General features: G+C 37.6%; 2 protein-coding genes across 6 annotated transcripts; one reads left to right on the top strand and one right to left on the bottom strand.

The window, feature by feature from the left end:
* The first annotated feature begins 28,114 nt into the window (after positions 1 to 28,114).
* On the top strand, positions 28,115 to 78,618 carry VRK2 (VRK serine/threonine kinase 2). Of its 4 annotated transcripts, XM_067292742.1 has the most exons (15): positions 28,115 to 28,182; positions 28,458 to 28,598; positions 39,881 to 39,936; positions 40,406 to 40,475; positions 41,339 to 41,426; positions 41,572 to 41,680; positions 43,250 to 43,342; positions 53,303 to 53,435; positions 63,059 to 63,179; positions 66,441 to 66,499; positions 69,371 to 69,555; positions 74,057 to 74,230; positions 74,580 to 74,753; positions 75,640 to 75,731; positions 78,376 to 78,460. In XM_067292742.1, exons 2-14 carry the CDS (start codon positions 28,463 to 28,465, stop codon positions 75,709 to 75,711), a joined length of 1,470 nt encoding a protein of 489 aa, XP_067148843.1. In that variant the 5' UTR covers positions 28,115 to 28,182; positions 28,458 to 28,462; the 3' UTR covers positions 75,712 to 75,731; positions 78,376 to 78,460. The 4 variants fall into 4 exon arrangements, with proteins under 4 accessions (XP_067148843.1, XP_067148841.1, XP_067148842.1 ...); XM_067292740.1 differs by lacking the exon at positions 75,640 to 75,731 and having other exon boundaries at positions 78,376 to 78,618; XM_067292741.1 differs by lacking the exons at positions 28,115 to 28,182; positions 75,640 to 75,731 and having other exon boundaries at positions 28,365 to 28,598; positions 78,376 to 78,618.
* Positions 78,619 to 78,634: 16 nt separating this feature from the next.
* Positions 78,635 to 121,794, bottom strand: FANCL (FA complementation group L). 2 transcript variants are annotated; one of them, XM_067292744.1, is made up of 14 exons: positions 121,663 to 121,794; positions 118,350 to 118,408; positions 117,290 to 117,350; positions 116,175 to 116,231; positions 112,023 to 112,120; positions 105,448 to 105,562; positions 94,595 to 94,663; positions 83,555 to 83,705; positions 81,373 to 81,456; positions 80,675 to 80,720; positions 80,506 to 80,587; positions 79,586 to 79,702; positions 79,187 to 79,258; positions 78,635 to 78,717 (listed from the first exon to the last, which is right to left on the bottom strand). In XM_067292744.1, the coding sequence occupies exons 1-14, from the start codon at positions 121,753 to 121,755 to the stop codon at positions 78,682 to 78,684; spliced, it is 1,140 nt and encodes a 379-aa protein (XP_067148845.1). In that variant the 5' UTR covers positions 121,756 to 121,794; the 3' UTR covers positions 78,635 to 78,681. The 2 variants fall into 2 exon arrangements, with proteins under 2 accessions (XP_067148845.1, XP_067148846.1); XM_067292745.1 differs by having other exon boundaries at positions 105,448 to 105,544.
* Positions 121,795 to 144,179: the final 22,385 nt, after the last annotated feature.

The raw sequence follows: 144,179 nt of genomic DNA, 5'->3' as shown, positions 1-144,179 counted from the left end.
TTGCTTTTCAAATCTAGTAAAGATATCCCACTGCCCAGACACATTCCTGAAAAGTATAATGGTTAGTGATTTAAAAGATAGTGAAGCAATTTTCCCATCAGAAATATTGTAATGGGGGTGGGGGGTTATGCAAGGACTTAAAAATACACACAGTTTAATGTACAGGTTAAGTATAATAAAACATGAGCTCTTTCCAATTCTTATTCTAGTAACATTGCTCAAAATGCAAGACCTAAATGGCATGAACAAAGAAGACAAGAGGAATGCTGCTGCATAGCCACACATATGAGATGCCATGCATTTCTATCAGCATTGATGTGATACATAAATTTTAAATATTAGCAATAATGAAGACTGTTGTATCCATTATTTTAACATAAACAAGTTCTCATCGGGCACCAGTTCTATGCAACTGGGTGGCTCAGGGAAGTCTTTGTCAGAAGGGCAAAGAATGGAAAACCACGGTAATGACAACAGGGTGATCATGATGGAACTCCAATATGATGGCTAGAGAGTGACAGATAGCAAGACATTTCTCTATGGACACAACAGCTAGCAAAGCCAGAAGTCTTTGCTAGCCTTAGAAATTTGTTGCTCTAGATAACTACCTTCAGGTGAAGTTAGTGCCAGTGTTCACCTTAGAGGTGCTCCATACTCTGAGATTTTTAAGGGCCACCCTTCAGAGAGCAACTTTGGGAAACAAGCATATATAAGAGGGTTTTGCCTTGCTAGGAAGAACATAAGGACCATACAGTTAGAAAGGGACAAGCTTCAATTTCTTTGCCAGCACAAGGACCGTGTGTGCTACAGTACAAAACAAAACAGCTGAAAACTGTGGGAGAAAATGGTTAGCTAAGGTAAGCTACTAACTTGGTAATGTTCCACATGTGCTGGGCGAGTATCTTCCGAAATAGCAGGACTCTTTCTGCACTTACCAGGACTATAAAGCAACCCTCAACAACCATTTAGATAAGAATCTGTTCTAAATCCTGAAACCCTGGAATCACTTTATTTGGTCAGCAGTGGGGCAAAAGATGATTTAGAAATAGCTTCCTGGTGTGTCTGGAAATACATCTGTATTTCATCATATAATGGAACAAACATGGCATGGTTCAAATGCAGGAATCAGTTATATAAATGATGTGTTCATTACAGGTACAAATTAGGAAGCTCCTTTGGGAAGATCAGCTTATTCTGAAGGTCACTGTCAGGTCAAATTTGCTCCAAAGCAGCTTTTTATAACAGAACCTGAAACTAAAATACTTCTACAATATGTTCAGATTTTGCTCAGCTGAGTTTTTATTTGTTTTGCCTTTTAATTTCAGAGAGGCCCCAAACTTGAGCACATTAATTGCTGTGTGTAGATATATGTTCTTTGCAGCATTGAAAACCTTCATGTTGCAGTGCTGCACCTGACAGGAGCAGCTCTTCTAGAGTGACACTTGCTCGTGCTGTCATTCCTTCGTCTGCTGCTGCTGACGTGAGGCTCCTGAGCCTGCACTGCGTGCAGTGAGCCCTATTTCCCCTGCAGCAAGTCAAGGCTACGCTCTGCATTTCTAAACAGGGGAGAAGCAGCATAGTTACCCCTTAACCTTCTCACTCCATTTGGATCTTACTTACATCGTAAGAACTCAACATTGCTACAGTACAGAAGAACTAACCCTCAGCAGGAGAAGGATCTCAAAACTTCTTTAAGGAAGTGAAAGAGAGCATGGAGCAGTCTGGAAAGGAAGCACTGAGGGGTAAGATAAGGCTTTTCCAGCAAGAGGGGAGTGCAATGAGAAAGGAAAAGCAAGGGAAGAGTAAGGGGATCAATAGGAGGAAGAGAGTGAAAAATGATAGCAGAAAGCCTGAGACAAGCTGAAGAAAAGGAGGGGAGGTACAACTACTGGGACAGGGTAGGGAAGGAAGGGCCTTGCAGCTTTACATTTATGTACACAGACATACATCTATTTCAGTCTTTGCTACCAATTTCCTGTGGGACCTTAGAAGAGGCCTGACTTTTCCGTAGGCAGATATAAAGTGAAGATAGAGATACTTCCACCCCACAAAAAAGTGACAGTGTTTAAGCTCACTGGAAGGAAATACTACTATTCAAATAGGTTATATCCACTTTAGTAGAAGTACTAATGTTCTCGTGTTAAAAGCGGGTAGTGAAAGCATTCAACATAAAAGCTTGAGCAGCTTGTTGTGTCAAGCTAAGGAAAAATACACAAAATCCTCTCTCTTCTTCACTGAGCAGTTAGCCAAAAACTCAAGAATCTTAGCATTTATTCTAGTTAGAAGGCGAAACTGGCAATGCAGGTGTGTATTCCCTTTAAGCAATGTTGTTCATCGGTAGAGAACATATAAAGCTCTGTATTCCTGAAGAGAGCAGGAATCAACAAGCAGCAGTTTCTTTGCTCAAATCCCAAGACCCTTTCTCACTTTGTGCATAGCCTATAACCCTCATCCCTGGGATTTTCTGTGATCCAAAAGCTTGTTCTGGATTTTCTTTTCTTTCATATACTCAGAATGCAGACACACACATACGGTTAGTTCCACTAGATAATGTGGTAGATGTATTGGTCCTTGGGAATACATCTTCATGCTATTTGTCATCACATCTGTTTATTCTTGACAGACTGGAATACAGTTTGCCAGATTTGGATCAAGGCTAAAAAAAAAATTGTCCCCTGCTAAGCCTAAGTGGTAGGACAATTCCTAGATTCATTAACTGCAGCTGTTTGTTCAGGGTTTTAGACTACCTCTTAAAAATAAACAAATTATACAACAATAAAGTTATAGCTGATGCTTGTTTTTGTTGCAGCAAGGATCTCTTTTATACTCCCACTGTTGTCCTCTGATATTTGAAGTATTTCATAAAGGCCTAGCTTTCTTGGGTTATTGTGAGTCAATAAAAATCTCAGTTCTCATTTTGCAACATTTTAAGCCTTGCTGTTAAAAAAAGAAGTTGAAAAACATGAAATCATAAAAGTCTAAAAAAAACAGGAAATAAATAAAAAACCCAACACACACATTTATTTAATCATCTGAAGCCAACCCTAAAACTTTGCAGAGATGGATATCTAATTTTTGAACACTTGAGACGGACAAGTCTGTATTTCATATAATTATTTAATCTGCAGATTTAAAATCTGAATTTTCGAGTTACATGGAATTTACTTGACAGATGTGAGAGACTTAAAGCTACTTCCCAGGGGAAGCAAAGCCATATATGAAGGAGCTGCGCCCATGAGTGTCACAAAGCTGCAATCATTTTCAACTGTAGCTACTTGGAATGGAAAATTTCACCTATTTTACCAGAAGCCCATTATAGAGGTAATAAGTCTTATGACACAGTCCTTATATAAGATCTTCTTTGAACTAGAAAATGTAATAAGATATTTGAATACAGCAAGAAGTTGCAGATATCTTCAGTCTACATTTTTGTGGGAATTATGATTAGCATTTGAAAATTCACCTGTAGTTATGGGTGATTTCATATCATGTCAAATATCAAAAAGTACTAAAGGGCAATTTGCTTTCAGAATTTTAACTTTCCCCTAAAGCCACAAAAAGATAATCTTTAAAATAAAAGTAAAAAGGATGCTCTAAGCACTTGCGGAATTTGGAAATTCTGCATATTTCTGAGTAGGAAGATATTTACATTTTTATTAGACAAACATCTTGTTAACTTTTTTGGCCCCAAAATTACAGTGTTAAAAAATGGCTCTAATATTGATATCTTATCACTAATGGTAAGATTCTGCCAAGTAGTTTCAGTGAAATCAGTCAGTTCAATGGGACATGACTCACTGCAGCTTCAGGGTTTACAACACTATGCAAGGATGGATAGCAGAAAATTGCCATGCAAGCGCCTGCTAAAGCCAGCTGAAAAATACAGAAATTTGGATGCAATCTTTAACTGTATTTAAATGCAATAGATCCACCATCACCATATCAGTTTCCAGGAATGACATTCTCTAATCTTGCAGAGCCCCACTGAAAAATTGAACCAGATTTAAAATATACTTATCCCAGTGAAGATAATCCTGTTCATGAGGGGAGATTGTGTACAAGTCTCAGATGAGGTGCCTCTGAAGTCATCTGAAGAGCCAAATGCCATAAAGAAAAGAGATATGGACCATATTTTGTGATGTTTATGTATAACAGAGGTGACAGAATTACTTGAAAGAATCTCCTGAAAGTCTGCGATAAAATTAAATTAGCAAAAAGTAATGTTGGTGACCACATTTATAGGAGATGACTTTGGAGGTGAGTGCACAGAGTGGTGAGTACACAGCAGTCTGCTGCATCTGACAATGCAATCCATTCGGAAAACATGCCAGAGCATAAGGAGCAAATGTTCCCCATAACGTGCTATAATTCTAAAGGTGGCCAAATATGCTTTAAGCAACATGGCTTCCAGGAAGACCTTTAAAGTTATGGGTATTATGTTTTTTGCATAATGGCTTACAAAAACTTTCCAAACATTCACCTTTACTTTATATCTGAAGAATTCCAAACATTTGCAAAAAAGAACGATATGAAACACACTAGACCGGATTCTTATCACCGTGACTCAAACAGGCTCATCAAGTGCTTGGTCCAAATATCAGCATGATAGAAAAAGTACCTATGGGGACTGTATGCCATTCAAGTACATTGATGAGTCACCACTTAACTAGTTTAATCTTTTCTTCCTGTGCTGACCTCTGAACAGCAATACATTCAAGCCCTGCTGAGTTATTTAAAAGCAACATCTTAAAACCTGATTTCCATTCTACACAACAAGACAATAACCTGATGAGCAAACAGAAAAAAACAACATGAAAGCAGAAGTGAAAGAAAAAACAATCAGATATTCTGTTTTAAACCTTGTTTCCACACAACACAATGAGTTTTCCATTGACTTCATTGAGCTGGAACTTTGCTTCAGATAAGTGGGAGAAATAAAAGGAAAAAGAATAAAATTTAGAAATAGAAAAGTACTTAGCCTAGTAATATAACCTGTGGTTATAAAATGTAAAAAGATTAAAAGGAATTTAGATAAGTAATTTATTTAGTAGATATGACTATGAGACTTTTAAGAACTCTGAAAATCTGCAAGTAAAAGTTGTGCAGAAAAAGGTTACCTTCTCTTTATTTAATAGACTAAGTTTTCATCACTGGACCAAATGGTATTTCCCAATGTTATGCAAACTCTGACTAAATGCAAACTATTCTAGACATTCTGTTCCGGATGTTACAATTTACTCAGTGTTTTTTTTCAGAATTATAGAAAAATCAGAAATCATTAAGAATATGACAATTATGACAATTAAATGTCAATTTTAAATGACAATTGTTAAGAGGGAGTAGAGGCCAGAGGAGAAAGCAAAAAGCCTGGAAGAATTTTCACTTGATTAAAAAAATTTGTTTAAATCAAACTGTAGGTTGTTGTGAAAAGCTATTTTTGTAGAGGGCTGGGGTATTAAATATCTGTCTTGGAAGACACATTCTTATGAACTAAAATATAATACACAAATATGTTTTAAACACATTGTTCAAAAAGTGGAAATCATCTGGTATGTTACTATTGTTTGGAAAACTTTAGAGCAATAAAGATGATATGTAGTCACAACTAATATTCTAGCCAGCACCTACCTGGGCTGCACAGAGTACTGTAGTCTACTTCAAAAATACTAAGCAAATGTGCTTGAACACAGGCTTGTTAGTCTGCTGCTTTGAACTCTAATTCCTCGGAAATCAACAGTTTAATAAAAAAAAAAGAAGACAGTTTGTTAAGAAAATCCAAATTCTTAAATGTTTGTTATACACAGAGGCAGACCATCAAGATACCAGCAGGATTACAAAATACACGCAACAGTTTCACGAAAATCTAAATACTAATAGAGGTGGGTTCCCTTTAGTATCTCACACTCCTGCCAAGTATCCATTTATTATGTCATTGGACTAATCCTCTATTGTGCCTTACTGAAGCAAAGACTGAAATGTGTTTGGATTTTATTTAAATCCTAGAAGCAACTATAAAGGAGGACTCTGCGATGCTGTGATCACACTAGTTAAAGCATGTGCTTGTGCTCTACTTTCAGCTGCTTCCCCTTTCAAAGCACTAAGAGTTCTTTAACAGTTTTCTTTCTTTTTATGATGGTCCATAGTCTCAAGCTTGGTGCAGACAAAAGAGTTGCTCTTGTAAGTTAGTACACTGGTGCATAAATACAAAGCATTTGCTTTCTTTGCAAAACTGCAATATCCTCAAATGACCCCATATCTGAGCATCATAATATATGTCACATGGGAGAGCTCATCACATACTAGCTCCTCACATTATAAGATGCGGGGGAGGGCGCACTTCCAAAAAAACTCGAAAGCCTGCTGTCTGGCCTTAATGGTAGCTAGTAAAACTGAAGAATAATGCATGGAATTCTTGGACTTTTCAATACTTTGTCTACATTTCTGTTACATCTGCTTATGTTTCATGGCTCATTCAAATGTCAGCAGGAAAATCACACTTATAAACAATGCCCTCTAAGCATTTATATTTTTTACGGTGCATTTTGAACAAGCTTTTTGATATTTTCATTTTACAGCCAATTAATGAAAAACCACTCTGAGCTATAAAGAGGAGATAATGTCAGGTTCTGACAGATGTTTTGTATGTGTGGTGCATTTATTGCAATGTTTTCACTGTAAAGCTGGAAAGGGAAACTGCAAATAATATTTTGTTTGTCTGCTGCACCTTAAAAATACATCTTGGGGAACCTTCAGGAAAATCAATGAAAAATCATTCTAGCCATTGAAATCATTTCCTTCCAATAACAGAAACCTCCAACACTTGCCCAAAAGAACAAAAGCTAGGTTCTCTTCTGACTCTCTTTTCATTCTCTTTTTATAATCTCTTGAAACCTGGAATGTAAAACATCTATTATCCTTTTTCCTCTTATTAGGCTTTGACCTCCTTTGTCTTCTGTTCTCTGGATTTCATTGCACATGTCAACTCCGCTCTGGGAGCAGAATTTCTTTGTCTCAAAACTGTTGTCAGAGACACAGGGACAGATAAAATCCTCACCTATTTTACCACATGACCTGTTTCCAGATGGGTGCTCTCCCGTGAGAGGAAATAGGGGCGGTCAGTTATGATACATCCTCCTAGTTGTCGGCCATTGGATGTGCACAAGAGATGCAGAGGACAGAACCTCTACGGATGACGTTGTTTTTCCTTTAGTTAACCTATTCCTGCTAATAGCTACAGAACTGAGGATCTCACCTCTCAGGTGGTAATAAATTCAGATCATATCAACCATCATTAAGATGTTTCCAGGGAGATCTTCCAGGGATGACTGCTGTTGCTGAACATGCATCCACATCACAGTCTGGGTACTGAAGAGCATTTATGTGAATATAGAAGGATATAAGATGCTCCTAGTGAACTGAAGATAAGGTGACTGGAGAACCAGGCAAGACAAGTTCTAAAAATGATATTGTTATTAAAGGGACTATGACACTGATCAGACCACTTGGGTGACAGGTTGCTTGACCATATGTAGTACAGTCTAGAGCATCTACTGTATATAACGGAACTTGAAGAATAGGTGGAGACTGGATACTAGCCATTGTTTTTAGAAACAATGCATGGAACTTGACTACTTACATAAAAATATACACACAACTCCATATATCTGGATGTAGCTGGAAAGGCCATAAATGAAAGCAAGCAAAAAACCATCTTGCTTCTCCCCATATAGTGAATAAAGTCCAACTCGGAATGATCTGCTTTCTCCAATGGCCGCTCCAACTCTAACAACAAACATGAACACAGAAGGAAAGGAGGGTCAGTGAACTGAAGTGTAACAGATAAATATGACTTGCCTTTCATTAATCACCATCATGTCTTTTATTACTAAAAGAAAAGAATTATAAGAGTAAACAGAATTATAAGAATTAAAGGAGTAAACATACTTTTCCACGTCAGGTGATTCTCCAAGGGCTACATGGTTGGCAGAAGCAGAATAATTATCACTAGTACCATTCTGCAAGGGCTGCGCCTCTACCTTTATCAGACCTATTATTGCTTGCAATATTGTCTCATAAAGATGCTTTGTTCCCAACTACAGAGTTCAATAGGGGGTTGGGTTTTATACTTTCTCTGGTTAGAAATCACTTCCTCATCTAATCCACAAACCTACCTCTTCTTCTCCCAGCTCTTAAAAAAAAAAAAGCTTTATTTTGACAGCAGAAGATTTTCTCCATCAGGATGTACATGCTATCATTAATGTAAGAGCAAAAATTTCAAAATCAGGTTATCCTTGAACTTTACCAAATGGCCTGGCACAAAACATCTCAGAATAGCTAATGAAAAGAACATAAATCTTTTAACATTTAGACAGTTAAGCTTAAGTTCCACCTTTTCTAACTGAAATTTATAATGTCTTTTTTTGTCAGTCTGTCTCGCACTGTTGCATTACAGCAACATTCAGCATCAGAACACCATGTCGTCTGGGGCAGCCTGGCTCTCAGGAGGACAGAGCTCAAATGAAGAATCTAATTCCTCCGTGGGCTGCGTGCAGTCCCTCATGAAGCTGGTCAGGAATCTCAAGCACAGCTGCATTAAGGCTCTCTGCACTAAGCAATAGGTTCCTCATGACAGCAATTTCTCACTGAAGCAGACGAGAGAAAACAAGGGAGCAGGAGGGTTTCCAAAGGGCAAAGTAACTTCTCAGTGATGGACTGATACCAAGTTTACGCTCAGTGTTACAAAGACTTTCTAGACAAGCCTTTCTCAAAACAGACTAAAGGTGATCTGGGCAGTCCATCAATCGTACCCTTTTTTTTTTTTTTTTTTGTCCAGGACAGCCTGCATAAAAATAGTAACGGAACTAAAGCCTTTCAATAGACAAATACAAAAGCATCACAGTATTGAAGAGTCAAGAAACACAGCAAAGTGCCCAGAGAGTGGGCACTTACTTTAGCTAGTAAGAAAGTGATTTAAAAGTCACAGTGAAACTCCTCCACAGCAGAGCCAAGGGAACAAAGCATGTGAGACCTAGAGTACGACAAGATCACTGATAGCTTAAGGGAAACTTTGAGAACTTGGAAAGAAAGTGTCATGAAAATTAAGCAACTTGAATCCATCTAATTCTAGGGAACAAGCACCTTCTCTAGGGCAGTAAAACAGTGTGAACTGATTTCTATCTGGATTAACAAATTGTGTTAAGCTATTGAGCACAATTACTATGAAACCAGAAATAATGCATGTATCTGATTAACAAATTGCTATGGCTAAAATATTAGGTGTTTGGATGATGACATCTATTTGCAAGTTAGGAGCAGGAGTAACTATACAGAGGTGGGAACAGAGTTCTCTTTTAATGGAACAGGAGTGGCAACCAGGAATACAAATATCTAGCGGACACAGCTTTGTCTGACAGAACATATGGTTGAAAGGTCTAGAAATTTCAGAGGGGTGAAGGCCATGAGAGCCATGGTGATCATCTGGTCAAATTATCACAGGCTATAGAATTTCATTCAGTAATTTCCACCCCCAATCTAGTTAACCAGAAATCTGTGGTCTATCATAACTTGATTGGATGGAAGAGCTGATAGAGGTATATCCTGGAAGAAAGATTACTTTTATAGCCTCTAAGCAAGAAATGTACCTCACAACAGACCTGAAAGTCTTTCCTCTCCTCCATACTTAATATTTCCCAGAGTGGGTAATCAAGGCAACCCAAATGGTATATAGACATTTTAAAGTAATCTGGGTTTGGGAAGGCTTAGAGATGGATTTGTTTCTTCTCTCCCAATTCTGTGACTTGACCGATAATTTCATCTCACAGCTGCTGGTTGGGAGACCAACTTTATGTCATCAAGCCTCTTTAAAGCATGGATATTTTCCATGGACAGAAATAATTCATTTGTAATGTCAAATATCCACTGCATGTAGCCATATGTCTAAGGACATCCATACATGGTGTCTGGCCATCTTTCCCTCCTGGAAGAGGAAGGAGAGCCTGCGGCCGGGTATGCATTATACGGTTCATTCAATGGGAAGCCATTCCCCTCACAGTATGCTTCAAAATTTATGGTTCCAGAGTCTGTGAAGGTCTAGCAGCACTGTAGAGGTTTTGAGGCCCAGATCTGTGTTGGACTAAAGCTGACAGCAAAGATTCATTGGAGGCCATCACCTTTTCAATGGCTTATGGTGCTCATTGCACATATGTTCTTACTGTACTGCACAGTACATAATAGCCCTTCTATAATGTTAGTACATGGTAGGCTTATCTTCTGTATGGGTAACGTTCACCTTGTTTGCCTTATTGCTTTTTTACATGCTTTGTGGACAAATTTACAAAACGCTTCATTATAGATTTTCTGCCATTTATTAGAATACAGAATGTAACTCTATTTTCTTTATGCATATTGTTTCTCTCATTTGGATTCAGGTGCCTTTCACTCCTTAACAGCAGGGTGAGCTCTTTAAAAGAGAGAATTCATAGGATGGTATTTCTCAATTTGAATGGAATGTTATCTACATGGTGATATTGCTGCTGGTTTACACATGCCCCTTGTATTGTTTATTATGGTTTCATAAGAGTGCATATATAATTCAATATAAGTTTAAAAAGCTATGTTACATAAATTGTTGCATAGCTAAAGCTACTACTTTCTCCCTACAATGTTTCATGCCCACCTCTCCCAAAACTGTCAGCCACATGCCCACAAAAACCTCTTACCAAAATTCCTATGTCAGCTAGTTTCCAGCATCCTCTCCCCAAGCATTAACTATGTCAGGTGTTGAACTAAGCCACGTACAGGGATACAAAGGAGAAGATTTACTGCGTGTGTACACAGGCAGTGGTGTACAGGGGAGAAGGGAAGGTGTACTTTTTGCCCTCCTCCAGCCCCATGGAGAAAACGAAAGAGCCATCTGAAAAAGGTAATCTGAACAAGGGGAAGGATGACCAGGATAGACTATTAGAGTGTAACGACCCGTTGACTACTTTGTTGTTGACATAAAGTCAGAGGAGGCAGAAGAATAGAGAAGAGAGCCATGAGCAAAGGGAAGGATGTCTCCGACATCGTCTAGGGTTTGGTGACTATATAAACAAAGTTGCTACATGCCTTAAAGGTGCTAAATATCACCAGCTAAACAGCTGTTTTTTATTATTTATGTAAAAAATAGTAGCATATGAAGACTAGGATCCTTAAAAAGAAATCTTCTTTTTTTTTCCCCCTAAGGACATGTCTCTGGATTCCTGCAAGTGATATTTATATCCTTAAGGGATTTCATTAAATGCCTTCCCATGACAATCTGTTTTCCATAAAGGCTCGATCTGATGAACCACTCAGCTACAGTAGGTCACTGCAGTGATATAATGACAGCATTAGGGACAGGCGTTTATACATGGCAATAAGGCTGTTTCATCTTATACAAGCAGAAAAATTCTAGTGATCTCAACTGAATTTCTAGTGATTTCAGTTACAGTGTTTTATTTTGGAGTTGCTTTTATTCTCTTGGTGCAATTTCCCAATGGGAGCTTGACACAGTTTGCAAACAGTACAACTCAACAGGCCAAAGTCTGTACACCATTGGAAGTATTGCTGGAAAGTGAGGGGCAAAGGGAGGTTCCCTGCATAACTAAAGAACCCAAAGAAGATGGTCTAAACTACAGCTGTTTCCCAAACCTGCCCCAAATTTCAGTAGCAATCTCCAATCTATCCCAAGCTACCGCAGCCAAAGGCTACTCCAGAATGTGAGCTGCAAGGTGGACAACATAAAGTCTTGAACATCAGCTCTCTGGTTCTCATGCCCCAGCCTAGATGAAATTCTTTGCAACACCTATAATCTATATACTAATGAATGATGATGCCATTTGAGTCTCTTGCGATTTATGTATAATACTGTAAAAAGTATGATAATCTCTCCTTTGCTTCCTTTCTGCCAGCCTTTCCTCCATTCACTGGCCAATCTAATCTTCTAATCTTTTGGGAAGGAGATCAGTGCTTCTGCCACTTGGATTCTAGTTCAGCAAAATACCCTTGTTAGAGTACTCATTGCTTGAGTCCCCCTCGACTTCACTGACCTCACACATGCGACATTTCTCTTCTGCTTCAGCAATGTGGAAGCTATGGGAGACTTTAAGGGATTGTTCAGATCTTCCAGAACTGTGGCCAGGTAGCATGAGAAGGGCTACTGCACAGCTCCTTACCGCAGAACGAAACTGACCCTGCCAACACATGACAGCACCTAAAGAAACATTCAGCTCAGCTTTTACTACATGTAAAACATGCAGTTTCAACATGTTCCATGACAAGGTGTTTTCAGAGTTAATAATTATTTTACCTTTCTGTGTGAGCAAAATTTATAAGGACAAAAAAAAGCCTGTCAGATAAACCGACCCTCATACTTACTGCCTCTGGCATAAAATTCTGTAGTCCATTCATTTGCTACTTCTGGGTCATTGTTACCCTAAAAGATTTGTAACTTTTAATATCTTGAGCCCATCTTTGCCAATGAGGCTAAGATGTAGATACTGCAGAAGTAGGTTAAAGGGTATTTATAAAGACTGTAGGTGTCTCAATATAAAGAGCTATGGACCGCTACTGAAATGTAAATATTATCCACATTCATTAAATCATAAAATACTTCAAACTGGTGTATACAAGATGTATAGTATAGTAATGCATGCACCATTTGGTTACCATAGATAGATTTGAACGAGTACTCGCATGTATTTTGCTTAAAGGTAGCTAGTAATAGTCTGTTTTCAGTGGGATGACACATTGAAAATGTTCCAGTATTATAGATTTGTTTGGGAATAGGGAAATTTATCCAATGTGTTATTACTGTTGTAGCATGGATTAGCCTGAGTCATGGGTCCAAACATTGTCTAGCAGGTGCTATGCAAACAAAGCAACAGAAAGATGGTTTCTACCACCAGAAAACATTTTTCTCTTGTGATCATATGCTAAGTTTCAGCGAGTAGTCACTTCTGCCTATTTTTACCACATTTACTACAGAGAAGTTCTAGTCCTAAGAAAGGCCTGTGGATGCCACCGTAATATATATGTGTGTGTTAAATATGTGTGTTAATATTGCAGATTAAAGGAATCAGAAAAAATCTAAATTGTAATAAAACTGCCAGACATTCAATACCATAAACTATTACAGATTTCAAATGATGGGTAAGCTCTTGTCCTAAGCAACTTGATCTAACTTTGAAGATGGATATAACTTCAGAATTGGTCCTGCTTTGTGTGCTGGGTACGAACCAGAGGACCTCAAGTGGTCCCTTTCAACCTAAATTCTATGATTTTGTGAATTTACAGTTACCAATGTTAAATATAAACTATCTTAAACTTTTATGCAATATTAATTTACACCTTCAAACTGTAACTTCTATGTACAGTAAAATTACCTCTGTGAAAAAAACTAAAAGCCTTCATTTGACACATTAGATGCATCTCAAGAACATATGTATCATATAAGGGACTGAATCACTGATAAAGAAATTAATATGGTGCATTACAAAGAGAAATCAAATATTTCAGAGCAAAGTTTTCTATAACCAAAGCTCTATTATCATCATGTATGACTTGCAGACTCTCCTGTCCAAAGATTGTGATTTAATGGTAATGCTTGAGACCTGGACCTATTCTTGCTGGACCTGTTCTTCTTTTAAACTGTGGGTACATCTACACTAGTGTTTTAGTTCAGATCAGGATTACACTTTTGAAACAAAGCTCTTGATTGTTTCCACTTGTGGTGCCTTGGTTTGAATTGCAGAACAGTTGTAGAGTATGAGAACTCACTCCTTTTGGAACGAATGAAGCTGTGGAAGCTGTGCTCTCAGAGCACAGCTAACACCTCCCAGCGGTTGAGGGGCACTCAGTTTGACAGATGAGGCAGCTCATCAAAAGCAAAACTCCCAGAACATGTGCAGTGTGGGGGACGAGTCCTTAGCACTAATGACTTCACTATACATATCCACTTCTGTAGTGCCACATTACTTGCTAACCTGGACCTACCTTGCACGACATGGAGGTGCTTGGCAGCTCTGAGAGGGAGTGTATTCCTAGCTTTGTCTCAAGCATTTTAGGACAAGAGCCAGGTACATAATATCCCTAACCCTTTTGTACTCTCTTTAGTGTGAGCAAAACATCAAAATCAAGTCTTGGGGCAGTTATGGGGAGCTCTAGAAAGTCCCTTGGTCTGGATGATGGGGGAGCAAGCCTCAGAGGCAGTGGTGGAGTACAGCAGCCCCACTAAATATCATTCCCTTCAGCCTTGTTTAATTTATATGAAAACCTTCAATTACTTTCTCATTCTATACTTCCCCACTCTGAATACTGTCTTCTACAATGGTCAGACTGGGCTCTTTGTGGTGCTCGGTCACAGTCCGTTTTTTTTTAAATTCCCAGCTTCCCCCTTCCAATTCTCTCTTGATTAAACCTCTCATTTGCTGAAGGCCAGCACTTGCAGTCTGGAGAGAGCCATCAAGAAAATTCTTTCCTTCCTCTTCTTATTTTAAGGATATACAATGATATAGGGCATATCATTTGTGTATATGTATAGATAGATAGCAGACCATAGGATATACACATATGCCAAATGGTGTGCATATGCGCATACTATGATCTCTCACTTGTCTTTCTACTTTGGAGACTGTGAAGAACTGCCAACATTCACAAAGTGGGAGAGGTCTTTAAACTAGAGAAGAAAACCTGGGATCACCGAAATAAATGGCAAAGTTTCCATTGATTTCAATGGGATGTGCTGTCAGTCTACAAGCTGTAAAGGTCCTCCTGCTATGCGAATATATATAGAAAATGTTGTGCATGTGAATACATCTAGAAAGATATATTCCAAAGAGTTCTAGGTTATTGATGCTGTTGAAGTTGTGTTGCTTTTTCCAACTCTGCATGTCAAGCACTACTAAAAACTAACCCGTGATATACCTACAGGGTGGGTAAATATGAACCATATATTCCTGAGGAAGGGAAGCTGGACATAATGACTTACCAGTTAACAACACAACACTGGCAGAGCTACTAGAAGAAGGCCAGCAGTCCTGACTCCCTGCTCCCTTCCCCTCTTAGGCATATGGATGAAATCAAAATGTCAGTAAATGAGCAGAACTATTGAAAGCTACTGCTCAGTGGGCCAAAAGTCATCTTCATGCCCTAGCATGGAAAGAATAGTTTCTGGCTTTCATACAACCTTTGACGCCCTATTTGCAACTTTGAGAGATGACTGCTATAATCTGTCCTAATGCCCATTCCCTGGCTTGCTCATGAATTCACAGTTTCACTGCTGTGTCTATATAATACCTTAAATATTGGCAATATAGTCTCCATTCAGCAGTTAAAGCAACTATGGAGTGTACTGTAGTAAAACAAACAGCTGTACCCTACACAGAATAGTTCAAACCTCCAAATGAAATACTAAAATGAATCTCTACAGTGCATCTAGCTTTATTGCACAGAGAGATGAGTCCATGAAGACTATATACACACAAGCATTATTTTTTGATGGAAGTATAGTACTTAGCTTTTAGAAAGGCAGTTCTGACTGGTTTTCCTGTGCTCTACTTGTAAGTACTGTGTACCCAGCTGTCCCTTTTACACAGCTTTATGTATCATTCTATGTATTATTTATACTTGGAAGAGACAGAGCCACACAGGAGTCAGAACTCGTTTACATATCGGTTATGTAGTAAGTTATTGGTGCTATTGTGTCAAAAGGTATTTTTGTGTATTCAGCAGTCTTACAATCCAATGATAACAGAAATAAATTAAAAAATAAAAAATGAAGCTTCAATTAAGAGACAGTTGTGATATTTTCCCAAAAATATGTTATAGTTCTATATTGATTTAATGGCCTGTTACTTTTAAAGTGTCGTTTTTTAAAACAGTTGCACATAACTGCCTTTATTATTACAAAGGCACTGTCAAGTGTAGAAGTATGGAATTAGTGTACTTACATTAGAGAAAATTAAGGCAAAATGCCCATCTTCTTAACTTTATGTGCCTTTAATAGACAATCATTCTTCATCTTTTTCCTTTCAAATGTAAGAAAGCCTGAAAAGCTTAAACCAGGTTTAGTTTAATAAGAGAAAATAAGATAACTGCCACATAGAAAATGACTAAATTATGCTCAGTTTAGGGGTTCCACTTTTCTCTTTTGCCTAAGGCTTTTGGGACATTAAGGCCATGTTATAAATCCTGGTCAGTGCTTTTTTCTAAAGAGCAGAAATGAGAGTTTATTAGCATCACAGTGGTTGCCTCAATAATGACAAAACAGTTGCTCATTACTGCTCATTAGATTCATATTAGATTCATTTGCAATAGCAATACATCTTCTATTCATACTCGATTGCAAAACAACAGATATGATTTGACACCTGCTGTAGTACAGAATTCATTAGAAAGTAATAATACAAATAGGAATTCAACGGATGGACTTAGTCTTCTCTCTCAGATGGGTCTAAAATTTGTCATTTAATGCAGAATTTATATAGGATAAATACCACAGCAGGCGATCAACTTCTTCAAATCATATATGCTTCAATAAAATGAGACACACATAGAAGTATATATACAAAGGGCAGACAGACGTACAAACAAGACAATTAACAGTACCATATGCAGTATATCATGTACTCAATAATATGCACAAACTGTTTCTGGTGATAATCCTATATATATATTAATGTAGCTTTTAATTTTTAGAATCATAGAGAAATACAAAAGTTACATTTTCCTCAAAATATTAAGTCAATAAGTAAACAGGTCAGTTTTTCCCTTGAAAACTTCTGAGAGAAACTGGGCCCAGGATGTTACTTAAATAGCACCTAAATGCCATTATCTTAATTTACTTGAATAGTGTGTAACTATTAGTGTATCACTATACTTTGGAAACACCAAACTAATGGTGGTGCTAAACTGGGCTGAATTCTCTTTCTTCAGAAAATCCCACGGGAGAAAAAAAAAAAACTCATATTTCAGCAATTCTTGCCATCTTTCCTGTGCAAAGGATGAAGGCATAGCAAAGCAGGTAGTCTTCACATGGCGAAGAGTTGGAAACGTGGAAGGATAGGTTGCTTCCAAAATCTAGCCCCGAATATCCAAAAATAATGCACATTATATTACCCTGTGCCTCACTATTACCTTTCATGATGTTTCTGATGTTATTTCTCAACGTACAAAACAAATGTCCCCTTTCTATCCTCTGCCCGGTTCTTAATTCCTCTATCAAATTAAGTATTCCCAACTACTTAACTGTTCACGCAAAAATGTGTTCCTACTCCACAACATAACCAACGTCTGAAAAATTAGAGTAATTTTGTTCGCTTGACCTCTGAAAAGATTTCACGTCCCATTTTCTTTTCAATCCTTTTCCTTCCAAAACCTGTTGCCAGCAGATGAGGTCCTCTTCCAACTCAATCCACAGTCATAATCTAGCTTTGCTTTCCACAGCAAAACTGAAGCATTGCCCTCTGCCTGCATTGTTTTAGAAAAACCATCCGTGATTTGACACTTAAGGAACATAGAAGACAGCAAGGATGAATTCCCATTGAAAGACTGCCAAAAATAGATTCTGAATTTCATAATAAAGTACAGCTGAGGTTAGAGGAACATGCAGAGATGCTGAGCTGGTATGATATGCTACAATTCCATCGTTTTTAGTGAAGCTACAATCCTTTAGACAAGCTGAAAGACAGTGCACTGTATTACTGACTGACTTTCCTCTTGCTAAAACAAAGCTCACTGCAAAACAAAAACTATATCTGTATAGTCTATGCTTTGAGGACCTTTACACATGGTTCAGTTTAATTTCAGTTCTCCATGTTGGACTTAAACAGCAACAGACCATGATGTGAAGCTGCCTTCAGTCTTAAACACTACAGTCCATTTTCTGTCAGAATACCGTTTTTGTCAGTCTGTCCTGAAGCCAGTTTGCTTTCCTTCCCCACGACTCCCACTGGGAGACTGTTCAGACCTACATTTGTCTAACGATTAGAAAATTTATTTGTACGTGGCCAATGTACCTCCATTTAGCTTAAGACAAAAAAGGTGAAGGGAAAATTGTTATCTATCTTCCCAATATATTTCTGCACCTGTTTGCTATATATGCTTTCTATATATCCTCCAGAAAGCAATTATATCTCCTTTCAATCCATATTTGGCTTATTTAGCCTCATCAGCGTAAGCCTTTATCTAGTATAATAAGATCTTTTGCACCATCTTGTAAGAAAGGCTTTCCTTTCCCTGAATCATCTTCTCTGCATTCCAGTTTAAGAAAAAAAAATTTCAAAATTATACAATATTTAGGTCTTACCACAGACTTGAGTAATTGCAGTATACCACACCTATCTTTACTGGAAATACTTCACCTGATACAAGCTAGGATCAGGCTTGATTTTTTTCAGACTTCTTTTGTCACATTACTGGCCCATAACCTTTTTGTGATTCTCCTCTTTTTCCTCCAGGAATCCTGGTTTATAATCAGCAGTCTCAAAAATTTTATACATATATATTGAGCAGCCTCAGATTTTGTATTATGAAATTTCATTACATTTCTCTTGCACCAATACTTTAATGCATCAAATTCTTTGTAAATTTTGATTCTCTGTTTTACCAGTGCCTCACATCTTTGTATTCGTCAGCAAATTTGTATAAGGAGATTTCTTTGTTGTTGTTGTTGTTCATTAAATTAACAATAGTGAATTAAATAGGTACTGAGGTAGATCCTTAGGGAACTAACTAGTAACTTCTTTCTAATCCATAATTTCTCCTTTCAGTATATTACTTATTGCCCATTTCTCCACTGTTTTACAGTTCTTGCACTTATTCATACATTCTCTAGCTTAATTAATAATTTCCCATGTGGTTCTGTATTAAATGCTTTGCTGAAGTCCAGATAAATTAGATCCATCAGGCTTCTCTTCTCTAGCGAATCAGTTACCTTAGAAGAGACAGATACCAAGTTAGCTTGGCATGATGCAAAGCAATGTTGCATTGTATTCCATTTTCCATTTATCATCATGGGCGTCTACTTTTCTTTCTTTTAAAAATTTGTTCTAAAGCTGCTCACTGTTGAGGTCAGTCTACCAGACTTTTTGTCGACCACATCACTTTTCTCTCCTTTCTTAATTTTAAGTATTTTCCATACGGCAATACGTCATACCACATGCATTTATTTTCCTCAGTGTCTATAAACTATGGAATGGGGGTTGTCATCTTCCTTCTTGACTTATGCCACCTGACACAACACACTCAAAATGTATATTAAACAGAAAGACCAACAGTAAAACATCATTTATAAAAAGCATATAAGTATTCCTCCTCTACTGAAGTGGGCACTTTGTTTTCTCAGGACCTCTCGTAACTAAACAGTATTATTTAAAGGTTATTTCAATGCAAGACCTCTTGTCCCTGCTTGTCATAGAAAAGTCACATACAATTACTCTATAACAAATATTTTAAAATAACAGATCATTCTTGGTTCAGCCAGCCATTAGAACAGCAGTTCTAAACCTGGATTTCCAAGAGTTGCTATAAAAAAAAAAAAGTCACATGAGCAGGATAAGACTCAGTTGAATAAGCTAAGTGCTTTTATAATCAACCGTTAAGGAAATTATTAGTAGCACATTATTAGAGAAAACAGAGTCCCAGATACTGAATTTACTAACCAAAACTGCCAAATTACCCCATCGGTTGCCTTTTATAACCATGTTTCTGTTCACGGAACTGACTGCATGGCAATGGGTATTGGACCACGATCAGGTAAGGACGGGGCAATATTACCACTCTATGCCCTGCATTTCTGAGCATTCTGGAAAAGCAACATATCACTATTTTATTAGATGCATTATACAGTCTACATGCCACTTCACCACTGTCAATAATTTTTTTTAACCAAATTGAAAGCAGTCTGAACAGTCATTAAAATGCAATGGCTTCCTAATTTCTCCTGGGAAAGAAGGCATCGGCACCCTGCCTCTTTCCTTCTGGATGGGATCTGAGAAATAACAATGCAAATATATTAATATTGCATGGTCAGGGCTACTTTCTATTAATATGCCATTAATATAATGACCTTTGCACTACATTTAAAGATCATGAAGATCAATATTTATTCTGAGGTCAGAAAAAAATCAATCTTGCAGTAAAATGAGTCATATTTAATATATCCCATCATAATAATTAAGTTTATATATAAAAAGTAGCATTGATATGTGAATAATGGATGCTATGACAGATGAGTTTCCCTTCTCAAACAGCTTTATGTAGGTAATCTCAGAAATCAAAAGACTTAAATGAGCATATGCACCTTTCTCCCCGAGTGCTTTGCCAAAATTCCTCTTTGTTTCTCTAAACCTTTTTACAAATACTGCTATGCAGAAAAATAAGAAGTCACTGCTTCCTGTAGACGAAGAACACTGGTGCACTACTGCTAATATTTTTGTTATTTCTTCATTTCTATTCCCAGATACCCTTCGAAAAGACTTAGCATCCAAGTAATAAACACCACAGAAGCTGAGCAACCTTCTCCTGCTTTTCAGACCAGTGTATCTTTACTTCTATACCTAGCATAAAATGTAAAAGGATGCCAGTGGAGACAAATGTACTTATTTTCTTTGCAAGACTGTGATAACTTCATGCAATATTTGCGTTCCATATATGTTCATTTTTGGAGGAGAGAGGCCTGAATAGAGAAAAAAAAAAAAAAAAAAGCAACAACGGGAGAAAGAAGAGCGTACATTTGAACTGCCTATATGGGAAACCAGTTCTCATTCATCACGCATTCCATGATAAGGTAGGGCTAATGGCCACCATCAGATAGCAGCAGCAGCAATAATCCTTACACAGTAACTCTCATCTGAGAATTTCAAAGCACCTTAAAACAAGCCACCCCAGACCTCTTCAGATGGATAAAATGAGACAGATATGAAATTATTTGTATAAGGTCAGTCAGCAGCAGAGCAAGGATTAGGATTCCTGGAATTACTCCCACAAGGAAAATCATTCCTGATCCCCTTCTCTGCTCTAACCATTAGACTTTCTCCCTTCCCTGCAAATACAATAAAGAAATCCATTTCCACAACAACAATAGACTTACATCATCTCTTTGCACATTTTTGAAAATAAACGAATGTGGCTAAAAAAACAATTTTTTTCTTCAGTGCTCATAAAAATTCTTTTCTAAAATGTATGAACAATAAAACTTCTCACATATGAGAAGAGATAGGAACACACCCAGGCCCTGATTGTCTTTTCAGTTACAGTGATAGGAACTGGGAGTAACATCTCATCTCAACAGCCACTAAAATGATACGAAAGGGGGGAACACATGTGGGAAGAAAAATCCTGACCCTAACTGCACACACGGATTCTGCAGCTCAGTCAAAAAACAGACATCACTTCTTCCCTGTTTCAGGACTTTTGGAGCTTTTGTTGACAGAAGCTTTGACCTCAGCGTAATAATCTCCCATTCCAGCTAGTTCACGATGTAGAACTGACTATACACTTCTCTGATATTTGCAGCAAAGTGAGAGTGTTAAGGGGAGACTGTGTAGACAAGTTTCGAAGGCTAAAATGGCCCCCTAGGTTAGCTGATTAGCTATATTCCCCTCTAGAAAGAATTTCTTTTCTGGCCTGGCAAAGGGCAGTATGGGAGTCATTCATTCATGCATTCAGGCTACTTGGCTTTAAAGCAAATGTCACATATTGCTGTTGTTATCTCCTGTATTTTAACAGAGCTTTTCAAATAATTGGTATTATTATAAGATGAAAGTTCTGAGATCTCCAATTTTTGAATTGTCTTTAAAGAAAGGCCTAATTTTTTGCCTGACTTTTAGAAGTCTCAGCTGTTTTCTTCCGCTCTGTTTACCACATAAAAGCTCTTAATACTTTGAACTTATTGTGAGATGCAAAATGCAAGAACTGTCTACTTGGAAAACCTTAATCAGTCAGGAAGTTGGTAAATTATGTCTTCATGCCATCCATATTGAGTGTCCATTACTCCTGGACATAGCACATTAACTGACTCATTAGCTATTTCAAACCATATGGACTTAGGTTTGGGTGGGTCGCTCTGATAATATCCTGAGGTGAGCTTCCTAATTATTGTAATTACGTGATCTCAATCATGGGGCCAGCCACACAAAATAGTGTCAGAGTCTTTAAAATGGGTGTCAATGCACCTAGACAATGACTGAGATGAGCAACATGCCCCCTGGATGTTGGAGATCCCTTGATACTGCAAAAAGTAATTACTTTAAAAGTTCTGAGAAACTGGCAGTGAGCACAGTGATGACTGAATAAGCATGGCAAGTGCATGGGACTCTGTACTGATACATGAACACGAATAGATTTCTTGGCAGAAACTGGAAACTTGGTGCTTTGTTGTTAATGGTCTTAATACAGAGATGTTATATCTCTAGTGTAAATTTAGCCATGATATTTTCAGTAACAAGGAGAACTGGGGTGTAGGGTGGAATTAAAAGTAGATGTGCTAAAATGTCAGTGTTAAATACCACAAAAGTGTCACAATGCAACAGTGTGAGAAGTTACAAGTTGTTCACCTACTGTAGCAAATTTTAGGAGCTTTTTGTGTGTGAGGCTGCAAGATTTCATATCATTGACTGAAATCTTTTATACTCAAGCTTAGGTTTGAAGAAGAGGAAAAGAAAGGAAATAAATGGAAAATGGATCTAAGTTTTAATGTATAGTGCTTTAAAACAAAGATAGAAACAATACAGCCTTAGGACAGAGCTAATAACAGATTGCTGTATTATTAAATACTTAAATAATACTTTAAAAACACTTATTAAATACTTAAAGAAAGTGCTCATTCCCTGAGAAACTCACCACATATGGCTTTTTGTCACACTCTGTAACTTACTCTGGAAAGAGGATTAGGAGCAGGCTGCTGCTTCTGAGTCACAGAGCAGGATATAACTTCTCAGGTTTGTGTCTTACAGGTGTACTTCCAATTTTCAGAGTGCCTCTTAGGCACTTACAGATCTGACAGGCCAGGTATTTAATGGCACCAGGCACCTGAATACACAGTTAGGTAGCCAAACCCCATATTCAAAAGTTATTTTGAAATGTAACTTTGGTCCCTGATCTAAAATGGTCTACACACATATCTTAACCCCCAAACTAGATCACTGTGTTTACGTTGCAGAAGAGCCAGCCCAGGATATTAGCAATGATTACTGAATGTCCTAGAAACTATAGCACCACCATTTTCTTTCTTAGCAGTATAAGAACAACCACACCTGTACTGATTCTGCAGAGAAGCTCAGAAGATTTGTTCATACATCACATCTTGACGCATTTATAGCGAGCAAAACAGATGAATAAAACTCTGAAAGTATCGGGACTGTCAAAACATTCAAATGGAGTCCATCAGACCACTTCTAAGACATCATTCTGAGTAGCTAGAAACCAGGCACCTGAGCTGCATAAAGGTTTCTTCATGAGGCGGGCCTGTGGCCCTCAGCTGTTCCTACCAACGTGCCATTAGCAAGTAAAATAACAGTAACTTGACAGTATTTGCAATCTCTGTCTCACAAGCCTCAAAGCCTGACACCTTTAAGGAGCACAAGTTTATTAGAACAATAAGGTAATAAATAATTTTTGTAGTGGTATATGCATAATAGATGAAAGTCTAAACCAAGAGAAGAAAGACAATCTCTTCTCCTACCCTTTGCTCAAACTGGATGCACTGCTATAACTTGAATACATAACTTGAAGCCATATACTTCTCCCTTCATCCGACTCAGAAAAATAAAATAAAAATACCTCAGATAAAACTGTTTCTGACTATAAAGGTCACATTCAGTTGTACGTTGAATAGATTTGTATATTTTTACTCTTATTAGTGTACACACCTGTCTCCTGTAAGGATTCTTGAATCTGGCAGTAACGCTGGCTCTACCACCTTGAAGGGAAACAGCTTCTATCATAATTAGGTTTTTCTGAAAAAAAAACAAAAACAAAAAACAAAAAATACCACCATATCTATAATTATTTTAGCCATTCTTCCCCCTTATGTCACATTCCTGCTAATTTGAGGCAATAGTGAAGAAAAATGGTATTGGAGGCTTTAACATGACTAAATGAAATTAGTTTGTGTTTCTTGGGAGAGTTGCTAATTGGCTAATGATAAGTAAAAGAAAAATGGGCTGTTTCCAATTCAGCCCAACAGGAAGAGAGTTTTTAATCCCTCCCACAAAAAAGAGCAATGTGCTGCTTACAGGGCAAAGAGTTCCTAACATCAAGTTTGCATCTGAATGGCTATTCTTAGGTAAAGTCCTTGATCTTTACTGCTTTGGCTTTTTTAAAAGACATTTTAAAAGGGATATTTTTTAAAGATTTTTTTTTTAATGCTTTGCTTCTTTTTCTTCCTTTTGCCTTATCTAAAACAGAATTTTATGAAAAATCTTCCACTCTTCACCTGCAACATTAGCATAAGCTTTTTGTGGGCCTACTAGTTATTATTGTTCATTAATAAGTATCTAGATTTAAATAACAAGCTCATTCTTCAGGGGTAGCCTCCTATGTCTAGGAAATCACTATTCTTAGTAAATCATTCTTTGTAAGTGATATTTGTTAGTTTCTATTACACCTCTGTGTTTTTGTCTCTGTTAAGTTTTTCTGTTCCTGTAACAAATGCTAAAAGCTTAAAAACCTTTAAGCTTAAAGCAGTTCTTTATTCTCAAAACAAAATTGTCCATGTTTTTCCTTAGAACTTCTCTTCTCTGACTTGTAGGTATATTTTAGGTCTTTTTATACTGCATAATAATGTTAAGCTGCACAAGTCATAAAACATTTACATGATATTAAAGATGAGTAAGTTTTCAGATAGTCTTGCCTTTGGAATTGCAGCTATAAATCTGCAATTTCTCTTCTTTTAATAGTACAAGAAAATTATATATAAAGCTTTTCACTTAAAAGCTGTGAAAAATCTAAACCACAGCTACATATGCAAGTACCTGTTGTTAAATGAGTCACTTGGATGTTATGCAGCCTGACCTGAATCTTCAAGAATGCTAACAGATTGCATATGCTACTGTGTTCGTTAGCAATAAATCAGACCCTTGTGTCTCTGCTTTTAGTTTCACTTTGCTATTAGTTTACAATGACTATATTTCAAATAGCCTCTTCTTTTGACAAGTTCATTATTTCTCAGAACTGTGTGAAACTGTTTTCTTTTTGTGATCTTATTCTGGTTCACGATCAAAAGCTTAACATGCTCTAGAGAATTTACGAATATTTCTGAACTGTAAAGTTCTGCATTAAACCCCAACTTTCTACTAAATCAATGCATTTCACTAGTTTCCTGATATCATAATATTCTCAATGGTTTTATAGAAAGGAAAGGAAATCAACTCCAGTTACTTTTTTTTTTTTACTAAAACAAGAAAAATCAAGAATATGCTCCTCAGTTTTGTTTCTTTGGGAGCATGTATCTTTCTACTCCTTCACATTTAATCTGATTTCTTTTTTTCAACATCATTGCTACAGATTTTAAGTGTTTTAATTTGTTACAAAGTTTTCTCCTGTTTCTACTGAAAAAGTGCCTTAAACTATGCAACAATGTATGTGTCTGTCTGTAGATGTCTAATGCTGTCACTGGTATCTACCAAATGTCTAGAAGACAGATGCAAACCTGACCTGACTTGTGTTTCTTATCCTGATGCTGTACACTCATGGGCAGGGAAAGGATAGCTAAGAAGCAGCAAGCACTTTCATATATGCTTTCACTTGTGTTTAATCATTTGAATACTTCTCTGCAATAGTTAGGCAAAAAGCTTTCTCTTCCAACAGCAGAGACTGATTCCCAGGCAACTATCTGAAGGCAGTTTCTTTCAGAAAAGATCTTTCAGCAATGGCAGAATGGTGGTTCCCATACCAAGTGACAGACACCCTGAGAGCATTACCCAAACGGTGGAGACAGTCTCCATGAATAAAGGTGCTAGTTCCTTCTAGTGAGTGGTAATGGCTTCTCTGATGCAATACTAGTTATCTGTGTAAAAGAGAACCCCCTTACAGTGTATTTTGACAGCTGCTGTAAAGGAAGAAAACCCCTATGAAATGCCCTATAGTAAATTTTGAGAATTCATTTGCTTCGGGCTGAGTTTTCTGCTGGCACTTTTTTTAGTTTCTGTCCTTTTATCTGATTTCAGTCATCGTAAAATCAGAATAACTTGCACAACTGATGAAGGAGAAAGGGCTACCTACTGTAATGATGGCAATGTATACCTTACAATCCTAATCTCCCTTAATACCTTTCAGTTCATTAGCAAATTACGTTGTCACTGAAGGTGTTCTGGGTTTTGACTATTCTTGAACTCTTGGGATCATTCCATAAAGGGCCTTGCTTTCTTGATAAGAGGAATTCTGGTCATTGCTTGGAAGCAATGATGGTCCACCCAGAACTGCAGTTGAACAAGCAACTGTGCAGAGCTGTGCTTTCTAAAACCAAGTCTCTAAAGCTGAGATCAGACCCAAGGTGCAGCCGGTTGTATGGGTTAGAATATCATATGGCAAACTTCAGCACAGAGGAAGTCAAAGGAAATGAGATTTTGGGCCTCTGTCTTTTTTTAATGTGTATATTCAAACCTACAGGGGCAATAAATCTAGAAAATTCCATGTGAATTGTTATCTCACTCAGTTCCTGTTTAGCAGTATTTTAGCCTTTGGGAATGTGTAGCTGAGCAGGAAATGTTCTCTAAAACAAGAAGGAATTGGAAAGATTACCTCCTCCCCACCAAGCTTTACAAATGCATAGTGTGCTGACAGTTAAAGGCTTGAGGACATTTAGCCATGTACAACAACCATATTTTGCTGATCGCTGCTTAGGGTTTTTAACAGCAAGGGCAGCTGTAGTAGTGGATGGACTGCCTTTCTTCCAATACCTCCGCCCATGCTCTGGCCCAGCTCCCACAAACCTCGCTCAAGATGGGGGCCTGTGATCAGGCAAGCACCCTGCGTGCTCTGGGAGTAAAAACCTTGGGTTCACTGTGTCCTTCGTTACCAACTCACATGTTGACAGGGCTGAGCACGATCCCTCCGGGTCAGCCGCTGCTGTACACCGTACCCGCCTGGAGTGAAGGCTCGCAGGAAGCCTGTGAGGTGACCGGGGCCCCTTCCCAGCGTGTCGTGGGGCTGTGGATGGCTGCACTGCAGACTGCTGATTGGGGTTGCTGAAGGCTCCTGCTGCTCCAAACAGCACAAGTCTCTAAATGGTGTAGCCCAGGGTAAAAAAAACAATTGCGTTGCTTGCCCTTCTGGGTAGGTATCCCTGTTTCTATGTACAGGCGTGATCCTGGATGTAATCTGGGTGCAGCATTGGTCTAGACTGGGAAGCTCCTGAAATGGCTTGACTGAGGAGGTGGCACCACGATAGCTCTGTTAGTTCACTTTAACTTTTAAAGTACTTCCTGCACCCACACAAGACCCCTGTGAGCTAAGACTTTTTTCAAGCAGGGAACAGAGCCTGGTTAACTAGTTTTATAGATATCAAAGCACTTCAAGGGGAAAAAAAAAAGTTTCCTCACTTGTCAAGTACAGCTAAAAGCACGGAGGGCTGAAGTGACTTGCGTAAGCTCTGGCAGGGGCAGATGCACCGCCTAGTTCCTCCGCTTCCAACCTGTTGTCGTTAATCTGCACTTCTGCACGGGACCGAGGAGACGCACCAGCAAAGGCAGAAGCGTGTTGTTGAGACGGGGTGCCCTCACCGCCGGAGAAGCGTAACCCTTGCCGCAGCGAGCCGCCCCCGCGGTGGGCACGGTGCCCGTCCCGCTCGCCAGGCGCTGTTTTCGGGTGGGGGGGGAGGTGGGGGGGCTCCTTTCACTGTAAACTGCGCCGCACGGAGTTTTCATTCCGCCTTTCCACAAGCCAGCCCGCTGCCGCGGCCGCAGCTCCGCAAGCCGCTTCGAGGGCGGCGGGCTGGGAGGCGCCCGCGCCGCCGAGGGGAGCCCGGCCGGCACGGAGGGAGGGCAGAGGCGGGACGCCGCCCTCGGCCGCCGCCGTCCCCGCCCCGGGCTTTCCCGCGGAGGGCAGGCACGGCGGGCCGGCCCCTGCTGCGAGCTGCCGCTCGCCGCCTCGCCGCCGCCGCCGGGGGGAAGCGCCCCGCCGGGCAGTGCGTGGCCGCGGAGAGGCCGCCGGCGGCCCGCGGAGGTGGGTGGGGGGCCGGGCCGGGCGCGCGCCGCTCTCCCCCCCCCGCTCGGGGGCCGTTGGCCGTTAACGGCCGCGCGGGCCTGCCGGGGGAGGGGGGAGGGGCGCTGCGAGGGAGCAGGGCGGCGGCGGCGGCGGCGGGAGCTGCGGCGGGACGGGGGGGCTGCGCGGGGAGGCCGTGCAGAGCTAGGCCCGGCCGCTCGCAGCGTGTGCCTCCTTCCGGGAGGAAGGGTGTCGGGCGCCCTCCCGCCGAGGTCAGCTCCCTCTCTTCTCTTAAGGGGCGATGCCGCCCAAGGGGCGCGGCAGAAGCAAGCTACCCGTTCCTCTGCCCGGAGGCATGATCCTCAAGGACACCGAAGGCAAAGCCTGGAGGCTGGGCAGCCAGATCGGCCAGGGAGGATTTGGCTTAATCTATTTAGGTAATAATGCCGATAGCAATTACAGGGCTGCTTTGTGAACGTCTCTTCGTAATCTTGTTGTATTAAAAAGACAGAGCGGTTTAAAAACTTATTGTCAGTGATCACCTGCGCTACAGTGTGGCTCTGCCTTTGCCAGCACCCTGCCAGGTGTCCTGGTTGCCCCGAAGTTTTGCTGATGGCGCCGCGTGCCTCTCCGTGGGCTGTCCGGCCCGCTCTGCTGGCCTCGGGTGCGCTTCGCTCTGGGGCTTGCGCGGGGCAGGCGAGGTGCTGTCGCTGTCGAAGACTACCGAAGAGCACTGCCGGTAGGCACTGCTGAAAGCAAAGGTGGTGCTTCTGTAAGCAGCCTCTTGGGACCTACCACCAGTCTGGTGCTCCTGAGCACTCGTCGGGGTTCTGGTTATGGGAAATGTCGTCATCTGGCTGAGATGTAAAATCAGAGCTTGTCGAAGCAGCATAACGGTAGCAACAGTAAGCTGGGTGTTGCCTCTGAATTAAAATTTTATTTTCCACCAGAGGTGGAAATGCCATTTTTCATTTGCTCAAATCTGGTTATGTTTCTGTATTTTCTTCAGAAGAAGCTGCTGCATTTCACTCTGGCTGTGTTTTGTAAGGAATGAATGGTTTTGAAAGGCAGTTTGTAAAGCACTCTGGGTCACTGGAGAGAATATAATGTACGTTGCCATTACTGGTCTCTATAAAACAGCAAATCCAGTTTTCAAGGCAGTGTTATGAGCTTTTTTTTGCACAGAATGTGTACGACATATAGAAGCAAACTAGTCCACAATGACCTATCAGGGACTAAATTGAGCTTGTATTAAGACAGCAGTAAAAAAATTATCTAGAAGCAGTTTAGTCCATCACCCCTGAAGGCAAACAGTTTTTTTTTTTTTAAAGTTAGTTAGTGATATGTTAACTCTGTATTTGGAGTAATAATGTTTAAAACTTGATAATCAAACCACTACAGTATATAAATTGACTTCCATATTTTAAAAAATCAGTTACATTTTTCTATTTTTTTGCTTTTCCTTTTTGTGTGTTTATGTCATGGCAGGTACAGTTGCTTCCTTTTTTGCAAACTTGCTTTACTTCTGCTATTATCATTTGTTTTCCACTCTTTTTTTTGGTTGATCTCTTAACAATGTTTATTTCATATTGAGTACTTTTGTCAGAAGATACTCTGATAATACATTGGGATACAGCATGAGTTTTCCATGTAGTGTGTTTTCCAGAATTTTATAAAAAGATGTGTTTTCATTAGAACAGGCATCATATGTCACACATGTACTCCATTCTTTTGCCTTTAGTAGCTGCAAGCTGTTCAGCATGCGGGGACTCCTTTCAGATGTGCAGAGCCATGCTGGATTCAGTATGGTTTCATGCAGGTGAAGGAGTTGTCCATCAGTATCAAACCGTAGCATCAGACACCTAGCGTTGAGAGAAAAGGTTTGCATTTTCTATATAAGGGTTAGTGTGTTTTGTCTTTTGTATTTGCAGTTGTAAATGTAGCACTCATGTGCCAGTGTTTTCTTTTTGATGATTTAGTACGATCTTTGTTACGTCAGTGTGGCTATGTCATTGTGCTTGTCTGTTTTCAGCTGTTCAGGAACTTTCTATATTGCACTGAACTGTTATTCCCCTCCCTCCTTTATTCCCCTCATCTATTATGGTAATTCACAAGGAACTGAATGGCAACTGAAGACCTGTATTTTATTTCATGGTATGATGATCCCATATGGGATTTGATGTTGGTCCGCTAAAGTGGTTGCCCAGATATACTGTTCTGCCAGTTAGCAGTGTGTATCTGTACGCTACAGGAGGGTGAGCAATCTTATTTATGTTTTATCTGGACTTAAGTTACATCTTAACTTCAGGTTTGAGTGGAGAAGCGTTCTGGAAAAAAAAGTGTACATAAGGCAATATCTAATGTCCTGCCTTTTAGAAAGAAGACTAAATTGTATTTTGTTACACTGAATGCCTGTGTAAACCAAGTGAAAAGTCTTCAGTAACAACCTAAATGCCATTGTTTCTGCTCCTCTGCAGACAAAGTAAATGCAGTCAGTGAAAAACTTGGAGAAAACTAAGGCCGCATATATGTTTGCGGGTAGTTTGGTGTAACAGAATTGGATAAGTAAATGGCGACAGTTGGTGGTTAGGTGCCTACATCTACCCTATATTTAAGTTGAGGATTTGTTTTATTTTGGACTAGATCTGGTCTGGTCTGCTGCACAGAATTTCCTCACCAAATATGTGGTTTGATGTTTTGAGGCTGTCTAAAAGAACTGCTTTGAATCCTTATATCACCCTTAAGAGTTGGAGTGCATCTGGTAGGCTCCTACAGTGGAGTTTCTGTTCTAGTTTCCTCTGAAATTTATAGTTCACACACACCTAACTGCTCTGCAGACTGAACGAGTGGGTGATAAGTGGAGATGACTGGAGATTCAACTACTGCTCCTAATCAGAATGCTAATGTAGACATAGCCTAAGATGTTCTTGACAGCAGTTCAAAAGATACTTAGCTTTAAACTATGTTAAGAAGCTGTTTCACTTCCAAACTTTTTCTTCTTTCTTGATGGTTCCTTTTTTCCTGATACGAAAAAAAAAAATTTGGCTGCTTCTTCCATTAATTAAATTCTCCAGTGTGCAATAATGTTCTCTCCTGATGTTAGTCTCTTTTATATACTTTTAGGGGGTCAGAAGCTTTGTCACAAAAACAAACCTAGCTGCCATATCTGTTTCTTTTTTTTCTGTATTGCATACTGTTCTATTTACACCTTTTTCAAAGTCAGATCAGTAGCCATGGTTCCTCAGAAATGAGAAGTTACAGAGGAGTCAAAGGGTAGCACACTTTTGATATTTGCATTTTTCCTTTTGATATATGTGATAGCTTTTCATGACCTCTGAAACATCAGTTGGTTGCCTTTGAGAGTTGCCGTGCCTAGAGCATGTATGGGAAGTGTTACCATAAGAAAATAGACCTTAGCATGAGCTAAGAAATGAAGGTAAGGTGTGTCTCGATATTGCCGTTCAAGAATAAGTTGTGAGAGAGTGTGAGGATGTAGAGCGCAGGATCAGGATGTAAAGGAAAGGGAGACAGAAACTTACAGACAGGAGGGATTGAAGGAACTGCAGGTGCAGTGCAGAAAGCAAGGTCGTAGCAAGCATGTTTCTCAATGTGTAAGACAAAGTAAGTGAATTGAGAAGACACAAGACAAGCGTCGTGTTCCTACATCACTCAGAACATGGTTCTGTCATATTTCCTGTTACAGTCAAATCACACCAGACCTTGCAGATGGTACAGCACATGGATTTCAGTGTTTCATGGAGATTTGATTAGTTTTCTGCCTGATCACAAAGACCACTGAGATGATTTCATATGTTGTGGTGTTTGTTTCAGTTTGTCTCCCACCAAACTGAGGCAGAAAGCTGTCGGTGGATTAGCTGAGAAAGGGAATATTATCTGGGACCATTAGTATTACTATTCTGTGTTTTTTTCATAAATGACAGCATAGCTGAAGAAATGCAGCTGCCATCTTTATAATGGCATTTATATTAATTTTATCTCCTCCTCTTTCAGAAGGGATATTGAACACTGCACACAGCACTGAACTAAAGGCTTAGTCCCCCTTGTAGCTCAAGGTACATTTAAAATACAAGACAAGACTTATTCTCAAGTGTTGGCACTGACAGAAGCTTTCCTGTTTTGTCCAGCTCTTTATCTCTTACACTTGTTTATATTATGTAAAATTTATCATTCAGCAGCTTATCTGGGGCTTGATCCTGCAAGACTTTAATTGCCTTTGAGATGATGAAGTAGATGATGAATCTGTGAGTATGAGACACAAATGCTTGGTGCTGAGAGGTGTCGTCTTGCTGTGTGTTGTTCACCCACTTTGAGATAGTTTTTAATATATATGTAGCTAGATGTGACAGTGACCACTAAACTTTCAGTAAGAAGCTAACCCCAAAAGAACTGTAGAGAGCTAAGCAAGACAGGGAAGCGGAGACAAATTTGACTGTCTGCCAGAGATGAACGGCAAAGCCCTTTTATAAAAGTAAAGGTTAACTTTACTGGCTGTATCTTTTAATAAGTATTTTTACAGCAGTGGTGTAAAGATTTTGATGTGCATTGTTACAGCTTAATTTCCCATTAAGAGTACTCCATACTCCATTAATCTGTAACAATGTACTTGAGAAGTTTTGAACTACCTCTGCAAAATATATTTACTACGGTTGCATTCCTTGGAAGGTTCTGTTAACTAAAAGCTGCTGAAGGCCATTTAGTGACCCTGAGTCCCAGGATGCAAATAGTCTTTTCAGGTGTGGGACTTCTAAACTTCTGATTATATACATGAAAGTTACCAGGATCTACAACTTCTATCCTCTCTCTCAAGCATTTTCCCTGGCTTTCTAATTTTTCTTTCTCTTTCCCCTATGTGCCACCTTGTCTGCTTCTTCATTGATTCGTTCCTTCCCTTGGATTCCCGTTGTGTATTTATCTCAACCAGAACAAATCCAACAGCAGAAGGCTTACAAATACTGATTCCTCCCAATGCTCCTGAAGAGTAGAGCTTCTGCTGCCGCCAGAAGCAATATGAGCCATCTAGAATTGTTCTTTCAAACATTGCTTTTGTCATAGGGAAAGCAATACAGATCATAAGATAGTACTATCTATGGTGTTACATGTTAGAAGAGTGGTGGTTTTTTGTTTTTGTTTTTTTTTTTGTACTGGTGCTGATTTGCTGTCAGCCACCTCAGACAGAACTGTGTTATCCCTTTGATAAGGGGGATGGATGAAGAGCAACTAAGGAAGAATGTGACATACTGGTGGTCTCATGACTAGTTTATAGCCCTGTGGAGAACAGTGACAGTACATAAGAAAATTAAGCAAGACTTGAGGAGAGTGCCACTGAGAGCCTTACATTCTCTCATTTATCTTCCTGATCACAGTCAGTAATTAACACTAGGCTTTATATAAATCATTCTGTAGTCCTGCTGCAAGGACTCTATTAATGCACAATTTGGACTGAAAATTTAAATGCAGAAAGGTCATACAATGTTTTGTTACGATTTCACTGCCTCAGTGAAATCTGCCATGCCTAGCACTATCTGCATTTAAGCTTCTTTCTTTTGGAAGCTGATAGTTCCGCCAAATATTGTTACAGATATCTTTTATAGTAATAGTTGTTATATCATCAGTGTTTTAATTGTATTATAATTGTATCTTACAATCCAATGGTACTTGATAGGTGAAAGCTAAGAGTTTTGAAACCATTTTTCATAGGTGGCTTTGCAACATGTGTTTATATGTTGGTTTTTGACTATTTTTGCATATGTTTTGTTACGATATGGGAAGCTCAGGAAACTACATATTGCTAAAACTGTAATCAATGATACCTCAGTCCCTCTGGAGGTCTGTGACTGGGTATAGCCAGCACATTAACCTTTTTTTCCTAGAGGAGGCAAAGAGAATATGCTTGAGCAGTAAGTGTTGACCAAATGGGTGAATGCTCTGTTTTAATACAAGCAGCACAGGGAGCTAGGCTGCTGGCGGAGGTAGGGAAGAGGTGTGGTTGTGCCCCTTCTGCTTTTAAGCTTGGACCAACTGTGCTCTGCCATTGATATTCTGAGGTCTGATGTTCTGGGAATCAGGCTGGCGTGTGTGAAGGAAAGGTTGCTTCTGTTTCAGAAAGAGTAATTGCCATGGGTAATTTGTATAGCTGTGAGGAAAGGTGTAGGTGTGTTGGTAAGCAGAAGCTTTGATGGAAGCACATTCTGTCATTGTCGTAGTGTTTGTTCCTCAGTTTGAGTTAGGAAACAAGTTTTAGTAACTGGTTCTAGAGAAATGAAGTGCTTCAAAAGTAGCTTAAATTAACTTTACTAAAAATATTTATAGTGCAGCATGTTAATTTAAAAAATGCAGTAAAAATGATTTCTAAATAACAGGTGATTATCTGGTTAGGTATGAATCTTGCTTGACCTTCAGATGTTAAGCTGTAGTTCAGCAAAGGTCTCGTACCTCCAGGTGTGTACCTTAGTGTGAAAATAAATTCAGTGCCAGACAAACACCACATCAGGAAAGAGTCTTTTCATCTAGTTGCTAATATTAAACTGCATAAATACAGATATAGTAAGTAGATTACCTGATTTTTTCACCCTGTCTCTGGGCAAACTAAATCATAAGTTTAGCCTGATTTTGCTACTCAGTAGTTACTGGGAACAGTTTCATCCTGTACCATCTGGTCAACTCTAACTGCTAAAGGGGAAATCTTCCCTGCCTGTACAACTTCTTGCTGGTGCCTGCTTCCTCTTGAGTCTTCCCTCCCTCATCTCTCTCTGTTTTTCCATACTCTTTAGGCTAGAAGTCTTAACTTTCAAAGCATAAATTATTTCTATACAGTATTCTAAAATGTGTTAGAAAGTCTGCAGAGATCATTACTATTACATGTTAGAGTGCTAACACTTAATGTGGCCGTTTTGTTTTGTTTAATACGCTCGTGATTTGGTTAGGAGCCATTGTCTTGCTCTGCATTTGTCCACCTCACAGAAGTTCTGGCCAAGGATCGAGACTCTAGCATGCCAGGTAAAACTAGGAAGTTAAGAGAGCGGGTTTGGTTTTTTTTCAGTGAGGGGTGCTTTTCTAAAATGATAACAGGAAGAGCTTGAGATGAAAGATAGGGCACCTGTTGCCTTACGGAGGGTACTCCCTTCAGCCGCCTTTGGCACCTGTACCCAGTTGAAGCTGGCATAGTATCTTCCGAGTGGGCACTGTGTCAGGCTAGCAGATGGGCTAGAGCAGAATCTTGCCAGAAAACAGTTTGTGCATCAAGTCTTAAATATTAGAGGCTTGGACTCCCATCTGAGAGTGCTGTAAGAGCAGACCATGCATAGCTTTTCTGCCTGGGGTTAAAGGATGTCGTACCTATTCCAGCTCAGAGTTAATTAACTTTGAAAGTCAAACAGTGGCTTCCATTGCTGTGGAATGCAAAACTTTGGCTTTAGTGAATCAAAATTAGGGTTTCTTAGAAAGATGAATAAGAAACAAAATGAAATTTCCAACCAGAACCAAATGTTCTGTACTTGGAGGCATTTGCAGTTAACTGCAGAACAGTTTAGCAGTTGAGCACAATTTTCTCCTGAAAACAGTTTAGTTAGGTCCTGTAGAAGATGGATTCACAAGCACAATACAGATCCATGTATATGTAATTTGTATAATAAAACTCAAATTCTTAAAGATACCTGCAAGAATAATCTAGAAAAAAGCTATTCAAAAATGCTGATCAGAAAAGGGTCTGTCCAGGTAATGATTATGCATCATTAGAATGAGGTAACAATATGAACAGAGAGGCAGGTCTTCCTTAGGCTACATTAAAAATGGACTATAAACATACTTCAAGCGCTGGATGTTTCAGTTTTCAGGCAATATTGGAGGGAGGAAGGAGAAAAGCAATGTGCTGCATTTACTTTTAAATATTTGCCTTGGTATCTTCCAGATGTATGATATATTTAAAATTAAATGTTAGATAGCAGATGCTACTTCTTATTCATTTGTGTACATTTTGTTTTTAGTAATGATATTCCTGCAGCTTGGGTTGTTTTTTATTGTTAGATGCTCTGAGTGACATTTCCCCCCCTTTTGTTAGCCATTGAATTTAACAGCTCTTGGCTTTGCTTAAATGGGGTCGGAATTTTTCCAGCTTTCTTGTAGGCAGCCTCTAACTCTGGAGCATGGTATTAACTTCTGAAGTTAGGTTTTATTTCTGCAAAAACTAAGCTGACAATATCACTCTCCAGGATCAGCTATCCAGTGAAACAAAGCAAAAATAAAATGTTAGCAACCCAAGAACTTCTGAAAGTAATTCTCTTCATGTTTCCAAAACGAATATATCCTCAAAATATCCAACGGTGGCAAAGACACCAGCTGTGGGCAGGAGTGGGGATGTTTTTTCAAACTGCCAAATCAGTGCTGTTTTCTTTTCCGCTGTGTAAACTTTGTCAACAAAACTGGTTCTGTGAGAGCCATCGAAAATATTTCACCATATTCCAAATGTGACTGCTACAAATTAACTGCTAAAACTACAACAAGCACATTTGAACTGGCAAATAGAATTGGCACGTTTCTTTGTCAGACTGCATGCAATTGTGCTCTGTGGTTGTAGGAAATCGCAGTTCATCCAGAAAAACTCTTTTGTTACCATGTCATATTAACATTTAGAAAGCTACATTAATTAAGATTGTGGCACTCAGCAACAAAACCATTGAAATTCATGGTTAAAGCGGATGTTAAGACCATAACTGCTGTGCCTGTATGAAACTAGGGAATTCTGGATAGGGGTTAATTTGAAGTAAGTTATTTGCTGTGTTGTCTAGGCACAACAATTGGAAATTATGGCAAAGAATGTGACTCTTACTGCACTGCTTTATCTCAGAGTGTATTTTAAATTCTTCATATGCTTTTCTGTGGTGGTAGCTCTGATTGTGGGATGGAGGAGAGCAAGGGAAAATAGAGCTGTACCCTTTGTGCTTTGTAAATGTTTGTGAGACTCTTCTTGGCATGAGATGGAAGCAGCCACAGGCCCCTACACAGATTTGTCTTGTGCCAGTGTTCCCAGTTAACAATTATGCAGAGAGTGGTTTTGGTTTTATGCATACATCAGCACCCCTCCCTGCAAATCTAAGGAGATCATACATCTCTGTAGTTGATGAAAAGCGACACACAAGCTGTAAACTGGGAACTCTCGTATTTGTTGTGCTATTTTAAGGTACCCTTTGCAAACATAATCTTGCTGTATAGTGCTCCTGGTACTCTATGTATGTACTTACATGCCATCAGAGACCTCCTGCATGTCAGCATTGCTCTCCTGCAGGGTCTCTGCTTACTGTCCTGCAGTCTAGCATTTAACTGATTGTAATATTATGAATAGCCATGTGCTACCCCACAGAATGAGACTAGCACATGGCTAATTACAAGTATACAGTAATTAACTATGAGCTAAACTCGCAGGAGAGTATGTGGTGGTGGTCTATGAGGTATGTAATCAGACTGTTTGTTAAGCCTTGGGAGCCTTTCCAGTCTGTTAAGTAACTATACATAGTAATGAGACAATTTTTAAAAAAACAGTTATGTATATTTATAGACAAAAAATAGTCTGTCTTATATCTGAGCCGTAGTTAAAATATTGCTGCCTGATATATGAATGGTTAATTAAAACAGTGTAACAAAAGGTATATATGCAACTTCTGCTTATCTGTATGTATGCGATTAATTGTCTGAGCATTATGCACATAAGTTTAGAATTGTGTTATCCACTGTGTGTTAAGCCTTGTTTCATGTACATGCAGTAAAAATGATGATACCTTTTCTCCTCTTGTATTTTTGAATGTCATGTTACTCATTTGCTGGAGCATCTGTTCCTCTGTCTTGTTGATTTTTGTCTGACTTTTCTCCCTTTTCACCTTGTAACCATTTGCAGTTAGTTTTGTTCTTTCAATATGACTCCAAAAAGCATCCACGCCAGCATAGTGTAAGAACCATGGGGGTTAGGCCCCTTTGCTGGGCTACTTCCCGTTAATTGCTCTTCTTCATTACTCTGACAGCTGTTACTACCTGTTCCAGATTACCATGAATGAGGCCTCTCTTTATAAAATGTCAAGATGTCTATAGGGAAGTTAGATCAGACTCTTTCAAATACATTTAAATTTGATACTTCTCTATACCTATCAAGCCTCTGCTAAGTAATTTGATATTAAAATCTATTTTCTTGAAAACGGGTTCCTATCTGATCTGTGTCAGGGAGCACCTCTTATTCTGTTCTGTGATGATGGTGAGTACAATGAAAACACGTGGGATATGTTCCTCTAAAGTGTAATGTCTTTAGCTATTAAGACATAGTCTGCATGTGACAGAGCTGGATAAAGACCTAAGTACCTGTCCCTTAAGCCTTAGTTCAGTAGAAGAATATGATAAGAACAAAATCTGTTTTGGCTTACCACAATTTCCTTTCTGGTTGTAAGAATACTTTTAAATTGTGTTCTGAATGTCACTACTACTTTTTTGAATCTATAGACAGTTCACACTTTCCAGAGCTACTGTTTTCGGGTACGTCCATATTATCTCTAAAATGCTATCAGCACAGAAGCATTTGCATCAGGAAGTGTCAAGTGGGAGGCTGTGGGGTCTCTGTCTGGGGGGTGTGCATACTGCCAGATTCAACCCAGATGATGAGCAGAATTAAGGGAAGATGGCAGCTGAAGGAGTCTGTTCGTTGTAAAAATATTTTTACATGACCATCAAAAATGTAAGCTTGGATAGTTTGATTAGACCCAAGTTTATTTGATTTTTGTTATGCGGATAAAAGTGCTCTATTTTTGTGTGTGCCGGTAACTGAAGTGTTTCACACCTAGACTGTTGTTGGTATCTGATCATTATAAGAAGTTTGAAAGGGAGACTTATTTCCTAGGAACTGTATTCTTTTTAGATTTTTCAGTGATCATTCTAAAAGATGATTTAGTCTCATTAAATTTTAATCCCAGTGTAGCTCTATGTGCTTCAGCTGTATCAGAGAAAACTGATAGTTCTCTCAGGGTCAGAAGAAAATAGAATCACATTGTCTGTGCAGAGAGGTTCTGTCTCCTGGGCTGTAATTGGCACATGTGGTCAATTATTGTTTTGAAATTTCTACTTGCTCTAAGAGGCACAATCCCTCATCCCTCTTTTAGGCAAGTGATGGCTATGCTATTCCTAACTTAGGCCAGTGTCTAAATAATGTCAGAATAGAAAGTGAGGTTCTGGAACCAAATTAATTTGTAATAGTGGAAAGCAGACAGTCCTGTCTATGGGCATAATGTAGGTCATAACTTTTAAGTGGTGTCTTTGTCACGATAGTGGATTGACGGGAACCAAATACAGAGGTTATCCAATTGACCTGAATGGCTAAAATATAGTCTGTTGTAATGTGATGCCTCATTGTGGTGCAAAAGCAATGGAGACATCCTGCTTACTCCCTAGTCAACGTTGAGGGAGAGAGTTCTGCCAGTGTGGATTAAAATTGCTTTTATACTTTCTGATGTAAATGAGAATGTAATTCTGATGCAAAAACTTTGGGTTTTTTTTTTTTAATTGACGATATTTTGACCTTTAAAAACAGGAATTCAAACTACATGTTGGGAATTGGGAATCTTTGTCCTGCATTTTTTGACTGCCTTATGCAACATTAGCTTGCTCTTTATTTGCAATTATATTTTGTGGCATACAGCTTCATCCCCATCTCTTTCTCGTTTTGCAGCTTCCCCTCAAACTCATGTTCCTGTAGAAGATGATGCTGTGCATGTAATTAAAGTGGTAATGTGTAGATCTCATTTCTAAATTGTTAACTTGTATGCAGTGCTTTCCCTTAATTATCTGTTCTTATTTTAAGCATTGGGTTTGTACTGAATGCTTGTGGCTTTTATTTTTTCAGTCTTTTTGGTTTTTTTTCATGCATAGTGTTTCCTTGACTTCATTAGTGCCCTGAACAGTTTAGTAAGGAAAATGAGACTGTGAATTTAAAACTGTGCCTGATTTACAGTATTTCTGAAAATGGTTTCCTAAATAATTCCCCAAAGAATCAGTGTTGCTTATAAGAACATGTTGCCAACTGATTTTTCTTCTTACTGCTTACAAAAATGGCAAATCAGATGGCAAAAAAATGGCCAAAAATATATGAGGAAAGAAGAAAAAGATTTGAATCCTCTGAATTTCACATACTTTTTTAGGAATTGTTTTCTTTCTAATGCGCTTTCTGATACTAAGTTTACTTATTTCTCAATAGGAATACCTTGAAAATGGCCCCTTGTTTTCTGAACTGAAATTTTACCAGAGGGCTGCAAAACAAGAGCATAGTAAGTAATGTATCAGAAAATAAAACCTTGAATTCTAATTCGGTTAGTTTTAAAGCTAAGTTTGGTGGGGTTTGTTTTTTTTTCCTCTGATGAGATCTGATACTTTAGAGCTTTATAGCCAACTTACTTCATACATGCTGAACTGATTCTAGTTGGTGCTATAATAACTTTAGGTTGCTGTAGGTTTCTTTACTTGGATGTAGCCCTTGTTCTTTCTGATCAGAAGTGAGAACAGAAGTGTGCCAAATGATTTCTGCTGATGTGCGCGCATCAGGGTGCAGAACAATATATGGACTCCCGAGTGAGGCCGGCCTTAGAACAGAGGGTGCTTCTGCTAGTAACTGTTCCCATGAACAAAGTTAAGAATGCGTTTAATCATCACAGAATTTGGTAGTAACTGAGGCAGTTGATTTTGCAGACACTTAAATAAGCATGGATGCGATTTATTCATGGGACCTGTCCTAAAGACTTCAGATGACTTAGATTGCTGGTAGACCTAAGAACCTTTGATAGTTTGAAGCGTGCTGTATTGATGTACTGTGTTTAAATTTACCATCTTGAATAAAGTAGAGCTTTTAAATGAATTGCTTTCTCAGCTGCTGATGACTGTGTATCTGTTGCCTTCCTAAAGGGTGCAAAGTATCAATTGCTGGAACAGAAAATTTTACTTCTTGTTTTAGAGAATATAGAGGACTTAAAAAGAGTGAAGTTATCATCTGAATTGTTGACTAAAATAGTCTGTCAAATCACATTTGTTTCACTGTAGTGAAGTCTTGGCTTGATCGCTGAAAACAGTAATAAAAAATACTAAAATATTCTCTAGCTACCCTTAACACAATGTTGTCTTTTTATTATTATTACAGTAAGAAAATGGATGAATCTCAAAAAAATAAAATGTTTAGGAATTCCAGTGTTTTGGGGATCAGGCTTGGCTGAATACAAGGGGAAAAGGTAATAATAAGATGAATTATAATCAAGCGTGAAATTGATGGAAGAGCCATTTTCAACAAAACGAAGGATATGTCTTCTCAATCTTCTGATGCAAACCTGCCTTCCCATCTGAAAGGATTCCTCCCTTTTGTGTATTTCCTGATAGCTATAGATTCATGGTCATGGAGAGACTGGGGGAAGACCTTCAAAGAATCTTTGAAGATTCTGGGAGCAGGTTTAAGAAGGAGACTGTTCTGCAACTTGGGGCACGAATGGTACGTTTAGAGAGAGAAAATTGCTATGTTTTTACTTGTTGAATTCAACTAATGAAAACCTCTTTCTGAAATGAAGAAGTTCTTTTAGGTAGCTGTTGAGTTTAGAATTAAATGTATATTTAAGTGCTATGCTTTTTAAGTAAAATGAGCATGAAGTGTAAAATCAAGATGCCTCGCAGACTGGAATTTGGTGGACTCAAACCAGACTTCTTTCTGATAGATTAAAGCATAGACCAAACATTTTTAAATGTGTGTCTAGACTGAGATGTGTAAGCCCATTCTCATATGCTTTAACATGAATTGATTTTTTTCCTTTTCTTTTCCAGTGTTTGAAGGGTATTGTATAAGACACTTATTTGAGAATTTTGATCACAGTGCTGTCAGGTGTGCAACTGTGAAGTTAAACAGTGTATTTGCTGAACACACTGATTGTATGGGTCAGGATTAGGCTGTTTGCAAGTGTCAGTTTTGTTTTTAAATATGTGCAGACTAGCAGATGCTAATGGACAATCATATACGCTTTCCTTTGTAATATCATTTGTGTTGTGAAAGACTGCTTTTACTGAATAGAGATGCCCAGCAAATGGAGTAGAGACAATGGTCACAAGCTGCAAGAAAGGCAATTCCAATTGAGCATAATGAAAAAAGTTTTCACAGAAAGAATGGTTTAGTACTGGAACAGGTTGCCCAGAGGCATTGTGGAATGCCAACCTCAGAGGCTTTTTTAAAACTTGATTGTTCAACGTCCTGTGCAACCTGATCTAACTTTGAAGTTAGCCCTGCTTCAAGCAGGGCTTAGACTAGAGACTTCCAGAGATCCCTTCCAACCTCAATAAAAAAATAAAACTGTAAAGGGCTTTTGTAGCCATGTAATTAAACAAATTTGTAACACTTCTTGGCTGTCTTTGAACTCTTCAACAGCCAAGATTAGACTGTCCTTTGTACGAATTGCCAAGTACGAGCATGTTTTTTCATAACAATTACAGAGCTATCATCCCTCAGTGAGGAGCTGAAGAAGGATGAGGAGGAGGGGAAGTGGGGAACTGAGGTGCAGGCCATGCAGTAATTGGCAGGATCAAATATATTATAAATCTTTAGGGCTGATTGTGCATATTCTTCCTCTGAAGACCCTGCTGTTCTCAACGGTTTCTCCAATGTTAATAAAGTGCTTGATTTGCTCTTCATTTGTGACCTTAGAAGCTGGTATTCTTAAGTATTCAGAGAGGGATACCCATGGCAAAGTATGGCTCGTTTATGATTTGCCATTAGCTACGTGCCTGGTGGGAACAGAACATGTGGACAGAACAGAGAGGGTAATGGGCAGAGCTTTGCCACTGGGCATTTGGCTGCATCTGGTATGATGAATAAAGATGCAACACAGAGTGAACCTTCCAGGTGGGGGACCAAGAGGGAGACCTCAGTCCTTGTGCTCTACCTCAAAACAAATTTGTCATCTTGCAGCCTGTGCAGCCCCTGAGCTCACTGTATGAGTGAGAAGTATTTGGTGGTAGAGTGAAGGGAGGAATGGAGATGATGATGCTTTCCTTTCTGTTCTAAATTCTTTCATAGTTGGACGCTTTGGAATATATACATGAAAATGAGTATGTTCATGGTGACATTAAAGCAGCAAATCTGCTTCTGGGCTACACCAACCCACATGAGGTAAGCATTTTTAGACTTATCTATGCTGCTACTCTAATGTGTTCAGAACTGTTTTTAGCTGTGCATATTCTGCATTAACAATTCATGTATTAAGAGAGAATTTGCAGCATGAACATTGTCCTCTCTTCACAAATCTGATATTGGCTTTGTGGAATTTAAGGCTGGAGAGAGAAGCCGAACAAAACTCTGCTTTGTTCCCTTATTGCTTCCCTGATTGGGATGATAGTGAGGGAAGGGTAAAATAACCCTCAGGGTAAGTTAGAGGACCTAAAAGCTACTCTAGATTATGCCAATTTAAGTATAGAAGTATGGTTTAAAAATCTGGCCCCTTGTATTACCTTTCTTGGGAAGATCTAGCTTTCTAGTGCTGTCATGAGTTGTGGTTCCATGACACTAACTCTCATGTCTTGCTCAGTGTAGTGGATAAAGCGGGTGAATATCATTAAAGTTGTTGCTCTCTGTCTAACACTGCTAAAGCCTAAAACTAGCCATGAAATGCAAGTGTTTTTGTGAAATGCTTTGAAACAACCCTTTTGATCCTGGCATATTTACATGCTCTTATAATGTCTTTTTTTTTTTTTTTTTAAGTTAATAAAATTTTGAAGTATGTTTTTCTCATGGAAAACCATCTAATTTTGGAAAAAAGGGACATCCCTTTAATATCACTTAAACATGATTAGCTATAAGCAATATTTCTGCTTTTCTTTCAATTTTTGTTTTCCTACAGCAGTGACAAAGAAATAGATATTGCAAAACAACTCGCTGCTGTTGAAGGTTGAACCACTGAACTGTATCTGATTTCTTCAAAGCTTCAGAAGTCCTCACCTTTAAATGGTTGATTCAAATTTAACTTTTCAGCTTTCTAAAACACATAGATTAAAAATTATCATGACTGTTTAAAACAACCATGTTTTTAGATACTTGCATCAATTAGTACATAATCTCACTTTATGGTGTTTACCAGCCTACTAAATCTGAGAAGAAGGGTATTTAGAGGCAAAATGATCTGCTACCCAATCCTATTAACATAACTCAAATTACTTGATTTTTGTGTATTTTTATGACAACAAGATAAGCTGCTGTTTTCCATGTTGAAATCATTTTGGATGTGTCTGTTTACATTAATCATAAAGTTTTAAGACATGTAGCTGACTTTGATCAGTTGCTTTTGACTTAGCCAGATTGTGGGGTGGTTTTGTAATTTGCTTCTCATGTGACTGGGTGAAGATTGTGCCACTAGTATTTTGTTTTTATGGGTGTTAAATTCATCAACAGATCAAAAATAAGGTAGTCATGAGTCACTAGACAGATGTTTTGAGTAGCAGTATAACTTAAATATCAAAAATGTCAATAGATATTCCAGCTTAAGTAAATCCTAGCTAATAGTGTACAAAGCGTGAGTTATTGCTGAGAGGTTTTGTGTAGAATTTTTTTCTCTGTAAAATTTTTCTTTTCCACTGAAATACTTCTATAAAACATTAAAAAGTGCCCACTCTAATTTAGAAGAGTTAGGAGGAAAGGTTTTCTAGTACCTGCTTGTGCTGGCAAAATATGAATTAAACTTTCATTTGTGTGTGCCTAAGAAAACAGAGAGCTGTTTAGGTGTGTTTGATAACAAAGTGAGTGTGAAGGGAGTTAAATTCCCCAATCATAGGCCCCAGAAACAGCACAAGTGGCGACAGGCTTACTGCATGGTCATACCGTGCTGACAGAGCCTAAGAATACCATGTGTGTGTGCATGTCATGATTATTTATAAGTGTATTTTAAAGTAATGTGTACTATATTTAGCTTACACAGCAAGGCAGATGGTTTAATGGGACTTCTTTCCTTCAAATAAATAGTAGTTATCCAGACACAGTTTGCACTGTACCTCAAAACATGTATGCTCTGTGGCTAGTGGTCTGTGGGAAGAGGGAATAATAAGGTCTTGCCAACACCACAGCAAAATGTGTTTATTTTAGCAGATCTGCATATGCCGTATGACTGAAATAAGCCTTCTCCTAGAATTGTTGACAGTGGAATGTTGTCTGCCACCATAGCTTTGATAACTGTTCTGTACCTGGGCTCTTTATGCTGTAGTTAAGGACCGTACTGGACAATATCCTCGCTCAAAGTCCCAGCATTCACAACTGGGCATGTATTTTGGACACATGATGTTGCATTTGTCTTGTCTTGGCCATTTTCATGTGCACGTCAATTTTGACATGGAAGTTGCTTCATTCTACTCCACGTGTTTCCTGTCCCTGCACCAGACTTCCTGATGTTGTGATGCCTTTTCTGCAGATCAGGAAGCTGTCTTTGTAACATGCTGGCAAGCTGAATGTATTATGTATTTATCAAAACAGTATTTCTGGAAGCTGTATATGGCTATTGACTAGCTCTGACCAGATTTGTACCACCATTGACTAAGTATGGCAACAATATGGAATATCCTGTTCTGTATTCTCTTTACTGCTGTTGGCGACGCTATATTTTAATTTGGCGACCCTGTATTAAGCTCAGACAATTTATATATAACCTCAGACTCTGTTATTGCTACCAAATGCCTATGAAGTGTTTTGTCCTATTTTCTCTGTTAAAATAGAGGATGGCTGTATTACCTTGTTTTTTAAAATGATGGAGCTGGAAGGGTAAAGCGATTAAGCTAATTCCATAAATAATGAGCAGGAACATCTATCCAATGGCAAACTCCAACTCGGGAATAGAACACAGACTGGCAGGCCTCTAGCTGCAGTGGGAGTTAGCATAAAGAAACTGTGTGGCCTAACAATTTCTGTGGTGATTTTTTTGTTACAGGTTTTTGTGCTAGCGGGTTCTTCCTCTTTAGGGTTTAGATGTGTAAAAGAAAATAAGTTGGGAATGTGCTTTATTTGACATTCTTTAAAGAAGTGTTAGTTAAAAAAACCTTGTTTAAAAAAAAAAATGAAAATTCCAAAATACATTTCCCTATTCCAGAGACAGAAATCTATGTTCAAAAAGAATATGTACATTTATATTCAACTTCATGCTTGCTGTTTAGTGGCTGTTTATGCGTCCTATTATTTTATGTGCAAATTTGCCACTTACTTCTTGCAGTTTCAAGAAAGGATCATTTTTCTGTGCTAAGCTTTCTGCTGTTTTGCTGTCTCTTCTGTAAATTAACCTAGCAAACTTGCACCACAACCAATAAATACCATAGTCCCCTTTTTGAAATAATGTTTGAAATCCATATTGCTACCCCTTACCTTCTGTGGCAAGGCAGAGAAACAAATAAGCAAAGGTCCTGTCACTCTGTGACCTCCAAATGATGTTTAGAAATGGTTAGAAGATCAGAATCAACTGCCCTCAAAGAGCAGCTTGCTGCAGATCTATTCAATAGAAGGGAGCAAGGCCATTCAGTGAGTTACAGGTCAAAAGATCAATTCTCTAGTCAATATGTTTCTTAACATGGAACCAGCACAATGACTGACAGAAGAGGAGTGATGTACTGAGGGAAGTCCTCAGCCCATGAATCTAGGAGAGGCCTGAAAGCAAACTTGGAGCGATCAGATCTGTAAATTACAGAACAAGTGAAGCACTGTCTCAGTGTTGTGGGGAGTTAAAGATAATTCAGTACATAACAGTAACTTTTTATATGACAAAGCGGAATGAGCATTATTGATATAGACCCTAAAAGAGAAATTTGAATCCATTAACCTCATTTAAATTGTGATAGTTTTAAAAGGGACAGCTTGTCATCAGACAAAAGCTTAAAATCGGAGTTTTTAGTACATGAAATAAGGTTTGGAAGAATGCCTCTTTGAAGCAGTTATCTTTTAGCATGTTTTTTAATGGATTATATGGGCAACATGCTTCAGTGTTGTGGACTCTTAAGACTGTATCAAAAGTTCTGTATTATTTGAGATATATATATATTTTTTAAGCTGTAAATTTAAAAAACGGATTTGCACCTGTGAGTTCTGATTTTGGTTTTAAGTGTTTCTTAGACACGATAGCTACAAATTAAAACTTGCAGATATAAATCTTAGATAGTCTTAACAGAAAAAGAAAAATAAGAATACAAAAATGTTTTAAAATACTAATTTTTAAGACCAGGTTGCTGTGGAACAGTACAAAAGCGGCAGAGCCCACACAGTAAGCACTCAGGAAAAAATACACTGAAAAGAATTCCAGCTTTAAACCATTATTCATTGTGAGATAAGTTCCACTTTTTTCTGTTTACATTTAAATAACCTTTATGTTGTGAAAAGGTAAACAATAGTTTGAATTTTTTGTGGTCAAGTAAAGAGTTGAAAAATCCTGTGGAAATTGACTTGGCCATTCCAAGATTATTCCTGTTCTTTGATCCAAGACAACAGATTTGCTCAAGAGGAGATGAGCTGAAGAATGAAAATCCTTTCTGTTCCCATTCGTGTGTTTTGGGAAGGATATAGTACATAGAGATATTGTACAGAAACAGTTGAGTTTTAACACATGAATGCTGGCTACTCTCCTGATCAGAGATACAGCTTCCCAATCAGATGCCCTTAATTTTCTTTCATCAGTCTTATTTCTACATTTGGCTAGAACTGCTTAGGCTGGTTTTGATTTCTTTTTCTGTTTATGATCCAAATACTTTGGAATTCAGTTGATTCCAGTATTGGGTTTGTTCCCTTCCTTCCTGTTGGCCTCAAAAGAACAAGAACGACACAGAGTGGAAACACATTGGTGGGAAAGAAAGGGAGAGCAGGGAGTCCAAATCGGGCATCTTGGAAGTGGCCTTAGACTTGGGCTGCAGTGATGGCTTGGCAACCTCATTGAACCATTTTGTAGCCAAGTAATCCTGTTTGAGTTTACAAAGGGGACTGTTTCCTGCATAGGATTTGAAAAGAAGTAGAGTTGAAATTAAGGATTGAGTGAAGCACTACTTCAGCGTTGCAGTGAGCCTGGTGTCCTCTTAGTGTAAGGTCTTTCAGAACATTTGAAAACACAGAGATACCATTAATGCTTCTTTCTCAAAAGTCCAGAAGAGATATAATCTACTGGATTTATTTCTTAGATTTGTTTAGGCTGAAGTTTGTACAGTACTCTAGATATTACAGTTCTCTTCTCTTCCGTGGGCTTTCTGCTCCAGTATTAGTCCAACCTGTGAGATGGTTTCACCCTACATAGACTCAGTCCTCTGAGTCCACTTGATGCTTGACTTTTTTTCTTTTCATCTAAAACGTACAATAAACCCTGTTCCAGTCAAAATGTTGTTCTTCCATCTTTACCTGTTAAATTTTGGCAAGATTCAGACAAACTTAACAAAGAATTTAAACTTTTTATAACACAACACTTCACTTATGTTTTTATTAAGAATATTATTGCTTTGCCAGAACTTCTGTTTTCTTTATACGTATATTTTGTGATACTTATAACTTCTGCTTTCTTGATGCTCTTCTCTCCAAGAGTTTGTTGCTGAGAATGTTTCTCTCTTAATATTTCAAATGAGGTTTTCTCCATTCCTTTCTCAAATCTTTTGATTTTTCTTTTTTTTTCTTAGCATAGTAACATTTTTTTTTACCCTGCAAGACATTTTAATCTTTCCCTGTATTTTTTCCTAGAGTCTTGCTCCATTGCGTGTGTGTGTGTGTGACAGAGTGTAAAAGTGAGAAAGAACAACTACCCTTTGTCTCACTACATACCTTCTGCTTCAAATGGAACAGCCTTCTAGCTAATGAATACAGAAGTCAAAAAAAAAAAAAAAAAAGGCTGAAAAAGGTGGTCTAGTGGTCTAGCATCCCTTCACAGGCACAGACAATTTCTCCCCTTCTCTCCTTTGGTTAATCCACTCCTCCTCCTTCCTTGTCTTGCTTTCTTGGCTTTCTTGGTTTTGTGAAAGATGCTGTTTCTGTCCCAATCACTGTACTTTAAACTTCTTACCCCAAGACGTACTTCAGTCCTAAGACTTCCTTTAGCCTGTCTTTTTTGTAGAATAGTGTTCAAATTAAGTTGATAGCTCTATGGCCATTAGCAACCAATCTGCCTCTTATAAGTACAGATCTACTTAATTATTTACAGAGCATTGTGTAAGCTTAGTAATGGAACCAATTGGAAAGAAAATGTCCAAAGAAAATCTGGGTATCATTATTCTTTCAGTGATAAATCACCTGTTATGTGTACTTCAAGATAAAGAAAATACCATGAGAATCCAAAGTAGCAGGCCCATGGCTTCCCAGATCAGTGCAGTTATAATATGTATGTTGTAGGTGTTTTATATGTTTAGCAGATATTTAGCACTTCAGATATAAAGCACTGTGATGAGAGAATCATGCACAAAAAAGACCAGAGGACTGCTAAATACTACAACTGCTTGCTTGTGCAGATAGATAGTTATTTGTGCCTATATGGCTGTTTGAGAAAGATAGACACATTCATGTTTGCATGAAATTGACTGCTAAGACTTTGGAAATCTGGCTCATAATCTATAATAAAATCTATTAATAACAGACCATGCTAAGCACTGCTGAGTCTAGTGCAAACTGAGATATGTTTCTAAAAACCATGCTTTTTTTAAAAACAAAACCTGAATAAAATCAGCCAGATTAAAATAAGTAAGTGGGGGGGAGGCAGGAGTGTATAAAAGCTAAAACCAGTTGTTCTAGGCTAATGTTGTTGTTGTACCTTCTGATCCTTGGTATCATTTCTTTTGTTTGAAAGTTCTTGCATATCTTATTCTGCCTCTCTGTTGTCTTGCCTTGTTTCTGCTCTGTTCTTATTATACCGAGTGTGCAGATGATATGGAAGCACTTGCTAACACTGTAACTTCAGTATTTTTGTTGTTCTTTAATGTTCAGCTTCTTTTCCCCCCTCCCTGTCCTCTTTAAAAAAACAAACTAAATTACTGAACTACCCCTACCTGCCATGTTCTCAGTGAGTTTGGAAGAAGGGCACACCGTGTTGCATTATCAAATAAAAGTGACAACTAGCTATGAAGAGCTATGTATTTTATGATGAAAGTTGTATAATTAGAACAGATTAAATCAAGGAAAGGAAATTTAGATTGGCGTAGTCCTTCTGATAATGGTGGTGGCAAAGTTGTAACAGTGCACTGCTGGTTTTGTACGAGCGGAAGGGGACTGATTTTGTTGGTCCAACACTAATGACCAACTTCTAGAACAAACAGTGCTACAGTCATACGTGTTCTTGTTTATTGCATTTGTGTGGCTTAAGATGTCATTGCTGCTTGGTTTTCAAGTTGTGCCTCTTCTGGTCAAGGCAGAATAACCTAAAGCTACTTTTCACTTTCAGAAGGTTTTTTTCAGTATAAATTTAAAACAGCTCTGCTGAACTGCTGCTGAAAGTATTTTAAGCAAATCTGTTGCTTCAAAATGATTTAGGAGTACACAGTTACCATCTTAGAGATAAGACACAGTAACTTATTTGCGTGGTTCAAATTTGGCTGACATATATTTGAGATTACTCTCTAGATACCCCATTAAGATGCTTCTGAAGACCACCAAGGCTGGGCTGTCATATGGGAACAGTCTATTGCATTTGTTAGCATTTCCAGCCCAGATGGAACTAGAGAGCTGGCAGAGATGTTTCTTTCTTGTTTTCTCTTTAATGGTTAAATTCTCATTTTAGTATAAGATATAGCCTGAATATTTAAAGGTTGAAGTCCATTCCAGCCAACTGTACATGCCAGACATCTACAGTCAAGCAAAATCCAAAATTTATTGCTTAGCCAGGGAAGAGTACACCTTCTAGCCTCCTCACGTCTTCCCAGCCCGCAGAGGATGTAGAAGACTCACAAAACTTGATATTAGGGTAGCTCAGATTAGTTCTAACACTGACTGTGGGCTCAATTAGGACAGTTACCAGAGCATCAGGAATACGCCAGAGAATGAATGCAGGAGAAAATCAAATCAGGGAACCCAGCAAAGTTTATGCCTTGTCCCAGATTTTCTAAACGTGCCTACAGTCTTTAATCTTGTCTCACAGTTTGTATAGTCTGTCAGGTGAAAAACATCATCAGTAATCTTAAAAGCCATCACCCTGCAGGAAGTGAGTGCTGCATCCCAGCTTACACGCTCCAAATAAGCACAGATCCTGCAGCAGAAACAGTAAAACCAAGAGACCAGCCATCCCAGGATTTGAAGCTGCCTGAAGCACAAACAGGAATCAGTAATTCAACAAAATGTGCTACAAAATAATGCGTTAAGTTTTCTTGAGGGTTTTTGTTTGTTTGTTTGTTTTTCTTCTACTGAGGGTGATACAATTAAATTAAAAGTGAGTGCCAGAAGAGTTTATTGTAGACTTTTATAGGATAAGCTATTTCTTAGCTAAAGAGGAAACAAAAACTAAGCTTAGAATAAGAAAAAGAGTTTTCTTTATAACATAATGTGATTTACTAGAAATGATCTCTGTATGACTTCCAATGGTCTAATTTCTTCCCCAGAGATCAGTTCCATTGGCAATATAATAGCAGTCATAGATTTTTTTTTTTTTGAGTGAAAAATACCATACTTGAAATATTTCTAAAAAGCAATTACCTAACGTGAGAACTGGTCAATGTAAGGGGGCAAAGGCCAGGTGGGAGTGTGAAAATGAGAGTGAGAAAATAACCTATGGGATATTATGGGGTGGACAGATTGTGATTAAATTCCAGCTGCTTTCAACAAGTTGCTGCTTGTCAGCTGCCCTGCAGTAGTTAGCCATGTGCATGTATTAAGTCCACCCTAGCTGGAAGGTGGAACATGTTAATCTGAACTTCATACAGTGGACTTGTGCCCTTAATTTAAAACATGCGAATGGCAGAATTGACATGGATGAGGAGTTAGTGCCCTGTGCCTGTAGAAAAGCAGAGGCATAGGAGTCAGGTGACATGTTCAGGGCTGTCTTGATGGGCAGCAGAAGAGCAGGAAGTAAAATTCAGTTCTCTTGAGCTGCTCTGCTTTCTGCTTTAAATACCATGAAAGTGAGCCTGACTGTAAGTTTAGTCTGTTAATACTTATTTTCATGACAAAGTGCTAAGAATATGCAAGCACATCTCCCAGATATGACATTCAGAACTATGGGATTTTCCTCCTCTCTTTCTGGTTACTTGGGCAGCTGTAGTGAAGCATCTTGGAAAAGATGACCTATCCCAGGATGTGAAGATAAATGTGGCAGTGCATGAACTTGATGTGGCACACACAGTGGGGGTCCATTTTTTTTCTCTTAAGCTGATTTAATTCTGTGGGTTTGTTTCAGAGTAACTTAGTGTGCAGTTTGACTCTCTGCCTTTTTTAAAATTCTTTTTGAATTTCAGAAGGGAATTTAAAATTTTGAATTTGGGGTGATTTACTGAGATTGCCTTCTGGGTTTGGAGCATGGTGGGCAGGGAGCTGGTCTGTTTTGTTTTGTTTTATCTTACATGCTCTGTTTAAGTAACTGTTGCCAGTGTGAAGTTACTGGCAGTGACATTCATAAAGATGAGTCTACAGCCCGGCTAGTGCCCAGCAGCCCTGCAGTCACGTTCCTTGTTTGCCCTGGAGTTCTGTGTTCTAGGGAAAGCTGCTGCCTCTCACACTTCCTCTGTGGCTTTTACATTGTGCCATTACTATGAAATGGTATGGCTGCAATTGCTGGAAGATTTGAATGGGGGTGAGGTGTGCGTGTTTTTAGTAAGGAGAGGAAGGGGTCCCATAAGCAACATGAGGATACATAAAAGGCATATTGCCATTTATGATATCTAGATGCCCACCTGGAGAGGAGAGAGCTTAGGAAAAAAATAAGACGACTGAAATTCTACCCGACTCCGAAATAAGATAAGAGTATGGTAGTGGAAGGACTTAATTGGGGAGGGCAGCTGTTACAGCACCCGGTTGTGCATATTTTATCCTGAGGCACCATTTGGTTTAATAAAATTTAGATCCAAGGCTGTCCTTAACCTATCAGTTTCTTAAGGCTTAATTATAAAGGTTGTACTTTCAAAGGACAAAAGCATTATTCATTTGTCTGTTCATGTCTTCCAGGTTTATCTTGCAGATTATGGACTTTCCTACAGATATTGTCCCAGTGGGAACCACAAACAGTATCAAGAAAATCCTAGGAAGGGCCATAATGGGACAATAGAGTTTACCAGCTTAGATGCCCACAAGGGAGTAGGTAGGTTTCTTTTTTCTTTTTTTTATTATTTTATTTCAGAGGAGTGATTACAGAATGAGTAATCAGGCTGTGTGAGCTGATGTATACAACAGAAGCAGTCTTGGGAATTGCTCAGAGTTGATCCGACCCTTGTGCGGTGACCTCTTCTTCTACCTAGGAACATTTCTTTGGTGCTGGTGAGGGGAGCGTGATTAAAACTGAAAGGCTACTGCATGTATGGTACTGGAAGATAGACCAAGATGCCTTAAGAGAAGCTTGCCATTAAACTTGATTGATTTGTGCTGGGAGTACTGGTTTGTATTTGCTGTACTCTACAGAGACTGAGGCAATATCTGTTACTGTTGCATTGCCAAGGAAAAATGTTTCAAGTCTGTGAAGAGGCCTTTATGGAGATCTGTATCTGAGTGTCACCATCCGTGTTATCGGAGGATATTTCAAGATGACATTCCTTCTGCAAGGAGAAAACCTCTTTTGAAGCCATAAAGTGTTAACTTTTGAAATCTTTTTCCAGTAGCCTTTCATATATCTTACTTATTTAAACTCACTTTGATGGTATTGGAAACACATTTGCAGGTAAATTACATACATAGTCCTTTTATTGGATATTGATTATACTGCCTTGCATTCCAAGGCAGACTTAATTCAACAATTCCCTAATTAGTTAAAGTCATAACCTATGTCTTGTATTCATTTACCATTAATTAAACCTTAGCTGTTTATTACACTGCAGTCCAAATCCAATAGCAGACCCATAGAGCCATGGAAAAGGGAATGGGAGGTCAATATCGAAAATATATGGTGCAAAGTCCCACTGATGGCTGCATTGTTCACAATCAATATGGTCAATGCAACACAACTTTCTTAGTTGCTATGTCAGCAAGACAAAAAGTCAATTCTAATGTTATGTTAGTGAAAAAATGGTGATTATTGAAAAACTTTGACTCTTAATTCGAAACAGTGTTTTTGTTAACTTTTCTTTATCCTTACCTCCCCTCCCCCCCAAGATCTTCTAAAACAAAAGGAATGGGTTTATGTTGCCAGTTTTGCTAAGATCACTGTGTCACAAGTGATAACTACAGAAATTTGTGCTTGTTAATAGCTGCTGAACTGTTACCTTAAACTAATACTTTCTAACGAGTTTTAGTTGGCACAAACAACTGTATATTATTGCTTTTTCTATTAAAAGGACCATTGACCATGTAATGTAGAGGGTCTTGATAATTTGCCGGCGCTGTTAAAACCTGCAGTCGTTTAACTCTGGTCATTAGGAAAAATGAAATAAGACTGTCAAGTATTTGCCGCTAAGACAGTTGCATGATTTCACCTGCTAAAAAATATTTTGTGGTGAAGAGGGCATCTGTTTCAGCCTCTTCTAGATCACCCAAGCATATAGTGCATTTTCTGGAGATCTGACTCTGGCTGTTTTTCCTGGTAGCGTGAGACATGTGGCTAAGTACTAGTATTTTATGTGGATGCTTTTGGAAGAATAGCTAGAGTTTGGTGTATTTGGGATTCAGCAGTTGGATAGACATAGCAATTAATTTGCCTAGTGGACATGTAGCAGGTATGTGTGCATACAAGTGTGAGTGAAGCAGCTGTCTTTAGCAAACTATGGGTTAGATTACCTCCTCAAGTGGCTGAAGTCATGGTTGAATTGGTGAAAAGTGGAGGATTCTAGAAAAGAAAATATTCAGAAAGGTAGCTTCAGTGACTTTACCCCAATCTCAGAACTAAGAAACTTTATGCTTGTTAATAGTTGCAGAGAGAAAATCTCCAAATTTTCTGTTGCTCCCGACAGAAAGGCCTGCAGAACATGGTGTGAAATCTGGCATGTTGCAGAGAATCCAAAGTATTCACGCTGAATGCCTCGGCTCCAGCTCCAGCTTTGTAACAGCCTGAATCCATTAAGGTCAAATTACCAGAGTTTCCCATTTGCAGCAGGTCTCTCAACATCCCAGGGAAAATGTGCATCTGCATTAACTCTGTGAGATTCTGCAGGTCTAGACGGCAAAACGCAGCGACTGTTTTCCTTCATCTTTTGTTGCGAGGTGTAGAGTTGTAGAGATGTTTAAGGACATTAGGGCACTGCAAGTTTTCCAACAGTTGGGGCAAAGGTCTTTGCTCAACAGTCTCTTGAACTCTCAGTTCATGATTGATTCTCTCAGCAGTCTGTCACCTACAAAGTGAAATGGGGTGCTCTTCTAAAAAGTATTTAAAGACTGCATTGACAACCTTAATTCTAGTGTTACTCAATTTTTCAGGGTGGAATAATTTTTATTTTAATGTTCTTTGAATATAATTTAATCTTTAAAAGTCATTTTACATAGATGAGATTCTTTCCAGAGGGCTTTTCTTGAGTGTATATAGTGACATAAATGTCTCAACCCTCAAAATCCCTGAATAGTACCATTTGTTGTATTGAGCTAGACACATAGGAACACTGTGACTTGCTTTGCTTTCTATTTATAAAGTAGCTATCTGAATATATAGTGATTTGAGATTCATGCTGAAATTTAAAACCAAGTTATGAATTTGTTGCTTTCCAAAGTGCTTCTTGGTGATGCTTGAAGCTGATAACCTCCTTCCATAAAGCCAATCAAATGCAATCACTTCCCACTAATTTAAATCAACACTGGTGTTTCACCAGTTAAACTGTGAGATTAACCCCGCTGCATACCTGTTCATTCCCCAAGCTCTCTGTGGAGCTCATCAGTTGTAGAGGCTACACAGTCCACTGAGATCCAGGACAGTTCCTCGCATGGACACTGCGTGGCAACACTCAGTGGTAGAATTGGTGGTCTGCATTCTTCTGGCAGTCTCTGGTAAGGGCTGAGTTGGACGTGCCATTCTTACGGCAGCTGATTGCGAATCAGCGTCTTCAAACAAGTTAGCTTAATGTATGCTGATGGCAACTGATGGTCCTGGTGGTTTGGACTTTGTGCCAGAACTGTAGAGGAATTCTCCCTGAATTAGGAGAGGCTGGGAGCAGCTGCCCTGCCTTATGTCTCGGCTCTTCATGCTGTTTTTGTTTCAGTTTTCTACGTTTTGCACAATCCACTTGCATTCTGTCCAGTGCGTGTGGGCTCTGAAGGCTGCGGTAGTGCTTCTTGGAGGCTTCCAGACTTGTCAAGTATTCAACACGATCTCAGTTACATCCCCTATCTATATCCAACGTTAACTTTGAACCAAGTCATGGACCAAGTCAAGGCTTTGCCACCGGATCTGGCCACACCATCAGCTTTCTTGTATTCTGTGGCTGGATTTCTTTGCAGCCTAACCTGTGGCCAGTAAGGGGCACTGAACAAGGTAACATTCTACAGGGCATTTTTAACTAAAACTCATTTTACTTTGATGCAAATTCCATATGACGCACAACTTCATTGTTAGTTTTAACATAGCATTCGAGGGGGAGAGTATAATCTCATATTCATTTTTAAAGACCATACTGTATAAACAGTATTACATTTTTGCTTGTTGCTTGATAATTAAAGAGAATTATATCCTCACCCAATATACATTTAAAAAATTGTTACAGTGTTAAAAAGTAATATTTGGATCAATGCATTTTATGGATTTTTGTAGATTTTCTACTCACTGAGGCATGCAGTCAATACCTAATTTCTCTGGAGATACACTGCGCTTAACATATTGAGGTTTTTTTAAATACTCTAGTCCTGTGCTTTGAGTGCATAAAACCAGTTTTAATTTGCTATCATTGATGAACATAAGAGTATGAACTATCTGTCTTGAATTCCCTCCAACACATCTTTTTGTTTGCTATATGTTTCAAGATAATTCTCCTTTTCCTTTTAACAAACATATTTCTTAATAACTGCTAGCAGTTTGGTTGTCTGTTGCATTGGATAGTGAACTTACCTAAATTCTTGCAAAACTGACACACACAGCTAGAATAACAAAAGCTACTTTAGGTAGTAGGGGTGATTTTGGGCAGGCTTAGGGGTACATAGAGCATATGACAGTTTGCATCAGGTTATTGCTTTTTTTTTTTTTTTTGTAGTTAGTGAAATCAGTTTGCGAGGAAATTTATTCACTGAGCAAAAGTTTGTGTTTTGTTTTTGGGGATTTTTTTGTTTTTTTTTTCTTATGCCCTGTTTTCAGGCAAGATAGTTACATTTGTCTTTGATGCAACCTATTGGTGAGTGCTTTGCGCCCTTAGCACTGGGCTGTTGCAGTATGTGCTCCATGAGGTCGGTCCGGGTGCTTACACACAGCGTTTGTACAGCGCAGTGCAGGCATCGGCCTGATCGTAGGGAGAGCTCTGCGGTTTCTGTTCTCATTTTCCCTGCTGCTCTAACAGAACCATTGCCTTTTGACATTAAAAACATAGCTCAATGCTTGTCCATTTTACTGTTTCTTTTACTTGCAGGGGTTCACTAGAATATATGCAGGGTTCGTTTTGTGAGGAAGGATGTGCAGGAATATTAACACCTACGCCTGGAAATAGATTCTTTCTGAACCTGCATCTCTTCCAGAGCATTTCAGCTCTAAATGGCTCTGGATCTAGAGTTATAGTTGGAGTTTGTCCATGTATATTTAGTAGTCAGAGGGAGCCTGTTGTGGTTTTTTTTGTTGGTCAGATGAATTATAGATCTGCTGCAGTTTGGTATGTGTTTCCCAAAGACTGTACGCAGGACAAATTGTAAATCAAAAAATAAAAGGAGAGTATAATGTGTGTCATGAAAAATGGGCAGAACTTTGCAGTGCAAAATAAATAAAAAGATGTTTTAGTTTTTGAATGTTGGATAGATTGGAAATATGTACCCAGGAGAAGAGGGAGCAGAAGGTTATAGTAAGTGAAAGGAGAGTCAGGCTTTGGCAAGGAGAAGGAAGAAGATCAAACAGGTTCTTAAAAACTTCTCTGTAAGTTTATTCTGTCCTGCTGAGAATGGGCAGAAGTAGCTAAAATACAATAATGAGCATCACATCTTTCCAGCACAACTGATGAGCGTGGCATGGAATTGGCTGTTTTCTTTAATTTTGGCTTCTCATTTTCTAAACCAGAAATTCCAAGTTAGTGAACCTGATAGCTACTTGTCAGCACCTTCTTGTCAGCCCCTTGAGAAGAGCACACGTGCACAGAGTTCGGAGGTGAGGCTATTGCGATTGTCCCGTACAGCTGTGGTGTTTTGAAGAGGTTTGAGGATCACAGTTTGGGAACTTGCAGCCTGTAAGACCTGCTGGCTTGCAGTATGCTCGTAAGTTAGGACAGAGGCAGGAGTGTTGCAGCTTCTGTGACTTGTGAGGTGACTTATGTGACTCCTGGGCATCCCATGACTGGACATTGCTGAGGTGTGGGCTCCTGGCCAGCCTTGATCTTGCCTTTGAAAAGACATGAGCCCGCAGGATTATGAGGCTGATACTGTTGGAGCAGCACCTCCGCGACCACATGGTGCAGCCTGCAGGGAGGTAATGGAGCTGCTGGGGAGTCCCTGTTACTCCCTGTTACGCAGAGTCCCTGCGGATGAGTTCAGGAACTCTTCCCAGGTATGCTGTATGTTTTATGCCTATCAGCCATGTAAAGAGTTGTGTGTGTAGCTTCAGGATTCAAGTTTGGGGCATTGGCCACAGTTGACGTAGGAGAAGTTGCTCATTGCCATGCCAAGGGTTGAATTCTCTGGAAGAGCTGTCATGCAAACATGCTTTTGGAACTGTTTTTTTTCTTTCCAGCATCCCATGACTGATGGTGGTTATTACGCAGCGAGTACATTAGCAAACAAAGTGCCATACTAATGATGCAGAAGTATATAGGGGGAAAGGAGAAATTGTTCCTGGCCCCTGCAAGCAATTGTCCTTGAGACTGTATGAATCTGTATAGAATGGCCTACAAGTATTAAAATTTATCTGACTTCTTTTCTCCCTTTAACCATCCACTATATTCAGTTATTTACTATCCCGCTGCAGTGAATTCCTCAGATTGACCAGGACCTGGGGGAAGAAATACTTCATTGTTTGCTTTTCTGATCTCTTCCTTCCTCCTGCCCCTAATACAGGCACCGATTTTGACAAATTCTTGTGTTTGTCTGGTTTTATCTTCTCAACCCTGAGTTAAAAAGCTCTGTCGCTTTTAGTTCATTGTAGATTAAAACACTGTGATGATTCATTTTGGACATAATTATACTTCTCCATGGTCATGTTAACAGTCTTTTTTTTTTTTTATGGGCTTTTGAATTAATGGTTATGGTATATGAGTTATATTTGTTTGCGAATTAATATGAATTTGTATGCTGATAATGACATTAGGAATTGGAGGTTCCACTGCATGTAAACACAATAGAAGCAACTAAAATGATCCTTTCTATGAAAAGTTTCCAATCTAAAGAAACAGCAGTGGGGAAATTATAGTGTAACAGTACTAATTAAAAATAATAGAAAAACATTTCATCTCTGTCGCTCATTACCTTCCCAGATCTTTACAAAGGGCTTGAGAAAGTTGGCTTAATAAGGGCCATAGAGGAAAACTCTTGTTTTTATATGGCTTGAAGATGAGTTTTGTAGAGCATTGTAGTGTTGAGAGCTTAGAGTGGCTGATGTGATATCATTTATGTTCTATTTTGAAATAGTAATCTGAATTTATATTAGAACTCAGCTAACTGCCAAATCTGGTATACAGAGAGACATAATATATTCTCTTCTCAGTGTGAATTCCTTCAGTTACATTATTCTGAGTTATTGTTCAACCCTATGCCTGCATGTTGAGTATATATGTTTGTGTTGTATATAAAACTTCTTATGGCCTGACTCTGATTTCATTGACATGGTTGTTAATTCATTAACTTCCGTGGAGTTGTTCCTGATTTATCTTTGCAGGAGTGAGTACAGAATCAGGCCTTAAATCTTCAAGTAAAAAAGTTAAACTATAAAAATACTGTAAAATAAAATATCACCAACGTGGTCCCATTAAATAGTATTTCATGAGAGACTAAAATACAAAAAAAAAAAAAAAATCCTGATGAATAGGAAAGTAGAAATCAGATATCTACTTAAAAAAAAAAGTATTTAAATATTTTAAATAAAAGAGAATTTGATTTAAATAAGTATTATTTTGAATATATACTCCTATAATAGTGACAGGTTATCAAGTGGAATTGTTTTGTTATTGTGTGGCTATCGCATTTAAAATGAGGCCAGACTGTGTTCTTGCAGTTCATGTTTATCGAGAACTCTTGTAATCTCAAATTGTATTAGCAGACTTTTTTTCAAATAAAAATACAGTTGAAATAAAAGTATTAGGATTTAATATGGGATGAAAATCTATTCCATTGTTCATAGATCATATTAATTCATTAAATATTAGTTAGTTTGTTTGTTTATTTATTTGCAAGGATCAAAATTATTTAAAAAGTTGAGGAAGCTAGCACCTCTCATACTGAACCAAGAAAGCAGCAGGGAGAAAGCTAGTATAGTCAAATAATCAAATGTTGACACTTTCATGTGGATCTATGAAAAACACATGTAAATCTCTTTATGTAGTAAACATTTTGGGGGATCTGATAGATAAAGTGATACGGGAATTTACCATCTCTTTGTAAAACACGTTGCCTTTGTTTTTAGTGAGGTATGGCTTCGTTACGTGTATTACTATTTATTTATTTATTGTCTTCAGCTGACTACTATGGCATTAGGAACGCATTAGTAAAGTCTTACTTGCACGTGTTCCTGACGTAGTAGTCAGGAAATGGACAAAAGATCTAAATGTGAATTAGAAGGTAGTTAGACATGGCCAAACTAAGTAAACTTTACTCTCTGGGGACTCTTTCATCAGCCAACCAGTTATCTTAGGCTGGCTTCTGAAATCTAATTGACTTACTGTTATTTACAGCCTCATATCAATTACTCCCTCAGTGAAAAAAAGTGGTCTAGTGTAATTTTGATAATTTTTTTCAAAAGGCCACTTTGTATGTAGCCCATCCTAGACAAACAGGTGCCAGAAAAGCGTTTTGTGAAAATTAGAGGATCTGCAATCAAAAATGCTGGCTTATATGGTTCTAATCTGGAATTGCCATAATGGAAAAAGGAGTTGTGAACACATGTGTATGAATAGAATTGTTCCACAGTTAACAGGAGATTTATGACTGGAGAAATTGCTACAGAGCAGCAAGTGGTAGAGATTGTGTTTTTATTTTAATATGAGAGCCAAGTCTTGCATTAGGACATTGTTGAATCTAGTGCAGAAAATAAATGACACCCAGGGGATGGTGTAGCATTCTGTTAGATTGAAGGGCCTTTAATAATCCGATAGCCTAATAGCAGTTAAGATAGAGAATGTGTAAGAACTAATCTTGTCTTCTGCTTTTATAGTAATGTGTGTACGGTAACAAGAAACAGTTATGATATGTTGGCACTGTAGCTTTTAGCGGATGACTTCTTAAATTAAACGGTAAGTTTGCTGAGTGACTTTCTGGAATTTATTTAATGAAGATCCATAAAATATGATATCTGTTTACATCTGGATTAACAGCACTATGCCCTACTACTAGTCTGTACTCTAGCAAAAAAGTACCAAACAAATCTGAAATCTTCTTTCATTCTTGGAGAGCTCAAATTCATTTTGGGAAAGTATAAATTTAATTTTTATGTCTATTGTATTTTAATCATGATTAACAGTTTCTATATTAGCATATTCTATATTGTCCTGTCTCACAAACTATAGGCTGTAAGTCAACTCTGCGCAAAGAAATATTGCAGCAATTGGGTGTGTTTTATTTTTTTAAGTTTGTTTTACTCTGAGCAGCAATAAGCAATAGTAATTCTATTAGTATTGTACTTTTTTTTTTTTCTTGTAGAAGTCAATCTATAGATTAACTTAAGTCATCTGTTTTTCTGTACAGGAGATAGTTGGGCATGGCATTAATTTTTGATAGTATTATTTCTATTGTGTTCTATAGTCAGTATATCTGTTTGGGCTGTTCAGGAGGAGAGTAAGTTGTTTCTGAAATAACTTCTTTTCTGGAAACAGTAGTGGTAAGTTTACCTAGGACTTGCTAAACAGCAAGTGTATTTTAACCTGTGCTACAACTCTGTCTAAACAAACTCTTCATGGCGCTTGTAAGCAGACAACTTTGGTGTGTAAATGTACACTAGATGGCAGTTTTGTCATATCTTCCAAGTTCAAACAGCTCTGTAGTAGAACAGGAAAGGCCATCAGTGTTTAGTCTGCACTCACAGGGTCCCTGCATGACCAGTGTGGACCCCATGGACTTCCTGGAACATGTGTTAGCAATTTAGCAGCAGACATTTATTTCTTTGTTTTACTGCTTGGCTCTTTGAGAAAGTGTTGGTACTCAGTTATGGGCTGTCTGGATCATGTCAGAGGCCATGGGGATCAAGTCCATGTGACAGGCCAGACTGAGGAAGGATGAAGCTGGAGGAGGTGAGGAAACTGACCCTTACTTCAACAGTAACAAGTCGCTGCCTGTCTGTGGACTGTGGCCAAAAGCCTGGGCGTTTTAGGTCTAATACAGCTGAACAAACAAAACACTTTGCCCATTTGGCTTTTTCATATTTCATCAACAGTAGTTCAATCAAAGTCTTTTCTGTTTGCTAAGAATTGGTTCTTATTCTTCATCTTTTTTTCTCCCTTTCCCCTCCCTCTTCTGTTTTAGCCCCATCTAGACGAGGTGACCTTGAAATCCTTGGCTACTGCATGCTGCAGTGGTTATGTGGGAAACTACCCTGGGAGCAGAACCTGAAGGACCCTGTGGCTGTCCAGACTGCGAAAACAAAGTAAAAATAAAACAACACACACATGCACATACTCTATCATTTACCAAAAGAGATCCGAAATGGAATTTCAAAGACAGCTCACATCCTGTAGGATATCACCTCACATGAAAGCTAAAACAATTTTCCTTAATTAAGAGAGATGTTAGAAGCTGTTAAAGATGCAAACTCTGTATGCATCTATACCGTTTTGCACATGTTTATGTATGTACTGCTGTGGAGATGTGATGATAAATGCACAATACACAGTCATTTCCTCCACTACATATCTTTTAATACTCTTTTTTTTTAAAGAAACAATGTTTGTGAACAAGAGTATGCCTGATACTGTGCATGTGGAAGGACGTTATAGACTTCCATTAAACTTCATGGGTGCTTGGTAGAGACCATGGTACAAAAGTCCCTTGAAAGTTTTCTTTCACATGTGCATTTAATTTATTTACCTTTCTATTTGATACCTATTTTTCAGATGTTTTCATGTAGGTTTTTTAATGCCATATAAGCTGACTGCCGTTATAAACATTTAAATACCAAAATAATAAAGAACTTGCTTAGAATCTTTTCTTTTTCCCAGCATGACTCATTAGAGCTTGCTAAAGCAACAGAGTGTATTAGTGTTTTCTTTCACTGCTTTCACAGTTGGGACTTGAGAGAGTTAATTGCATGTGGTACAGTGTAGCCTGTAGAAGGATATACAGAAGAGTAGTTATCCATAAATGTAACATCACAATTGGAGAAAGCAGCAAACTTTTAAGTAGGGCAAGTCACAACAGAGGTACACAATAGGGATAGCTGATCCACAGAAATCAATCTGCAAATTCAGTGTGGCATCGGCTCTCAACAGAGAAAAAGGTTAGCCTGCAGACTGTGGATAATACAGATTGCATCTGTAAATGTTGACATCGTATGTTATGTTTAATATTTCTCCTTTAGAAGTTCTGATCATTACACAACCCCCTGCAAGGTAACACTTATACAATTCAATGTTAAATCAATTTAATCAATCAAGCTGCTTCACTAATTCTTCCCTTGCAGTTAACCCTTATATTGCTCGTATTTCCAGAAAGCCAACTAAAGAGATGATTAGGAGGAAATGCACAGAAAATGATACAGATTCCATTTAGCAGAAATATCCTCTTAGCATAATAAATTATGTTCCTTGGCATTAGATGATTTGCCCAGGTCATTCCCTTTTACTTAACCTGATTTTTCTGTGCCTATACTGTTTTAGAAGGCCAGAAGCAGGTGTCAGGATACATGTACATAGCCAGTTGCTTGCAAGTGGGTAAGTACATTACCAGCACAGGCAGGTCCCTTCTAAGCACTCCAGTCCTTTGCTGTGGAGACTGTACGATTGTGATGAGGAAGGGACTAGGACAGCTGGAAGGTGGAGTGCAGTTGAAAAGCAGAAGCCAGAACGGGACCTCCAATTCTGTTGTTTACCATTTACCTCTCCTCCTTCCCCTATGATTTCTTAAGTCATTCTTTCTAGATGAAACTAGAAGCAGTCGGGTGTTGAGGCAACTGTACTAAAGCATTGGGCATTGGAAAGGCAATATTTAAGGATTTCTGCTGGTAAACTTGATTTCAGAAGTTCTCATGTCGTTCCATAATTGGAGGGGATGCTCCATTTGAGTTAGGATTTTCAATTTTGGGAAAATGAAATACATTTAAATGTACACATTTTCCCTTAATTTAGCTTGGATTCTATTTCTGAGGCTAAAAAACAACTCCTGGTCAGACCAAAGGTCCATGTAGCCTAATACCCTGTTTTGGGGAACGGTCAAGAGTGGAAGGTCTTGAGAAGAATACAAGAGGAGCTCAATTACCCTTCTCATAAACCATGTGATTATTGCAATATTTGAGATTACTTTTGTGTTTATTATATGGGAAAATGAAATCACTGTAGTATAAAGATGTACATTCCAAGTAACTACATGTTAAATAATCCCATTCCCCTTTGCACTTGTTACAAAATACAAAAACTGCATAGGGGGCTTTACAGGGTATTTTTCATGGACCCAAACTTTGCGGTGTCCCTCAGTTACCACAAAAGTAGGTCTTGGGACAAGGCATACTCAGTGGACTTGATTCTGCATATTTCTCCTGTTGGCAGAACTTGGCTGAAATTAAGGTGTGGATGAAGCCAGTGTGTACCAAACGAATTAAATTGAAATGGCTGGCTAACCAGGTTATGGAATCGAAGGCTATTAGCTTAGGTCCTCCAATTTTATGCATTTGAGAACACATCCTGTTACTGGTGGATGGAGCTTTATGATTCCTTTAAACAAGGAAAACGTGGGATTTTGAGTCTAAATAGTAAGTGGGAGGAGGAGAAAAAACTCTGTACATTTGTATACTTCTACAGCTGTGCAAAACACAAAGCAGATACTCTCGTGCGTTCTTTGCCTCATAAAAATGTAGATACATTTAGACCACAAATAATACTTCAGTAATGTTGCATCTTCAAAAAAATGAAGACCTATGGTGCCACAGTGACACTACGTAACTTAAGTTGTATCCTATAATTGTGTTAACAGCTAGACTGAACTAAGAGATTTCATTCCCTCAGAGCAAGGGGGCTTGTGCTGCTGCAGGATCCTATATGTGCTAGAAAAGCACTGCAATTCACATCTGCTCTAAGATGAGAGGTACCGTTACTTCATCTGTTTTTTAGGACATGTTTTTTTCTGAGCTGCAGTGTACTGGGCTATCTCTGGTTTTGAACAGATAGAAAGTAGATCTGTGGTCCTGCATCTTCAGTTTATAAAGCTGGATTTGTGGCTGCTTAACCTCCCTCTCTCCCTTTCTCCCTGCCTTGCCTGTTTGTAATATTGACAGCCATCACCCAGCTGCTCATGAGCAATATGGCAGAAAGAATCTGATGTTAAATGACTACTAGGCAGACCAGAACCGCTTCTTAAATTTCAAAAAGCAAATATTAATCATTAAGCTGAAACCAGAACAAGCAATTTAAGCTCAAAGGGTTTTTTTTCTTTCTAGAAAACTTAAAACATCTGCAAAGAAAAACTTAATGCAAGTCTAGCTGTAAGTCTAGTCTTGCTGAAATCAGCAGCCTCCAAAGAGTTAAAAATATAGCTGGTAAGAGGAGACTTTTTTAAAAAAAAAGCAGTACTGTGAATCATTAGCTATCCCGGAGGTCCACTCCCTTTGGAATTGAGACTTGCTGTCTTCCCAGATCCCAAATGAAGGATCACCTGCTCCAGAACCACATTAAACTGCTGCATTCTCATGTTGTTTCAGACTTATGGATGAGCTCCCGCATTCAGTGACGGAATGGGATTCTTCTGGAAGCAAATGCAGTAAGTGTGCTTACAGTATGTACCATATAGCTCTTTAGTCTGCTATGAAAAATATTTAAATGCCTTACTCTGTTTTGGGGGAGCAGAAGAACAGTAAAAGTATTACAAAATTAACCAAGCCTTCTGTTAAAATAATGAACTTAATCACCAAGTCCTGCACCCTAAGGCAAATGGCCTGAGTCCATGCAGTATTACTGGGCTCTGATCTTAGGGCAAACCATAGTGTGCAAGCAGAAGTCATCCTTATGGGACCCCTTGAAATCACCCCTGCACACCAACCTTTGCAGTATCACAGTTGTCAATATAAGCATCCTAAAGATGAGGATGAGCACTGGGGCCAGACTGGCAGGTGAGCGCAGGCCAAGCGGAGTCTTCAGGGCAGCTTACAGGCTGCTGAGTATTCTCTGTGAGTGGTCTAGGTCTCCCATCCATCCTAGCTGAGCCTTTTCAGCCTTTCCCCTTGTTCTTCTCTAATGCCTGTTTGATTGACACTGTCACTGATGCGTTTTCTTGCTCCTGCCCTTTTTATCTGGTTTCTACCTTCTGTTTTTGTCTTGTATCACCTTCTTGATTTCTTATCTCATATCTGAGTCAGTTGCACCTAGACTTTCCTAATGCATGCCTCAGTTATTGCAAGCCTAGAGGGGCTACCTTGGGTCTCAGCTTCTCCCTTCCTCTTTTCCGCCCGTGCTCCTTTTTTAAGTCCTGTCCACATCCTCTCTCTCCTGCCCTAAACTTTCCTTCCTTTTCTGTCTTCCTGTGTTTAGCTGTTGCGTTAGTTAAGTCCTGAGAAGGCAGCTGCAACTTCTTTCCCGTAGATGGAAGAGCAGAGACCACGGATGAGGTTTCCATTGTTAGCTTCTTTCCTACAAGGTTAGGATGTCATTCTTGCCGGATACTGGAGTACAAGTTTGGTGGTGGTAGTGGGCTTTAAATCTGGGGAAGAAGGGAATTAGTAAAGAAATGTCTGCATACACAGTGCTTGAAGATATATTCTGTATTAAATATGGTATTAAGATAACAGATAGTACAAAATACACCTACCTCATGAATGGATGCATTTGGGCCAGTTTTCTTTTATCCTGTTTGTGTAACATCTGGCAGTACAGTGGACTGGCTTTTGATATATATGTATGCAACAGAAGAATTCAGCCTGCAATATCTGTACTAGAGCTATATTTAGCTGATAACATGGTACTTATGTAATACTTACTGTGAGATTATATACGTCAGACTCATTAATTCAGAGCATAATTTAATTGAAGTCATAGTTCTGTTGACTTTAGTGGAACTGGATCAGACCATGTATAAGCTTATTACATTTTAAGCAATTTTAGCTTGAAGGGTTGTTTACTGCAAGAAGAGAAGGTAAATTTCTGGTCCTTGTTGAATGCTGGTGATTCTACAATACATGATTCTATAGCCAAGATACTTAATGCTTTATTGCAGGAATTTTTTTTTCCTGCTACTTTCCTGTATTAGCCCATAAACAATTACTAAGTAGATGATGCAGACATTAGGGCTAGATTTTCAGCCCTTGCAAGTGGTAGTACAAAAATCTTGATCCATCTCGTCTGTGGTGCGTGCCATATAGTGACGTATCTGAGCGCAGTCAGATTGCACCTGGACTTTCATGACCATCTCTTCATTGTTGCTCTGTGCCTAGAGGCTAGCTTGAGCCGCTGAGTTCAACCTGAACTCTTGTGCCTGAAATGCTGCCTTTACTGTTAATGTTCCCACCAGAATTCTGGAAAAAGGGGACTGCCAGCACAAGGGCCTCCTTTGACCACTGTTTTTTACATAATTTCTTCATTAAATGAGAATGCTATCCCTGCAGGAGAGAACTGAATCTAGTACTGGCATATCAGATCTTAGCTCTGTGTAATCCAAGATTTTAGGAAACAGTGACTATCTTAGAAATGTAAGTATCTGGAAATAGTAAGCACCTGTCTACAAAGGTTTATTGCATAGTATATTAAGAGTTTAAAAAAACAAATGAATGTATGGTTTGGCTTGTCCTATGTTTCCTGCACTGAAATAGTACAAAAGTAACCCAGAGAAAAAACCTTTTGGTTTAGGGAAAACACTGAGCTTCCCTCAAAGGCAGTATCTATTTTTGATCTATTCACTTATTTCCATGAAATTTGTGTATTTGAACTTTTGGAATGCTGGTGTATTACATAAGATACATTCACAATGTACATGCATATTTAATAAAACTTTACTTATGGACTATAACAGATGTTTTTTCTCCACACATTTTTCCTAATAGTATTATTTCTGCCCTTTCAGCAGCTTCCCTGTCTCTAGAAGTACTCAGTAGTGATAGCAAAATAATGCTGTTATTAGGCTGTATTAGAACTTACTCTCAAAAACAATATATGTCCAAGTATTAGATGTAAAAAATAATAATAATAATAAAAAAATTTTGCTTTTCTCCAAAGCATTCAAGGTACAATATCTATGCTAATTAAAATACTGTTTTTGAGAGTATTCAATATTTAAAAGGATAGTATGATCTATCAAATATAAAATGCTTCTATTTTAGAATGAACTGTGAATATTTGTCAATAAAATATTTTGATTAACTTTTATACTTGTGGACTAGCTTTCAGTAGCATACAAATTAGTGCATTTCTATAACAAGACATAGCACTTAAAGGTTAGCTGGTTTATCCAAATCTTATGTTTTTGCTTTTCCCATTTCAAAAAGACAAGATACTGTCAGTTCTACATTTTGAATGTTGTCTTCAGCTGAAATTTTGTCATCTTGTTTGGCAGTGTAGCATTGGCATCCATTTTGGAATTAAAACCTTTCTAAAGTTCTAGGTTTACACCAAGTGAAACTTACATTTAAAATATGCTCCACAGGTGAAATATCCAAGTTTCTGGCATGTGTTTATGGATTAGCTTATGATGAAAAGCCAAAGTATCAAGTGCTAAAGAAAATCCTGCTGGATGGACTAGAGTCAAGTGGAACTCGCTACGATGGCCCTCTGGAATTTTCCACCGCAGGATGCAGTGGACTAAATCATTGTGCTTCTAAAATGTCAAAAGTAAGTAAGACAGTTCTGGGATTGTCTTCTGAAATCTCCTGCTGGGTGGTTGTCTCTCCTTTTGTAAAAGAAGAAACAGTTTAAGATCTCAAAATGAGACTGACGCAGCAGTTCTTTTGCCTTAAATACACCATGTTTGTTAATTCCTGTTTCCCCTGGCTTTGCTAAATAGTGGGATGTCAAACCTTAAGGAGGAAGAACTGTCATGAGTCCTTTTGACCTACAGCCTCTCACTTCAAAGTAGTAGGTCTGTGGAGAATCATGTACTTTCAGGATAATGGGGAAGTCAAGGACTTTGTTCACTAACTTCTTGAAGACAAGCCTGAATGCCAGGTTTTTCTTTCTGACCAGATTAAAAGCAAAGTTGCCATTATTAGTGAAAGCATTTAATTCATTTTCTTGCTTTTAGACTGTTCTTTGTCATTTGCCTTTATATTCTTACAGCCACTAATCTGAGGGATGTATTATTCTAGGATTTAACTGTTTTATTGGTATGTAGTGCTATATGATGTACTAACAGAGTTTTAAAGCTGACAGCTATCATGTTATGTTTTCCCTTTGTATTTTTAAGTCTGAAACTATACAGTTAATAAAACCTCGTTTTAATAAGTGGAGATTGATGTAATTAGCAGCCTTACTGGACCTGCTGTGAAATGTCAGTCCCATAATACCTCTGCCTTGAGACTACCCATATGCAAAAGCCCTGCTTCTTCCTCTGATGCGTGTTCAATAAGGCAGGGTCAGGGTACCATTCATTTTTAATATTTCTTATGAACTTTGGACCATCACAAGTGTACGTGAGCCAAGAATGCAGGATGCAAACTAATGTGACTGATAGGCTGCTAGATGAATGGTGATTCAAGTATCAGTGCACAGATGGTTCTGATTTGCTGAGTTTTGTAGCTGCTGCAACTGAAGACATAAAATATCCTTCTAGTCATAAATTAGCTCTTTGGAAGCAAAACCTTGGCACCAGAGCTTTACAACCTTCAATTAGTAGGGAAAGAAGTATTTGAATGACTGTGGTATTGACATCTGTAGGCCTGCATAGTAATCATTCCTAATAGAAGAGAATATCTGTTTGAGGGGGTTTTGCATGGCTAATTAACCACCAGTGAGAATATGTAATTTTTTCATGATCTCCTGATTGTCACCTTTCTCTCATGATACAATTACGTTTTATTGTAGCAAGTGCCTCACAAACCAATTGTCAGCACTATTTACGTATTACAGAAGGCAGAACAAAAGTTCATGTTTAATAAAAAGCCACTGGATTTTGATCTTGGTAATTAGAGATACTTATTTTAGCAATTTTATTGACTTGTGTTATCATTTTTTTTCATTTAATAAAACCAAAAGCTATTTCAGTGTCAGTACTTCCCTTGCTATGATGGTCACCACTTAATCTCCACTAATTTGAGAAGCTTTATTTTTATTTATTTTTTTTTAAGTTCGTACAGTTTTTTGAACTTAATTGAAATATCAAGTAGTTGTTAACTTACCCAACTGATCAGGTTGGATTTCCAATTCACAAGAATGCTTGATTACTTAGAATCAGATACTGAATAGTAAATCTAATTTTTTTCCCATTTGTGAACAGAACAGAATGCATAACCTGTCATAAAAAAGATGCTGAACCAACTGTGTGAAGATTAATCCCTTTGCTTTTTTTAATAACTAAATGTCTGCTTAAAAAACAGTAAGATGTAACAGGTGATAGGAAAAATTGCAGATAATCTGGAAATATCAAAATTAGAATTTTACTCCAAGTTTCATATATAAACCTGAAATTTAAAAGGAAAATCATTCTGATGTTTGAAAAAACCATCATTCTTACATAGTCATACACACACTTTTAGATTATTAGTGAAAACTAAATAGCTAGATTGTTGGACTAAAGATTTATTTTACTGATTGGCTCTGATCAATTCACTGATTGAAAGGAATGTGTTTTGTTAATTTTATCTCTGAGCCTCAAAGCACAACACTTTCTGATTCGTTCAGGTATTTTGCCTGGCCTAAACCTTGGCCTAAAATAGTATAGTGGCATAAAGGATGGATGCTGAACTTTCAGATTGTAAGAGTTGTTGTAGCACTTGCTGTTTGCAATCGCACAACCCCACTTAAAAATCCACGAGTGAGAAGTGTCAGTTATCCCCCCTTTTGTTCCTTAGGCCGAAGCAGAATTATTTTTGATGGCCAATAACAAGATCGGAGAGAGCCTGCAAATTACTAGATCTAGGCACCTAACATCACTTTTTTAGAGAGATTTTTTTCATGTTGACTCTCTTGCTTCTTGGAATAGTTAGAATGCTCCAGCAGTAACCTGCTTTTGCAGTATGTTTCTTTAGCTAGTTTTGCTTACTGGGAAGAGTTTCCTGTCACATTCACTGCAAAACAGCTACAGAAAGATTTCTAGGGTTATTCAATAGACTTGAGGAGCACTTTAATGAAGCTTCTTTACTAGTCTGAATGGAGAGAAAAATGCAAGTAGAGCAGATAACTGAATTTTCTTTAAATCTATTGCCATTTTCAGAAAAACCTGATTTTCAGTCTGTGGCTACTGGCCTTGGAGTATATTCAAGGCCTAGTGTGCTTTGGTGCTACAGTCCTGAAAGTGTTCATTGACAGAAAAGCACTTCCCACTGCATCTCTTCATTGCACTGTCTGTAGTTATCTTAGGTTTGACTCTTTTCATCTCTGCCCCTCGCATTCCCTTTTCCACCTCTCCTTTTATTCACCAAACACTTCTCCTATTAAAGAGAGAACCTAAGAGTAGTAGGAGCCACTACAAACAATCCACTGTTGCCTCACTTGAGCAAGATCTGACTTAGGTGACCTTTGTGACTCCACCTGTACCAGTTTGGTACAGGAAAGAGATGATCTCTGTGAATTCCCTTCTGAAGACCAGTAAACACCCATAGGTACCAGGAAGCAGATCCTGTAACACGAGTTCCTTGCAGATGATGTCAAGAGGAACTGCTGCAGATCGTGTACTTCAGGATACAGCTCCCTGTATAGTACGTGAATCTAATCTTGACGTGACATAAAAGGAATAACGGTGGTTACGTCCTGGCTCTTTGTTTCAGTTGCACACCAAACACAGATGATAAAACACGGAGTTATTTCTCAAATTTGTTTACCAGTTTTTGGCACTGGATAAATCTTTCAGCTTTTTCACCTACAGTGAAAGTGCTAGGATTATGGCCAAATGAAATAGGGTAAAGCCAGCTGACTAGCTGCTAGATTTTGTACATTTCATTTAAAAAAAAAAATTTACATCAATACCGACTTGTAGTTTTTATTAGTATAGAATATGGTAATCTTTAGGCATAGAGTAAATATTTTCAGAAATGCTGTAAGTCTTGTTTTGAAAATGCTTCAGTCATTTAAAGCATGTACCTGATGTGAAGATGCTGTGAAGAGTTACTGGAGTTAGCTGTCAACAAGACTATCAGTTCTTGCACGATGCAGTACAGTGCTATGCAGAGAAAACAGCTTGGGCCCCAGAATTCAGATAACTGTCAGTGTGGCACTGAAGCTCACCTAACTAATTCCGTTTCTCAAGGCTATCTACAATGTTATGTCCTGAGTTAGACTGTTTGAAACTAGCTTCAGTTACTCAAAACAGATGCACCTTTATGTTTCTAAACATTAATAATTTTCACAGAGTAAAACTATGGATTATATTCTTAAAAGCCCTTTTGGATTAAACAATAGATACAAGTGCCCACTAGCATTTTCAACAGTATTTAGTTTGTGCAATTTCTATCTCCTGTATGCATTTAATTTGCAGTACAAAAAGGAAGCTTATTACTTCATTTTTAGCTGCTACATTCAGATGCAGCTGCTGCATAGAGGACCATATGCAAACATTACAGTTACAGAGTTATTAGTGTGCCAGAAGTACCAAAGGCATGTGGCATACAGCCTGTGTTTTGGCTACATTTGTCTTCCAAGTTATAAAAGCCAAAAACAGACATCATTTGATACTTAGTGCTTACAGCAGCACTGGAAAAGAACTTGCATTAACTCATGCAACTATTCAGAGCATATTCCCCATTACATTTTAGAAGACTGTAAAAGAATATAAGACTTCATTCCTAAATTAGATTACCTGAGTCTGAGGACTTAGTGATTATCTTGTTTTAGACAGTTTTGCATTTGACTCATTCCAGTGATAAGGAATGTTTTCCGCTCTCCTGAATAACGATACAAACAGTGATGTATTGGCATTGTTCCCATTAAAGGTTATTAATTAAGGTTTTCAGATTTGTAACTCTGAGTTTATTTTGTAGCATTCTTCCCAAATACAGCATAGCTCTTTGTACTGTTTGAAGAAAATATTTAATGATAATTAAAATGCTAAAAACAATTCTTTTCAGAGCGATTGTTTAATCTTACTCTCATTTTACATTTTTGGTACTGAACTTAAAACATTCCTCTTTGTGAAACACTGAGGGATTTTTACTATACAGAATTGTTTACTGTACATCAACAGGTCCGCTTACCAAAGCCAATGCCAAAACCAGTTCAACAGAAGCAAAAAAGGATGGAAGGTGAAGAATATGTCTGTCAAAACAAAACCTGTACTGGAGTAACACACACACAACTCCAAGAAGAAGAAAAGCCAATTAAATTAAACACAACACTTCACCAAAGAGAGCCTCAGCAGGTGAGGATTTTGGCACTACAGTAATGCATGAAGTCCCCGGAGAGGCTATCTGTTTTATAGTTCAATGCCTGCCTTTTTGGGGTGGGGGAGTCCTTAAAAAAAAAAAAAAAGAAAAAAAGCCAACCCCTAAGTTGTAAACAACAGAAGTTGTCATATGCTTACTGGATTGTACTATTCCAAACCTAAAACTCATTTTCTTTTTTTGTAAAGCCTAGGTAATAAGTGCAAACAGGGCGCTAGCCTCACCTGTCTCAAACCTGACAGGTTCAAGGATTGGAATGGTACCTGTGACAATTGTGAACACTTGAATTTTTTTCAATATACAGAATTACTATCTGTATATCAACAGGTTCATGTACCAAAGCCTTCACCGAAACCAGTACAACAGAAGCTAAACAAGACGAAAGATGACGACTCTAACTGCCTAAGCAGGCCCCATGCTCGGATAACACGCAGCCAATTCCAGGCTGAAGAGAAGCCAATTAAATTGAACGACATGATTCAGCAGCCTGAACTGCAGAAGGTGAGGTTTCCGGTGCTACAGTAGAACAGACGTGACACACTGTGAAAGAAAGATCAGCTTTCTTAAAAATAAATACTTTTTTTTTTTTAAGGCTACAATAAATGTATGCAAACTACGTTTGCTATAAACGGTACAAGTTGGTATATGTATATGCTTGAGCAGGGGGGTTGGACTAGATGATCTCCAAAGGTCCCTTCCAACCTTGACCATTCTATGATTCTGTGTAATAACAAAGAAAATACATGTTTGCTTGGTCATATTATTTCCAAACTAAAATTCATTTCAGTTTTTTCTATAGTTTGGTAGTAAAGGCACTGCGCTTTCAATATTGCAATGGTGTATCTGTCCAAGAGATAAAAGTATTGGGATGACAGTGGAAACAGTAGTCTCCTTTTATGGTCACTGTTGGTTTTTCTGGTAGAAACTTACTTCTTCAGTAGTTTCCTTTTCTAAGTAGTGGAAAACTTTATAGCACTCTTAATTGAGTAATTGAATTCTTAAACAGTAATCTTAAATTTTGACTTCTTAATCTGAGGATTTTAGAAGTTAACTCACTCAGCTCAACTAGTTTTGGTAATTACTGCATAAGAAGGTTGAATGAGTATATTCAGTCTTACTGTGCAACTGTACTTTCCTAGGGAATAAAAAACACATTCATCAAGGTTTTAGTAAAAATAATGCAGAATAAAGTTCATCTTAATAAACATAGTCTGTTCCTTCCTTTTCTTTCTGTGGGATTTAAATATATTTTAACATGGAAACTCTGCCCTGTTTGCTTCCTTAGTATAGAAAGAAATCATCATCATATAACTATTTATTAAGTACCAAAAAATGAAACTTTAAAAGGTAGCTTTATTATTAATCCAGAATTCTTTGCTTCAAGCAGTCTGCTGATCACTGCCTGGAGACTCCAGTACAAGGTAGGAGAGTGAAGCAGGAAAAGCACAGCTGTACCTGAGAGCATCAGGCAGTAAAGTGGTGAGCAGAACAATTTTTGGACATGTCTTGGCTGACAGGTAGACAAATTATGAAAAGTCTCTAGAGTCCTGACACACAGTAAAGAAAGACTGAAGGTAGCAAGTAAGACTTTGTTTTTGCATGAAGATATTCTAGTGCTACTTGATAGTCCTCAATTAGCAAATTAAAAAAATTAAACATATATTAAAATTAAACATTCCCCTCACCCCCTAAACTCTTCCTTCCTGTATACTTTCTACAAAAGCTACTTTAGTCTTAAGTAAGAGGTGGGTATAGAAAGAGAGCCGTATTTGGGTTTTCTACCAGCAAGGCAGGAAAAAGAGCCGATATCCTGGTACCTTCCCCTGTTCCACTTGAACAGCAGGCACACAGCATGGCTTGCAGATCTTGACACTGGAGAGTAGCTTGGGGGATCTGTGCTTCCCTCCTCTTTGGGGGAGGAAAAAAAAAGTACATTTTGCAGAAATGGGACCAATCATGGGTCTAGCATTTAGATTGTGTGTTTTGATTGTCTTTCTGAAGTAAAAGCCACTGTTCAATATAATTAATAATGCTGTGACTAAGTAGAATAGTTCTGTAGTACTCATCCAATATTATGCATAAAAGGGGAGAGTTAAAATGGATGTCAGATTAAAATTAAGATATTCAAATCTGGAGAAGGAAGAAAGGCCAGGATGTTGTTTTTTCTGTATTGCAGGCTTCCTGTTTATCCCTTTCCCATAATTTAGGGGATCAGTACAGGAAAGATAAAAAGGAAATTTTGGAGTACTGACATTAGGTAAATTAAGAGGAGTACTTCATGCACAAAGGGGGAAAAGAAACAAAGCTTAATGCAGCAACATTTTAAGTACCATATTGCATAAACAAAGGGAAAACAGAAAACAGTGTTTCATATATGTAGGTTGAGTACAACCATGGCAACCAAGGAACGTTTCCTTCAAACTCTAATAAGAATATGTGATGTAGAACAGAGGGAAGTCTTTTTGGTAGCATTTTGAAAGAACAAAAGAGGAACCAGGTTTGATGGACCAAAATTGGTTGCAAGAATGTGCATGTGACCTCACTGAAGGCAGGGTAAGCATTAGCACAAGCGGTCTGGAGTGGTTGGGGACTGGGTAATGCTGGCCTGGGAGAAGGATACTGTACCTGCCCCAGCAACTAGACGCCGTGCATGTCATGCATACCCCAGGGAGCAATTCCAAACACTTAGGTTAGGCAGCTGCCCAGAGAAGTTCACAGCAGGCGCCTCACTGCAGCTTAGACAGTTAGTTAGATGGGATGACCACTCTTGTTGCCATTAATAGATGATGCAGCTAAAGGACTGAACCCAGAATGTGGAGAGAGAGTTGTACTCTTCCTCGTCTCTCTCTTGAGGGAAGCCCATCCAGAAAAACATCACCCAGCTGGGACAGTGACAGGATGAGAAGAAAGACTTACAAGCGGGTCTGCTTAGTAAGGCAGCTGGAAAGCAGTTACAGTCTAGGTATAAAAGAAAAGGAGAAACATTTCTATGCTGAAAAGGAAATACCTGAATGAGAAGAGTGAGAGAATAAGAGTAGGACAGTTGTGAAAGACCTGACAGCTAGCAAAATGCAAGAGAGAAAATAAGGAAGTCATAGTAACATATAAAAAAGAATGGGGAAACAAACAAACAAAAAAGCAGAGAAGAAAAAACCTTACAAGCTGCCCTTATGCTGGACATCATAGTATCATTTCTATATGGCAGTGCCTGTTTTTCATTACAGGAAAATAAACTGACACACCTGTATGTCACTAATCTGAAAGAGGAATAAAGCACTTTGATAGGACACAAAATTCCAATTAGATAAATACAATTTAGGTCATGAATTTTCACCAAGAAAACTATATTGCTAGAGTTGAAAGTACATGGGATGTATTCAGAAATATAACATAGTGTGAATGAAATCATGGAATGAAAACTAAAGTTAGAAATTTATCTAAGAGAGAGTAAAATATATGGTAAAAGGGGGGTTTTGAAGTCTTGGATATATAAGAAACAGAATTGTGGGTGTTTCGGGGCTTCATTTCAGAGAATGAAGATCAGAAGGTAAGCTAGGGATGCCATTGCTCCTGAAGACTTAAAAAAAAAAAAAAAAAGGAAAAAAAAGAAAACAAAACTAACCAAGGATAACAAAAAACACATTAATAGCATATTTTTACAATCTGTAATGAATCAGATCAGCTTCACTATGAAATGCAAGAACTTCATACAACACTTACACAAATTGAAACAGCAAATCAAACTTCTGAGTACTGTCTAGGTTTCCAGGTTAAAATTTATTAGCAAGAACACTGTAAATACTTTATGTATTAACACTGTTGGGAACAAAAGCTAAAGATACAGAGGAACATCAGTTTTTGACTTCAGTAAATAAATATGGAGTATTGCTGTTTCAAAGGCTGAATCATAATACATTTAAAAGGAATAATCCTGACTAAATTCATGCAAATTCCAGAGTTAAGACCTTGTCGAAACCACATTGCCTTCTCAGGGATAACTTTATTATCTAGATGCCATCTTTGGTATCTTTGTTTTTCTGATTCAGCTCTCACTCACTCAAATACTAAGTTTTTTGTTTGTTTGTGTGTGTTTTTTTTTTTTTTTTTTTTTTTAAACCTGCAGAGACACACTGGAAGAGAATTACCACAACTCCACCCTCAAGCAGTATTCTGGGAAGCCAAAAAGAAACAAGATCAACACTTAACTACAGATGATCTCGTATCTTTGCAAGAAACCAGTTTTGACATTACTAGTTCTTGTATATCCACTAGATTTAGGCTTGCATTTACTACAGAAATATACTGCTACAGTATAACTATACTTGTACTTCTGATATTAATATTACTTTCCTTGTATTTTCTTTGATGTGCCTGCTTCAAATGTCTTCAGTTTAAGTGCAGTGGTGTTCATATCAAACTGTTCTTTTTTTCAAAGTTTCTTCATGGAAGTCTTCAGTGTCAGGGGCTTGGAAAAGATTTTTGTAAAATATTACTGTAAATACATATCTTTTAAAAGCAAGTTCTATTAAACTTTAGAAATCTAAACAGAGTAAGTTACATATGCACTAAACTATTTTTATTAGGCTGTTTTGTACCATAAGTGTTGGGATTTTTTTTATTTTTATTTTTTGAAACTAGCCCTTTGATATAGCAACATTAAATATCATGCCACGATATTTTGTTATTCTAACATTCTGGTATCTTGATAATTCATTTCTAGACATCTTCAGGCTCTCAGTTTCAGCATATCTTTAGTTAAATTGTATACTGAATGTATGGGAATCTACCTCAAAACTCTTCCTTTCTTTATTCCACAAGATAAAGATAAAAGCCACAAATTCTATTTCAGGAAAGATTTTGTTATGATTTTTGCCTTTATCTAAGCTACTACCCACTGTTTAGTTCAATTGCATGTTTACATTATATTTCCTTACCTTATTACAATATGGACATTCACCAAAGATGACATTAAAACTCTGTCTGCTAGAAGGAAGACCTTGTAGCCACTGCAACACAAATCAGTGAATTAAAATTCACATTTGTTTTTTATCAAGTTTACAAATAGTCTATTCATCAGAGGTTTTTGCAAACAGCGTTCATTTGATAAATGAGGTGCATGTCTAGTTAGATTCTGTATAACCACAAATGGAGGCAGGTTCCTCTCCAGTGAGCTTACTTATGAATTGCAGGTTAGAAGACAAACAAATTGCTAGAAAAATACTGTGCTTCCTCAAAGGATTTTGCTTCATCTGAAATTTTAACTGTGCAGCACTTAGTTTCTGGGATCTGTAAGTAACAGCTAAGTGAGTTTGTCCCATTAATAACTCTCTTACCTCATACAGGCAAGCCTGATGAAAAGGCTGTCCACATCGGGGATCATCACACACTTGATCTGGAATAGTGCCATCAAGTCGATAGGCATAGCAGATTCCACAGTCCTTAGTAAAATCCTTAAAATACAACATGTTTTAGCTTAAGTAGAACTGAAAGGAAAAAAGAGGGCTGGTAACACAGAGAAATGTGTTTGGCCCTTTGCCTTTGGGTTTGCAGTTTTTATTGCTTAGAATTACTAAATATTTTTGCCTTCAAGTATATGTTTACATCATTATGAAGAGTAAGATTAGTTGTAAGATGTACAAGCCTTTGCTAGGTTTCTTTTATCCTCTCACGGAATTATGTTCAGTCTGACAAGCATTTAATACTCTTGGGCCTCAGTTTCTTTTTCTTTCTTAAAGACAATAATTTGTCAATACATTCGGACACTGGATACAAGACCTCACAGTCAGATACTAATTTAAAAATTTCACAAGTGAAAACCAAGTTAGTAATCCAGTGTTACAGCACTGTCAAAAATTAATTCCAAGTTTGTTTGAAATGCAGCAGTATTTGGATGGCCTCTTGTCCCCTCTAAGTAGCTCTACCTAATTAGAACTTTAAGTCATCAACATCCATAACAGAATGTTTGGATTTTCCACCTCTCATTAGCTACTCTGGAACTTCCTCTTTCCCTTTTAATAGCAGTAAGGCGATTAATAACAGGCTTCCCTATGAAGGCCACAGGAAAGTGTGCACCTCTAATCAAAGGTTAACAGGCTCTGACAATTGTTGCTCGAAGTTCAGAAGTCCTTATGACAATATATTAATCCAATTACCTCTCTTCTAAGTCTCTTATTTTTGCTGGCAGTTATAAAGTGACCATTTAAATTTTATTTATTCAGAAATAACGACTGATCGTTAACAAAAAGCAACTTACACTTTTTTCTAACACAGCACGAGATGGAAAATCAATTTCTAAGATGTCTTTCAAGTTTTGTAATAGGCTGATTTCTGGATCCCTGCAAGTGATGGGGGGAGGAAAAAGTCAACACTAGGAGCAGCAAATACAGTTTTAATTTCAGACATCTATGGTTAAGGATGCTTACCACAAGTGCATGTTGTTGTTCAGCTTAATTCTCAAAGGATTAACCACTGCAAACAATGTACATAAATAGTTATAACATCTTTAGGATCCCCCTTCTCCAGCCCTTCTTCTCCCAGTTCCACCTCTTACATTTCAGCACCAAAGAGGAAGATTTCTGTAAGTATTTAAGGCACCTAATTCAATGACTGCTTAGTGATTAGTTTTGGAAATTCATTACCCTTAACATTTAAAACTTCATACTATTGAAGATATGATCTCATTTCCCTTAAGGAGTTGGTAAAAAGCTGTGTGAAACAAAGTGAAATACTTCAGAAATACTTCCAAACATTATTAGGGCATGTCAGTGGGTTTTTTTAAACAAAACTATATTAAAAAAATAAACATGATTGGGTAATCAGTCATCTGTGTGAACATCTATAGGACACAGGGTTCCCCCTAAATTTTGCTAGGAAAGCACTGGGAAAATAATGCGACTCACAAATTAACACAACAAAAGGGCATGCCTTGAATTTAGCTTGGGGCGGGGGGGAAAAAAATCAATGTCTACTCTGTGAAACTCCCTTACACACAGATTCAGCTTAAGAATTTCTGGCTCTTTAAGTAAAGCTTATCCCCGGACACTGATACAGCTTAGACTAGTATCTGCTTACCAGAGATCAGATTATGAAAGAGAAACGAATGGTGTGTCTGCTGCCTTACCATGGTCTGCTCCAAGAAAATAACACTCAGGAAGCATGTTTGGATGCCTAGGATCTACCTCTATGTTTACTGAAACATTGTTCCCTGCAATGAGAAAACAAGTAAATGATTTGCAGTCACAGAGAGATGTTCAAGATCTATTTGAAAATTGAAACATTAACTTTTTTAACAGTTTTAAAATACTTAATTCAGGTTGTGTTTCATTACTACAAGTAATGAAAAAGTTGGCAAATATCTGAATTAATTGTACAAAATATCAGTATATACTAAGTATTTCTATTTCAATTTCAATAGACTGTCACGAAAAATAGCAAGTGATTAAAATATTTGCCAGTCTTTCTTACATTTCTGAGAGACTAGTCTTAACCTTAAGACTTCCATTTCTGAAAAATCAAACTCAAGCTACATGACACAATCAATTTGAAATCTTAGTGAAATTTTAAAATAGTACAGATGATGTTAATTCCTCATCATCTTTTATGGTCAAAAACAGGACAAAGACAATATTAAGCAGTAAAATCAACTAAATAAGTCCCCTCTACAGCGTACTCCTGGACTGAGCAAGCAATGGGGTATTTTTGAAACAGTAAGCTATATGCATTTTTATTTTAAAGGATAGCACATCATCAAATCATTCTCATAGGATTTGCTATTCAAAAGGGGGTAAACAGCTCAAAAGGTGTTCTGGAAGGTTTAAAACCTCACAGCAAATACTCTTCTAAATGAAAAGAACCCATCTTGTAAATGAAAGAACCCCTCAGTTTGTGAAATGAACAGGTGTGTAAAGCATGCTCTCTTGAAAGGAAAAGTAATATCCTTTAGTGTTCAAAGTGTCTTTCAAGGGCACCCCCCTCTCACATGTGCGCATTCTTTTTCACAAGAGATGACCTGGTTCCAGGATCTGAATTGCTTTTTGGATTGCCTGTTTCTCAGGACCATAGTTCCTGGGCAATCTCTCTCCTAGCCGGAAAAATCCACATCCTCGTGCTTAGAGTGGAAAAACCAAGTGGCCTGGAAGTGAATCCTGCCTGCGTTTTGACTAATACAATGAGAGTGAATGAAATTGGAAAGTTTACTCCTAACTGAAGATTATCTGTGACCCACGACAAAGGGCTCAGAGCTTTCCATCATCCTCCTGTGATGTGATGTGATGCGAGGAATCTTCTGAGGCTTCTCTTTCCTTTTCGTTGGTCTTTTTTCAAAGTACAGCAGAAGCAAGACAGAGCTGTGCTGACTGCGCAAAAAGAGTTTGGTTGGACCCATGACATTCTAGCCACCTGCTCAACTTCTCCTCTCCCTCCCTGCCCTTCCTGTTGCTCCCACCACTGCCAGTGAAGGAGCAGCCCCAGAACAACCCTAGCTCCTTTCCTTCCTCACTCTGCAGGCAATCAGTCTTTCTGCAGGTTTCAGGGACAACTGAAGTCTACTTTTGTCCATTGTATGTTCTCAGATTTCTACAATAAACTTTTGACATTTTGGGCTTAAGCTGAAAATCAGAAATCTTCTTTCAAAGATAACATTTCCCCCTGTGTTTTCGACCTCTGACAGTGGCAAGTTTCTCCTTTGCAAGTACAAGACTCCTTATTCTCTATATTAAGACCTTAAAATGCCACACATCACCATATGAATTAAGGTACTTTTTCAGATGGTTAACACTGTATGCCTCTAATCTCCTCTCTTTCCTTCTCTCATTTCTTTGTCCTTTCCACATGCCTCCTTTAACCCCTTTTCTCCCTCTTGACTGTACTCTAATTCTCCTTTAACTCCTTCAGGACAGATTAATCTGAAGTGTTATTCTTTTGAAAAATCTGTAACTGGTGAGAGAATGAGGTGGGGATTTTTTAGAGCTGTATTTTTATAAATTCTGATGTTCTAGAGTTATAGAAGTCCTCAACCTTGACACTTATGTGTTCATAATTTACAAATACACAAGATTTTTCTACAGGAACTTTCATTTTATATTTAACACTGTAAAGTTGTACTTAATTTCCTAAAGAAATTTAACATTCTGCGGAAGGTTAATTTTTTATACACAGTAAAGAGTTCGGCTTTTTATCGTTTTCAAGTGCAACCTTTAATTTTCCTAATTCAAACAGGCACAATCTTCTTAAATAAACAAAGCAAAACAGCACTGTGACTTTTACTTCTAAAATCCCTTGTATTCCTTCTAATCTTTTCATACCTATTGCAATTCTTCTTGTTGTGGCACTCCGTGTGGGATTTTCTGGCTCGAGTACCCATGTGTTCCCATCTATTTCATCCATAGCATCCCAGAACTCTTTCAGTGATTCTAATGCTGCCAAGAACTGGTTATGAATGTCTACTAAGGAGTTCTAAGGAAAGAAGAAATTTAAACAAATTTTACATAGATCTCTACCTACAGTAATACAGAATAATCAAAAAACAAAATGTAGGTAATTTTAGAAATGTTAAAACCTAGCACATACACAATTGTGATATATATTATCGTAGCGAAAAATGTTGATCTTTACATAATAATACAGCGTTTTTAATTCAAACAACAGAAATTAAGCATAGCTGATTTCTGGGTACAAATAAATACTCTTGATCGGATTTCTAACATAAACAAGTATACCAAACCTGGATTTGATAGTTTTATATTCTTTTTCAGAAAACTAAGTTGAAAACTGATAAGAACTATTCATTTTCATTATAACTTGTAACCGAAACTACTGTAAAATGTAAATAAAAATCACCATTATCTGCTATTAAACTTCTGAGTTTGTCCTCTTGATGAGTGATTCTTATTACAGTGATTCCTACTTGAAGACGGGCTTGCTACAAGATGGGCTTGACAGAAAACGCACCGTAATGTTCATCACCTTGGCAAAAACTAGCAGTACAAATAAGAGTTGATTGTTCCAGTCACAGAATAGAATCTATCACAAGTATTTTACTTTCAAGATGTTCTCATATATGAAAACTATGCCTTCGGGACTGTGTTTTCCCTCATGCCTGACCCTAGAACAGCAAAAGCAGAAACCCTGGGATAAAATAAATCCAGAATGAGAAAGAAAGGTTAAAAACCATGCAGCTGACATGACTACTTCCAGCTGAGAAGTTAATTTTGCACCGTTTAACACAGAGGACAATCAAGACTTTATTCCTGTAAATGCAAATACATTTACAAACAATACTGCTATTCCAGTAATGCCTTAATGGTATTAAAGAAAAAGAAATCCCCTTAACTCTTCCCACTGTCATTAAAATAGCGTGTTGCTACATTCCAAGTATTTCTAGCTTAAGCACAAAAAAAGCACTTATTACATTTTTTAATTTGAAACAATATGGTCTGATAGCTTTGAACAAAGGCAATATTATAAAAGCAACTGTGTATATGGAAAGAAATGTCTTTTTGCACTGCCCATTTTAATAATATACTGAGGAGAAAAGTACTAGATAACTATCACAACTCATGACATTTCTGACTCTGCTTCAGCTGAGCAACAATGCAGTGGTACCAAATAGAAATACCCAGAAATGCCCACATAATTGAAGTAGATTTAAAAAAAATAAACTAAGAAATATAACCTAACAATGTCATCGTCTCAAAATTAAGTATTATAAAAACAGGTACTTAGCATTAAATTTCAAACCATCTAAATATGGCAAGACATAGAAGGAGAAACCATGCAATAATCAGAGGATTACACTCAAGGCACTTCAATATTTGAGACTGGATTGGATGGAATCAGAGAATCTATGATTAATGGGACAATATACAGAACAGTAATTCAAAAGAGATGTTTTAAAAATCATCACTGAGCAAAAAAAGTAATAACTATTTCTAAAGGAAAAGACTAAGTAGAGAAAACACTCAGCAGCCAAGTTAACAACTTTCCAGATGCAGATTCCCAGAGGGTACAATACATGACTGTGAATTTAGGGAACCAGAAGGAGGTGAAAGGAGGTGAAGAATGCAAGAGGAGGAAAAAGATGAGTTTTGTTTGGAGCAATAAAGGTTTTGAGTTGCAGGAAGCTTGAATCTGATATAAGCAGCGGAGGAATTTGGAACTGTCATGAACAGACCAGGGGGAGAACAAGGAGCAGTCAGAACATGGCTTCAGGTGGATAGATGAAGCTAAGACAGAAAAAAGTGAAGGTGTCAAGAAATTACAAAAAAAGAAGGCAGTGAAGGAAGGTTAAGTAGGAAGAAAAAAAGTGGTTTGAAGACAAAAAAAGGTGGTTTGGAGTCTCAAAACTAGAAAAAGAGAAACCATTCAGGAGTACTGAAAGGTATTTTGAAAGCATTTATACAGAACATAACTAAGAATGCACGAGTAAAAAGCAGGAGGAATAAGGGACGATTGAGAAGATTTTTTCGATTACAATAAAGAAATCATAAAGTGCATTTCAAAACAAAAATAAAAGGGTGTAACAAGGGCCACATTTCATTTATCTTTTGGGCAGGGAACAAGTTCTTGGGGTCAAAACAAAAAAGCAAATTCAACAATCAGTTCTTAAAGTGGTATTTTTGTATATATACACACAAATATACCTGAAATGGTTTCCCTTAATCATTTGTAATTATTTTCTTCCTTTTGCACATGGACAAAAGGAGAAACAAATTATATGTGATATGTTTTTGTATTTTATACATGCATATTTCAGAAAGAAGTGGTGTAGCTTAGAAATAAATGTTACATTTTTTCTGCTGTTATTAAATTATATTAAAGTAGGAAAGCACTTAAGCAGAAAAGTGTGAATACTGCCAATTTCAAAATGTAACGCTTATTATCTTTAAAAGCATTTTGTTACTTTTATAATACCTGAAGTGATATAATAGTGTCAGTCACTTAACCACATCTTAGAGTATAATATCTTCATCTTAAGTACTATTATTTCCAGTATTTTAATAATTTTCACACAGTCCTGAAATGTGATCTTTTGTGCTCTGATGACACTTAAATTAATAGCATAATTTTCTGGTACTTGCAACAGTTGCTTTCCATTTTGATTTTTTACATTTTTCTATATCACATACAGATAAATCCTCTAATAATCATTTTTATCTTTATCTTTCGGGAATTCAAAGGGTTTCACTAGAAAAAAGAAACATCAAGGGATTATAACCCACAGATAAGTTTTAAAATCCAATTAATTTTAATACTAATTGTAATTTTTCAATGATGTTCCTTAAAAAGGTAGTTAAATCCTTTTTTTTAAATGCACTGTTCATTTGATCTTATTTGCATGCTTCATTGATGTTGCCAGCTGTCTCCTTCTATATACATAAACGCATCTATAGCTATTTAAATACATCACATGCTTGTCATGCAAACCATAAAAACGATAGCATTCCTTTTTATTTGATTAAACAGCTAATTTTTCGTTATTCCCCAATACTATTCTTTTAAAAGACTGCTATCAATGCTCTTTTTGTCTGCCCTACACCAAGATACTTGTTAATAATGTCAAAGAACACAAACTATCTTCTTCTTGGTAACCTTTGTACAACTGCAGTAGGATTTGTATGAAATAGGTCAAATATTCTTTGAAAAATAAGACATTCATAATCCAGTATGTCATTACTGACTGCCTCCCTGACTCTAGAAACCATTACCAAAAATAAACTGGTTACTCCATCCTCTGTAATTATTAGCTTTCTGTGCCCATCAGGCAAAATATACATTACAGGAACATACAGAACACTGTGGCATTCAATCTTTCATAACAACTTAAAACAAAATGAGGATTTTCTTTAATCTATAATATACATCTTGCTTGTTATTTCTAACTATTAAGGATACTGACAAGATCAGCTGTCCATACCAGTACTAATTAGTAGCCAGCATAAGCTAGGAAATACTAGCTTTAAAATGGTCACAAAATCCTAATGTAGCTCTTCTGTGCAAAAGGATTTCACGTCTTTCCTGGCTTAATCACATGCCGTTTTTTGCAGGGGATCACTGATATTATTGCATTGGCTGGAAAGTGATCCCTCTGCAACTACATTCCCCCCAGTCCCCAGGGTGACACAGGTTATAAAGCCAGTGTATGAGGCACTAAGTGTGGTCCAAGCTGGAACACTGTGTGTACTTCTAAGTAGGCCTTCTCAAGAAAACAAACTGCAGCTGGGACAAGGAAAATATTTCTAAGATGAGGAATGGAGAGTCAATCATTAGAAAAGATCAAAGCATTTGTATTTGCTTAGACGAGGAAAGCGGTCTAAGAGGGGAGGTGACTATTATCCAGAGGTATACACCAGTAGCCGTACTAAGTGCCTAGAGCTAGGGCCGGTAGGACACCTCAGGTGTGAACTCACAGGAGGGCACCACCGGAGCAGGTGCCTCACCACCACAGCACTGAGGTTCTGGAAAGGCCTTCCAGTCCCAGGACACTTCACTGCTTTCAAGGGGAGGCTTGATAAGTCTGTCAGAGAGGTATTGCATGACCTAATGATCAAATTCCCTTTCAGCTCTCTTTAATGATCACCGCAGCAACTGAGCAGCCCAAAAACATGCATGAGTTTATCATAAAAATGCACTTTCAGATTATATGGCATCATTCTAAGTTGTCAAATGGAAAAAATGAGAGACTGTGAAAAAATGTTAGTTTGGAATACTCAGCTTGAGGTCCCTCATCTGTCTTTTAAGAGAACAGCGTATTTGTTAGAGCATCGTGTCCAGTGACCATAGTCACAGCTGTAAATGCTCAAGACTTCTTCACATTTTTCAGATTTTAAGTTGAGAGCGTAGAAAATGAGGAATACAATTAGTGATCGCTTGTGAGAATGCAGTGTAAGTGACTCTCAGCACTGACAGTTTTCTCTGTCTGCAAAGCATTTATTCAGCGTCAAAGTGCCAGCTTACCCGAGGCTCTATGAGGCAAAAATCTGGTATATACTGACACAAGATATACCGATATAGTCTGAATACCAATTCAATGTTAATTTGGAGGGTCGTGAATCTGTGATCTCAACTTCTGAAAACAGGTGTTTGTAGAGACTGGGTTAAAATGGTTATTTTACCAAAAAAACCCAGCAATGTAAACATATCAACATTCACGCGATTCATCAGCGGTTTCAGAAAACTTTGCTCAAACTGCTTCTCTTTGTGCTATCAGATTATACTTTTCCTCTTTTAATGTAAACAGCTGGGGGAGATGAAGCAAAAATTTTGGTCAGTGAAAATCAGATATTCTGGACGTATCAAGCTTTTGAGGAGAGTATACTCTATTTGTGGCAGCTCTTGCTGCTCTTCTTTACCCCGAATCCTCTTACTTTCCGCCTTTCTCCAGACTGGCCTCATCCTAATACTTCCTCTTCTACCAGTGAAGAGCCTCATGTGTAGCCTTGTAGCATTTTTGTTCCCAATTCTATCCTCTGCACTCTCATCTCCATCTCATCACTGGTAGCTCCTCATGCCAGGTCCTTCTGTCCCCTTTTACCTTATCCCAATATCAAACACTTTCCCAAGTTTATCCCCATTGCTCTGTAACACTCAGTTCATCAATAACTTAAATTTAAATTACACTACTTCCTTCAATTAAAAGAATAAACAACTGAAAGAAAGTCAGCCTACTCCTGGTTCATATTTCCAAAGCAAAAGAGGCTGGAAAGAATAAAGAAAAAAGTCTTGATGAGTCTGGGACTGCCATGAAAATCATGAAAGTCTTCAGTAACTTTTAAAAGTGATAACACACACACATGGTAACATTCCTGCCAAATTTCAAACACTCCCCCCAAATGCTGGATGGACGAAACATTAATCAAATGGTAGAAAGAATGTTTTAATTAAGGTAAATGCAGTGTATTTTATTAACTGTTATTTTATTTTAAAATAAAATAATAATATGATTTTATCTTTATTCTGAGAAAAATGGTTTTGCTAAAATTTTCCTTCAAAATTTGTCCAATACAAAATTTGCTTATCCTTTGAAATTTGGCAAAATTGAAACTACTGCAGAGCCTCCTAAAGGAAAAGGTCAAGTAACCTAAACTGTAGGTGCTGTTACCTGCCTGCCCTTTAAGCAGTCTTAAAAATGGAATAAATAGCAAGTTGAAGGAATTCACAATTGTCAGAAAATTGGGAGAAATTTTAAACACCTAAGAAAACAGAAAACAAGAGGACATTTAAGACACAATTATAAAAATGAATACAAATGAAAAGGAAAAAAAGCATTGAGGGTAAGAAAAACCTAGAATTCAATGATATCTAAAGGAACTGATATGATAGTAAATAATGTTATGAATTAACATGAAATACACCAGTGAAAATTTAGACTACCAAAACAAATAATGGAGAAAGAGACAACAATAATTTCTGTACAAGTCTAGCAAACCACACCAAAAATGTTTCTCAAAAGATATTTATAAGAAACACAGTGTTTAGTAGTGTAAAAGATTGTTGGGGGAAGAAGAGTTAAAGAAAGTGTCAAGATTTATTTGGAAAAAAGGGTTTTTAGAAAAGAGAAAGCTCTCCCTCATATTGTGTACAGATGTTAGACTATGAAATATATCAGTAGTTCAAACTTATGCAAAAAAATAATTCATCTCCTATTATTAGGATAAATTTATAAAAGAAGCTTCTCCTACACAAATTGTCATGAAAGTACTTACTATTTTGAATTACAAATAGACTATACCAGAAATATCCTGTACCTATTGAAGGCAATTGCAAAAAATTGGTATTACTGATATCAGTATGATTAGAATTTCACATCAGAGCTCTATAACGTCTAAAAAAGCAGTCTCATACACATGCACATTTATGGTTTTAGTGTCAAAAGACACATGATAGTGTTACTAATACAGAGATTTATAAAAGAAATTCTAAGGAATTTCATATAGATGGGGTGGTGAATCTACACTCTTCTATCCCAAGGAAACTTAGTTTCATATCAATTCTTCTCAGCAAAAATTCCATTAGTAGAAGCTAAGCTGTATTAATTAGACTTAAAAAATACTTGGCTAATTCCTGCATAAAATAAAATATGCTGAAAGGCTTCCAAGAATATTTGTAATATTTAAGGACAAATCTTAGAAATGTATCTGTTAATTCTTTGTCTATACAGATTACAATGGTCAGTGGAATGACATAGTCAATCCATTTTAACAGAAAAGCTTACCAGAGTTAATATACTTGACTGCTATGATTTTAATTAGTCATCTTCAAAAATGGAGCATATTCATCTATGCTTAAAACTGCTCCAGTAATATAGTTGTACAGTATTTTGTTCAAGTATAGCTGCTTCCTACAAAACTGCACTTGCCCTTGTTTAATCCTTCCTTCTTGATGTGCACTCCTCTGGTGACAGATTGGTAAGAGCAGCCCTGTTGGTCAGAACAAACATTTCTCTGATTAATCCTTTCAAAATTGGTGATTTCTTAATGCCCTGAAGTAACTTACGTCTCTGATGAGAAGGTTACAATTCAGTTGCCTAAACAAAGCCATTTAATGCCATTTGAGATGACTTCAGGTATCCAAAATGACATGGTGCTAGCAGTTTGACCTAAAGCCAACATGATATCCATGCTGTTCTGGAGCAGGAGCTAGAAGCCAGACAAGATACCTTGAGGCATTTAAAATAGCACTAGATGTCTATGATTAGGCCACTGAACAGCTCCCAAAGGGGTGAATGCTCCAGTGCCACAGCCTCTCTGTGGCTGTGGTACAGTTACAGAATTTCTTCACCTTTTGTAGATTTGCCAAAAATACAGATTTGGATGGACCTTCATATATATTTATTTTAGGAGACAACTGAACTCTTAATTAAGGAAAAAGTCCCTTTTATAGTCAAAAGTTTACTCGTCCTCTAGACCGGTCTTACCCTCATTCTGTATCTTAGAAGGGAGACTTTTGTGGCAATTTTTTTCACTTAAGAAATATTAATGTTGCCACTGCAAAATGATACCTATTTCACTCTTCTGAGCTTTGACAGTGTTCACACATGGGATTTCAAGCAGTAAATGAAACCTAAAATGGTTGAGGACATACCCATTCACATGTTCAGACCAATTAAAATATATCACAAAGTTACAATTGAAAGACTTGAAAGAAATACAAGTCATAATTATGGAACTGCATTGCAATATATATTCAAGAAATTCTACTAACAGGTATCAGGAAAACCACATCTATTAACCTGTAAGCATTAGCATACCAGAGTCATAGGTAGACAGAATACAATTTAATAAAGTGAACAGTTGTTGGCTGGCAAAGGGATCTCCTGTATCACCTAAATAATTTATGATTCTTCAGATATGTTTGGACTACTGTTTATTTCTCACAAACTTAAGTTTTACAATTTCCCTGCCCCTTAGCATAAATCAAATTGAGAGAGAACATTCTGAAATCTTTCTAAAGCTTCTTGTCAACTATCTTCACCTTCTGCATTGATAGATACATAGAAAGCTGAGGTCTCTGAAGCTTCTTTGCTTAAAAAAAACACAATTATGATTAATTTTATTGTGTTCCCATCAAAATAACTGTAGTATAATTCATACCATTATACCTTCTAAATGCTATATTATTGCTTCATTGTTGGCTGGCTGCACGACCTCATTAGTCATTAATTTCCACTCTCATGACCTTCATGTACCAAACCAGGTGGGCAGTGGGCAGTATAGAAACAATACCCTGATGTGAGGGCATCAGAATATAGATGTACTGAAACTGCCAAACTATGCTTACAGTATATGCTAAAATGTGGAGACAGTACATTTAATCTGGTTATTTAGAGAAAGAATATAACTGAAATAAGTAGATGTTCTTGCACTTGTCATTGAGAAGCACTCTGCATTTATTTGGCACTTACAACAGTAGCAGCAGCAGCATTGCCCTTGGTGCTGATTTCTTACTACTCTAAAATGTCTCCTCTGAGCCAGAATACACTGGCTGTTGCTGATCATGCTGTGAGACACCTGCACTGGCTACTAGGCTTGTCATGACGCACAAAACCCTACCATCTTCAGCTTGACATTGTGCAAGTTATAATTATTCATCCAAATGAATATGTCAGAGCAGCAGCAGCAGACCTCTCATCAGAGCAAAAGAAAAATACATCAAAACATTATCAACCCAGCAGGAAGACAGGGACCATAAGGAAAATTACCCATTTTTAATATGGATGCCATAAAGCCATGTCTATTATTATACCAAGAAAAAAAAAAAAACAACTCAAGTTTAAAGTCCATAAGCACTGAAAGGAACCTGAAATAGGCAACAGCACACAGGGAAAAAAAAAAAAAAATCAATTACCTGAAATCTATTTATATTCGCTTTCACAGGAGTTTATATTATAATAATGCAATTGCACAATTTTAGTTAAGTCTTGTCAGTTTTTACATTAAAGGTGACCTACACATTTTAAAGTCTTATCAGTATCAAAACATCATGTAATTCTAAGTAGCAGATATGTAAAGCATGTTCTCTTTTCCTTTTAGGAACCAAAATGTTCAACCACTTGAGGACCTGCTAAATTTTGCTACCAGTGGTGTTTAAGCATTTAGTATGCTTAACCCTAATTTTACCATAGCATGAAGATTGCTTGCTGCAGTGATTTCCATGCATTTTGAAAACAGAAGAAATTTATAATAGTGTAAAACATGTAACAATTACAATACACATTTTTTCAGAAGTGTCAAATTCATGTGACCCACACAGATAAAGTCATTTTTCAAAAAAAGGCTGTACAACTAAAGCAATTCTATCAGCATAATGCATAGTTCGTTGGTATTTGGTTCAATATTATAGCAGACTATCTGCTGCTGGAATTACTATCTTATGGTTTCAAAACAGCCTTCAGTTACTTACCTACCTCTATTATTCATGTTTTCAAAGCAGTCCACAGGTAATTCTAATTATAAAAAGTTTTTAAAATCTTAAGCACTGGAATAGCATATTTTTAACACTAGATTTTTACTTGTTTGCAATGTTAATACTAATATATTGGCTACTATCTTTAACTTGTCAAAGGAGGTTGCTTCATATTATGTTTTTAAGTACATTTTATTAAAACATAAGTCCAGCTGGTAGCTTTAAACTTACTCAGAGAAGCAACAACTTTCAAGGATATGTGAAATGCTGCTAATTCGAGGCAACATATATTGCAAGGCTGTAAAATTAATAAAATAATAATATTAAAAATATGTATAAAGTTAGAAATAATATTTAAAATCCTGCCTGTAGTATAAAGAAACCAGTACAAGCTAAGGGAAAAGCAATATCCAAATTGTCCCAAACCATACCAGAGAATCAAAAATTGAAAGTAAAACTACATATGGAAATAAATATATTCTTCATTTGCAGTGATCCATTCCTGCAGTTATTTCCTCAAGATCTTATACTGAAGTGATCTGAGATTGCACACAAAATCTAGAGCCTTGCAGTCAAAATCTTACAGACATCCTAAACTCATACTGATACAATCTTTCAACCATGTTCCTTTCATAAATTTAATACAGTAAAGACATGCTTTACTGATGGGTAGAAAACCTGGCAAGAACTAGAATTATGAAAAGCAATCATTTATGTAAAATCTATTTTCTTGAATTAAATGAAATTAAACAGCAAGTATTTTCTAGAGATAATTCAAATTAACTTGCATGTAAGTTGGCACATTTAAATCCATTTAATCAAGTACACATGCTCTATTAAAGGAAGACAGATACATGAAATAATGCAAGAGAGACTAAGAAAAGATGATGGCTCTTGGTTCTTCATATTAACAATATCAGTTAAACTATGAAAACAGAATTCTATTAAATAATTTCTTGTTGCACTTTGATTATGACTTAACTTTTATCACCTTATGGAGACTATATAGGGTAACAAACTGGGGGGACAGCTTTTCTTTTTTTCTTTTTTTTTTTTTTTTAAGAAAATGTCAACTTCAGAGGGTGCTTATTTCCTTCCCATACACATATTTTCCCAATATTATTCCTAAGAATATGACATTTCAGCAGTACGAACTGATTAAGAGAAAAGCAGGCAGTACGAGTGCAAAACATACAACATGCAAGATACAACTACAAGGTAGGGAAAATATTTATAACAATATCATAATGGATACGGAGTTCAATTTTATTTCATTTACATAAGCATGTATAAAAGTAAAAGGTATTAGGGCAAAAAACTGGAGTTAGAAAATAAAGTCCAATCCATTTGTACTACACATTATTACCACCTACATGTCTTATCTTGTACATACTGCAAATATATCTCAGTTATTAGAAAAGATGCATAGTACAGCATTTTACCTGTGGCATCCAAGAAACAGCAAACTGAACCGGAAAATCCACAAGGCAGTCTGGTGGTTCTGTAGGATACTGAGGGAAGGAAAAAAACACAGTTTTTCTTTTCTTTTGTTTTGTTTTCAAATGTGATTTAAAGTGAGACTGATATTCAACTGCCAAATTTGATAATGAAATATGAGCACTTCAAGCATCTTGAGAACTTGGCTTTCAAAAGAAAAATATGTAAAGCATTTGCAGAAATAGTTATAAATGTTAATTATCATTTATAAGCAGAAATCTTCACTTAAACATTTTTTGTATATCAGATTTTACTAAAGGCAGGGGAATCACAGTTTCTGATGCGTTCAATGTTTTCAAAGACATATTGAAAAAAGACTTTTAAGACAAAAAGGTCAAATATGAAAAAGCATCTTTCTTGGCATCTTAACTGCATCTACCTAAAAGAAGCTTAGCATTACCCATGCAAAGCTCTCACTCCTCAGTTACCTGCACTGCAGAGGAATGGTTAAAAAAAAACCTTTCCCAAGTCACGAATTAAATTTCATTTAAACTGGAACGTTTGCTGTTATAGGCAATATTTTTTGTTTTGAAACTTCGAGTAATTGGAGTAAGCACATACCCCTTTAGAAAGAGATGACTGTAGCCAGAATTAAAACAGACAACTCTCCTCCCTCTCCCAAATTAAAAATTAGCAATGAGGAAAGGAAAAACAGCTGTATTAAGAAAACTGAAGCTATATAAAGAAGTTTGATAATTCAAAAAATGACCACTGACTATTCGCTACACTAGTAAGTCTACTGCATTTCAGCATCCTAATATGAAGTCTGTGGAACAAATTGGCATTTTCTGAGAAAAAAAGTAGTCAAAGAAAAAAATGTTTAGTTGCAAATTAATTGTGTCCTTTTTAAGAGCAACTATCCAAAATTTTGTAAAGCTTATCATCTCAGAAGCTGCATCTTTTAGTCCAATCCAACCTTTAGTACAACGCAACCTGTCAAACTTTAATAGTGACCTGTGTAGCAGTTTTACAGAAATTGTATTAGTATTGCATAAACTGCCCATTCAAGCAAGTGTCATAGAGAATCTTATCTGGGGAGACATAGGGAAAAAATGGCTCTCTTTCCTCACAAAATTAAAGAGTTAAGACAAAGAGGTGAAGCTTAACTATGCTTCTGCCCATAACCACTCTCCACCCAAAATAAACCCCCAGACAGACATTGTTATGATTCACCAGACATTCTTAATTTTTAATATGTATATTTATTTTACACAAGATGTATTTCTCCACTAGTTAGTTTCCAATTGCTGTCTATTGTAAAGAGCAAAAAAGAAATACAGCTTCCTTAAAGCATCCATTCTTATTGCTTTGATTTTCTTTGATAATCTAGTAGATTTATGTATTTCACAGAAACTTCTTTAAACTTGCATTTTTTATTTGCCTTCATCTATGTTTTTAGATATCCATTTTACGAAGGCAACGTTTACAACTTGAATATCTTGTGCTTTACAGTTTTATCAAATCGGTGGCAGAGAAGTTACATAACAATGACAGAGCAAGAGAACTGAAACAACTAATTTGGGCAGGAGACAGTTACAACTTAAAAATGTCTATCCACAAAAGCTGTTATAGTTTCTTTTTATTCTAGTGTTGGTATTATTTTTCATGATATACTTCAATGCTTGCATAAAGTAAACTTGTTTTCTGTATATAAAAGTATGCCTAGAACAGACTAAGACAGAACAATTGTTCTGTAGGATGAGTTTTGGGACCATCCCAGCAGCTTCTGCCAATTATGTGCTAACTTTCTTGGTAAGTAAATTCATTTTATGCACTCTTTCATAGAATGCCTTTGAACAAGCGATTGCAAACAGATTCCACTAACTTTATAGTATTTTTAAAGAAACCCTACAGCATTTCTTTCTCTGCATTCTTAGCCAAATTTTCTTTAACAGCACAACACAATGTTGTACTTCTGTGCACCAGCTAATTGGCAAGAACTATGCATTTTTATGCAACAACAATTCTGTGTATGTTTAGTATAATGATTTTAAACCTTGCAGGATGAAATCCTATATAAAATAAGGTGAGTGATTCCTGAGGAGATGGTATTATAAAATACTATGACAGAGCATATCAATGACATCATATTTTATATTACAGTTACATTCAAATATATATTTATGTTAGAAATCATCCTATTATTCTTTATAACAATTTAAGCAATTATTAAAAAAATACTTACATTGAATATTTGAGCATGCATCTAACAGTATAGAGCAAAAATATTTTCATAACCCTAGCCAAACCATTCATATAATTATTGTCAAAACATCCTGTCCACTACATGAGATATAAGTTCTTTCAGTTGCCTGTTAGAATTTTGGGGATTTAAAATGGCAAGCACCCAACCTACTTCCTAGAATAACACCTATTAGTTTCTCGTGCAATACAAAATGTAATCTGATAAATTAAACCTAATGTAGTTTTATAGCTTTCAAAAGGTTTTCAGAAAACTTCTCTAGGTCATTTATTAAATTGTGAATGAATAAAGATATCTGAACCAAGTATTTTCAACCAAACAAATTTGAAAACTGTTTCACAAAATGTAATCTGAGCATTAAACAATAAATCCTTTTAGAAGGCTAAGCCTAATAATTCATTAAAGTCCAAATTTTGTAGCACATTATTTGGCAAACATACCTAACTCTATGATATGAGCATTCTCAATCATTCCAGATTTACTTCAATCTCCCAAAATTTTCTAGACACTTCACAAATACAATTTATAGAGAGCAAATATTCTGAAAGGACTGTTTCTGGTTCAAAGAATATTAAGACAGGGACAACAAGTGGAAACATCTCACAATGCATTAAGTAAAAGTCCTCAAAATGCATCCAAACTTTAAGAAAGATAAGGAATATTTAGTGGTTTATCTGAATACACACGGTAACTTCATGAAAAAGAATTTACCAAATCATTGAGAGAAGTATTTCTTCCTGAAACCATTGTCAGCAGGCCTAAAAATTCATTTCACTGCATGGCATCCAGGAGGACAAGGCTGAACAAACTCACCTGCCAGAATACAAACAGGCAATATATGCTGGGGGGTAGGAGGGTTTAGCTCATATACTAACCTTATCCAAAGAAAGAGCATAACAAAAATAAACATACTTTTATTAAAGCAGGTTATCACAAGAAATCCCATTAAAAATACTTCAATAAAGTTTTTTTAAAAAGTGTTAGACATGTATACCACTGAAAATCAAATCTCCATGTCACCAAAACTACGTCTCACACATAAATTCTCTCATGGCAAGCTTAAACGCCAGACACATTTTAAAAAGGACAAATACAATTGATGGTTTCATCATAACAATCACTTGAAAAAAAAGTTGATTGATGACTACTTGTTACAATAGACAAGTTGCATAATCTAGTCTTTTTATTACATTGTATCTTTAGTTGTTAGAAGGTGCTGACTTCTACTACTAGGAGTCTCAACTTCAGACATTTTATTGCTATAAAGAAAATACACAAGTTTTTGGATGAATAGAACACAGTAATCTCAGTCCCCCTTATGGCAGAGCGATAAGGCTTACCAGAGGAGACACAGGATAAAGCACCACGCTACCTAGAATTAGGTACATGCTATTACCCCACTATCATGCTGAAGCAATTCAGTAAGCATGTGGCAACGCTCATGGATACAGATCTGAATCTCCAGATTCTCCTTACTCTGCCCTTCTTATATAGGTGAGAGAAGCACAGTCACATAACAGAACTCTAAAACCACATATAGGCATACCTTGTTTTTTTGCGCTTCGCTTTATTGTGCTTCACAGATACTGCGTTTTTTACAAATTGAGGGTTTGGGGCAACCCTGCGTCGAGCAAGTCTATTGGCGCCATTTTTCCAACAGCATGTGCTCGCTTCATGTCTCTGTGTCACATTTTGGTGATTCTCGCAATATTTCAAATTTTTCATTATTATTATTATATCTGTTATGGTGATCTGTGATCAGTGATCTTTGTTACTACTGTAATTGTTTTGGGGCACCATGAACCATGCCCATATAAGATGGCGAACTTGATCAATAAATGTTGTGTGTGCTCTCGCTGCTCCACCGACTGGCCGTTCCCCCGTCTCCCTCCCTCTCCTCAGGCCTCCCTATTCCCTGAGACACAACAACATTGAAATTAGGGCAATTAATAACCCTACAATGGCCTCTAAGTGTTCACGTGAAAGGAAGAGTTGCATGTCTGTCACTTTAGATCAAAAGCTAGAAATGATGAAGCTCAGTGAGGAAGGCACATCCAAAGCTGAGAGAGGTCGAAAGCGAGGCCTCTTGCGCCAAACAGTTTGCCAAAGTGTGAATGCAAAGGAAAAGGTCTTGAAGGAAATTCAAAGTGCTACTCCAGTGAACACACAAATGATAGGAAAGCCAAACAGCCTTATTGCTGCCGATATGGAGAAAGTTTTAGTGGTCTGGATAGAAGATCAAACCAGCCACAACATTCCCTTAAGCCAAAGCCTAATCCAGAGCAAGGCCTGAACTCTCTTCAATTGTACGAAGGCTGAGAAAGGTGAGGAAGCTGCAGAAGAAAAGCTGGAAGCTAGCAGAGGTTGGTTCATGACGTTTAAGGAAAGAAGCTGTCTCCATAACATAAAAGTACAAGGTGAAGCAGCAAGTGCTGATGTAGAAGCTGCAGCAAGTCATCCAGAAAATCTACCTAAGATCATTGATGAAGGTGGCTCCACTAAACAACAGATTTTTCAATGTAGATGAAACAGCCTTCTATTGGAAGAAGATGCCACCTAGGACTTTCATAGCTAGAGAGGAGAAGTCAATGCCTGGCTTCAAAGCTTCAAAGGACAGGCTGACTCTCTTGTTAGGGGCTAATGCAGCTGGTGACTAAGTTGAAGCCAGTGCTCATCTACCATTCTGAAAATCCTAGGGCCCTTAAGAATTATGCTAAATCTACTGTGTCTGTGCTCTATAAATGGAACAGCAAAGCCTGGATGACAGCACATCTGTTTACAACATGGTTTACTGAATATTTTAAGCCCACTGTTGAGACCTACTGCTCAGAAAAGAAGATTTCTTTCAAAATATTACTGCTCATTGACAATGCACCTGGTCACCCAAGAGCTCTGATGGACATGTATGATGAGATTAATGTTGTTTTCATGCCTGCTAACACAACATCCATTCTGCAGCCCATGGATCAAGGAGTAATTTCAACTTTCAAGTCTTATTACTTAAGAAATACATTTCATAAGGCTATAGCTTCCATAAATAGTGATTCCTCTGATGGATCTGGGCAAAGTAAGTTGAAAACCTTCTGGAAAGGATTCACCATTCTAGATGCCATTAAGAACATGCATGATTCATGGGAGGAAGTCAAAATATCAACATTAACAGGAGTTTGGAAGAAGCTGATTCCAACCCTCATGGATGATTTTGAGGGGTTCAAGACTTCAGTGGAGGAAGTAACTGCAGATGTGGTGGAAATAGCAAGAGACATACAATTAGAAGTGGAGCCTGAAGATGTGACTGAATTGCTGCAATCTCATGATAAAACTTTCACGGATGAGGACTTGCTTCTTATGGATGAGCAAAGAAAGTGGTTTCTCGAGTTGGAATCTACTCCTGGTGAAGATGCTGTGAACACTGTTGAAATGACAACAAAGGATTTAGGCTATTCCATAAACTTAGTGGATAAAGCAGCAGCAGGGTTTGAGAGGACTGACTCCAATTTTGAAGTTCAACATCGAGGCAAGACCCTCCATCAGCAAAAAGATTATGACTCGCTGAAGGCTCAGGTGATAGTTAGCATTTTTTAGCAATAAAGTATTTTTTAATTAAGGTATGTACATTTTTTTTTAGACATAATGCTATTGCACACTTAATAGACTACAGTATAGTGTAAACATAACTTTTATATGCACTGGGAAACCAAAAATTTGTGTGACCTGGTTAATTGTGATATTCGCTTTATTGCGGTGGTCTGGAACTAAACCCTCAATATAGCCGAGGTATGCCTGTATACAACCAGGACAAAATATCCTGCAACCACAGTGCCTTTCAAAGACCACTCACAAATCCTGAAGCAGGAGTTAAGAAGCTATGTTAAGGACAAGATCAAACTTCTGGACAGCACTGACAATGATTGGAAATTGCAAGCAGACTGCTGAAAGTCAGAGACCTATAACTAACTATGAAAATTGTATTAGAATATTTTTAAAAATTAGTTGAAATTGGATTTATGACGTTGTTTCTCAATTAAATGAACAGTTTGGCTCTAGTTTGATTACAGCATTTTTATAGAAATATAACCTATATCAAGACAAGATTCTTCCTCAAGCACAGGTGACAACACATGTGATTGGCTGCACTGACAAAACCAGAGATATTTGTGTGCAAAAAGTAGGTGTTAATAGTTTTACTTCATTGAAGCAAAAAGTTGGAAATAGCTTTTATCATCCACTAAAGAATATGCAAGAGCACTACAAAAATCAGACCTAATTTTAGTTTACAAGATTTGTAATTTCATTCTTGTAATTCAAATGAGCAATTTCACTCCAAATGACAAAGAAAATCTATTCCTCGAAAATTCTGTCACTCTCTGCACCTTCATTACATAATCAAGTGTTACTCCCATCTTCGTTTTACATGGTTTCAGATAAGAAACTCACCCCGAGTTAGAAACACAAGAGCAAATTTTAAACAACTAAAAAAAGGATGTAAGACATAAAAAGGAAAATTCTAACACACAAATTTTAATTCTATTATTCTCCTTTTCATACTGTATTCTTAGAGCTGAGGCCCTATTAGCATAGCAACAGGGCCAGATCAGAACTCTGTGTCAAGACGGGGTTTATGAACAAGCTACAACAAGAAAACTACAAACAATAGCTCCCAATACTGAAAAATAAAAACTGTCCAAAATTGCTACTCAACTATGTATTTTGCAGAAAAGCATAGATATGAACGTTAGGGGATTCCTGGATGAAGATTCTTCACTGCTTCAGACTAATGGACACCTTTTACCAATAGATGGGAACAGGCCATCATCTGCTCTTTCTCATGCTGAGCTTCAGAATATCTTTAGAAACGACCAGAATTAGAACATGCATAATCAAATAATTAGCCAGTTGTATTTTAATAATAGATTGTATGGAGATCATATCTGAGAAACTAGGGGCTATACTATTGCCTTAGAGTTCTGAAAAGCTCTTATGAAATAAGTCACTCGCATTGAAGGGGAAGGAGGAGGATCTGAGGAACAACAGGTCAGTTAGCCTCACCTTGATCCCTGGGAGGGTGATGGAGCAACTGCTCCTGGATACTATTTCCAGATATGCGAAGGATAGAAAGGTGATTGGGAGTAGCCAGCATGGATTTCCAAAGGGAAAATGGTACTTAACCAACCTTATAACTTGCTAGGATGAGAGGAACGGCTTGGTCGATGAGGGAATGCTGCTTGCCTTGACTTCAACACAGCTTTCGACACTGACTCCTGTAACATCCACATAGGCAAGCTCACGAAGCACGAGCTAGATAAGGGGTCAGTGAGCTGCACTGAAATCTGGCTGAACTCCTGGGCTCACAGGGTTGCCACCAGCCGCACAAAGCCCTGCTGGAGACCAGCCACTAGAGGGGTCCCTTAGAAGTCGGCACTGGGGCCAGCACCATTTGACATCTTCATTAATCACCTGGATGACGGGACACAGCGCACCCTCAGCAAGTTCGCAAGCGATACAAAACAGGAAGCAGTGGCTGATCCACCAGAGGGCTGCGCTGCCATTCACAGGGACCTCGACAGGCTGGACAGATGGGCACAGGGGAACCTCGTGAAGTTCACCAAGGGAAGTGCAAAGTCCTAGTCCTGCACCTGGACAGGAACAACCCCATGCACCAGAGCAGGCTGGGGACTCACCAGCTGGAGAGCAACTCTGCAGAGAAGGCCCTGGGGCTCCTGGTGCACAGCAGGCTGACCAGGAGCCTGCCATGTGCCCTCGCAGCAAAGAAGGCCAACAGCCTCCTGGGCTGCATTGAGAGCGGTGCCAGCAGGTCAAGGGAGATGATCCTTCCCCTCCACTCAGCACTGGTGAGCCCACGTCTGGAGTGCTGCGTCCAGCTCTGGGCTCCCCAGCACAGGAGACACATGGACTTACCGGAGAGAGCCCGGCAAAGGCCCACAAAGATCATTACGAGAATGGAGCATCTCTCACGCCACAAGAGGCTGAGAGAGCTGGGACTCTCCGGCCTGGAAGAAGAGAAGCTTATATTTAGAAATATCTGATGAGAGGGTGTGAAGAAGACAGGGCCTGACTCTTTTCAGTGGTGCCCAGTGACAGGATGACAGGCAATGGGCACAAACCGGAACACATACAGGAAATTTCGCTTAAACATAAGAAAGAATCTTTTTCACTGTGAGAGTGGCTGAACACGGGAACAGGCTGCCCAGAGATGTTGTGACGTCTCCATTCTTGGAGATATTCAAAATGCGACTGGGCATGGTCCTGAGTAACCTGGTCTAGCTGATCCTGCTTGAGCAGGGGCAGGTGGACTAGAAGATCTCCAGAGGTCCCTTCCAACCTCAGTGGTTCTGTTATACTGCAATTTTTTTTCCATATAAAACTACAGTATTCCTAAAAACCTATGCTCTTTAGGATCTGCTTCAAGGCAATCACTCCCTGAAATATTTGACATATACAGTATATTTTTATAGTTTCTAAGATGATAAAAGTCAAATTTGAGAATTAAGAAAACCAGAAAAATTTAAAAGCCATTCACTAAAAAAAATAAAAAATTAAAAATTAAAAAAAAATCCTAGGAATAAATATTCTTCAACAATGCATCAGTATTATCCAGTTTTCGGAACTTAAAACTGAAGATTCAAAAATACAGGCTTTTGAGTACCAAATCCTCTATGTTTCTCATTTGTGACAAATAGTATCTTGTCACTGAAAGGCTCCTAAACACTGTGGTCTCCACTGCGTAGCTCTTTACCCCATAAAAGTCCCAGCCCACCTTTGCAAAAACAGCTGTTGGTCTTAAAATCAAGAACATGATTTTCTCCAAAAGAAAATCTCAGGACTATCTAAAACTTCATCTCCCCAAAGCAATAAAAAAGAAGCACTGTTAGTGTATTTCCATTAAGCATTCCATGGATTCTTAAAAACTCTTTCTGTGCTGATCTGAAATACACTGATTTTTAGGACAGACCACAGGGGTCATTTCTTTGGTCTTTGGAAAAAGTGTGGGAAACCGAGAATCAGCCAGTGCATAAATGTAACAGTGTTTGATCATTGTGGCTGCTTGTTAAAACTGGGGGATTGCACTGTACTTTGTTTCTGCACTTCTGTACTTCTAAATAATTAGAAGGCTAAGACAGTACTGTACTTCAGCTGCCATAAAATTAAAAAAGAAGCTTAGGGGCAATAACTTGCATTTCATTTCTAGTGTCATATCAAGTATGGAATACCAGCTCCCTTGTAAACAATGACAATATAGTCAGGGTACATTTATATTGTTCCTGCACTCTCAATGGACCATAACTATACTTCCTGACATCATATTTTTCCATCAATGTATTTAACAATTGACTGACAAGCAAATTAATTATGCATTCATCACTCTATGTGTATATGTGCAAATGTACATATAAATGTATACTTAAAGTACACTTTTATTATTTTTTTGAAAATCAATTTAAGTAACGTCCACTCCCAAACAGTCCTTTTTCGACAAGATCCTTTGTCCCTCTAGGGTAAAATTAACTTGTCTTATGTAAAACTAAAAGATTTCAAGTATTCACATGGAATATAGGAAGTCTGGGAAGGTGAAATTTAATCTTACACTACCATGCCCAATCCTCATCCCTTCAAGACTATTACTCTAGATGTTGGACCAGGTACGGTCACAAACCATCAGTGTTTAGACAGGTAGTAGAGTCACTGAAGTGACTGTCTTGGATCCATTTTTTCCCCGATGGAAGACAACACCAACACCGTATTACTGTCACCATACAGCCTGGATATTCAGTGCTTCTGGTAAGAGATTCATGCTTTGCAATGTGCAATTTTTCAAAGAAATAACACAGTTTGAGTTTAATGTATCAGGAAGAATTAAAATTTTGTTGCCTCCAGACATGCCATTGGTTTGGTTCCCCCCAGGAATGATTCCAAGACTGCTAGGAAATATCAATAGGACTTTGCACTGCCAAAAATCAAGCAGCCTTCCATGCTACACTTAAAACAACAGCACAGTAAATTTTCACAACACGAATCAAGGCAGTATTTAATGAGTTACAGGGAGAATTAGTAACAGGAACATTATGTTAGAAGCAAACACTGTCAAAATCAGTCAATTATTTAGCCTAAAAAGAAGTAATTTTTTTAACATAAGGACCCCACTTCTGTAGGCAGTCTGTCTTAAATCTTTGTCTCTACAGCTTAAACAGTAAGACTTGCTAAAGAAGCAACCCAACTCTAATTCTTGTTACACGCTTAGTCTCTGGACTGAGTGATAATGAAAGAAAGTCTCCCAAATGGCTTTGCCTGTAATACAATAAAATAATTGCAATATCATAAAAGGCTTTTGCATATGGTGCACAGCTTCACATGAAAAGATTCTTATAGATAGCCATAAAAAGTACAAATTTTAAATGAAGTTAAAGTCTGAAAACTCTATATAAAATCATTTCACCAAAAAACACATTATCTTGCATAACAAACACGCAAGAATTTCTAGAAATAAATCAACTCTCTAAAATCCTTATGAATTTAAATAATGCATTTCTTTTTTTCCAGGAAACCTTAAAACATTCTCTCCATATATAAATTCACCTTTGCATTTAACTTCAGAGTGATTAGATGTTGTCGACCACACGAGTCTTCAGCTTTTAGCTTGACTGTGGAAAGACCAGTATCCACGTATGCAACTCTGGAAGAGAAAAGAAAACTGTAACAGAATTGTAGGAATTACAGTTTGAAATGTCTGCAATACTCTTATTAGTCTGTTAGAAATATTAATCAGAGGAAGTCCTATATGCCAACCATTTCTGCTGTTCTAGATTTACTGCTGTTAATACACCAGTCTACTGCTTAATGCAGTCATATATCTTTGGGTTATTTACAATGTGTGTCAAGGCTCACGCTGTGGTCAGTGAGCACTATGTTTCAGTTTTCCATCACTGGAACCTTTGACACACACAGCATGTTCCTGTCAGCCTCTACTTATGTACACATTAAACTTCCTGTCAAATCTTTGATCCATTTCTGCAGTTTCTTACAGTACGAGACTTTTATGCTCTTGATTTGCTTTTCTCTTCAATGAAGTTCTCTTTTATTATCAATACTATTATTGTGGAAAATTCAGTAGATATTGGCTCATATTCTGAAATTGATTTTCTACAGATAACAGTACTGGAACAGGTACAAAATGAGTTATTTACAATGATTTCCTTTTGTTTTTATGACAGTTTTACACAGTATGCATGCACCCAAGCAAGTATTAAGTACATACCAAAGGTTAATAAGTTTTAGAACTTAGGACATAATCACTGACTTTTTGTGTAAAATGTTACTGATTTGTGTTTCCCACAAAAATGAAAATGAATACAATTGTAACATACATTGTTCTCTAGAAATGTGTTCTCCTGAGCAGTTTCAACAACTGCCAAAAAGATTCAAACTTATCCATACATCTGCTAGTGAGCTGGGCAAGTGAATATTTTGACATTCTCACTACGTCAGTCTTGCGTAAAGATAAAAAGCAGTGTAAGATTATTGTACAAATTATCTCCTAGACTAATGGTAAGACCCATCAGAGTTCAAAGCGAGCATCTGCTTGCTGACCTAAGTAACATTTTTTTAAAACTATTACATACTAGCCCAGTCACTTGAGCCAGCATGCTGGGACAAATGGTTCTCTTTCAAGAGGAACTGGCAAGGGAATTGTAGAAGCTTGTTTTAAACAAGAAAAGAGGACTAAGCCATAGGTTGTGTCTCCATAGATGACACAGCCTCAATATGCAAGAACTGAAAAATAAAAACAGAAAAAACCGTAGCAGTAGTAAGTGGGGAAAGAGATATATTATTTCATGTTTAATGATGATTGTAATGCAATATTAAACAGTCCTAAGATACTTGGGAGTATTTTGACATGCCTTTGACATGCAATTCAACTGCAGGCAATAAACTGATTTTATTTAGATAGAATTCAGACCATCCCTACTGTAACTGGAAAAATCGTTACTCCCACCTCGTTCTAAAGTTCACCTTAAAATTATACCACAAAGTTTTTTATTTTACAGATAAGAAGAAACTATCTACATCCCACCCCTCCATCTACTTTTGCCTGGGGTGGGGGAAACCCCAAACCAGCAGCGATGGCACAGTATGGGCACTCCAAGAAAATATATAGTGACCTGTCCAAAACAGCAGAACTGGTGCCAGTCATAATGCATTGGCAGTTAGATGGCAAAAGAGAAGAGGAAAATTTAAAGGCACACTCTCAGGGTGTCTAGGATTTAAAATTACCTGTTCTGACAGTTACCTTGTTTGGAACATTCCATGCTTGCGATGCCAGGAAGGTTTGAGTTGTTTTAGTTTAAATCAACCATTTTTGAAGTTCCTTCCTCTGCACCGGGCAGGATGGAACAAGACTAAAAAATGATTTGCTTTTCCTAGATAGCAATGGACACAGTCATCTTAAAATTTATTTCTGGAATCCTTAAGGATTCGGTGTTTTTATAATTAGTTTAAAAACCTGACAGCAAGCCTTTAAAATAAATATTTATATATGTGTGCATACTTATATATTTAAACTATGGATATACACACACATATGATTATATTAAAAATAATTGCAACAACTTTGTGATTATATTCAATCATATCTGTAAAGAACACAGTTTTATTGAAAGCAGGTATTAGACAAACTGCAAAAAAATAAAGAGTATTTTGAAAAGGTGCAAATGATGACTACCTATTTGATGACGTATGTATGGATACATCATAAAAATTCTAAAGAGAAACTACTTTACAGGTTAGAGTCCATTATTCTTCTTAAAAAAAAAATCTTCAGTTTTAGGATTCATATTGGAAAGTATCTTTTTAAAGCAGTCTAAAATGTGATTTGCAATGACCTTGAGATAGTAGAAAAGAACTGTAAAAAAATGTAGATCCTCACCTGTATGCTGCACCACTACAATTCAGTCCAATTTGGAAATTCTTGCAACTTTTCAATATTCTGACTTCAACAACTATCCGCTACTAGACGACACAACTATTCAGGTTAAACAACACAACAGCTTTCAGGTATTATTCATCACAAACAATGTACTTGGAGGTTTTCTCATAAAACACTGTCTTCCCTTTCAAACTTTCCCACAGCCAGCAACAGCAAGGAACAAAAAAAATCCTCAGACAACAAGGGGCAGACAGGGTTGAAGAATGCCCAGAATGAAAATTCATAGCTAGTCTCCTTTCTTCTCAACAGAATGTAAAAAGCAATAAACTGCCCCTGGGGAATGAAGGAGGATTCAATTTTCCATTTAGTATAGAAAAAAGTAGTTTAGTGGCTACCTGTTCTGTAACATCATTCCACCAATCTTTGGATAAGAAGAGATGAAAAGGAAAGTTGGACAACCTTGTAAAAGTCATACAAACCTCTTCACATAATTGTATGATAAAAGAAGGAATTGTTTATATAGCCGATATTTCACCTATATAAACCTTTATTCCTCCGTAGGCGCCATCATTTTATCATATACGAAGGAATTTAAAGACCATAGAGATGGAAAACCTCAGTTAAAGCTCAGAAATAATTCAACATAACACATAAATGATATTTCATTGAAAGTGCATGATAAAGCAGGATTCCATTGGAAAGGAGGAGGCAAGAAGAGAAGATACCTGTGATATGAAAAATCTTAGTAAGTATCGAGCAGAAATCAAGACTGCATTGAGACATGTCTTGAGACAATCAGGAACATGACTCACACCATGGACTGAAGAGATACTGGCGGTCTTTATGAATCCACATGACGGTGATAGGAGTCCTACAGACTCTTTCACAGTCAAAATCCTACCTTCCTGAGGCACTGTCATTGAATTCACCAGTCAGATTATGAGATAATATTAAAAGATCCTTTCCATTAGCTTACTACTACTTCGTGCATATCCTCTCCCACCTCAACTGACACAGACAATATTTTTTAGGTTTCTGCTGCTATTTTCCACCTTCCTAAAATGAAGTATCCTCGTTTGAATTCCTCAGCTGTTGGGAGGAAAACACGGAATTTTGGTACAATTCTAGAACCTGTTGAACCGTGACTTCTGCGTACACATATTCAAAAATGAAAAAAACATGTGCCGCCTCTTTGCATCTAAATTAGGTCAAAGAATCAGTATCAAAGGGAAAGTGATTATATAATCACAGTAGCCTGCCCATTTGCAATCTTTACTGTTTTTCCTTTCAGTGGTTGAGGACAAAAGAGGCATAAGATCATTTCAGATAATGTCTCCAACTTCTTTCTGAGAGACTTCACATATTCCTTAGATAAAAGTCATTAGAACACACTAAATTTGTACCATCTCTGAGAGCTTCTTAGCTCACTTCAGAGATAAAGGAGCCACAGCCTATTGCTTTGATTCTCTTTTGTCCAGATTTCTTTTGTTATTCTATCAGATTTGAATGCAATCAGCTTCATCAGCGCACTTCCAGCATGACTCAAAACTCACTAGGAAAAAGTAAATATAGGGCCCAACAGAACATGACAAGCCAGTTCTTTTCTAAGCGGAATCCTATAAAATAAAGCCAGAGGCTTCTCAACACGTGAGCAGTAATCCTTCCTGGCAGTACTAAATGCAGGCTTAGTTAGTGCTGAAAGAGCATATGAGGATCTTTTTAATAAACATGTGCACATACATGTGCATCACCTGCAATTCCAAATCAGTCTTGACTAAAGCAGCCTTCTTTGTAGTTCATGAATACATTATATTGCTAAAAGAATACTAAAATTAGAGGGGTATTTGCTAATATATTTCATATCACCTCTCCAGGTTATTATTCCCCTTTCAATTCATATTTCAGATATGATCGCCTAAATACAGTCTAGCATTTTTATTAATGATTAACTTCCCTAAACAAAAAAAATTAAATAATGATTTTATCTGTAACAGAGGTTGATCAAGAGGTGTATGTATAATGAATTACACCATTGCACTGGACAAAAGCACAGAGAGTTGTGTGTCCCGATGAAAACCATCCTTGCCTAGAAATCAGGTGAAATTCTGCCTTAGAAGTACACTCTCTGATAGAACACTGATGTGGTTTTTTGATAATAAGTCACTGAATGTTTTGTATGTAGAGCATGTCAGAGGAAATATTGGTTTCATGATCAGCTACTGAATTGTACTTTAGAAGTGTATTTTATTTTGTGGGAGAGTACATACTCAGAATTTATTTCCAATGCTAGCAAAATTGCGTAAATATGTTTAGGAATTTTTAAATAATAAATTTGCAGACCTGAGTATGAGAAATCTGAAAAGAATGTCTTCAGGCAGCACAACTATATACTTAGTAATGGATATCACCGAGAAAATTCAGCTGAAGATAACAAGGATAATGTAAATCTTTAAGTAAAAGTGGGTATTCAAAGCAAATTCTTATTTAATGTTAATTACAAGTAAGTTATTTATACATGAATCAGGTGAGAAAACTCAACCCTGTTCTTCAATCCAAGGCATTTTTATTTGATGTAGTAAAACCAATGCTTATGAAAGTTAGCTTACCATCTGAGACTAAGGTAAAAGTAGATTGTCTTGAGGACAGCCTCAAATGTAGACTTTTTTGCTTTCTTTTTACAGAACCTAAAAGGTAGTTTCTCAGTCAAGACTCTTCAACATCCTACACAATCTTTCATCTTAACCCCCTGAAAGAAGGCACCATGAGATTAACTGTAAATTATCAGTGAAATTAAAGACAGTGTATAAATATATCTCCTTCATGTCTCCCTACATTGAAACAACTACCTTCTTTAACATCATGCATGTCTCCTGGAGGTTCTAGTGGAAAGGACACAAATCATTCTATTGCAGGCTCTCTGGTCTAGGAATAAATGATTCAATATCAGAGAATTTGCCAGTGCTGGCACATGTGATGGCAGATAAAACCTTTCAGTTAAAAGTCTGCAAAACAGGAGGTTATCATCTGATAGTATATGGGACTCTGAATAATAGAGTCTGAACTCTTCAAGACCCTAATGAAAAGGCACCAAGGGACAGGTATGTGTACATTTCTTTCCTTAACAAAGAAAAATATCCTTTGCTAATGTGTCATTCTTTCCTATGCTATTAAAACAACAGTTTTAGTGTGAGATTCGCTTCCAGTTCCCCTTTCCCCAGAAGACCAGGACTGTCACTACTTACTCCACAAATACTCAGTCTATACTACAGCATATACTGTGAAACCATGCTCTTGGGTGCACTGAGCCTCCACCCTCAGGTGATGAACTTACGCTCTCCTCATGCAGTACCCAATCTTCCCGACTTGAAAATGCCAACCCGCTCCACACCCCTCCTCCCCCTCAAAAAACAAGACCTGCTTGCACAGCTGAATCGAGACAACCTTTTGGAGACTCCTGAATGCTCTCCATTAGTCCCCATCTCTCTCTGAGCCCATCTGGAGAGCAAAAGATATGTATCAGTTTGCTGATCAATATCAGTTTACATATCAGTTTGCATGGGCTTCAGGAAGAGCCGGGCTGCTTTATAGTTTTGGAATTACAGCTTTCCAAATTTTCCCCTACACTCACATACACTTTTCTTGTAGATTTACCTTTTTTTTTAGATTAACCACGTTACTCCTTTATCTATGAAAGTCCTCGTGGCTATGGATAGAATTGTTTTCTCAGAAATAAGCAAATTATTCTAGTTTTTAAAAACGTGTGATCTAGGTTTTTATAACAGCATAAAGACACTTGCTGCCAACCATAGCTACTTTACTAAGTCAGTTGTAATTATATCACTTATATCACTTATTATATCCTTTATTACACAACAGGAAGAATCAAAATGTTGTACAAACTAAGTGAAAAGAAAGAAAAATGAGAAAAATAAAAGCTGTATTAAATATTTACTATGCCAACAGTTTATAGGTCAAATAAGAATTGATTTCTTAGTAGTAGCATCTCACCTTTCAGCTAAATTGTCTGAGACTGAGAATATGCCTTCTGTTTATATAGTTGTTTTTTTTAATAAAAAAAGAGCAGCAGAGAGTGTTTTTCATACAAAATCACAGCTTCTGTACAGGATAAGTTAACTGAACAAGTACAATTGATATGTTGAATTCATGTATCTAAACAAACAACAGATATTCTACAGATAATCTCTGTTAAGTAATAAAATAAACATACTTATTCCAACCCAATATTTCTATATCTCTGACAAGACAGGAGTAGTATTCTGGTGGCCGTGGTATATGCAGCTCTGGTGTATTCTTTAAGGCAATTTCCTGTTTAAAAGAGCATTAAAACATCATTAAGAGAGGCTTCAATATTTTTGCATCCATTTAGTCATGTGATTTTTGCAATTCATTCAGAAATATTAAGCTTATGTAAAATTAACTGTACACTGCATTTGTTTTGTTATAGCCTCCAGTTAAAGCAGACAAAGAAGCTGTTTGGTAAATTACTTTAGATATTGGTAATGAAAACATCTGCAATTTAAAAAAACCCCACAGATGTTGACAACATAGTCTTCACATGTAAATATCAAGTGTGCCTCTTTTTTCAGCTAATAAATTTGAAGTCAAGAATCTTGACTGAAGGAACATTTCAAAAGAAGGTTCTATTAAGCCCACAGCTGTCTCCTGGGCTCCAGAGCTACAGAGATGGCCCAAGAATTAAAAACAAAACAAGTAGGGAGAGGAGAAAAAAAAAAGGGGGGAGAGGGGTAAGAGAGGTACAAGTTCACAGCTGGGCAAAACATTACTGATGCTTCACCATGAACAAGATTTTTTCATTGTTACTAAATTGAATGTTGTACTGAGATACAAGGTGAGAGATAACAGTCATAAATTGAAAAAGCAGGGGTTCCAACTGAATATAACGAACAGCCTTCTTGCTATGAAGACAATTAAGCATTGAAATAGGTTGTCCAGGGAGGTTGTGGAATCTCCATCCTAGGAGGTTTTCAAGATCTGACACAATAAAGACCTGAGCAACCTGATCTGAATTCAGTGTTGACCCTGCTGTGAGCAGGAAGTTGGACTAGAGACCACCCTCGGTCTCAACCAGAATATTCCACGATAAAATGGAATTCAACTGAAAAACAAATCAATCTTTGGGACAATTCTGTTAAAATAATAAAGAAGGCACTCTGACAGATGAGTGAAAGATAAACCACAAGAAAAGCTTGTAACAGTACTACTTTGTTCTTACTGCAAGAAATCTCCATTCAGATTCCAAAGACTGAATCTACACGCTTTGATTTAAAAGCAAGATTAACTTATACGAGGACAGCTGACATGTTCATGGCTTCCCTCTGTTCAACCTATCCCTACTGCAGAGTTGAGCTACTCATGAAGCAAGTTCTGAACCACCATTTTACAAATAACATTTAATGGCAAATGACTTTGGCAAAATATGCCTTTAAATATCCCACTGTAAAAATACAAAATCCAGAGGTGCTCCATAGCAGTTCAGCACTGACTTTGTCAACCAATATACGTGTCCTTCACTTGCAAAGGACATGTCAAATCTTCTATCAGACTAACCCTGCCCTTCAACATGAAAGTTACTGTCATACAGGTGTAAGACAATGCAAAACCATTTCATTATCTAAAACAGAATGTAAGAAATGAATTTCATCATCTCAGACAACTGCTCTTGGTACTACAAGAGTGCCAGGCAGCCAAATGCAATTCTGAAAATGTGAGAGAAGAGGTTTGTTTGTGCTTGCCGTATGAGAGAGGGAAGGAGATGGATTCAGGGCATTCCACTGCCCACGTGGAACGTACGGTGAAGTCATGGGACAGGGATTTCCAAGCCATCTTGGAATCACTAAACAATGCCGGGATTAAGATACTATTTTAATCACAAAGCCACATACTATCAGTAAAACTGCCTATTATGATTGATTGTTGTAATTACTTTACATCACCTCTAAACTATTCTACCTTAGGATTTTGTGCAGTGAATGGATAGCTATCAGATTCTCCATAGTCTCAGAAACGGTACAGAATGCACTGCAGCAAGCTTCTATTATAAGTTAGAAATGGCTGAGTAATTTCTGAAGATAATTATCAAAGCTCAGTGATACATTTCCCAGTTATGTTTGTTTTATGATTAAAAAAAGCATTCCAAAAGAGTAAGTGAAAATGAACTTTTTCAAAAGGACAGCCACTTGTGCTTTGAAATGTTCTTGACTGGGAAGCAAATGTGATTGGAAAATAGTATGTCACAAGCTGTGACTTTTTTCAGAAGCTTAAGTTTTGCACATTTGATACCCATACCCATAACCAAAAGGGAGAGAGGGAGGGAGAAGGGACAAGACTATCAAAGCACTGACTAATGCTGTGAACAGTTTTTCCAGTGTTATCAGGGGGGTATCTTTTGGCTAGGTCAGCGCTTTTCACAAAATAAAGCTAGTCACTGTGGATATTTAAGAAATCTACCAGCTGCAACTCTTAACTGTCCTTCTCAGATCCTGGCTACCTCTCAACATAAGGATATCTACCCAGTATTTAAAAGATTTCTTTTGATATGGGATTGTTAAAAAAATTATACCCCAATTTCTACTCTCTTTGTTTATCCATCATTTAAAAAGCTTGAGTTCAGAGGTGTTCAGCAGTTGTTTGGAAACCTGAAGAGGAAAAATTCCTACTCCTTTCTCTTGGTAACACATATTTCTAATCAAAAGCTAAGGACTAGCATAAGATCAGGCAATACAAACAGAGCTTATGTTTGGGAGCTGGAACTATTGGAACTTGCATGACAATAACAGGGAACCAAAGTCTTCACCATGCCTGCTGTGAGATAAACTGCAGTTATAAGTTACTGGAAAATCAATGCAGAGCAGAAATGTTATAAAGCTTCAGAGTTTTTTCAGAAATATCCAATTAATATCTCATTCTGACATCACATCACATGACATGTAAATCATGAGGCCAGAAAATATATTATCAAGCTACAGCTGGCTGTCCTGCTACAAAGAAAATGCTAATATTTTTATAAAAACACAATCAATCTACAAGAGATATAGAACAGAAGAAAAAATCAGTTTTCCAGAGAAAACTCACATTGCAATTGCAGACTCTTACAAAATGGTAGCAAAATATCCCATATTTTTATGAGGAAATAAAAATGTCAAGAAATACCAAGCAAAAAAAAAGCAAACATAATGCTATAAGCAAAATATTTATGTTAGTACAATTACAGTGATGATCAACTTCAGGATATCTGCTTTAAGATTTTAAACTTCTTTTTTTTAAGCCTTTAGTCTTGATATAAAAAAGGATGACCTTACAAACTCTGTGATTCAGTTTGGAACTAACAAAAGTATTTTTCTATTGTTTATACATACAGATAATACAGAAATTGTAGTAAAACAATCATCTCTCCCAAGTTCTCCTACATTGTCTTCAGTTGTTGTTTTCTCTATCCACATTCGGGATCACTGCATGGTGTGAAACATTTTACTATTTTAAATGAATTATACTTTTAATACATTCTCATTTTCTCAGGGCTTATGTATCCAGACAAATAGATTGGCATAACTATTGTGAAATATTCCACAATAGCCACATGTGGACATTCTTACGTCTTATTCTTATTCCAAGTGCCTTTGTCTGGTTTAGCTTAATCTGGTTTGGCAGGAATTAACCAACATTGAACAAAGGCATTCCTAGTATAGAGCAGGAGTGTAATAAAATAAGAGTATTTTTGTTGCTGTTTTGAAAAATACTTATTGTGCTTTATTTCTAAATTAAGTAGGGTATGAATGTAACTATTCTTTGTAGAGAAGGCTTATAAAGTAAAATTTTATTAACTGACGTCAAAATATCAATTTCATGTTGCTAACCAAAACTTCTCTACTCTTATAATCCCAGACTAAAAAAATTTTGATAAAGAATAAACAGCAGTCTTCATAGTATGAAAGAAAGCTTTCTACATTTATGGATCAAGTTGTCATGAAGGTGAAAGCACCTTTAGCAATCCACTGATAGTGCACACTCCCTTTGCATAATTATAGGCCTTCTTTACCATCTGGACAATACCAGAAATTCCAATAAGAGCACTGTAAAGAGGATAGCTCTTATACCTAACAAAGCTAGATCACTTGCTGGAATTTTATTTTTTTCTAAAATAATCCACTTTCTAAAGAGTACAGTCAGTTAAAATCTTAAAGGGTATTTATATAAATATTATGTAAGCAGCATTCACAAAATTGCCTCTTTTCTAATCATCATAAATCCATCTGTTAAATGCTAAACTATAAAAAAATTGAAAGTGAAAACCAAATCTGTAAGAATACCCCTTCTCCCACATATATATTATGTTACTTACCATAATAGTTTTCAGCTCCACCAAAAAACTGACAAGATCTGGACAGCTGTGCAACCTCTGGAGAGAACACAGTGTCAGTTCATTTTCTTCATCTCATAACCTTTGGTGGTAAACAGTTTTAGTTTAACTAACTGTGTATTTTTCTGGTATTGTGAAAACAGCCAACATACAGAAAAAATACAGCATGTTTAAACGTTCAATTAAAGAACAAACCTCTCAGAGTATGGGGAAATTTACCGACAAATAAACACTACTTTTGTCAAGTAATGTTGCATAATACATTTATATAGTTTACGAAGACTTTGTTTTTTCTTTACTCATGAAGACATTTATAAAGACTTTAGTTTTCACGAATGAGAACAGAAGCTTTTGAATTACTCAAAAATCCTTCCTGTTTGGCTACTTTATTTTCTCTCTTTTTTTTTTTTTTTAAAGACAAACTCTGCAGACCCATCTACCTTTTGAGGCTGTACATGTTTAAGGACCCCTGCCTGTCATCAGATGCGGTACATGTTTATGCTTCAGTTTCCTCAACTCTGTACCTTTGGATACTATAAAGTCACCACCCTTGTGGTGTGAGGTACACAGTCCATGAGATGCAGTATTTTAACTAGCACATGTGGCTTCTTAGAAACAAAACATTCTTCTTGACTGCAGACTTGCGCCCTTGTCCCAGAGTTTCTTCTGGATGGGGAAGTTTAACTAAGATTACTTGGCCATCTACAACACAGAATTAGCTAGATATATACACAATTTATGTTAATTTTCTTCTTCGTACTATGAACTGTTTGTTAAAAAAAAAAATTAAGGAAAAAGTCTGTTTCTAATTGAGGAATTAAAGAAAAATTCTAGTAAGATGTCAGCTGTCATTTAATAAAATCTGTTCTATCTCAATCTCCCAAATATAAAGGTTGAAGAAAAATAAATATTTACCAGAACTTATCCATCTCTCTTTAGCTCAGCCTGCAAATCCTCAGACATTTCAAAATAATAAATCTTGGTTATACAATGAAAGAAGAGTTCTTTAACACTTTTAGACTGGGTGGATGAGTATAAGCTTTTCAGAATTACTGTAACTACAAATTTAGACAGAAAAAGCTTTAAAAGTAGTATACCTGCTTTAAAATATGCTGATATCCATGCAGTATCTTCTTTAGGTGCCAGCTACACTCTATCCTAGACAAATAGTATTTTGTATGGATTTTAAATGCAGATTCATCATTTTTAAAAAGAATCAGAAAGTCTGATACACATTAACACAAAAGTTTTTCCTCAAAAACACAAAGGAAGTAAACAGTATTTTAAAATTTCTTTGAGTTTTCATATTCATTTATTTAAAAATCTTCAAATGTCACAATCCATATTTCATTAAAAATTAATAAGCAGACATTTACCTACAAAAGCCTCCATTCTTTGTTGAAAACAACAACATAATTCTTGCAAGTTAATATGACTTCATAAAACATACCAATATTTAAAAATGGTATCCTGAAAATGTCAGAGTTAACTATAATGCCGTTCTAAGTATCCAACCTAAAATGTAATAAAGCTATCTAATATCACATCTGTTCACAGTTTACAATAGGCCAGCCCATGCAGAAGTCTAGAATAGAATATGAAAGACTAACTGTGCATACATGTGCATATACACAATACACACACATACTCACAAACGCACAATGTTAAACAGTTGCACCAGTAAGAACAGGGTTTTAAAAGAAAGGATCAGTAACACCAATTAAAACGTATTAACAAGAAAGATAAATTTATGGTTGGTGTGGCTTTTTTAACTTTAAACATTATTGCTTTAATATAGATCTTGCACTGATTTTTGTTTCCCAAATGGTGACATATAAATACAGTCTGATTTAAATGAACATTTCTGTGTTTTCAAGTACATTGATTTCTACGTAAACAGAACCAGTTAATTCCAACAGGTTTCAAAGTTAATTAACAACAAAATATTTTGATATAGGCAATGTTTATTGTCAATGTTTATTAACACTGATGCTATAGGATGCTGTACAATTTTGTTGCAAGGTTAAGTCGAAAACAGGAAGAATTAATTACCAAATTTGATATAAAATTATAATTCATAAGCATATCTATCACTGCTTTTATCAAAATAAACCTTTTGTTACTGCACTTATAAATTTTTTTAAAAAACTATCTTACCTTGCATTTTTCAGTTGAAAATCCGTTGGTAACAGTATCCTGATATGGAAGTCTCTACCCTTGAAAATAAGCATATAATTGATAGGAAGGTCAACAAAGAAAAATGGTTAGACACTAGGGGAAGTCTTAATAGGAGTGGCTACTACGAGAGAAATTTTTACTTATCTGTGCTTCAAGAATGTTATTCAGAATTATTACTCAATTTCTTCATTTAGAAAAAAAGAAACACAAATGACGGGTGGAAACTGGCACTTACAATTCAAAGAATTCAGTAAGAACTCTTCAATACATCATGCTTCATAAAGCAAAAATAAGACCTTTTACAAGAAAAAAAAGCTTTATACAAAACTGGACAAAACCAAGAAATAGAATCTTATCCCAGTCAGGCTGAAATATATGAAAGTCTTTCTTCCACTCAAGTTAAAGTTAGAGGAGACTTTTATCATAAAAGTACTTCACTAAAAGGAACTTGGGCACCGATCCACAACACATTTCAGCAAGGTTTTAGAAACTAAACACAAACAGTCCCACCTACAGGAACATAAGAACTGTATTAATAGGAGAAAAAAAAAAAAAGTGAGGCCACTCTCAAATGCAAGCCACCTGTAGTATTTTCAGGAATTTTCCTGATTTCTGATCCTTCCTCTACTGTCTTACGTGGTGATCAAAATAGTATTGAAATAAAGAAGGCTTGTGAATGCGTTTAACAACACCCTGTAGTGAAAAGGGCAGTTAAGTCATCTCAAAACTTTTGTTTCACACCCTCAGTGTTCCATCTCTAAATACCATGACTTATGACCACAAATTCCGAGATTTCTTCAGAAGGAAGTTAAGAACAACAACGGATTTCCTTCTGTTATAGGATGACTGACTCGGTGGATGCTGTTTGCCTTGACTTTAATACGGCTTTCGACACTGACTCCTGTAACATCCACATAGGCAAGCTCACGAAGCACGAGCTAGATAAGGGGTCAGTGAGCTGCACTGAAATCTGGCTGAACTCCTGGGCTCACAGGGTTGCCACCAGCCGCACAAAGCCCTGCTGGAGACCAGCCACTAGAGGGGTCCCTTAGAAGTCGGCACTGGGGCCAGCACCATTTGACATCTTCATTAATCACCTGGATGACGGGACACAGCGCACCCTCAGCAAGTTCGCAAGCGATACAAAACAGGAAGCAGTGGCTGATCCACCAGAGGGCTGCGCTGCCATTCACAGGGACCTCGACAGGCTGGACAGATGGGCACAGGGGAACCTCGTGAAGTTCACCAAGGGAAGTGCAAAGTCCTAGTCCTGCACCTGGACAGGAACAACCCCATGCACCAGAGCAGGCTGGGGACTCACCAGCTGGAGAGCAACTCTGCAGAGAAGGCCCTGGGGCTCCTGGTGCACAGCAGGCTGACCAGGAGCCTGCCATGTGCCCTCGCAGCAAAGAAGGCCAACAGCCTCCTGGGCTGCATTGAGAGCGGTGCCAGCAGGTCAAGGGAGATGATCCTTCCCCTCCACTCAGCACTGGTGAGCCCACGTCTGGAGTGCTGCGTCCAGCTCTGGGCTCCCCAGCACAGGAGACACATGGACTTACCGGAGAGAGCCCGGCAAAGGCCCACAAAGATCATTACGAGAATGGAGCATCTCTCACGCCACAAGAGGCTGAGAGAGCTGGGACTCTCCGGCCTGGAAGAAGAGAAGCTTATATTTAGAAATATCTGATGAGAGGGTGTGAAGAAGACAGGGCCTGACTCTTTTCAGTGGTGCCCAGTGACAGGATGACAGGCAATGGGCACAAACCGGAACACATACAGGAAATTTCGCTTAAACATAAGAAAGAATCTTTTTCACTGTGAGAGTGGCTGAACACGGGAACAGGCTGCCCAGAGATGTTGTGACGTCTCCATTCTTGGAGATATTCAAAATGCGACTGGGCATGGTCCTGAGTAACCTGGTCTAGCTGATCCTGCTTGAGCAGGGGCAGGTGGACTAGAAGATCTCCAGAGGTCCCTTCCAACCTCAGTGGTTCTGTGATTCTCACAAGCAAGAATGACATACTTCTTTCTGGATTGAATACAGCCCATTGACACATCAGTTGCTTTCAAACTCCAAAGCTAATGTTTATATGTAGTATGCTTCAATCAAACATTTAACTTCTTACTTTGCTACATAATGACCTTAGTCCTGATCCAAAAAAATCACATCTGAGAGCAGACACTCGCACTCCAACCTTTACATCAACTCCAGGATGTATTCTAACACAGAGTGTTTTAAAAAATAAGGTGTTAAGAGTAATGGAAATAAGAACATGTGCTTGCAAATTAATTTTAGGAATTAAAGGAACCTGCAAAAACCTTCCTGAATTCTGACAGCAAAACTACGGTTTTGAAAATGCAACTGTGACATAGTCCATGTCTTTTGATTTTTATTTATTTTTATAGAAAAAAATCCCATGCTATTTCTAGATGAAAGTACAGGTGTTAAATGCCATTTCTGTTGTGTGTGCATGCGCATGTGTGATGTTTTAACAAACTATGGCTGTAGTGTCATTGCATAGTGCCCCGATGGCAAAGTTGGCTTAAGAGCATCCACTTTCAACCTGCCTCTAGCTGATGTTATTCTACCTGCTGTTATTCTACCTGCACAATTTACCAGATCCTCAAATCAACAACACAACTATCTATGTTTTAGCATAGGCCAAGAGCAGGCCCAAAGAAACATTTACCAGCATGACACATCCAGGCCACAAGCTAGACCACACTAAATAGTGCAGACAACATTGCAAGAGCAATTCTGCACATGTGAACACGTAATCACACGAGACTGCTACTTGGGGAATCGCTATAAAAGCCTATGGCACACATCAAGGAAACAGCTGCAGGTAGACAGTGCAAACGAAGGTATCTTGGTACTTTCTCCAGCATCGGCCTTTTTAGCATGCGTCTTTAACCGGTTTACAAACCAAGCTGACAAGAGGCAGCACAGTCTCCGCGTCTGGCCAGAGAGCGAGCTGCCGGAGCGAGCGGGCGAGGCGGGGAGCGGCCGCCCGGGGGCGGGGGCGGAGGCAGGAGCCCCCCCCGCAGCGGCCCCGGGCCGAGGCAGCTCCGCGGGCCCGGCAGGCCGGTGCCGACCAACGGCTTGCTGGCGCCCGCGAGCGCAGGCGTTGCTGGGGGGGGAAGGGGGGGGCGTTGGGGGCTCCGCGCGCCACTGTAACGGCCGCCGGCCCAACCGCACGCGCGCGCCCAGCCGCTCAGGCGGGCCCCAGGGCGGGGGAACCTCGCTCGCTCGCTCGCTCGCTCACTCACTCGCTCGCGCGCGCCGCGGTACCTGCGCGGTGAGGAAGCCCTCGTAGACCGTCCCCTCCCGGTTCTGCGGCAGCAGCAGCGGGCATTGGCGGAGCACGGCCCCCGGGGCGGCCATGCCGCGCCACGCCGCTCCCGCCTCCCCTCCTTCCCGGCACAGCCGTTCGAATCCGACGCGCCGCCGGCGCAGGCCCCGCCCCCGCCGCCAGACAGCGCACGCGCGGCGGGGCGGGGCGCGGGGAGCGCTCCGAGCCAGGGGGCGAGGCGGGGCGGGGCGGGCGCGTGCCGGCCGTTGCCCTGGAGGCGGCGCCCGCCCGCGCGCGGGAGCGCTGTGAGGCGGGCGGCGCTGGGGGGCGGCGCCGGTGAGCAGCCGTTTGCAGCGCGCGCGGGAGCGTGGCGTTCGGGGAGCCGAGCCGGGCTGTGCTGTGCTGTCCTCACACCTCACACCTCACGCCAGGGGTGTCCTCACACCTTCGCACGTCCTGAGGGGACCCATGCCCGGGGCTAAGGAAAGCCGTCGAGCAGTGGTCTAAATACACAGCCCGGGTAGGGTGTGTGTGTGAGAGAGTTGTGTGGGTCCCAGGCCGAGGAAGTGGTCGCTTCTGGCCCATTTGGTTCACGGGTTGCTCCTCGAGGAATTGTACAGGTCTTTCCCACACGCCGTATGGAGGGTGATCAGAGCTCTGCTGCCCCGCTCACGCAAGTCTTGGGATGAAGGCCTTGCTCACTTTTCTGTGTTGGCTGCTGCTGGAATCTGATGGTTGCCGTACTGGGGAGAGCCCGGAGAAAGAGTTAAGAAAGACAACTTTTTTTTTTTATATATATGTTATAGGCTTTCCTGAAACATAGGAATAGGTTGCAGGAATCACTACAACCTTGCATACGACTGAGGTTGCAGCAGGCTGAACATCATGCAAAACACAGTGAGAGGCAGTTGCTACCTAAATGGTCTGTTTGAGAGAGAAAAAGCAGCTTAACAAAGAGATAAGTAACTTACCAAAGTCACTTAAGAGGTGTGTTACAGGGTTAGCAGCTGAATCTCAGGAATCTGCAAGGCTGCTTCCCTTGCAAACAAGAGGAAACATAATCTGATTAACCTATATCATATTAGGAAGGTTTGTAGGAGAACCATATATTTATAGACCAGCTGATAAAGGCTCTGTTGTTGGACATGATAAGAAGAGACTGTGCCTAGAAGCTTGGCAACTTTTCCAGCTATATTATCTAACAGAAGAAGTTATTTCTCCCAACGTACCTTGAATCTCTCATGTCTTTGAACCAGCACTTCTCAGTGCTGTAGAAAAGAGTTCAGAAGGGTTTGCAAAGTATAGAAAAGGCAGTATTAGTTGGCAGGAGCTCAGTTGTTCCAGGCCAGGGAAATGAGAAGTGGCTGCAATTACTTGCTGTAAGTTTTTATGGCAGAGAGACACTGTCTCTGTTTAATTGCTGGCAGCAGCTCAGTTCCTCCAGGACAGGAGGAGAATTGGAGGGGAAGCGAAGAGAAAGACAAGAATGTACTTGCTGCTAATTCCCATTCCTGTGGCTTGGGAGAGCTGCATTTTGTTCATTCAGGAGGATTGCATGGAAATAGATGGGTAGTCTTATGTTGTTGCAGTGGCTGAAATGCTGCTACTGTGTGAGGACAGGGAATGAAGATGAAGCCTTGTTTGCTCATTTGAGACAGATGTCAAAGTTCCTGTGTTCTCTTTATATTCTGCCACAGTTCCTCTGTCCTATCCAAATTCTGCCAGTGATTTGCTATGGCTTCATCCAAGCATCAAATGTAGTATGTGCTAAGAAAAGTTGCTTGTGAGGTGAAAGCAGAGTCCCAAGAATTGCCACTTAAATTCTTCATCATAGTAAATTTTTCAGGAATATGTGGTAATAAAAGTATGTACTCTGTGCTGGTTTAACATGTTTTTACACCTTGCAAATGTCACTGATGATTTCCAGATTTCTAGCAAATTATCAGTGTTACTGAGCAAGACACGTTCTAGCAGTTCACTTCCTTTGCAAGTAGGAATGTTGCTCTAGTCACCTTTTTTTTGCTTCAAAGAATTCTGGCCACTATAACATTCACTTACCAATTCAAAAAACATTTTCCAAATATATGCACAAACAGTTTATAAATGGTATTATATTTAAGCTGTGTGCCCATAGTTGGCTCACTAATGCTGTTCATGTGCATTTCATTACGAGCATGGCTCACCTGGAGCAGTTAATGCAGTGCTTCATAGTAAATTGCATCCTTCGTATTATTTATTAATTTGAGGTTGATCAAAACATTTATTCTCTTGAGTTGCTTTCTCTCACTATGCATTACACTAGAAATTACCTTATTTAATTACTAAGTATCCTGAACTTTACCAGGTACAGAGATTATTTTTTGATAGCATTAAATGCAAAACTAAAGACTTTTTTTTTTTCCTTTTGGCCATGTTTATCTTAGTCCCTAACATTATGAGAAATGTCAAATCACTTTAGCCAAGTGCAATTACTGTGTAATGTGTCTAAATAAAAATATTGTAATACCAGAACCATAAAACGTTTTAGTACTGGGATCTAGAGAACATTTATTATAATCATTAACTTATACTGTGTACTGTACAATTTTAAACATCATATAAAAATGCAATTTAGCCTACTTGAAACGTCCTGTTATTTGGATCTGGCGCACAGCCTTCAGCTTTCTTAAAATAGGAAAGTAACAAGTTAAAAACAACAAAGAGATTTGACAGATACGCATCTTAAAGCAAAGGAATCCTGATCTGATCTCTCAGCCATAGGCCACCCTCACTAATTTGATCACAATCGTTATTTGTCAGAAGAATCATAATGGAGTTTATTAATAATTTGTCCTTTTAAATCTTCCGCTCAGCCAGTTAAGGTATCAAAATTAAAAAATCATGACTGGAGTGACAAAATGCACAGTATAAAGACAAATCACTTGAAGGTAACAATTCCTGAATATCTTATGGGCTGGATTCTGTTAATAAAATTATCCTGTGAACTGTCAGAGACAAACCAGATATTCACAGAAGACAGAATTCATGTGAAACCACTCAGTAACTTAAAAAACAGTCCATTGAAATAATACAATTTTCTTAGCAGCGTGTTTTTTTTATTTAAAGATATTATGAAAGGCAAGAAAATAACAGTGCATTAGTCTCCTACATTACTATCATCAACATAAAATAATCAATTTAGAAACATGCAAAATTGCTAATACTGTTATTGCTGTCCTTCATCATAAGTCAGTGTCATTTTACTCATCTTGCCCCTAAGAAATGACCTTTTCTTTGCGTATCCCCACCTTTTCCCACAAATCCCCTGAGTGACAGAATCTCATCCTAATCCCATTTCCATTTAGAAGTTACAGAAAAGCATTGTAGACCTTAGAGGTAATAAGTAATCATAATGGAAAGATAATAATATGTTTATGAAATCTGGAATTTTGTAAAAGCAAACTGAAAAATTACAATAGTATTTCAAGCCACTGAAGGTCAATGTTACTAAGAGTGCAACACTGTCGATCAAATATTTTCAAACTTTCATACTTTAGGCTGTATTTTGATACAGAGCACCTCTATTTCAGAGAGTCCCTCTCTTCTGAGGTAATTCCTCTTCTACTTAGTGATCACATAAAATCTGGTGATAAAAGCAGTAGTTGTTTCTATGGAAAAGCCATACTAGAAAAGTATTTAGTATATTTTAGCTGTCTTTTAAGCAGTGTGTCAGACCTAAAAACACAGAGCTACTGCACTGGGTTCTGTTCAGGACTCTGCGAAGTGCACCATAGTCTACAGTTTCAGAGTTCCTGCCCTACTGAATTCTGAAAGGCAAAAGCATATTAAAGAGACTCATATTTAAATATAGCAAAAGAATAGTTTAAAGAGCATGTGGTGCTACTATTTTTTCATTAAAGTCTAAGTAGCTTGCTTATGACTACAAGGAAGAATATCTCTATGTGATCAGAATAAACGGGAAATCAGTGAAACTAAACTGGTGTCCTGGACAAAAATTAACACCTAAACCCCGTCCTCAGCTAAAGAAGGAGCTGTCCCCTCTTGAGATTTGATTTTCTACTACTTGAATCACAGCTCAGACACAATAGCAGCCATTGAGACTAGTTTTCTGTGACTAAACCAGCAGGCCGTGGTTGTATTCTGAATGAGGTTTTACTGTGCTGCTGCTCCAATTGAATGACTCACTGTTGCTGTGAAGGACAGTCCTGCTCCTCCCTTCACCCTGTTCCTGGCCTTGCAGTCCCTTTTTATAACTTAGGCCAACTCTAGTTCTTGATTGATCCCCTTGTAAACTGGGTCAGTTTACTCACTGGCCAAAAACTAATTGCTTTTTTGATTAATTCATTTTAGGTTGGCCTGGCTCACTGAAGCTGTGACATGAGCACCAGAGCTGATGTGAAGAAAGCATCAGGAGGGCACAACCACAAGCCAAATCACCTTTTCTGGAAACAGTGGGATGTTAGATCAGCCCCTGGAAGAGCGTGCAGGTGAGAAGCACCAGGATTCCCCTTCTATTACAGTCCTTCCAACCCACAGCCTGTTACTGGAACATTCCTCATGTATCCCCCTTCCTTCGTCTTACACCAGAAGCTTTTGGTACAGAATATTTCTTTTGATTAGCATAGAGTTGTCTTACACTGTACTTTATCTCTGGCTATTTTAAATCCATTTTGCATTATTAATGGTTCACAAACTGAAATGGTGACTCTGGCCACCTCTGTTGTATACCTCAGAGCAATGGAGTGCTGCTGTTAACAAAAGTGTCTCGAGCAGCAGATGTGTCTTTGTTCTTATGATTTTAAATGCAATTATTTTCTATACTTAAGAACTTAATATTAGAAAAAAATACACTGGTAACAAAACCAGGAACACTGATTGATTTGCTAACAGTATAAAATAATAAAGTGTAAAGCACTGGATATTTTAAAATGTCTTAGGTCCAGAGGGCTCTCAAGCTTATGTTCATCTTTGTACATATATGTAAAATATTGGCACTCTGGCAGATGACCCAGTGATGACTGATGTATGAACATTAATGCATTCACATAAATTAACTTTTGTGCATAAAGAACACAGACCCTTTAAGCCCAATTACATCTTCCTGAATTATATAAATATTCCCTTTGCAGTTAGTGGCAACTCAGGACAACCAGGCCAATCCATATGTTGTATTGATTCTAAAGGCACAAAAGTATGCAGTTAATCCCTTTCAAACCTTGCAGAGCACAAACTCTTGGAGATCTTCCAAGCAGCCAGATTAAGGTTGCCTTTCAGAACCAGTGAATATATGTTGTTACAAGATTCCAAAAGATGATCTTGGGCCAAAATCTGTCCTTGCTTTTACCAATGTAAAGCCAGAATATTTCAGTGAAGATGTGTATATATATGCATCAGTGTAAATATAAAACTGATCATTATGTTGCTAGCAAGGGTGTACTGCTAACATTGCCTTTCCATAAACTTAATTCCTAAGAAAACCAAATTGAAGATAACAACTCAAACAAAGACGTTGTTTTGTCCAAGCTAGAAGTTTTATAACCCCCAAAACATTTGACAGACACTTCATGATAGACTTGAGGATCTTCTGTTCTGCTAATAGATTTTACCTGGAAATAATTCAAATACCACAGTGATAACTGACAATATAAATCCTCACAGATAGGTTGAAAACCTTTTAAAGTTATAAATACACCCATGATCTGAGTTCTCATATTAATGGGAATTCCTGTACACACATGAGTTGTTGTACCTGCGACAGTCAGTACAGATATGAAACTCAGAGGTGTTTTTCCATAAAGTTATTAGAGAATCTGATTTAGCACCTTTAGCTGTGTTCTCACTAAATTATTGTCTATCAGCCAGCCACTGAATCTCTCAGTATTTTGAGCCTGTGGTATTTCACTTAAGTGTTGCCACTGTGATTTTATGGGATTTTCTAAATACTGTAGGGATAGAAAAACAACTCTCAAACACAGAGCAGAATCTACAGTCTGACTTCTCATTGCCAGGATTCAGTTCAGAATCCTCAGATTTAACAGTGTAGCTGCATCAAACAAAAGACACTGAGGTTGAAATGAACTATGTTACTAAATAAAAGTTGTGTTAATATGGTGTTAGAATATATTGTTACGATTAGCTAAGTTCCAACCTTCAAATTATAGTGTCCATTATAAATCAATGTTGTCTAGCAATTTAAAAAATAGTGCTTGTATTATCCAAAATGGGAGAGGTCGTGAAGACATAAGGCATGTCACTGAGCATCATTTTCCATGTATTTTCAAGGTTTCCTCACACTCAGTTAAAAAAATTTACATAATAAAAACATAAATTTTGAAGCAGAGCTAAATATACTCTTTTATAAACTTCATGGTAACATAAGTATGGAAAACAAGAAGGATCTAAACTTATATGCATTTTTAAATGATAAAATTATCCAGTATTCCCAGATTGTTGGTAAGTGCAAAGTATATTGACAATGAACACTGTAATTTTTAGAACACTAAGGTCAGAAAGGTGAGACATTGCTTCCCAGTACTTTAAAGAATTTATCTTTAATTAATTGTTACTCTTGAACTATTTAACAAAATGGTCTGAAGATCACAGAAAATTCAGCCATTATGCACAAATAGCATTCTGTAAATTGGGGCAAATCCATTCTTTGTCTTAGAAACAAAGATGTTGAATAGCTGCTGTTCTGGGTAAATTTAAAGTCATATATGATCAGTGACTTAAAAGTACACCATATCTGCATATGTACTTTATGAAGAAAGCTATAGTGTTTGTCTCTTACTTTTAAAGCTCATAGATACAATTCTGGTGGTTTTATGCTAAGCAAAAAGTTGACTTTATAGCACTTTATTACATTTAACTTTATAATAGTTTTAAGTAAGTGCATAAGAGGTGCACAGACTATAAAAGTAGGGACAATATTGTGCGGAAATTAGAAAGAAAGAAGAAAAATACATAATGTATGATGTAAAAAGAAACAGATAAAGAAAATTAAAAGGATTTTACTAGAGAAAAACAATTTCATTTTATTGTAAAGCTCTAAATGAATAAAATAAAGTCTTTGAATGTGACGATGATTAAAAAGACAAAATCATTAGCTAAAGATATTTACAAGTTTAGACTTTCATTTTGATTGTAATTTTAATTAGCTGGACACTGGGGGGGATGAAAATGAAAGCCTGCATCATCTACTTACTCTTTAAATTGCATTCCACCTTAATTTTCTGCTCTTCAGTTCTTAATTTTCTCTATTTTTGTTCTAAGTAATCCGGTTATCAGAATAAAGTGATTTTCTCTCAGCCAGGTTTAACATTCAGTATTTGAGTCTGTGAACCAAAAGTTCACCCCACTGCTTCAATTTTTATTCTTTCAATAGCAGAAACTCTCCAGGAAACTTTTCCAGTCTTTTGTCTGTACAGCAGGGTGCTTTATGTACACATGACAGTTATGTAGCTAATAACAAAGGATTCTATTTTAAAAATAATTATGTTCCATTTACACAGTTTCCCACAGAATTTACTCATAAAATACAGGATGCACCAAAAAGATTAAATGCCATTTTCCTGTTCATTAAAGCTATTTTTCTAAATGTAACCAAGTTATTTGCCTTTTTGTCTTGGAAGAACTGCATGACCAAGAAGTGGTCAGAGTCAGTTTATCCTTAAACAAAAGAACTAATTACATTTAGACTGTGTCTACAGTGTACCATTAACTTGGTGATTTGTATCCCAGTCCCAGTCCATGGACAGATATTCTCTTCGTAACAGCTGCACTGGTTGAAGACACTGTTGACCTCCGTGTGGTTGACTGTCCCTTCTGTGCCAAAAAGGGCATTCTCAACTGATGATTCAGGTGAGGGAACATAGTGGATCCTCCTCCTTCTAGCAAAGCCATCCAGGTTGATCTAAGTATTTGATGAAGGTGGTCTGAAGAAGATTATATGGCATTTTCCAGCAAAGCTCTGGAGGCAGAAATCCATAGCTTGGATGGGTGCTACAGGTGTTTAAGCAAGATAGTCTAGTCAGTGTGTGATCATCCTCCCTGTCAAGCCTTATCTATGTGAATGACTCCTCACAGTTTCTGCCTTCCCCTGAACATGTCCTATCATCGAGGTTAACTTGAGATTCTTCTGCAAGTGGTCTTGCAAGACAACTTGTTGGCCGATGAGGGTGAGCTGTAGGAAAGGCATAAGGGGACTATCAACACATTAGGGCTTTCATCCTCACTGATAAATAGAAGGTTTATGTAAAAGGGAGGAAACCTGTATTTCATCCTTTAGCCTAGTCAGGTTACCTGGTTTGGGCTAGAAGTATCTACACTGTGATCCAAATGTTTTCTCTTAAAGGTCAGCAGAGGAGTTATATTATCTGGGTACGTGCTTGTTCCTTTCTGAATAATATCTTTTAGGAAAGATTCTGTCCTAAGAGATGTGTTATATGCCATACTTATATGAAATGATTAGTTTAGTTGGCTGAAGAACAGTGAGCATAGTCTGATCTTGACCAGATCATTTAATCTCATTGTTTAAAAGCAATTCAGTCACAAGCCTTCTGCCCTGTCTCCGCATTTCAGGAAAGAACACAGCTAGGATTTATTCAGGCCCTTTCTATATGAGTTTTCACTAACTGTATCAACAGTCTTCGGCAAAGCCTACAAATACCTTTCTGTACCTGGGAGTTCTCTTTTTAGTGTCATTTTAGTTCAGATCAGCAGTGTGCTTTTGAAACAAATCTCTGATGGTCCCTATGTTCTGTTCTTTGGTTCACATCATGAAGTGCAGTTAAAGCACATGAGCTGGATTCCTTTTGGTTTAAAATGAACTGAAAAGTGCTCTCTAGGAGTGCTTCGAATGCACTCCAGCTGCAAATGGGCTTTCAGTGCATGGAACCTGACTAGAGGTAGTCCAAAGGTTTTGTTTGTTTGCCATCCCCCCCCCCTTTTTTTTTTTAAGTCCTCCTACTGGTCTGCACACACCGCTAATGTAGATGTAAGTTTAAGGATCATCTGCCTCAGATTCAGCACTCCGTGTTTGCCGTATTACTCATTTCCCCTTTTACAGAATTGGATGTTCATCATGCAGTCACCCTCTCCCACCTAATTCTAACGGGTTCAGAACTCTATCAAGATACCGCTGTCTGTTCCCTGGGCAGAACAGCCAATTGCAAATATTATATTTAAAAACTAAAGGTCCACTTCGATGACCAGTTTACGATCTCAGTTGAGCCAGTATAAATCTGGTATAGTTCATTGACTTCTACCTGACTGTAGTAGGCTTATTCCAGATTTACTCATATGTAATGAAATTGAGTTCAGACAATGGCTCCGATTATTGCTTTTTGAAGAATTAACTAGTAACCTAAGTTGCAATACAGAGTCCACCTTTGAAACAAGGTTTCATAATTATCAGTTGTGGGTCAAAAGCATATATTCAGTCCAGTGGTGCTTCAAGAACTGAAGTGCTTTAAAGATTTTGCCTAAGAAAGGGAGAGTTGGGCATATCAAGACATGAAGGTTTTAGCAAAACTGCCTGGAAATGAGATCTGGTCATTTGATGTAATACATAAATGCATAAATGCAAAAAAAAAAGAAAAAAAAAAGAAGAGGTTTGGCCTGCCCCAAACGACTGATAAGGTTAGCTTTCCTTCTGTGGGCATACTATAGAAGTATTAAGAATTTTGACAGGTTTCAGTTTATGAGATTTGGTGGAATTCTCCAAAGGGGAGGTAAACTGTGTGGAATCTGTAAAGGCCACATTTCTAGAAACTGATTGTTCTCAAGATCCAAACTGAGAGTAGAGATGTTGGCCTAGAGTTTCTGCGCTTCCATCCTATTCTTTAGGGAGTATGTACATATGCTAACTTTAGCACTGTCAAGCTAATATCTGTAATAGCTGGAACCTGACTCTTACAGAAGCAATTCAAAGCTTTTAAAATTAGATTCTTGCTCTGTCTTGCTCTCTAGAGGAGCCTGTCTGTCTCCAGTGACTACAGTAGTTTAGTGAGGCAAATCTCCATAGGCTGAATTTAGATTTTGTGAGTACATTCCATTATTCCTATAGAAGCAGAGGAGTTTTCCAGGTGTAACATTAAATATGTAGGTAGAAATTTATAAACAATTCTTTTGAAAACACATGAGAAAAAAATCTCATTTCCTTTATGTGCACTCTGCAGAATGTAGCTTAAAAAATCCTTCCCTTTCTAAGTCAGGGAGGCACACATAACTTCCACAGTGTGCACAGCTATCAAATAAGCAAGCATCAATACCACAGAGTTGCTTCTTAAACTAGAATTTTCCTAAGTATCTTTTCAAGTTTTAGGGGAAGGCTTCCCATCAGATACTTAGCATCTACAGCCTTTTCCCTTTGTTGCTACTGTTATTTTTCCAAGTTATTTATCTTAATGGAATTTCCTTAACAATGGCAGACGCCTTAGATTTGGGGGGGGGGGGGGGGGTTGTCCAGTTGAAGTATCTTAGATATTACTGATAATTTAATGCCAGTTCTATTTTGTCTTTTTTTTTTCCTCACTGGCATTTTTCTGAGAGTCCAGGGAGTAGTTTGAATTTCACTCTTCCCCAGTGGAAACATACAGCGGTGGAACTCTCTTCTGGGCTTTCAGAATTGGCCTAGTCCCCTGGATTTGTGAATTGTTGGAGAAAAAAGGAACAGATATAGGCTCATGGGTAATTTGCTTATCTTAACTAGTCCAGTTCAAATAAATATGATTACTCATCCCCCCTATTCAAGAAAGAAAAGTCATTAAGAAAAATATCTAAGTAAACATTTAATTTAAACATATATTTCAGACCTGTCCAGAATGGCATGGTTTTAAGTAGGTGCTGTCCTGAGGAAAGCTCTGTTTCAAAATTCCCTTTAAATTAATAGAGATCTCACTTTAGCGAGTTTTTTTGTGTCAGATGATCAAGAAGCAAGTTAAGTAAATGAATAATGCTCTACCCAGTCAACTTAAAATAGGTGCAGATAGCTGATTTTCAGAGTCACTGACTGACTTACATTGGAACAGATGACTAACTTCAGACAGCAAGTGCTAGATCCAATAAAGCATGTGGGGACTGAGAGTAGGATTAAAATAGAATTCAGGCACCTAAGCTCAACTACATTGCATAGCATATATTAAGTATATAGTAAACAAACATTTTTCAGTTAAAGTTAGAAATGAAATTCATGACACTGACAAAATTTTTTTTAACTCTGAATCAGACTCTTGTATAATAAAAACTGTTACAGCTCCATCAGCTTTTTAATTTATACTGGCTCTGGGTTTACTTCTACATGTCTGATGGCCCTGGGTTTACTTCTACATGTCTGAATGCTTGGAATTAGTTTCAGGTGCAATAATCACAGAATGAAAACATGTGCGGAGACACAAGTTTTTAAAGAAATAACAAAGCTAAAACAGGTTTAGAGAATTATCCATCAAATTATATTTTTAAGAGTGGCTATTAAAATGTTGATGAAAGAATATAAGATGATGAGTCAGGGACACTAAAAGACCAAATGCATGGGTTCTACAAGATATTACAATAAGTACTAAGAATTCCACTTTATAACCCAATGTGATTAAATAGCATACTGCTGAAAATGCAGATGTTATACTACTATAGTAAAAGAAAAGCCTTTTAAAGATGTTTCTAATTAAATCATGAAAGATCACAAAAAAATGAGGAGGGGCTTTGCTAAGAGTGCAGCCATACGGAAGTACCAGGATTTGAGGCTGATCTTTGAAGTTTCACACTTCAAACTACAGGGCCTTGAAGCCACCGAAAACTCAAAGACGTTATGGTGAAACTGGCTAATGTTACAGTGCTGTTGTGCTACTCAGTAATATGTGTGAGCTGCCTATGAGGAAGGATTATTATTAAGGAAAATCTGTTTTTATAATGACTTTGGACTCATATTTCCAAGGCAGCTAAAGACAAGGTAACATTCACAGCAGTGAAGATCCGTGCCAGCTATGTAACCCACGCACATTCAAATCTCAGTTAACTGTGTTTTAGAATGGCAGTGATAGGAGTTTTGGGAGAAGTCAAATATTCCACTTGCCTTCAAAAACAAAGGTATTAATAGCATATAAGGGGTTAGCAATGACAGCAGGATTTACAAAGATAAACATTTGTATTTGGGAAAATATTTTTTAAATAATCTTGATTTCTTAGGCATTGGACAAGAAATTGTTTCTGGGTGAAAAGTGTGAGCTTTTTGTTATGTATTATAGGGTGTGTTGGGAGTACATGTCAGTAGATAATAAAATAGCCCAGAACACATTTGAGATCGTGGACTTTGCTTAATCTCAAAATATTTCAGTAAAGAATCTTCTGTTATAAAATCTGTATTCCAAAGGCTTTTCTTCTGTCATTCAACCCAGTGTCATTGTGTGTTGTCTAAAGGAAGCACTTAACCCTAACAAATTATGGATGAATGTGCTTACGTATAGGAACAACCCCATGAATCTCTGCCAGGCCTTCTTGTTCTGAAATATTCCATTCATACACTTAAATCCATTTTTACAGGGTCAGGTCTGGCTCTTTGTCACTATTTTCTTCTATGTAACTAAATTCTTCCAGGCTGAACAAAAATGTTTTTCTCTTCAGTTTTATGTTCTTTCTCTCTTCCTTATAGAAATTAAATGTTCTCATTTGGAAGCTGATGATCTTCACTTCTCAGCAGATCAGTGGTAATTACTAGATTCCACTCTGTCCATCTCCTCCAGGATCTGAGACACAACATTCCTGAAAATCAGGTGCTGTTGGAATTGTGAAGCTTAGTCATTGTTATGCACGTCCTCTGAAAATGGAGTTGAAGGAACAAATTCTTTACAGCGTTGGACTTGCCAAGCCTCTTGGCTGACATCCCAAATTAAAAGCTCTCTTGCATTTTGAAGTCTAGATGTGACCCCTTCACCTGCTCTTCTTGGGGAACTACTTTAGGTTGATTGCCTTATTCATATCTTCCTTATCTCTACAGTTCTCTTAACTTTTTTTGGTTTTAGTACAGTGATCATACTATTAACCCAGTCAGTGGTGTCTGAATTCACTCAAAAAAAGCATCCAGCCATCTAGTTCAGTTTGTATTCTGTCTCTGAGGATTAATTGGGTTTTATGTGGCACATCTACTTTAGAAAGCATATTGGAACCTATAGCAGTGTGATGTATTATAGACTTAATGCATCCCAATCCATTAAAAACTTCATCAGGTTCATTAGCTATAGCTTGTATATCCATTTCAGCAGACAAATTTGTTTGATCATCTGCATTTGCAGTTAGCTCTTATATCCAAGCACGTGTGGGATTTCCTCCTCCACTCCTTATAACTTTAGCCAGTGGCATCTCCTGTGTAGATGGAACAGTTTGGGTTCACCCCCTGGACTTTTTATTTGCTCACTAATGAATCATATTTAGTACTTTAGTATTTGAGCCGTGGCTGGTTGTTTTTCTGCCTATGTTTACCATTACTACATTTCACTCACCTCTCGAAACTACTGCATATTGCTTTTATTTCTGGTGTCACAAGCTAATCTTTGAAGGGTCCTGCTTTGAAGATTTAAACAGAAACAGAATAATTACTCAGCTTTTTCATGACCATCTAAACCTTGCTCTCTGTGTATATGTCCAAGCATGTAATCTGGTTTTACATATCTTAGATGTTTTTTGAAGTAAAACATTTTTGGAAAATACTTCCTTTCATAGTACTCCTGATACGCACCCAAAGTTGTGAATTTTGGAGATGTGACTCTAGATACCTTGACTATTTTTTAAAAGGCTTAGCTGATGAGAGCTGTCAAAAGAGGCTTGGAAACACAAACTGTATGTTCTCAAATACTAAGTATTATACTAAGTAAACTATAAAGAAAAAAAGTTTTCTTCCTAACACAGTGACTTAATGCTAGTCTTATGATTCTTGGGAGTCTGCTGACAAGCGTTTAAAGGCTGCAAGTATTATGCGCCCTTTCCTCTCATCTCTTCATCCTGGTGTGATTACTTTTGTATTCTTTGGAAATTGGTTCTTTTTAATCATTCAACGATGAATTTTGTTTTTATTGAGTGGAATGGATTTTTCACTCAGATACATTTCAGTTATTTTTCCAAAATTTGTTAACTATTTCTTTTAAAAATGATTTTGTTATCCATGTAAATATTCAGTTTTTGTAACATCCAATTTACATGATACAATAATCCTGTAAAATCATCACTATTTATAGCATTCACCATCTAAACAATTCCATGGAAATTACTGAAATTTATCAGATGTATTTTTTATTTTTTAAAAGAATATGTATTTTATATTTGGATAATCTATTTTTACTTAAAATATTAGTGAAATAAGTGGTTTTTAGAGTTACCATTCTTCAGTAAGTGAAAAATGCCAATGATCATTCACATAAACCTTCTGTAGTTTTTTTGATAAAAAGGGATGACATTTTTGTAGGAAAGCAAACAAATCTGAAAAAAGCATCATCTCCCTCACAGTACTTTCAAGCTGCAGTGAAAAAAATCTGAGTTAAATTTTTTGGTCCAGTCTCTTGAATGTTCCATCTGTCAGCTATTGACATCTAAAATATTCTGCACTGTTATGTGCATGTGCGAAATAACACTCGGTGGTCTTACCATGTTAGGAGTTTGAAAAGGAAACGTATCTTTACCCATAACTTTTTTCTGTGTATCAATGTTTATTTGTTGATTTTAATTGTTTGGCAATTTGCTGTCCTTTTTCTGGTTGTAAGGAAATATACAATAGATCTTGAAATCCTCTGGGCCTATGACACGTAACAGTGTAGAAGATTGTTCTCCCTTTTGTCTTATTTTTCTACAGTACTTCTTCCAGGAAAATTTGGGACTGCTTTAAATGCTTCTGGGATTGCAAAATTCCTTCCAGCATGAGGAACTGTGGTAAGTTCATTTGCTCCACTTTTGTCAAGATTCCATTTGTTTCTGACACTATATAATTAGAGCAAGTGGTTGTTAACCGCCCCCCTCTCCCCAGCTAATTTCCTGCTCCCATTCAAAAGCATAGATCAAGGTCATGACAGGCTATACTCCTCTCACATGCAGCACACACTGACTGCAGTGGATCGTAGACTAAATTCTGGAGTTGATACACTTAAAGAAGACCTTTCTTCCAGGGCAGTCTGAGTTTTCCACTTTAAAAAAAAATTTCATTCACCTAAACAGAAATTCAGTGGAAAAATTAAATGTTTAACATATGGCATCCCAAAACACTTGATATTTTAAATCTATAGTAAATGTCAAGTACATTTTTACTGTCCTCCCTACATTACCTCACTTGGATCATTTGTCTTTCAAAGGACTAGTAAACCTTAATTTGCTTTAGCAGCTTTGAATGGATTTTTATTGTTTCTTACCGCAGCCTTTCAACTCTAGTAATTTGAAAACTAAATACGAACTGCAAAACTCAATCAATCCTGTAGTATTCTTTTAATATCAATTTTTATATAATTAGCCCCCAAACTGCGTTCAATTACTGACAATTGTTCTCATGCACTTTGAGGGACAACGCTAATTTCACACTTAGCAGCATTTTAAAAGGAAGGTGGTTCAAACACTATAGAGAAAAGTTCCTCTCTCAAGAGCTGTACAGCATTATTGCAGACCGTAGGAGAAAAATATGATTCCATTGTAGCACAATACCAGAATTCAGATTTCACAAAAACACACATGTATATGCTGATCCTATTTGGCAGGTTGTGCGTGTTAGTATTCTTATAATGCTAACTAGACTTATTATAGGCCTGACTGTGCTCTTTTTAAACTGAAAAAATTATGGAAAAAATACACAGAAATTGATGGGCCAGATTAAAACTGATGATTAAAGTGATATAATTAGGATGTCTTACAGCAAGATTCCTTTTTCTTAAGTTGTCTAACAGATACTTAGAAGCATCCCTCTTAATATTTAGGGAGACTAAGCCAGTATACCTACAAGGTATTTTACAGCCATATGCAAGCTCTAATCTGTGCTGTAAGTCAGTTTGGATCTGTAAACTCATTCCAAGCCTGAGGCCATGTAACCTTCTTAATGCAGTGTTGAGACTGCGCTAATAGACCTAGTTTCTTGAACTTGTTTATTAGGTGGGACTAAACTCTGCACTGAAGTGCAAGGCGCAGAGGTGGCCTTCCTTCAGTCAGATGGGGTTGTGGGCAAAACAAACTGATGTCTTTTTGCAAAGAACAGGAGATGCTTTTTCCAAGAGAGGGAAGTAAATCAGAATCTTAAGTATTGTAGCCTTTACTTACACATTGACACTGGACATGCTAAATGGAGTGGAAGGCAGGTGCCAGATAAGCAGCAATTTCCAGAAGGTGCTATAGCATTCAACCTCCGGTATTTCCAATGTGATTTAATATTAAAACATGATGATCCTAAACTGTTATAGGGTGCTTTCCCTCAGTTATAGAATCCTGTGTTTTCTTACCTTCAACATATTCTTTCCATCTGTCCCGTAAGGAGATAGGTGGAAAGGACTGTTGGTGTCATTAGGGAACTATGGTCGTGATTTACAGCTTCTGCTCCAGTGAGGTCAGTGGAAATGTCAGTCCCTTTGTAGGGCAAATTATTTTTGTTATGTCTATGTTGTTGTTGGACTCTTTGGATCTTGTGGCAATTGGAAATTCTATTTATTTATATGTATACTTTCAAAAAGTTGGCAGTAGAGTCCAGAGACTGGATACTCTATTATCATAGAGTAGTAAAAATCCAAATAAAGAAATAAATCAATGACACTTTCCTCAAATGAGAGTTACAGAATGGAGTTAACAGATATTGATAAGTAGCAGTCTTCAGAAGATTTTCTAAATTATCCAGTATGTGCTATGAAGTTAAGCAGAGAAGACAAGGAAACAGTAGAGTTATTGTCAAAAAAGCATGCAGACACTTAACAACAGAAAGAACAACCTTTTGTGGGCAAACGACAGCCAATCTTAGCTCTAGTGTATATCATAGTGTAATGATGTGAAGAAAAGTTACAAGATAAATAAAATGATATACATTGCAACTTCCCGAACACTGTCTGAATAGCTGAAGAATAAACACCAGTAACAAGATTCCTGCAATGTAAGGATATATATAAGTTTATTTTAGTTTAAATGTAAACTTTGTGTGGAGTCCTACAAACACTGTCAAGTATTTTTGCTCTTAAGATTTCATTCTTTATAGTAGGCTCTGATTTCAAGTGAAATGCTGTTAAATGCAAGTTAAATCTCTATAATCATGACATTAAGGTGAATCACAGACAACCCACAGTAGTAAGTGCGATAACCAGTTGCAGGTTTTTGCTGTACCTTGGATTGGATTGGTTGACATATTTTTCCAGAGAGCTGAGCTATAGTTACTTTCCCTTTTATGGCATGCCAATGTTATTATATGTCACCAGGAAGAAAGTCAGAACTTTATAAGCAGTAAGAGTTGACTAGAGATCATGCCAGTGACTACTCAGGTAACATGAGTGACCACGTGAGAATATAATAATAGAAACAAGCCCCAAATCATGCACAATCAGCAGCAATCACCTAACCTGGGGGAATGAGGTGACCAAATGAAATGGAGCACTTTGAGGACATAAGTAAATTATGACTCAGAGGCTAGGTAGGATCTGTCTTTGGGGAAAAGGGAAACAATGCATGTATAAACCCCGTCTTTGAAAAGGATATTAAAATGCAGACTGATCCAAAGCTCACTGAAGGCAATAAATTTTTTTCTGCTGACTCAGTAGTCTTTGGATAACATTCCTGGAGGTGACAGAAGCAGCCCCAGAAGCTTTTGCAGGCTAAGGAAGGGTATGATTTCTACAGTATTCCACAATTTGTGTAGATACAGTATTGAAAACAATCTCTATGCTGTTAGTAAAGCTTAACAATCCACAACTTTGCAGCAGTAGTTATTCTCTCTAAAGTGAATAATTTCTGTAAGAATTAGGAGAAAAAGTATTTATAACACACACCATAATGACTCTGACAAGACCTTTAACGGCTTAGCAGGTAAGTAATATGCATTTTAAAACTAGGTTGCTCTCAGCTAGCTAATTGCAGTATTTTTAGCATGGTGGCTCAATCCAAGCTATTATGTAAATAATGTGTTTTAAAAGTTAGCTAAACACTTTATGTATTTACACAAGAGATCTCTAAGGATATTTTTTACCAGTTCACATAGCCTCAACAAACATTTCAAGGTGGAAAACTGAAATAACAAAAGATAAAATTCAGAGAATACGGAAGGTCTGGTTAAAACTGCCAGAGCACAAAATCTCATAGTGAAGACTGAAGTTGTAGTGTGAGCTCACCTGCTTTTGTTTACATATTACAGTGTTCCTGGTATATACCAAGCAATATGTACAGCAATGCCTAGGCGCAACACAGTGAGTTAATAATGGAGCTTCAGTCTTAACTGTGAATTCCCTTGCATTAGTTGGTATATTGCTGAAATAGATGGGGTTTTGTGGTTTAATACATAGCGGCACATAGAGTGTCAGCTGGAAATCCATTTCACAGTTGTAGAACAATATACAGAATACAATAAACCTATTCCCACCTTCCCATTCCCTTCTTACAGTAGGAAGCCAACATTTAGAAACCCATAGCAAACCAACACCTGCTACATATAAATCACAAACATGAACATAGCATTGGACAAGTTCGGAGAGATACGATGGGAGAAAAATCCATGAAGAACCTTAATATTCATTAGGAGAACCTATCATTTATTTCACACACTGACAAGTGGCCAGTGAATCGACTTCAGAACAGCCATAAAGAGAGAACTGGTTATTATGCTAGTAAAACTTAAACAGCAGAGCTTTTTAATAAGCTGCACTCTGTTAGGAGTACACTGAGGGAGCCCAAGCAGGAAAAGGCAATAATCACATCTAGCAATAACAGGAGGATCAACTAATATCCATCATAATTTCTCCCTGTTTTGCTTCTCCCTATTAGCATGACATATAGTAGAAGTATATAACTGCAGCAGAAACAGCCTAACAAGATACTATGCAAAACAGGTGCAGAAACAAAGGCATCTTCCACTTGGAGAGTCAGCATTTTTGTTTGAAAAAAGCCTGTGTGTACTATGCAGGTTGGAGCCTAGGTTGCCCATTATTGTTACCCATTGTGTGATGTGTGCGTTATTTTATCTCCTCCTGCAGAGTTTGGTTGTGACATACATAAAGCATGTGCTCATAAAGTTTCCCACAAATGCACTGAAAAGATTCAATATATGTCACGGCGAGCATATTTCTTTGTTAATTCCATAAAGACAGTCTCAAGAAGCCCAGTCTCCTACAATTTTTGTGTCCGCAGTGGGGAGAAAACGGCACATTGCACGCTGTCATTATCACAGAATTACAGCGTACTATGTAATACGATTACTCTTGCCAGAGAATGATAGTGGAAATGGCATTGCCCCATTACTAATGCTTAATGTATGACCAATCAGAAGCTAAAAATCACATGACCAGTGGCAGCTTATGCCATCCCATCAGTTAGTAAATTGGATGCAGTTTGTCAGATGGACACAATATCCCTCCACTGTAGGTGGTCTCTGTTTCATTAGGTTTCAGATTGATGGTAGTGAACAATAATCCAAAAATGTGTGATAGGTACATCAACCTCATTTTTCATTAACAGTGTTTCCCAGACCTATTGGAAGCAGGTACAAAACATAGATTTTGTTTGGCTTACTTTGATCCATGCAGAGACTATTGTGTATCTGACTTCACTGCTGGAGGCTTATGGTTTCGGTTAGCAGTACCTGGTACAGCAACTGGATGAGTTGTTTTTTATATAATCTAGTCATTTAGGTATGTTGCAGAAATAGTGGGTGGCAAAGCTGCTAATTTTTTTTTTTTTACAAAGTAATCAGCAAGCAACATTCAACTTACATACAAGGCGTTGGAGTTACTAGACCATCTTTCTAAATTACATGGTAGATACAGGAGTGGTAGTGATTTTTTCCCTATTTCCCAAGAGAGTAACAGGAATGTTGCTGTCATTTTGCTGCCTCTAAGAGAAACTAAAAGACTGCAAGTCTTTCCCAAGTTCCCTGAAATGACATACAAAACATCTTTTGGATAATCCTACACGTTTGGCTTATAAGGATACATTTACTTCACAGTGAAATAAATTAAAGCATTCTATTTATGTTGACCAAACACTGGCTAATTAAAATTAAGGCATTTTTAAAGCCTGGGGCTTTGGACCAATGCAAGTGATGTAATATTTATAAAGATGGTACAAAACTGATATTAGACACTGTAGCAGACGAATAGGAACTGCTATCATCAGAACAGATAGGATAGCACAAGCTTTCTTAGTAATTTTTATATTGAAAAAGCAGACATATAAATTAGTAAGTTAAAAACACTTAGCTTTAAAAATAAAATCAAAGCTGTAAGTACAATATTATGAAGCAAATAACCATCAATTTTCTTGTATTTAAACTAGTTTTTAATGTTAAGATGAATGGGTCTTATTATCTAGAAGTATATATACTGTTAATCATGTAACATAAAACTATATATGTAGTCAAAACAGGCAATATGGTTTGCTCTTTAGATGCATTTCTTATCTCAATTTTATGAGAAGTTTCAATCCACAATATTTCATTGTCTCTGTCTAAAAAATGTGTGTCTAGCTCTTGAAGATTTAAAGAAACCTCTTCATCTGAACAGCATGCACATCAGCGCTATTCTGTATGGGGCTGAGGACAGGGGATGTCTGCATGTGCATGTATTTGGCATGAATATATACAGAATATATTGGTGCAGGGTCTCGCATAATGTCATTTTTTTCAACAGCTTTTCTTACCATTGTTTAAGAATATCTTTCTGCTTTTATGCTTTTCTGCAGTTATCTAACATAACTGGGCAACTTTTCTTCTGAAGTTCTAAAACATATGTCCATTGCCCTGGTTTTTCTGCCTTGAGTCTCTCTCTTTAATAGATCACTTTCAAGGTGATGATACATTGATATTCTGCTTTAATTAGTGTCATGAAAGAGAAAAAGCCCCTAAAATGTCAATGGTTTGCAAAAGTTGTTGGAGCATCTTCTTAAAGCAAATCTGAAGAACTGGCCCTCACTATTTTTTTCTTCCTTTCACATGATCCTATTACAGGAGTTTTTTTGTAAACTGGTGTTATAAACGATTATTTTTAGTTAAGAGAAGCACCAGGAAAGATTAAAAAATGGATATAAAGACATTTTGGTTCTTGATCTTCTTTCTTCTCATCTCAACCTTTAGAAAGTCATGCTGGAAGAACACAAGGAACAGCAGGAAAGTTTCTAACAGATCTTTGAGACCTCCTTCCAGTCAGATCCCAGGGGAGCTAGAACAGTATACTTCTGTGGTTCAAAAACTCTTTGGGCCAGAAAAAGAGGCCTTTATCTGCTGACATTTCAAACATATTCAATCAAATATTGATCTAGAAAATCAGCCACTTTTTCTCTAGCAAAGAAATTAAATTACTGCTACCTACTGAAGATCTACAAATGGTTCTCCTGAAGATAATGATAGTACCCTAGGTTGTTCCTCGGATCAAAAGTTTTTATGGACACCAAACTGATTTAATATTTTCTGTAATGCATGGGAGAAAAAAGGGTGAAAGATCTGCTTGCCAAAAGTAATGTGCTGGAGGTTATCTCATGTGGCGAGTCCTTGCATCAAGGAGCCAGGTAAGTTTTTCAAATCCATCTCATCTTTGAAATAAAAGAAACAGAATATAGCCCATTTCACCTTACAGAAAGATTTTCATCACCAGAAACATCTGATACCTCTTATTTAAATTGAATCTGGTAGCACATGCTCCTCTGACTGATAAACATTCTCTTTCTGTGTTGTGTTCTGTTTTCAAGAGGTCCTTTATGTTGCTTTGAAAGAAGGGAGAAGTCTCTTCTTCATACTATAAATCAATCAAAAAGTGTCAAAATGTATCAAAAAACATGTCTAATGTTCAATAATAAGATAAAAATTCCTTCCAAAATATTTTAAGTGCAATTACTGAAGCATTTGCATCAGGTTGTTCTTGGAAATGACATATATCTATTATGAAGAAAGGTAGTCTTTACAAAAGAACATGAAGGTTTAATCATTTATTTAGTAATTTATTTTATGAATTTACTAGAAAAATAAATGAGGCATTAGTCATTATTACAGCATTTCTCACATTCTGCCCCACAAAATCATATCTTCAGGATTAACCACACTGAGACAAGGAACTGAATTGTTACTGTCTGAATCAATAGAGGACCGATTTTTCAATTCTCTCTCTTCTTCACAAGAGAGAGAGTTACATAGATTTGATGATGTTTTGAAATTCTGGCAGTTTACATAAATTTGGTCCAATTATACAAGTCCAGTTATTAATGCACAAAGAAGAGGCACTAGGTATAAATTTTGTGAATGTATCCAGGCATCTTAGAAGTATTGAATGATTGACTTTGGTTTAACCTGTTAGAGCAAAAGGAGTTAGTTAAGCAGTTTGGAAGT

This window comes from Apteryx mantelli, chromosome 3 (assembly GCF_036417845.1).
Source record: "Apteryx mantelli isolate bAptMan1 chromosome 3, bAptMan1.hap1, whole genome shotgun sequence".
In the NCBI taxonomy this organism is placed as follows: Eukaryota; Metazoa; Chordata; class Aves; order Apterygiformes; family Apterygidae; genus Apteryx; species Apteryx mantelli.
The sequence above is the reverse complement of the archived record's forward strand: the minus strand, read 5'-3'. Positions and strand labels throughout refer to the sequence as shown.

Bases quoted from the DNA above. Each gene is read 5' to 3' on its own strand.
- VRK2 (XM_067292740.1), top strand. From the start codon at position 28,463: ATGCCGCCCAAGGGGCGCGGCAGAAGCAAGCTACCCGTTCCTCTGCCC. The intron at 66,500-69,370 runs GTAAGTGTGCTT...TATGCTCCACAG, and splicing joins TTCTTCTGGAAGCAAATGCA to GTGAAATATCCAAGTTTCTG. The intron at 69,556-74,056 runs GTAAGTAAGACA...GTACATCAACAG, and splicing joins GTGCTTCTAAAATGTCAAAA to GTCCGCTTACCAAAGCCAAT.
- FANCL (XM_067292744.1), bottom strand. From the start codon at position 121,755: ATGGCCGCCCCGGGGGCCGTGCTCCGCCAATGCCCGCTGCTGCTGCCG. The intron at 116,232-117,289 runs GTATACTACTTT...TGTTCTCTCCAG, and splicing joins ATCAGCATATTTTAAAGCAG to AGGTTGCACAGCTGTCCAGA. The intron at 79,703-80,505 runs GTAAGTTGCTTT...TTGTATTTTAAG, and splicing joins GTGCTGTGTTAGAAAAAAGT to GATTTTACTAAGGACTGTGG.